Source organism: Furipterus horrens, unplaced genomic scaffold (assembly GCF_987537825.1).
Source record: "Furipterus horrens unplaced genomic scaffold, mFurHor1.1.pri manual_scaffold_13, whole genome shotgun sequence".
Classification (NCBI taxonomy): Eukaryota; Metazoa; Chordata; class Mammalia; order Chiroptera; family Furipteridae; genus Furipterus; species Furipterus horrens.
The window spans coordinates 37496509-37640687 of NW_028327183.1; the positions used below are offsets into that span (position 1 = coordinate 37496509).

The window sequence follows — 144179 nt, forward strand, 5'->3', positions numbered from 1 at the left end:
GTATTGGAAGGTTATATGTTTCATCCAGTTTGTCAAAAATCTTGTCATATAATTGTTCATAGTAATTTCTTATAATCCTTCATATCTGTGGTATTGGTTGTGATTTCATCTTTTGTTTCTGATTTTATTTATTTAGGTTCTCTCTTTTTTCTTGATGAGTCTGGTTAAAGGCTTGTTGATTTTGTTTATCTTTTCAAAGAACCAGCTCCTGGATTTATTGATCCTTCGAATTGTTCTTTTAGTCTCTATGTCATTTCATTCTGCTCTGATCTTGATTATGTACTTCCTTCTACTACCTCCGGGCATAGTTTGTTGTTGTTCCTCTAGTTTTTGTAATGTAAGGTTAGGTTGTTTATTTGAAATTCTTTTATCCTTTTTAGGTAGGCCTTTATTGCTATGAAGTGCCTTTGCTGTGTCACATAGGTGACACATAGGGATGTTGTGTCTTCATTTATATTTGTTTAAAGAAACTTTTTGGTTTCTTCCTCCATCTCATTGCTAACCCATTTATTATTTAATAGCATGTTTCAGTCTGCATGAATTTGAATGTTTTTGAGTTTTTCCCCTTGAGGTTGGTTTCCAGTTTCATGTCATTGTGATCTGAGAAGATTCTTGATATAATTTAAATTTTCTTGAATTTGTTGAAGCTTGTTAACTGATTTTTTTTTTATTTTATTTTTTGGTTTTTCAATTACAGTTATCACATTTCTTCTCCATTGCTCCCCCCCCCCCCAGCCCACCCCTTCTCCCACAATCATATTCCTCCCCGTTGTCCATGTCCATGAGTTATTTATACACATTCCTTGAATAAATCCTTCCCTTACTTATCCATCTTCTCTCCTTCCCCCCTGCCCCCTATTGACTGTTATTCTGCTCCTTGTCCTATTAAGTTCGTTTGTTTATGTTGTTCTTTAGTTTCCTGTATTAGGTGATATCATATGGTATTTTGCTTTCTTTGCCTGGCTTATTCCACTAAGCATAATTCTCTCCAGTTCCATCCATGTTGTCACAAATGGCAGGAGTTCCTTGTTTCTCTCTGCTGCATAGTATTCCATTGTGTAAATGTACCACAGTTTTTTGATCCACTCATCTACAGATGGGCACATAGAATGATTCCAGCACTTAGCTATTGTAAACAGTGCTGCTATGAACATAGGGGTGCATAAGTTCTTTTGAATTAGGGTTTTAGGACTTTTTTGGGTATAATCCTAGCAGTGGAATCACTGGTTCAAAAGGCAGTTTCATTTTTAGTTTTTTGAGGTAATTCCATACTGTTTTTTATAGTGGCTGCACCAGTCAGCATTCCCACCAACAGTGCAGTAGGGTTGCTATTTCTCCACTTCCTCACCAGCACTTGTTGTTTGTTGACTTGTTGATGATGGTCATTCTGACAGGTGTAAAGTGGTATCTCATTGTGGTTTTTATTTGCATCCCTCTGATGGCCTGTGATGTTGAACATTTTTTCATGTGTCTATGGACATTCTGTATGTCCTCTTTGGAGAAGTGTTTGTTCAGGTCCTTTGCCCATTTTTAAATTGGGTTGTCTGTTTTCTTGATGTTGAGTCGTATAAGCTCTTTATACATTTTGGAGATCAGTCCCCTGTCTGAGATATCATTGGCAAACATGTTTTCACATATGGTTGGTTTCCTTTTCATCTTGCTGATGTTTTCTTTTGCTGAGCAGAAACTATTTAGTTTGATGTAGTCCCATGTGTTTATTTTTTCCTTTATTTCTCTTGCCTTAGGAAATGTATCCGTGAGAATATTGTTATGTGGGATATCTGAAATTTTCCTGCCTATGTTTTTCTCTAGGACTTTTATGGTGTCACGGCTTACATTTAAGTCTTTGATCCATCTTGAGTTTATTCTCGTGTGTGGTGTAAGTTGGTGGTCTAGTTTCATTTTTTTTGCACTTCCCTGTCCAGTTCTCTTAGCACCATTTGTTGAAGAGGCTCTTCTCACTCCATTTTATGTTTCTTCCTACTTCATCAAATATTAGTTGACCGTATAGTCCTGGATTAATTTCTGGACTCTCTATTCTGTTCCATTGATCTATATGTCTGTTCTTATGCCAGTACCAGACTCTTTTTATCTCGGTGGCTTTGTAGTATTGTTTGATGTCTAGTATTGTGATTCCCCCTGCTGTATTCTTCTGTCTCTAGATTGCTGTTGCTATTCCGGGTCTTTTTTTTGGTTCCATATGAGTTTTTGGAGTATTTGTTCTAGGTCTGTGAAATATGTCATTGGTATTTTAGTAGAGATTGCATTGAATCTGTAAATTGCTTTGGGTAGTATGACCATTTTGATGATGTTGATTCTTCCCATCCAAGAACATGGTATTTGCTTCCATTTATTTGTATCTTCCTTAATTTCTTTCTTCAATGTTATGTAATTTTCAGACTACATGTCTTTTATCTCTTTGGTTAAGTTTATTCCTAGTTATTTTATTTTTCTTGTTGCTACAGTAAATGGTGTTTTCTTTTTTGCTTCTGTCTCTGATATTTTATTGTTGGTGTACAGAAATGCCTTAGATATCTGTATATTTATTTTGTACCCTGCTATTTTGCCAAATTCACTGATTATATCGAGTAGTCTTTTAGTGGAACTTATAGGGTTTTCTATGTATGCTATCATGCCATCTTCTATAGTGATAGTTTTATTTCTTCTTTTCCAATTTGGATGCCTTTTATTTATTTTCCTTGCCTGATTGCTGTGGGACTTCCAACACTACATTGAATAGGAGTGGAGAGAGTGGACATCCTTGTCTTGTTCCTGATTTAAGGGGGAATGCTTTTAGTTTTTGTCCATTGAGTATGATGTTGGCTTCAGGTTTCTCATATATAGCCTTAATTATGTTAAGGTATGCTCCCTCTATTCCCATTTTGCTGAGTGTTTTCATCATAAATGGCTGTTGTACTTTATCAAATGCTTCTTCTGCATCTATTGATATGATCATGTGATTTTTGTCTTTCATATTGTCTAGGTGATGTAATATATATATTGATTTGCAAATATGAAACCATTCTTGCATCCCTGGCATGAATTCCACTTGATCGTGGTGTATGATATTTTGGATGTATTGCTGGATCCTGTTTGCCAATATTTTTTTGAGGATTTTAGCATCTATGTTCATCAGTGATATTGGCCTGTAGTTTTCTTTCTTTGTTGTGTCTTGACCTGGTTTTGGAATTAGGGTAATACTGGCTTCATAGAAAGAGTTTGGGATTTTTCCCTCTTCTTGCATTTTTTGGAATAGTCTGAGGATGGTAGGAGTTAGTTCTTCCCTAAATGTTTAGTAAAATTCACCTCTGAAGCCATCCAGTCCAGGGCTTTTGTGTACCAGGAGATTTTTGATTACTGTTTCAATTTCCTTCTTTGTTATTGGTCTGTTGAGACTTTCTACTTCTTTTTGATTCAGTTTTGAGAGGTTGTATGTTTCTAGAAATTTGTGAATTTCTTCTAGGTTGTCAAATCTTGCCATACAGTTGTTTGTCGTAATTTCTTACTATCGTTTGTATTTCTGTGGTATCAGTCGTGATTTCTTTTTTGTTTCTGATTTTGTTTATTTGGGCTTCTCTTTCTTTTTCCTGATGAGCCTGGCTAAAGGCTTTTCGATTTTGTATATATTTTTAAAGAACCGGCTCCTAGTTTTGGTGATCTTTTGTATTGTTTGTTTGGTTTCTATGTCATTTAATTCTGCTCTGATCTTGATGATTTCCTTCCTTCTTCTTGCCCTAGGCTTTGCTTGTTGTTTTTGTTCTAATTCTTGTAGTGTTATGGTTAGATTTTTTATTTGAGATTCTTCTATCCTTTTCAGATATACCTGTATTGCTATGAACTTCCCTCTTAGGACTGCTTTTGCTGTGTCACCTAGGTTTTGGGCTGTTGTGTGTTCATTATCATTAGTTTCCAGAAATTTCTTGATTTCTTCTTTGATGTCATTGTTAACTCATTAATTATTTAATAGCATATTATTCATTCTCCATGAGTTTGGATGTCTTTAATTTTTTTCTCTGAGGTTGATTTTTTTCTCTGAGGTTGATTTTTAGTTTCAAGGTATCGTGGTATGAAAAGATGCTTGATATAATTTCAATTTTCTTGACTTTGTTGAGGCTTGTTTTGTGTTCTATCATGTGGTCTATCTTTGAACATGTCCCATGTGCATTTGAAAAGAATGTATGTTTTTCTTCTTTGGGGTGAAAAGTTCTATATATATCAGTTAACTCCGTGTGGTTTAGTGTGTTTTTCAATTCCTGTATATCCTTGGTGTTTCTTTCATTCGAAGATCTGTCTATTGTTGATAATGGAGTGTTAAAGTAGAGGTACTATGTGTGTTGCTGTTAATATCCTTCTTGTGGTCTTCTAGTATTTTCTTTATGTATTTGGGTGCTCCTATGTTGCGTGTATATATGTTTATCAGTGTTATATCTTCTTTTTTTTTTTTCTTTTTTTTATTTTGGTTTTTCAATTACAGTTGTCCTCTTTTCCCCTAATTTCTCTCCCCCACCCAACCCACCCCCTCTCCCGCAATCATATCCCTCCCCGTTGTCCATGTCCATGAGTCTTTTATACGGGTTCTTTGACTAATCCCTTCCCTTACTTATCCTCCTTCTCTCCCTCTCCCCTCCCCCCTATTGAGTGCTATTCTGCTCTTTGTTCTATTTAATTCCTTTGTTTGTGTTGTTCCTTAGTTTACTGTATTAGGTGATATCATATGGTATTTTCCTTTCTTTGCCTGGCTTATTTCACTAAGCATAATTCTCTCTAGTTCCATCCATGTTGATGCAAATGGCAGGAGTTCCTTCTTTCTTTCTGCTGCATAGTATTCCATTGTGTAAATGTACCACAGTTTTTTGATCCACTCATCTACAGATGAGCACTTAGGTTGTTTCCAGCACTTAGCTATTGTAAAGAGTGCTGCAATGAACATAGGGGTGCATAAGTTCTTTTGAATTGGTGTTTCAAGATTCTTCGGGTATAATCCTAGTAGTGGAGTCGCTGGTTCAAAAGGCAATTCCATTTTTAATCTTTTGAGGTAATTCCATACTGTTCTCCATAGTGGCTGCACCAGTCTGCATTCCCACCAACAGTGCAGTAGGGTTCCCGTTTCTCCACATCCTCGCCAGCACTTGTTGCTTGTTGATTTGTTGATGATGGCCATTCTGACTGGTGTAAAATGGTATCTCATTGTGGTGTTTATTTGCATCTCCCTGATGGCTAATGATGTTGAGCATTTTTTCATGTGTCTATGGACCTTCTGTATGTCCTCTTCGGAGAAGTGTTTGTTCAGGTCCCTTGCCATTTTTTAATTGGGTTGTTTGTTTTCTTGATGTTGAGTCGTATCAGCTCTTTATATATTTTGGAAATCAGTCCCCTGTCTGTGATGTCATAGGCAAATATGTTTTCCCATATGGTTGGTTTCCTTTTCATCTTGCTGATGTTTTCTTTTGCTGAACAGAAATTCTTTAGTTTGATGTAATCCCATTTATTTATTTTTTCCTTTATTTCTCTTGCTTTAGGACATGTATCCATGAAGAGATTGTTACGTGGGATATCTGAAATTTTCCTGCCTATGTTTTCCTCTAGGACTTTTATGGTGTCACGGCTTACATTTAAGTCTTTGATCCATCTTGAGTTTATTCTTGTGTGTGGTGTAAGTTGGTGGTCTAGTTTCATTTTTTTGCAGGTCCCTATCCAGTTCTCCCAGCACCATTTGTTAAAGAGGCTCTTCTCACTCCATTTTATGTTCCTTCCTCCTTTATCAAAGATTAGTTGACCATAGAGGCCTGGGTTTATTTCTGGACTCTCTATTCTGTTCCACTGATCTATATGTCTGTTCTTATGCCAGTACTAGACTGTTTTGATTACAGTGGCTTTGTAGTATTGTTTGATATCTGGTGTTGTGATTCCACCTGCTGTGTTCTTCTGTCTCAAGATTGCTTTTGCTATTCGGGGTCTTTTTTGGTTCCTTATAAATTTACGGAGTATTTGTTCTAGGTCTGTGAAATATGTCATTGGTATTTTAATAGGGATTGCATTGAATCTGTAAATTGCTTTGGGTAGTATGGCCATTTTGATGATGTTGATTCTTCCCATCCAAGAACATGGTATTTGCTTCCATTTATTTGTTTCTTCCTTAATTTCTTTCTTCAATGTTATGTAATTTTCAGAGTACAGGTCTTTTATCTCTTTGGTTAAGTTTACTCCTAGGTATTTTATTTTTCTTGTTGCTATAGTAAATGGTATTTTCTTTTTTGTCTCTGTCTCTGCTATTTTATTGTTGGTGTACAGAAATGCCTTAGATTTCCGTATATTTATTTTGTACCCTGCGATTTTGCCAAATTCACTTATTATATCGAGTAGTCTTCTAGTGGAGTTTATAGGATTTTCTAGGTATACTATCATGTCATCTGCATATAATGAAAGTTTTACTTCCTCTTTCCCAATTTGGATGCCTTTTATTTCTTTTTCTTGTCTGATTGCTGTGGCTAGGACTTCCAACACTATATTGAAAAGGAGTGGAGAGAGTGGACAACCTTGTCTAGTTCCTGAGTTCATGGGGAATGCTTTCAGTTTTTGTCCATTGAGTATGATGTTGGCCTCAGGCTTCTCATATATAGCCTTAATTATGTTAAGATATGCTCCCTTTATTCCCATTTTGTTGAGTGTTTTCATCATAAATGGGTGTTGTACTTTATCAAATACTTTTTCTGCATCTATTGAAATGATCATGTGATTTTTGTCTTTCATTCTGTTTAGGTGATGTATTATATTTATTGATTTGCGAATATTAAACCATCCTTGCATCCCTGGAATGAAGCCCACTTGATCATGATGTATGATCTTTTTGATGTATTGCTGGATCCTGTTTGCCAATATTTTATTGAGGATTTTAGCATCTATGTTCATCAGTGATATTGGCCTGTAGTTTTCTTTCTTTGTTGTGTCTTGACCTGGTTTGGGGATTAGGATAATACTGGCTTCATAGAAAGAGTTTGGGATTTTTCCCTCTTCTTGGATTTTTTGGAACAGTTTGAGGAGGATAGGAGTTAGTTCTTCCCTGAATGTTTTGTAGAATTCGCCTGTGAAGCCATCCGGTCCAGGGGTTTTGTGTGCAGGGAGATTTTGGATTACTGTTTCAATTTCCTTTTTTGTTATTGGTTTGTTGAGACTTTCCACTTCTTCTTGATTCAGTTTTGGAAGGTTGTATGTTTCTAGAAATTTGTCCATTTCTTCTAGATTGTCAAATTTCTTGTCATACAGTTGTCTGAAGTAATTTCTAACTATCATTTGTATTTCTGAGGTATCAGTCGTGATTTCTCCTCTTTCATTTCTGATTTTGTTTATCTGTGTCTTCTCTCTTTTTTTTCTTGATTATACTGGCCAGAGGCTTGTCGATTTTGTTGATTTTTTCGAAGAACCAGCTCCTAGTTTTGTTGATCTTTTGGATTGTTTGTTTAGTCTCTATGTCATTTAGTTCTGCTCTGATCTTGATGATTTCATTCCTTCTTCTTGCCCTAGGCTTTGTTTGTTGTTGTTGTTCTAGTTCTTGTAGCATTGTGGTTAGGTTTTTTATTTGAGATTCTTCTAGCCTTTTTAGATATGCCTGTATTGCTATAAACTTCCCTCTCAGGACTGCTTTTGCTGTGTCCCACAGGTTTTGGGTTGTTGTGTGCTCATTATCATTAGTTTCTAGAAATTTCTTGATTTCTTCTTTGATGTCATTGTTAACCCATTCATTATTTAATAGCATGTTATTCAATCTCCATGAGTTTGTGTGTCTTTGATTTTTTTTTTCTGAGGTTGATTTCTAGTTTCAAGGCATTGTGATCTGAAAAGATGCTTGATATGATTTCAATTTTCTTGAATTTGTTGAGGCTTGTTTTGTGACCTATCATGTGGTCTATCTTTGAAAATGTCCCATGTGCACTTGAAAAGAATGTATATTTTGCTTCTTTGGGGTGAAAAGTTCTATATATATCAGTTAGATCCATGTGGTTTAGTGTGTTGTTCAATGCCTGTATATCCTTGGTGTTTCTTTGCTTTGATGATCTGTCTATTGTTGATAATGGAGTGTTGAAGTCCCCTACTATGAGTGTGTTGTTGTTGATATCCTCTTTGTGGTCTTCTAGTATTTGCTTTATGTATTTGGGTGCTCCTATGTTGGGTGCATATATGTTTATCAAAGTCCTATCTTCTTGATGGATTGTTCCTTTAAGTATTATGAAGTATCCATCTTTGTCTCTTTTTATTGTCCTTGCTTTGAAATCCATTTTGTCTGATATGAGAACTGCTACCACGGCTTTTATTTCCTGTCCGTTTGCTTGGAAGATTTTTTTATATCCCTTTACTTTCAGTCTGTGTAAATCTTTTGTTTTCAGGTGTGTTTCTTGTAGACAGCAAATATGTGGATCCTGTTTTCTTATCCATTCCGTTACCCTATGTCTTTTAATTGGAGCATTTAATCCATTTACATTTAAGGTTATTATTGACGTGTATTTATTCATTTCCCTTTGTACCTCTGTTCCTCTCCTCTCTTGTTTTTTCCTTCTTTTTTCTTAGAACACTCCCTTTAGCATCTCTTGCAATGCTGGTTTGGTGGAGATGTATTCTTTCAGTCTTCCTTTGTCTGAGAATCTCCTTATTTCACCTTCTATTTTGAATGAGAGTCTTGCTGGGTAGAGTATTCTTGGTTGTAGGCCTTTGTTTTTCATTGCTTGAAATATTTTTGACCATTCCCTTCTGGCTTGTAATGTTTCTGTTGAGAAATCAGTTGATAGCCTTATCGGAGCTCCCTTGTATGTTATTTGCTGCTTTTCTCTTGCTGCTTTTAAGATTCTCTCTTTGTCTTGGAATGTTGCCATTTTAACTATGATGTGCCTTGGAGTGGGTTTTGGGGGGTTCCTCTTGATTGGAACTCTCATTGCTTCTTGGACTTGCATAGCTTTTTCTCTCATCAGGTTCAGAAAATTTTCTGTCACTATTTCTCCTATCAGATTTTCAATTCCATGTTACTTTTCTTCTTCCTCTCGTGTTCTGATGATCCTTAAATTATTTTTTCCATTGCTATCCTGTAATTCACTTACATCTTTTGCATATTTTTTCAATCATTTTTCATTTTGCTGTATTGTCTTGGAGTTTTTCTCTACATTATCTTCTAACTCACTAATCCCATCCTCTGCTTCGTTTAGTCTGCTTTTGACTGATTCTACTGTGTTTTTCAGTTCAGAGATTGTATTCTTAAGTTCTTCCTGGTTCTTGTTAACAATTTCTATGTCTTTTTTTATGCTGGTGTAGTTCTCTGCAAGTTCCCTGTAATTTTCTTGGAGCTGTTGGTAACTTCCTTGAAGGTTGTCATAGTTGATTTTAAGGATGTCGAGTATATTGAGCTTCTTTACCACCATTGTTTTGAATTCCATGTCTGACATTTGGGCTATGTCTATTTCATCTATCTGTCTTCCTGAGGATTCCTCTTTTCTTTTCATTGAGGGGTTATTTTTGCATCTTACCATGATGGATTCTTTTTGTTTTTATTTATTTATTTATTTGTTTTTTTGGGGGTGGGTAGTCTGCTTTGACTTCCGTCCTTTGTGGTGTAATATTCTTTATCGAAGGTCTGGGAGTTTTCGTGGTGCAGTCTGTTTGATATCCTGAGCCTGATGTTCTTGAGTTACCCTTTAGGTCGTTTGTTTATGCTGTTCGGTTATATTTCAGATGTTCTTTGATAGGATCTTCCTTCTGGCTAGTTGGTTGAGAATCACTCTAACCGCTTTGTCTTGAGTTCTTTTGTGGATATGCTGTTAAAGACATAAACACACAGCCCAGGCAGGAGACCCACACCCTCAAAAAGTATCCCCCACTCTATCCTGCTATCGTTAGTCAACTAGCCCGTATTAATATAAATGTAATTAGATTTGAGCTTTTATACTATAAGAAGAATAGATAAGAGTTGTTTTGGGGGAGGAAAAATATAATTTTTGATAGAGGGGGTGATAGATTAATAATATTTGAGACTGTGCAAGCCAGTTAGTAATATTTACATTGTATGTTAATAAAAACAGAAGAAAAGGATAGAAAAATACATAATATAGTAAGAAAGTGGGATTGTATTGTATTTGGGTTTATACAGTAATTATATTATATTATTTAGAGTGATAGGGGGGCTAAGCTAGACACACAACCGAATAAACAACGATTAAAGAGAAAGGATGAGAAGGAGAGGTTATATGCAACACGTTAGAGATAAAGTTTGTTATTATTGGAAGAGGTGAAGGAAAAACACCCCCCCCAAAAATCCCCAAGAAAATAGAAGAAAAGGAGAAAGAAAGAGAAGAAAATAAAAAATTTACCACAAACCCCCCCAAAAAAACCCAAAAGGTAAGAAAGAAAGGAACAAAGAAAGATAGAAAAGAAAGAATACAGAAGAAAGAAAGAAAGAAAAAAGAAAAAAAAATTGAACAACAAAAAAAAAATATATATATATATACCCCCAAAACCCCCCCCAAAAAAACCCCAGGAAAAGAATAAAGAAAGAAGGAAAGAAAAGAAATATTTAAGAAGAAAGAAAGAACAAGGGAGAAAAAATTTGGAAAAAAAAAAAAAAAAGCGATGTTTTTACTCCGTTTTAGCCTTGGTGTGTTGCCTTCTTTTTCTGGGTCCGCAGCTGGCCTAGTGTGGCAGGTCAGAGGTTCTTTTTTTTTGCAGGACTGGTGTGCGCCCCCGGTTGCCGCTATGGTGCGCCCCTGCGGTTGCTGGCACGGCGTGCTCCCTTGCTGCCCGCTGGAGCCAGTTGAGGTGCCCTTGCGCTCGAGCCCTTGCGCGCGAGCCCCTGCGCGCTCGGGCGGCCCTAGAGTTTGCCCCGCGGTTGGAGCCCACTGCTGCTGGGCTGCGGTGGTTCCCCGTTCGAGCTGAGGTGTCCCTGCGCGCGTCCCTGCCCGCGCGGGCAGCCCGAGAGCTTTCCCCGGGATTGGCTCCTGCTGTCACTGGGCTGCAGCGGTTCCGCATTCGCGCTGAGTTGCCCCTGCGTGTGTCCCTGCACTCACGGGCAGCCCGAGAGCTTTCCCCGGGATTGGCGCCCACTGACCCCGGGCTGAGGTGCTTTCGCGCTCGTGCGCCGCCCCGTGCCCTCAGTCCCGCTGAGCCGAGCTCCGGGAGTTGGTCTCTCACCTCTTAGGGCAGGGCCGGGGACACTTGTGCTCAGTGGAAGCGAGCGTCCGTGGGTCGCCGCCTCCCGCTGTTCCTGTGCTGCAGCCGCCCGCCTTCCCTCACCCGTCTGGGCGGGCACAAACAGAGCCTGCGCTAGTGGTCTGCTTTCCGGCCTGGGGCCCTGCGCCCACGGGAGCTGTCTAGGGGTGTCTGTGCACGGTTCTCTGCCTGTTCAGTGGGCCCTCCCTGTGCCCGTAGGGGCACTGATCTTATGTCCTTTGGGGAGTGTCCGAGGGACGCCTGGACTCACGGCCCGTGCACCTGGGCCAGTGAGTGAGAGCACTTCCCTATGTGCGCCCCCGCGACCCAGGGGTAGGGTTGGGGAGTGGATGAGCGCGCCTCTGCGCCTGGGCTCCTCCAGAACGGCCTACCACACCCAAACTTTCCTCCCCTCTCCACCGTCCACTAGAGAAAAATATAAAGGAGAATTATGTTCTCACTTGCCCGGCAGCACGCTGTCTCCTGTCCTTCAGCGCCAATGCCACTTGGTGGAGTCCCGTCTCTGCCAGCGGGCAGAGATCTGCTCTCCGCCTGACTCCTCTCCGGGGCAGCCTGTGGTCACCAAAAATCCTTTGTGTGCTTCCCGCTGCAGCTCGGGCAGCCGCCCCAGTCAGGAATCCCGTTTCGTCCCCTTTTTCTCCTCTATCCTCACTAAACAGGTTGTTTCCAGATGGATTTTCTCTAATCCAGCAATGCCTTGGCTCAACTCCCACCAATGTCCAGCTGCTCACTGAGATGTTCTGCCTGCAATTAGCCCAAACTGCAGACGGGTCTCCGGAGCCTATAACCGCAACCTCTCCTCACTCCTCCGCCATCTTACTAAAAAAAATTTTTTAAAAACAAAAAAAATTGGTGCTTTTATATTTATACGTTTCCCTTAATTATGTTGCTGGCAGTGTCCTAGCATATTCCATCACTATTCACTGTCTCGATTTTCTCTTTCTTACATCCTTATTTGACAGCTATATGCCTGCTTTCATCAGGAGCGGCTATCTTCAGTTTGTAGTGTTATATCTTCTTGATACATTGTTCCCTTAAGTATAATGAAATGTCCTTCTTTATCTCTTTTTATTGCTCTTGCTTTGATATTCGTTTTGTCTAATATGATTGCTGGTACCCCAGCTTTATTTTCATGTCTATTTGCTTGGAATACTTTTTTATATCCCTTTACTTTCAGTCTGTGTAAATCTTTTGTTTTGAGATGTGTTTCTTATAGACAACAAATATGTGGGTCCTGTTTTCTTATCCATTCTGTTACCCTATGTCTCTTAATTGGAGCATTTAATCCATTTACATTTAAGGTTATTATTGACATGTATTTATTCATTTCCCTTTGTACCTGTGTTCCTCTCCTCTTTTTTTCTTCTTTTTCTTAAAACATTCCCTTTAGCATATCTTGCAATGCTGGTTTGGTGGAAATGTATTCTTTTAGCTTTCCTTTGTGTGAGAAACTCCTTATTTCACCTTCCATTTTGAATGAGAGCCTTGCTGGATAGAGTATTCTTGGTTTTAGGCCTTTGTTTTTCATTGTTTGAAATATTTTTGAGCATGCCCTTCTGGCTTGTTGTGTTTTTGTTGAGAAATCGGTTGATAGCCTTATCGGAGCTCCCTTGTATTTTATTTGCTGTTTTTCTCTTGCTGCTTTTAGGACACTTTCTTTGTCTTTGAATGTTGCCATTTTAATTATGATGTGCCTTGGAGTGGGCCTTTTGGGGTTCGTCTTTATTGGAACTCTCTGTGCTTCTTGAACTTGCATAACTTTTTCTCTCATCAGGTTGGGAAAATTTTCTGTTATTACTTTTCCTATCAGCTTCTATATTCCTCATTCCTCTTCTCTCCTTCTTTTATTCCGATGATCCTGATATTATTTTTTCTCATGCTATCCTGTAATTCCCTTAGATCTTCTTTACACTTCTTCAATCTTTTTTCATTTTGTTTTATTGTCTGGGAATTTTTTTCTACATTGTCCTCTAACTCATGATCTGATCCTCTGCTTCGTTTAACCTGCTTTTGATTGATTCTACTGTGTTTTTCAGTTCAGGGATTGTATTCTTCATTTTTTCCTGGTTATTGTTAATAGTTTCTATGTCCTTTTTTTATGCTGGTGTACTTCTCTGTAAGTTCCCTGTAATTTTCTTGGAGTTGTTGGTAACTTCCTTTGAGGTTGTGGTAGTTGTTTTTGAGGTTGTCGAGTATATTGAACTTCTTCATTACCATTACTTTGAATTCCATGTCTGACATTTGGGTTATGTTTGTCCCATCTACCGCTCTTTCTTGGGATTCCTCTTTTCTTTTCATTGAGAGGTTGTTTCTGCATTTTACCATGTTGGATTCTTCTTGTTTGTTTTTGTTTTTTGGGTTTGTCTGCCTTTACTTCCCACTTTTGTGGTATGAGATTCTTTATAGGAGATATGGGGGTTTCAGTGGTGCAATTTCTTTGATCTCTTGAGCCTGATGTTCTTGGGATACCTTTTATGTCCCTTGTTTATGCTGTCTGGTTCTATTTCAGATCCTCTTTGGTGGGATCTTCTCTCTGGCTAGTTGATTGAGAGTCACTCTGTCCACTTTTTCTTGAGTTCTTTTTTGATAATGCTGTTAAAAACATAAACACACAGCCCAGGCAGGAAACCCATACCATCAAAAATATTCTCCACCGTCTATCCCGCTATCGTCAGCAAATGAGCCAATATTAATATAAATGTAGAGAGGTTAGGGCTTTTATACTATAGGAAGAATAGATAAGAGTTGTTTTTAAAGAGGAAAAATATAATTTTTGAGAGATGGGATGATTGATTAATACTAGTAGCAAGCAGTGTCGAGACTATTCAAGACAGTAAGTAATATTTACATTGTATGTTAATAATAATAAAAGAAAAAGAGGGAAGAATGCAGAATATAGTAAGAAAGTGGGATTGTATAGTATTAGATTTATATAGTAGTTATATTCTTTTTATTTAGTGTGAAGGGGTGGCTAAACAGAGCAGACAAACAAATGAACAAAAATTAAAGAGGAAGGATGAGAAGGAGAGATAGTATGAAACAAATTAAAGAGATAGTTAAAAATGTTTTTTAAATAAAAGTAAAAATTAAAATAAACAATAAGAAATATAAAAAATTAAAATAAAATAAAATACAATTAAAAAAACTAAAATAAAAAAAATTCAAAGAAAATACAAAAGGAAAGTTTTTACTCAGTTCAGCCTTTGTGTGTCTTCTTTTTCTGGATCCACAGCTGATCTAATGAGGCAGGCCAGAGGTTCCTGATGCTTGCAGCAGCGGTGTGCGCCTGTGTGCGGTGTTGGCCCCATGCCTGGGGTACTCCTGTGTGCCCATGGTGGCCAGTGGGTTTGTTGGGCGCCTGTTGGAGCCGGCTGGCATAATTGTGTGCACGCGCACGTGTGCGCACAATGTGGCCTGTGCGTACTAGCCTCAGGCCTGCTGAGCCTTGCCCCGGGTGTCAGTCTCTCGCCCTTTGGCGTGGGGCCCCGGACTCTTGTGCATGGTGGAAGTGAGTGTATCTGATTCACCGCCTGCTGTTGCTGCACTGCAGCCACCTGTTGTTCCTACACCCAACTGGGTGGGCACGAGCAGAGCTTGCGCAAGTGGGCTGTGCTATGGCCTGGTGCCCACTGGCACTGGCCAGAGGTTTCTGCGCATGGTCTTCTATGTGCCCAGCAGGCCCTCCCTGCGCCCATTGGGGCACTGATCTTATGTCTCTTGGGGTGTGTCTGAGGGGCACCACAACGCGCAGCCCGCTACCTGGCTGTGCGCCTGGGCCAGTGGTTGAGGGCACTTCCCTGTGCATGCCCGTGCAACCCAAGGGGAGGGTTATGGAGTGGGTGAGCGCACTTCTGCGCCTGCGCTTCTCAAAAATGTCCTATCACCCCCAACCTTTCCTCCCCTCTCCGCAGTATGTAAGAGAAAAATATAAAGGAAAATCACATTCTCCCATGCACAGCAGTACGCTGTTTCTTGTCTTTCAGTGCCAGATGCCACCTGGCCCACTCCTGGCTCTGCCAGTGGGCAGAGATCCGCTCTCCTCCCAATTCCTCTCTGGGGAAGCCTGTGGTTGCTAAAATGTCTTTGTGTACTTCTAGCTGCAGCTTGGCGAGCCAACCCAGTCAGAAATCCTATCTCGTCCCTTTTTCCTCTGCTATACTCACCAAACAGGTCGTTCCCAGATGGTTTTCTCTAATCCAGCGGTGCCAAGGCTCAACTCCTGCCAGTGTCCAGCTGCTCACTGAAATGTTCTATCTGCAATTAGTCCAAACTACAGACGGGTCTTGGGAGCCAGAAAGCGCAGCCTCCCCTCACTCCTCTGCCATCTTCTCCCTCCTGAAGCTTGTTTTATGTCCCACTATGTGGTCTATCTTTGAAAATGTTTCATGTGTACATGAAAGGAATGCATATTTTGCTTTGGTGTGAAAGCTTCTGTAATATCAGTTATGTCCATTTGATATAAAGTGTTATTTAATGCCACCACATCCTGTTTGTTTTTAGAAACTTTGTTCTTTAATATATTTTGTCTGATAAAAATATTGCTACTCCAGCTTATTTTTCATGTCCATTTGCTTGAAAATTTTTTTCCATTCCTTCACTTTCAGTCTGTATATCTCTTGTTCTGAGGTGGGTCTTTTGTAGACAGCATATATGTGGATCATGTTTTCTTATCCATTCTGCTACCCTGTGTCTCTGATTGCAGCATTTAATCCATTTACATTTAAGGTTATTATTGATAAGTACTTATTCATTGTGGTTTTTCCCCTCTATCCCTGTGTTCCCCCCCCATTTTTCTTCTCCTTCTCCTTCCTATTCTTCTTCTTTCTTCTTCCTCTCCTTCTCCTTTTCCTTCTTCTCCTTCAATCAGTCCCTTTAGCATCTCTTGCAATGCTGGTTTTGTTAAGACGTATTTTTTTTAGCCTTGTTTTGTCTGGGAAATTCCTTATTTCACCTTTCATTTTGACTGACAGCCTTGATGGGTAGCGTAGTCTTGGTTGTAGTCCTTTGCTTTTCAATGCTTTGAATATATTTTGCCACTCCCTTCTGGCTTGTAGCATTTCTGTTGAGAAATCAACTGATAGCCTCATCTGAGCTTCCTGTATGTTAGTAGCTATTTCTTTCTTGTGGTTTTTAGGATTCTCTCTTTGTCTTTGAATGTTGCCATTTTCATTACGATATGTCTTGGTATGGGCCTCTTGGGGTTCATCTTCTTTGGGACCCTCTGTGCTTCCTGGACTCTGTGACTTTTTCTCTTATCAAGTTAGAGAAGTTTTCTGTCATTACTTTTTCAAACAGGTTTTCTATCCCTTGCTCCTCTTCTTCTCTTCCTGGTATCCCTATGATACAGATATTAATAAGTTTAATGTTGTCCTGTAGCTCTCTTAAACCATCTTCATTATTTTTCAGTCTTTTTTTATTTTGTTGCACTGTCTGGGTGTTTTTTCTACATTGTTCTACAGCCTGCTGATCCAGTCCTCTGCTTCCTCTAGCCTGCTTTCAATTCCTTCTCCTGTGTTCTTCAATTAAGAAATTGTATTCTTCATTTTCTCCTAACTCTTGTTGATAGTTTCTATGTCCTTTTTCATGATGGTATAGTTTACAATAAGTTTCTTGTAGCTTCCCTGGAGTTCTTAGTAGTTCTTTCAGAGTTCTTTGTAGTTTCCAGGGAGTTTTTTGTAGTTTCAGAGTTCACTGAGCTCATTGAGCTTCCTTATAACCTTTATTTTGAATTCTATGTCTAATAGTTTGCTTGCCTCTATTTCATTTAGCACTTTTTCATTGATTCCTCCTTTCCTTTAAATGTTTTTTGTTTTTGTTTTTTGTCTCCCCATTTTAGCTGACTCTTCATGTTTGTTTCTGCTTCTTGTTTCTGTTTTTATTTCTGTGGTAGGAGACCTGTGGGATTCAGTGGTGCCATCTCCTTGATATCCTAAACTTGATGCTCTTTGGATGCCCTTTGTGCCATTTAATTGAGCTATCTGGTTGTACTTGGGTTTTGGTTGCTGTTGTATTGCTCTTTGGTGGGTCCTTCCAGCCAGCCAGCTGACTGAGAATCACTCCACCTACCATGTATTGTTTATTGCTGTAAATTGCTGCCATATCAAAACTACACAACCCAGGCAAGAAACTCACACCCAGAAAAATAACCACCTCCCATAATCACACTATTCACAGCAAATAAGCTAGTATTAATATAGCTGTAAAGAGACTGATTTTTATTAGAAATTAAAAACAGATAAGTGTTGAATAATTGAAATAAAAATGATTTTTGAGAGTGGAGAGGGTGGAGCAATAGAGTAGTGAGTAAGGACAAGGTAATAAAAGAAAAATTTACATCATATATAAAAAAGGGCAGGAGTAAGTCCAAATGTAGTAAGAGAAGGGGAGCATATAGTATTAGCTTTAACTAGAAGTTATAAAATATTTATATAGTGAGAGTAAACAAAAACAAAAAGAAGAAGAAGGAAAAAAATAGGAACTAAATTAGAGAAAAAGTTTCATCATAGCACTATTGACAATCAATGAGATAAGGTTAACATAGTTTGGATGGGAATAAGAGGGGAAAAATGAAAGAAAGAAAAGCTTATAGATGTCTAGAGGAAAGGGAGATGATTTTGAGATGACAGAAGGAGTACAAATATTAAGAGTGAGGAATGAAAACCAGGGATGGACAGGGAAAGGTTCTAATTTAACATGAAAGAAATAAAGGGCTAGAGGAAGGTACAAATGGGGTAGGAGCAGGGGATGATAAGATTTGAGATTTGAAAAACTGAAATAGTGAAGATCTATGAGTAAAATTGTAGAAATGCCACAACTACCACCATATCCACAACCAATGAGTGAAGACTGATCAAGGTAGAGAGAGAATAAGTTTATTCTATGAATAGGGAAAGAATGTGAAATGACTAATGACCCAAAATATAGACTTGAGAGGCTGGAAAGGAGAGAAATAGTAAGAGTGCAGAATGGAAACAAGTCATAGCAAGAGAGAAGGTAGAATTTAAAACAAAATAGAGGAGGAAATCAGATGGTAATATGGAGTAACTATGAGATTTGAAATAACCTATAATATAAAAACTAGTAACTTAAAATGCACAAACTTGGAGGACAGAAGATGAACGTTGAACAGCTATGCAGGAGAGAAAATAGCTCATGAAGAAGACTGCGGTGGAATTCATCTCCATAATATCTTGTTTTTAGCACTTTCTTTTCTTTCTGGATCTGCCTTTGGTGAAAATTCCACAGATTTCATAACTTACTTTCTGGCTGTCTGTCTTTGAAGAGATATAGCTAGATGCTGAGGCTGCCGCTTTCTCCTTGGAGAGTCTGCTGAACTCTCCTCTTATTACAGCCCTCTGCTCTGAGCTGTGCTGAGTCATGTCCCTCCCGCTGGTCCTGCAGTGCACTCTAGCCCTCTGCTTTTTTGTTTAGCAGAGCTGCTGTGCCCGCTTGCAGGCTTTTAAGCCCAGGGTCCCTGCCAAGTCTTTATTCTTGCCTCAGATCTCTTCCAAAAGTCTCTGTGTGGCCCTCATGCTGCAGCACTGGTCCCTGGGGCTCCCTATTCTCCATGTGCTCCTTCTTTCCCAAAATCACACTGTCTCTCGTGGTCAGGTTTGGCCTCTGTCTTTCTGCACCTTTGACAGTTTCTCACTGTATCCTTCCTGGGTGGTTCTGGGAAGGGCCCCTGTGGTGATACAGTAACACTGAACTGCTGACATTGCTCCCTCAAGAGATCTTCAGTGTTCACCAGGAGTGCAGTTTCTAGGACCTGCACTGCCTCGGCCTTCTCTCTCTGTCCCAGTATCTCATGACTACTGAGCTATGGTAGAGGTGCCACATACACCCTAGGCTTTGTTGGAAGTTGCTCTGTCCAGCAGAGGCTTCGTGACCACGGCGGAACAAACTTTTACCCAGGACACTTTGTTATGTCTGGGGGAAGGAAGGTGACTGCCTCTCTAGTGGAGACCAGCAGCCAAACCTTCATCCCTCATATCTTTTACTGAGGAGGATACATACGAGAGATACAAGGCTAAAATTCATAAATTGTCTATTGTATTCAGGCATTTGACAGTAACAGATAATATACACTAATTCGGGAATCACACTGACTGATTAGAGTCAAGGTCTATAAAACATTTGGACTAGGTGCAGGGTTCCATATACTCCCTGCTAAAGATAGCTTACACTACATTGCTGATAAGGAAAGCAGAGCAAGTTTTAAAGCACAATAAGCTTAATAAGCACTCTTTGATCTAATTCCCATGGCAACCCTCTGAGTGGTTGACTGTTATGTTCCACACACAGCCTTATGTTGAGACTTAGAGACAAGCACAGCCAGGATGCTGGCAGCTCATCATGCTCAGGCCGGGTCTACAATTCCCTAAACACAAGGAGCGGTTGCCCACACTAAGCCAAACTGCAGCTGTCCCTACATGGTGCAGCCAGAAGAGATGGAATGGCCAGCCCTAGCAGGTCCACTTAGAAAGCATAGGCTGCTGGTTTTTGCTGTCCCTGCACTCTCATTCCTATTTGTACTCACTCACAGATACTCTCACTCACTGTCTGCTCTGTGTTTTTTACTCCAAGTCCAGTCTTTGGTGGGAGCAAGTAGACAAGTAGACAAGGCTGCTAGCTACTTTGCCACCATCTTTCCTCTGCTTATTAATGATCTTAAATATAAGTGAAGTCATATGGTATTTGTCTTTCTTTGTCTGACTTATTCCCCTCAGCATAATACTCACTAGGTACATTTATGTTGCTGAAAATTGCAAAATTTTAAACTATCATAAAGAGAAATTAAGAAAACAATCCTTCTTACAACATCAAAAAGAATAAAATATTCACTAGAGTATATAGAAACAGTGATAGAGGTTTCATGAAAACTAGGTATTCTGTGATGTATACTGTATATTCTTAATAAATATATAGAAAAGTAGTTAGAAACAGTGAAAAATAAAGAAAATATACAGAAATCAAGTTAATGAAGGAGGTAACAGATATGTATTCTGAAAACTCTAAGACATTGAATAAAATAAATTGAAGAGGACAGAAGTAAATGAAAAGATATACTCCTAAACCATACTCAGTGGTTGGAAGGATTAACATTGTTAAAATGACCATACTACCCACAGCAACTTGCAGATTCAATGCAATTCTTATCAAAATACCAATGTCATTCTTCTCATAACTAGAACAAATAATAATAAAATGTATATGAAATCACAAAATATCCCGAGCAGCCAAAGCAATCTTATGAAAGAGGAACAAAGTTGGAGGTGTGCCTGTTCCCCAATTTCACACTATACTACAAAGCTACAATAATTGAAACAGTATGGTACTGGCACAAAAACATACATAGGTTAATGAAGCAGAAGAAGGAACCTAAATATAAACCCTTGCTTATATGGTCTACTAATCTATGACAAAGGAGGTAAAAACATACACTGGAGTAACAACAGTTTCTTCAATGAGTGCTTTTGGAAAACAAGACAGATGTATGGGGAAAAAATGAAACTACCACTGTCATTACACCACATAACATAAAAAAAAAGACTCAGAATGGCTTAAAGACTCAAATTTAAGGCCTGAAATCATAACATTCCTAGAAGAAAACATAGCAAGTTAACTATCTCACACCAGTCTGAGTAATATCTTTTTGGATATGTTTCCTCAAGCAAGGAAAACAAAAGCAAAAATAATGCAATACTTCTGCGTAGTGAAGGAAGCCATCAACAAAACAAAAAGGCAACTGATTGAATGGGAGAATATAGTTGCAAATTATATATATAGTAAGAGATTGTTAACCAAAATATGTAAGAAGCTCAATAACAAAAAATAAGTAATACAATAAAAAATGGACAGAGGACATGAAAAAATATTTCTCTAAAGAAAACATACAGATGTCCAACAGACATATGAAAAGATGCTCAGCATCACTGATCATCAGGGAAAGGCAAATCAAAACCACAATGAGATACATCACGCCAGTTGGAATGGCTGTTATCAAATATTAGGTGTTGGCAAAGATGTGGAGAAAAGGGAACTCTTGTGCCCTGTTGGTAACACTGCAATTGGTACAGCCACTATGGAAAATGGTATGAAGATTTTTTAAGAAAATTAAAATAGACATACCATATGACCCAGCAATTCTATTTCTGGGTATTTATTTAGAGAAAAGATTAATTCAAAAAATATATGCACCCCTATATTCATTTCAGCATTATTTACAATAGCCAAGATATGAAAGCAACTCATTGAGAGACGAATGGATAAAGAATGTATGTTATATATTTATAAGTAAAAAAATCTTTCCATTTAAGAAAATTGGATGGACCTAAAGAGTTTTATGCTAAGTGAAATAAGTCAGGCAGAGAAACTATTTACCATATGGTTTCAATTATATGTGGAATATAAACAACAAACAAAACAAAAACAGACTTCAGAATTAGAGACCAAAGGGATTGTTACCAGAAGAGTGTGGGGTGATGGGTAAAAACGGGAAGGGAAATATAGTCCATAATATTGTGACAGGTGATTACTGAAGTTAATAGGGTGACTGCATTATAAGGTATGGAGATGTCAAATCACTGTGTTGTACACCTGAAACTATATAATCAATAAAAGATTGTATACTAATTCGTCGGCAGCCGTCCGTCTCGAGAGACGATGGTGTAGCTTCTTAAGAGTCTATCTGCACTGCCGAGAATGGCTGTGCAGTCCGACTCGGGAGTGACACGGTATCTGTCTCCTCCCGTGTTGAATCGACATCTTACGATGACGCTGGAGTGTCCTCTCCAGTGAAGCTGAAGCTACAGAGCCTGGGCAGGGTGATACGGAGGGTCTGCTGTTGCCCATGCAGCAGACTCCCCCTCTCTTCGCAGCTGAAGGGTCCAAGGGAAAGACGGAGTCAATACAGCTTGGCTTCAGGTGCGCCGCAGGAGTTGCCGGTATTGACTACAACGTCAAACCGCCTTAGGGACTCCGGCTCCGGATTTTCTGTCGGGGTTTACTCCCTTAGCCTTTCCCCTGAAGAGGTATGCCGCAAGGCAGCGGAGGTTTTTTGGAGTCAGAGTTTTCCTTCTCTGATGTGCCCTGACTGGAAGATCGAACCAGCGACACTTAGCTCACAGGCCGACGCTCAATCCACTGAGCCAAACCAGCCAGGACGCAATGAAAAATAAGTACATTTTCAATAATAATAGAATCCTAAGATATTGCTTGGGTCACTTACAATACTTTGTCCTATACTAATTACACATAAACAAAAAATAAATTTCAAAAAAGAATAGCGTGTTGATGGGTGGGCATTTTTTTGAGCAAGTATTAGTGTAGGTAGCTAGATATTAATAAAGGAAGGAAGCAAAGGGAATCAGACATTATTAAGGATAATAAACTAAGGAACAGAAGCCTGGTTGCTTCCCTAGGAAGTTACAGCTTCATGCAGGGAATCACTGTTCCTTCACAGATCACTAGATGAAGGGATGGAACAATAAAGGGAGATTTAAGAACATGGGGCACTAGGAGTTAAGATGGCACCATAGAGGCCTTTCAGTCTAACCTGGAGATGCACCCTCAAAAGCCCATAAAAGCTTGGGAAGTTGATTGGTTAGTTTGAAAAAGCACCTGGTTGTTCCCAACCCCAAGATAATATAATTCCAGCTAACAAAGAGTTCTCTCTCTCCCTTTCTCTAACATGGCTGCTCTTCCAAGGCAGTACATCCATAGCCCACACCCAGAGACAGGCTGAAACAGACCAAAATCATTTTTCATAGTTAAAAGCTGATCAAGAAGACAAAATGGGGACTCCTAGTTCTGGAAGGAACAGAACACCTGTGAAAGACTGATTTTCTGAAGAAGGTGAAGCTTTGAGTAACATTGCCAGAGAGGCAGAGGCAAGGCTGGCATCAAAACAGGCTGTCCAGGCAGAAGCAAGAGATATACACATGAGAGAACTGAAATGACAGCAAAAAGTTGGATAAAAACTCTCACAGAAAGTATGTTGAAAGTTATACAAGACCTTCATCTTGAAATTCTGACTCAGCAACAACTTTCTTAGTGGAAATTCATCCAGACAATAGAGCAGGGACCTCATTAAGTGAGTTGTGGGAATCTTTGTCTGAAGTGAAAGAAAAATACAAGAAAGCTATGGTTTCTAGTGCACAATTAAACAATTAAAAGAACAATTTAATCTACCAGGTAGACCTCCTCTAGGACATCACTGAAGAACCAGAAGGACAGATGGCAGAATTTTAAGGAGAAAATGAAGAAATAAAAGGAGTTAGAAAGGCAGAAACATATGTGTATTGTGCTGCAGCATAAAACGGATGAACTTAAAGGCCTCGACTAAGAGATGAGCTTACTGAGAAACATGGCCTATTTTGCATATTTTAAGGTAAAACTTGGTGACCAAGATAAGTCTTGGGCTCCTCATAAGGTGTGCAAGCAGTGTGTCGAGAGTTTACAGATGTGGACGAAGGGAACACGTAATAAGTTGCCATTTGGTATACCTATGGTTTGGCAAGATCCCAGAGATCATTCAAGTGACTGTTACTTTTGTAGTGAAAACTTCAGGATATAACAAGAAAAATAAATGTAAAATAGAGTATCCTAGTCTACCATCAGCTATACGCCCAGTGCCTCATTCAGCTGAAATTTCAGTGCCAGTTTTCTTGAACTACCCTCTTTCAAAAAATGGGAGTATGGTGAAGAACTAAGTGACAGTAATGATGAAGATTTTGAAATTAAAGATGACTCAGTTTATAAGGGGTTTGATCAGCATGAGTTGAATGATTTGGCATGAGATTTGGAACAATCCAAAAAGGCTTCAGAACTCCTACCATAAAGACTGCACAAGAAAAACTTGCCTGAAAAAGGAGCAAAGGCATCCTACTTCATCAAGAGAAAGTGCATTTCTGCAGTACTTTTGAAGTGATTGTGGCTTTGTGTATTGCCATAACATACATAGTTTAATGGATGAATTGGGAATTCCAATCCATAACGCAACTGAATGGTGACTGTTCATTGATAGCTCAAAACGGAGCTTGAAGTGTGTCCTCCTCCACAAAGGCAGTTTATTTGGTGCAGTCCCAACTGGCCATTCGGTCTGTTTTCGTGAAGAACATAAAGACATAAAGAGAGTCACTTAGCTCTTGCAATATCACAAGCACAATTGAATCATCTGTGTTGACCTTAAAATGGTCTGCTTCCTTCTTGGTCAGCAACACAGATACACCAAATATCCCTGTTTTCTGTGTATGTGGGACAGTAGAGCTCGTGAGAAGCATTGGGTGGAGTTGAATTGGCCTCCAAGATCTGGCCTCAAACCTGGTGATCCAAACATTCTACATGAGCCACTTGTTGTCAGAAAGAACATTATAGTCCCACCTCTGCACATAAAACTGAGTCTCATGAAGCAATTTGTTACAGCTTTGCCAACTGAAGGAGACTGTTTCAAGTATTTCATTTTGGCATTTCCTATCCTGTCATGTGAAAAGATAAAATACATTAATATTTATGTTTGGTAGCAGAACTTTATTACTTGTACACAATTTGACTTACAGTAACAATATATAGCCTTTATATGAATAAAATAACTCAAAATAAACAGTATATTCAGGTAATTTTTTTCTTTATTTTCCTTTGTATGTACATTTTGTATCATTTTTGGGACAAATGGAGTGTATCCTGTACCTTAAAATGTTGACATGATAGAGAAAAACTGGGGTCATTTTTGGATTCAGATGCCAAAAGTTAGTTAAAACCAAGTGTCAGATCTAACTCAGTGAAAATTGTGTTCCCCAGTGTCATCAATGAATGTTAAACCTTTGATCTCCCAATACATTACTTAACTATAAAGAGAAAAATATCAACTTTCCAGTAGAGACACCAGGAAAGTAATGTATTATTGCATGATTAAAGTTACTATCACCAATAACTGGACAGAGTCACATCACGTACTCGTTGACATAATGCCTGAAGAAATATTATATAGTATTTGTCAAAATTCATAAATGCAAAGATACATATTCAGAACCTAATCATGAAGAAACACTTAATAAACACGGTGAATGATATAATCCATCACATTAACAAATTAAGTTAAAAAATAATATTACAGTTGAGCCTTGATTAATGCGGGGTTTAGGGATGCCAACACCAGCACAGTGGAATATCTTTGTACAAATATTGACAGATCAAAAACTTTGTGGTCCATTGGTATCTGCAGGACATTGGTTCCAGGACCTACCGCAGATATCAAAACCCAAAGATGCTCAGTTCCTTATATAAATAAAATGGTGTAGGTCAATGCATACAGTTCACCCTTCAATTCCAAACCTGCAGATCAAAAACAGTACAAATATTTACAGAAAAAATATACATGTAAGTGGGACCATACAGTTCAAACCTGTTATTCAAGAGTTAACTCTATTGGGGGGAGGGGGTTGAAAGAGAAGGGGAGTAAAAAGGGGAAGTGTCTAGTCACAGAACATGTATACATGACCCATGGACATGGACAATGGGGTGAGAATTAAAAGAAAAAAAATAGTCAAATGTATTTAGAAAAAGAAAAATATAAAATAAATAGTACTAAAGTAAATTTAAATCAGAAAAGAAATGCAAAACATTACTGAACAGATTGTCTCTTTTATATATTAAGGGCCTTCAAAGAATTTTACAAAAGTCCTCAGAAGAGAAGCAGGATTTCTCAAATTCAGTAATACTGACATTCTGAACCAGATAATTTCATTGTGGGGGACCACACTATGTATTTTAGGATGTTTAGCAGCATCCCTGGCTTTTACTGAGATGCCAGAAGAATTCTCCCTCACAGTGATAAAGAGATATACCTTGGGATTGACTTCTGGCCAAGATGGAGGCCTAGACAGACATGCTGCATCTCCCTCCACAGCTGAGGCAAAATGAAGCTGCCTCAGAACTGGAGACAACCAGAGGTTCCAGATGGTCAAGCTGCATGGAAGTCCAATAAACAGATGTAGAGAAGAGGTGCTCATCCAGAAAGGTGGGAAGGGTGGAGCTAGGGCGGGGTGGGGGGGCGTGGTGTGGTGGCAGCAGCAGCAATGGCTGCAGTGGGCCGGTGGAAAGTACAATCACACATTTTGGAAAGTTGGGAGGAAAACCTAGGTAGCAGTCCCAGCACCAGACCAGACCGCACAGCTCATGATGTCAGCACTGGAGAAAATAGAGGCTCATTGCTTTTGACTGTGCAAACCAGTGGGAGTTGGGGCGGAGGAAGGAACTGCCAGTCTCTCAGCAGAGTCCACTTGTTTAGAGGGCCCCCACTGTCCTAAAACATCTTCAGACCCACCCACTCTGGGAATAATGGCCAGAGCGGCAGCTGGAGTGGTGCCAGTCCCATACAGAGTTGGAGAGGTGCCTAGAAGAGGGGCAAGTGCTGAGAAGGCAGCATTGTTCCCTCTTGGACCCCCCCAGACAACTCCACAATGTGGTTAAACGGGTTGCCCTCTACTGACAAATAGCTAAGGCTCTGCTCCTTACAATGTAACAGGAGCTACAGCTCTACCTAAGACACAGAGGCAAACAAACACATGATTCTGTCAAGATGAGACAGAGAAGTATGGCCCAAAAGAGGGAATGGATCAAGTTCCAGTGGGAGAACTAAGAGATGAGGAGATAGCCAACCTAACAGACACAGAATTCAAAACACTGATGATAAAGATGCTCACAGGCTTGATGGATACACTTGAGTATGGCAAACGCATAAGGAAAAAAGTGAAGTCTATGCTTAATGAAACGAAGGACAATCCACACAAAGCCAATGGTGAAGGGAAGGAAACTGGGGTTCGAATCAATGATTTGGAACATAAGGAAGAAAAAACAAACAGTACGGAATGAGAAAACAAGAATCAAAAAAAATGAGGAGAGGCTTAGGAACCTCTGGGACAACTTTAAAAGTGCAAACAGCTGAACCATAGGGGTGCCAGAAGGAGAAAAGGAAGAGGAAGAAATTGAAAACTTATGTGAGAAAATAATAAAAGAAAACTCCAAATTTGGGGAAGGAAATAAACATACAAGTTCAGGAAGCCTAAAGTCCCAAACAAGCTAGATCCAAAAAGGACCACATCAAGACACATCATAATTAAAATGCCAAAGGTTAAAGATAAAGAGAGAATATTAAAAGCAGCAAGAGAAAAGCAAAGAGTTTCCTACAAAGAGATGCCTATAAGACTATCAGCTGATTTCTCAAAAGGAACTGTGCAGCCAAGAAGGGACTGGCAAGAAGTATTCAACGTGACGGAAAGCAAGGACTTACAACCAAGATTACTCTATACAGCAAAGCTATCATTTAGAATGGAAGGGCAGATAAAGTGCTTTCCAGACAAAGCTAAAGGAGTTCATCATCACCAAGCTATTATTGTATGAAATGTCAAAGGGACTTACCTAAGAAAAAGATCAAAATTATGAACATTAAAATGACAACAAACTCCCAACTATCAACATCTGAATCTAAAAAACTAAAAACAAAATCCAACTAAGCAAACCAGAATAGGAACAGAATCATAGATATAGGAATCATCTGGAGGGTTATCAGCTGGGAGGGGGTAGGGGGAGAAATGGAGAAATGGTGCAGGGATTAAGAAGCATAATTGGTTGGTACAAAATAGACAGGGGCAAGTTAATAATAATATAGGAAAGGTTGAAACCAAAGAACTTATATGCATGACCCATGGACATGAGAAGAGGGTACTGACCAGAGGGGGAAAAAAGGGGAAAAAATGGGACTACTGTAACAACATAATCAATAAAATATACTTAAAAAGAAAAGAAATATATCTTGGGACATTGTCAAATATCTCCTGGGGCTGGGGGAAGGAAAATCAAAATTATCCCTGGTTGAGAACCACTGGTTTATGTAGTATGGGATTTCACAGTACAAAGATGGAGTAGAAACTGTATGACCAAAATACTTAAAATATAATATTTACTATCTGGCCCTTCAGAGAAAAAGTTTGGTGACTTCTTTTGCCATAAGGAAGACAAAAGATACATTCAAGACTATGAAAACAAACTGCAAAGTATATGACAAAATCTCTGTAATGTTTCTACAGATTGCTTAAAATTTACTCCAATTTGTAAAAAGGGAATAGATTTTTTTTAAAAAAGAAACTAAGCAATTCACAGAAACAAAAGCCACGTGACTCTTAGGCATGGTAAATGTTCAATCTTACTGATAGTTAAAAATGCAAAACAAGGGCACAATTTTTTCTTCACCCATTTAACAAAAAAGGTTCATCCTGGTTAAAGTTGTTGGGGATGGACACGCATTCCTGTAAAAATTAACAGTGAATTTCAGAAAATAATAAGGCATTAACTGCTACATTTTAAATACATTATATTGTAAGTACATTATGTTGTGGAATTGAGGGGTCATTCGACTGGTAGAAATCCACTCATTCTACAGAAATAAAAACACCAATATGTCACAATACATATATAGTAAAATCGTTGAAGAATTATTTGTAAAATATCAAAACTGAACTTTTCATTTGTGGAAAAATGGGCTTCATATATTATACATAAGCAAAATCCCATGTAATCTACCTGCCACAAATTTGTATATCACAAAAACCATAAAAACCTCCTAGTTGTGAATATGCTTCCTTAGTATTTAGAAAAGCCTGGAAAGTTTTTGATATTGGCACCTCAGAGAATAAGTGTGGATTAAAAATAAAAGAAAAGACCTTTAAAGTATATTCCTGTTTTTTGGTAAAACGTTATATAAACTTGGAACAAAACTTTCAAGTTTTTCAAAGAGAAATATGTATACATGGGCAAAAAAATTTTTTAAACTTAGGTCGTAACTTTTCCTATAACTCAAAAAATATTAGAAACCGCAATAAAACCAGTACTATGATTTGACTTTTAAATTTTTTCAATTACATTCAATATTATTTTATATTAGTTTCAGGTCTATGGCATAGAGATTAGGTGATCATATATTTTACAAAGTGTTCCACCTTGATAATTATTGTACCTATCTGGCACCATACATAGTTATTACAATGTTATTGACTATATTCCCTATGCTGTACTTCACATTCACATATTTTGTAATTACCAATTTGTAGTTCTTTCAAAAAAATTTTTATTAATTTTTTTTTTTAGAGAGGGGAAGGGAGAAAGAGGAGAAACAGCAATGTGTGGTTGCCTCTTGTGTGTCCACAACTGGAATCTTACCTGCAGCCTAGGCATGTGCTCTGACTGGGAATCAAACTGGCAACCCTTCGGTTTGCAGGCCGGCACTCAAGCCACTGAACCACACCAGCCAGGGCCCCAATTTGTAGTTCTTAATCCCTTCTCCTTTTCCACCCATTCCCCAAACTCCCTCCCCTCTGACAATCATTAGTCTGTTTTTTGGGGTCTATGAGTTTGTTTCAATTTCGTTTGTTCACTTATTTTGTTCCTTAGGTTCCACACTTAAGTGAAATCATATGGGTTGTTGTCTTTCTCCAACTTACTTCACTTAGCATGATACCCTCTAGGTCAAATCATTCTGCTGCAAATAGTAACTTTTTTTTTTTTTTTAATATAGCCAAATAATATCCCATTGTACAAATGTACCACAGCTTTTTAAAATTCACTCATCTGTTGATGGGCACTTGGGTTGCTTGCATATCTTGACTATTGTAAATAATGCTGCAATGGATATAGGGGTGCATATATTCTTTTGAATTAGTGTTTTGGGTTTTTTGAATATGTGGAATTGAGGGGTCATATCATAGTTCTCTTTACTTTTTAAATATTTTACAAAGGTTACACTAATTTTCATTCCCACTAAAAGTGCTGGAAGGTTCCCTTTTTTCCACATTTTCAGCACTAGTTATTTGTGGGTTTTTTCATGATAGCCATTCTGACAAGTACGAGGTCATATGTCATTGTGGTTTTACTTTGAATTTCTCTGGTTATTAGTGACATTGATATGTCGTATGTCTATTGGCTGTTTGTATGTCATCTTTGGAGAAGTGTTTATTCACATTCTCTGCCCATTTATTTTATTTAAATCTTCATTTTAAAAATATTTCATTGATTATGCTATTACAGTTATCCTAACTTCCCCTCTCTGCCCTCTCCTCAGCATTCCCTGCTCTCTTTGGCAAGCCCCACACCATTGTTCATGTCCATTTCCTATACTATACTTTACATCCCCATGGCTATTCTGTAACTACCTATTTGTACTTCTTAATCCCCTCACCTCTTCACCCATTCCTCCAAACCCCCTTCCCATCTGGCAACCATCAAAACCCTTTCCATACTCATGATTCTGTCTCTGTTTTGTTCTGTTTGCATTGTAGATTCAATTGATAATAGGTAGGTATATATTGCCATTTTGTTGTTCATAGTTTTGATCTTTTTCTTAAATAAGTCCCTTTAACATTTCATATAATAATGATTTGGTGAATGAACTCCTTTAGCTTTTTGTCTGGGAAGCTCTCTTATCTGCCCTCCAATTCTAAATGATAGCTTTTCTGAGTAGAGCAATCTTGGCTGTAGGTCTCTGCTTTTTGTGACTTTGAATATTTCTTGTCAATGCCCTCTAGCCTGCAAAGTTTCTTTTGAGAAATCAGCTGACAGTACTATGGGAACTCCCCAGTAGGTAACTAACTTTTCTCTTGCTTTTTTAAGATTCTTTCTTTATCTTTCATCTTTGGCATTTCAATCATGTGTCTTGGTGTGGTCCTCTTTGGGTACATCTTGTTTAGGACTCTGCTTCCTGGACTTGCCTGTTTTCCTTTACCAAATTAGGGAAGCTTTCTTTCATTATTTTTCAAATGGACGTCCAATTTCTTGCTCTTTCTCTTCTCCCTCTGGCAACCCTATGATGGGAATGTTCGAATGCTTGAGGTTGTCCAGAGGCTACTTCCATTATCCTCATTCTCTTGGATTATTTTTTCTTCTTGTAGTTCTGATTGCTTGTTGTTTGCTTCCTTATCTTCCAAATCATTGACTTGATTCCCAGCTTTGTCCACTCTACTGTTGTTTCCCTGTAAATTGTTCTTTACTTCAATTAGTGAATCCTTGATTTCTGACTGGATCATTTTTATGCTGTTGAGGTCCGCATTAAGTTCCTTGAGGATTCTTTTTTTTAAAGTATATTTTATTGATTATGATGTTATAGTTCTCCCGTTTTTCCCTATGCTCCCCTCTGCCCAGTAATCCACATCCCTCCAGCAGACTTACCCCCCTTAGTTCATGTCTGTGGGTTGTACATGTATGTCCTCTGGCTTCTCCCTTTCCTATATTATTCTTAACACCCCCCTATTTTGTACCTACCAATTATGCTTCTTAATCCTGGCACCATTTTCCCATTTCTCCCACTTCCACCTCCCAACTGATAACCTACAAATGATACCCATACCTGTGATTATGTTCCCACCTTGATTGTCTCCTTAGTTTGTTTTTTCTCTTAGTTTCTCTTGTTGATAGTTGTGTTTGTTGTCATTTTTCAAAGTATATTTTATTGATTATGTTGTTACAGTAGTTCCAATTTTTCCCTTTCCTCCCCTCTGCCCAGTAATCCACTTCCTTCCAGCAGTCTTACCCCGCTTAGTTCATGTCAATGGGTCATGAATATAAGTTCTTTGACCTCACCATTTTCTATATTATTCTTAACTTCCCTCTATTTTGTACCAACCGGTTATGCTTTTTAATCCCTGCACCATTTCCCCATTTCTCCCCCTTCCCTCTCCCAGCTGATAACCCTCCAAATGATTTCCATACCTATGATTCTGTTCCTATTCTGGTTTGTTTACTTGGATTTTGTTTTTATTTTTTAGGTTCAGTGATTGATAGTTGTGAATTTGTTGTCATTTTAGTGTTCATAGTTTTGATTTTCTTTTTCTTAAATAAATCTCTAACAATTCATATAATAATGGCTTGGTGATGTGGAGCTTTTAGCTTTACCTTGTCTGGGAAGCACTTTATCTGCCCTTCCATTCTAAATGATAGCTTTGCTGAATGGAGTAATCTTGGTTGTAGGTCCTTGCTTTTCATCAAATTGAATACTATTTGCCAGTCCCTTCTTGCCTGCAAATTTTTTTGGAGAAATCAGCTGACAGTCTTATAGGCACCCCTTTGTAGGAAACTGCTTTTCTCTTGCTGCTTTTAAGATTCTCTCTTTATCTTTAACCTTTGACATTTTAATGATGATGTGTCTTGGTGTGGTCCTCTTTGGGTCTAGCTTGTTTGGGACTCTCTCGGCTTCCTGGACTTGTTTGTCTATTTCCTTCGCCAAATTTGGGAAGTTTTCCTCCATTATTTTTTCACAGAAGTTTTCAATTTCTTGGTTTTCCTCTTCTCCTCCTGGCACCCCTATGGTTTGGATGTTGGCACTTTTAAAGTTGTCCCAGAGGTTTCTAAGCCTCTCCTCATTTTTTTCAATTCTTGTTTTTTCATTCTGTACTGGTTGACTGTTCTTTTTTTCTTCTTATGTTCCAAATCATTGATTTGAACCCCAGTTTCCTTCCCTTCACCATTGGTTTTGTGTGGATTGTCCTTCGTTTCATTTAGCATAGCCTTCACTTCTTCTCTTACGCATTTGCCATAATTAAGCATATCTGTCAAGCCTGTGAGCATCTTTATCACTAGTGCTTTGAATTCTGTGTCTGTTAGGTTGGCTATCTCCTCGTCACTTATTTCTCCCACTGGAACCTTGATCCATTCCCCCTTTTGGGCCATACTTCTCCGTCTCTTCATTTTGACAGGCTCCTGTGTTTGTTTGCCTGTGTCTTAGGTAGCCCTGTCACTCCTGTTGCATTGTAAGGGATGCAGACTTACGTGTTCGTCAGTACAGGGCGACCCACTTCACTATGTTGTGGTGCTATATGTGGGGGAGAAGTCTGAGAGGGAACAATGCTGCTTGCTCAGCACTTGCCCCTTTTCCAGGCACTTCTTCTGCTTCTGTATAGGACTGACACCTCTCTAGCTTTTGCCCTGGCCATCATTTCCAGAGTGGGTTGGTTTGTGGATGTTCTAAAACCATGGGGGCCCTTTAAACAAGTGGACTCTGCTGAGAGACTGACAGTTTCTTCCTCTGCCCCAACCCCAACTGGTTTGCACAGTCAGAAGCAATTAGGCTTGATTTCCCCCGGCTCTGGGACCATGATCTGTGAGGTCTGGTGAGGAACTGGGAATGCTCCCCAGCTGTCCCTCCTGACTTTTTAAAATGTGTAACTGTGCTTTCCACTGGCCTGTCGCCGCCGCCACTGCTCCCACGCCAACACTGTATCCTCTCCACCCTGCCTACCTGTGTGGATGAGTATTTCTTCTTTATATCTTCGTTTATTGGATTTGCATGCAGCTTGGTTTTCTGGAACTTCTGGTTATCTCTAGTTTTGAGGTAGTTGTATTCCTTCTTAGTTGTGGAGGGAGACAACACGTGTCTGTCTAAGCCTCCATCTTGGCTGGAACTCTGTCCTGCTGTCATTTTAATGTTCAGTTTTGATCTTCAATTCCTAAAATAAGTCCCTTTATCATTATTCTTTTATGATAATGGCTTGGTAATGATGAACTCCTTGTCTGGGAAGCACTTTATATGCCCTTCCATCCTAAGTGATAGCTTTGCTGGATAGAGTAATCTTAGTTGTAAGTCCTTGCTTTTCATCACATTGAATACTGTTTGCCAGTCCCTTCTTGCCTGCAAACTTTTTTGGAGAAATCAGCCGACAGTCTTATAGGCACCCCTTTGTAGGAAACTCTCTGCTTTTCTCTTTCAACTGTTAAGATTCTCTCTTTACAATTAACCTTTGGCGTTTTAATTATGATGTGTCTTGGTATGGTCCTTTTTGGGTCTAGCTTGTTTGGGACTCTCCGTGCTTCCTGGAATTGTATGTCTATTTCCTTCACCAAGTTTGGGGAGTTTTCCTTCATTATTTTCTCACATAAGTTTTCAATTTCTTGCTCTTTCTCTTCTTCTGACCCTCCTATAAGATGTTGGCACTTTTAAGGTTGTCCCAGAGATTTCTAAGCCTCTCCTCATTTTTTTCAATTCTTGTTTCTTCATTCTGTATTGATTATTTCATCTTTATGTTCCAAATTGTTTATCTGAACCCTGGCTTCCTTCTCTTCACCATTGTGGATTTTCCTTTGTTCCACTTAGCATAGCCTTTATTTTTCCCTAATGCCTTTGTTGTACTTAATCTTGTCTCTCAAGTCTGTGAGCATCATTATTACCAGTGTTTTGAACTCATCTGTTAGGTTGACTATCACCTTGTCCCTTAGTTCTCCCAGTGGAACCTTGGCCTGCTCCCGCTTTTGGCCATACGGCTCTGCTTCCTCAACTTGACCACCTCCTGTATTTGCCTGTGTCTTAGGTAGAGCTGTCGTACCTGTTACATTGTAAGGGGAAGGGCCTTATGTATTTGTCAGTGCGAGGCGACTTGTTTCACACTGTGTGGCACTGTATGTGGGGGATGGGTCTGAGAGATAACAATGGTGTTTACTCAGCACTCACACCTTTTCCAGGCACTTCCCCTGTTTCCTGTATGGGATGGTGCCCCTCTTGCTGTTGTCCAGTTTTGGGTTCCCAGAGTGGGTGGGTTTGCAGATGTTCTAGGACTGTGGGGGTCCTCTACTAAACAAATGGACTCTGCGGAGAGATCAGCAGTTTCTTCCACCAACCCAACCCCAAATGGCTTCCATAGTCAGAATAATGCTTTATTTCCCCCCCATGCTAGAGCCATGAGCTGCACAGTCTGGTCTGGGATTGCTCCCCAGATGTCCCTCCTGACTTACGTGTGACTGCTCTTCCCACTGGCTGGCCACAGCCACTGCCTTGTTTCTGCTGCCACACCACATCCTTTCTGCCCATTCTCCATCCCTCCTGTCTGGATAGTATTGCTTCTTTATATCTTTGTTGGACTTCCATGCCACTCAATTTTCTGGTAGTTCTGGTTGTTTTTAGTTTTGAGGTAGTTGTATTTCTTCTTATTGTTGTGGAGGGTGGTCAAGAGTGTCTACCTGCACTACACCCCCATCATGGCCGGAAGTCTCTTTGAGCATTCTTATAACCAGTGTTTTGAACTTTGCATCTGATAGCTTGCTTAACTCCCTTTCATTCAGGTTTTTTTTTTTTTTGTGGAGTTTTCATGTGTTCTCTCATTTGGGTCATGTTTATCTTCTCATTTTGGCAGCCTCTCTGTGTTTGTTTCTATGAATTAGGTAGAGCTGCCATGACTCCCTGTCTTGGTAGCATGGTCTAACATAGTAGGTGTCCTGTAGGGTCCATTGGCAAAGGTTCCCCTATCACCAAATCTGGGTACTCGAGGTGCACCATTCATGTGTGCTGAGTACTTCCTCCTCTTGTAGTTGAGCCTTGATTATTATTGGCAGGTCAAATGGGAGGGATTTACCCAGGCCAGCCAACTGCAAGGACTGGCTGTGACCACTGACCACCAACCTCCACACTCCATGGAGGATAAGCTGTGCAGGGACAAGGTAGTAGTGCCTTAATGTGGCCTATAGCTCTTCACTGGGAGCACAGGCTCTGGGATCTCCCTGGTGGGGCAGGCTATAGTCAGCCCCAACCTGCTTTGCCCAAGGCATCCTGCCTGGGTTATAAAGCAATCAGATATGTCTGCTACTTGTTCTGGGCTTAGAGATTCCCAGGAAAAGACAAGCTATGCATCTAGCCTGGCTGCTGCTAATGCTGGGCCTGGGGCCATTTAGCAAGTTGTATGGGGCCTGGGGACTCACTGAGGCTGGCTGTTGCTTATTTGAGAGGATTTAGGGTGTTGTGAAGCCTGTAAGTTGGGTGGAATGGAGTCTTGGAGGGGTCTCCAGGGTGGCACAAACAGTGTTAGCAAGGTTGATAGACTCAGATGTTACTGGCCTGCTGGTTCTGTGGCTCTGTGAGAAGAGGGTTCAAAAAGGGACAATGGCCTCTGCCTGATATTTTGTCTGGGCAACAGCTGTAACCCAGCTCTCACATTGATGCCAGATACTTCAGTTCCTCCTTGTATGCCACTGGTGCTTTTCAAACTGTTACCCTGTGCTGGAGCTCAGAGGGAGTGAGTCTGAATAAGTCTGTTGTAGATTCTCTTAAGAATTGCTTGGGACTCCAGAAGTTTCTCCCATTGACTAAGTCCCTGCTGGTTTTTGCAGCCAGAAGTTCCTGGCACTGGAATCCTGGGTTGGTGCTGGGACTCTTTCCTCCCTTCTGAATTTCTGTCCACCACACATGGATGTGGGACCAGCCCATTCTGCTTCTCTACTCTTCCTACCAGTCTGAATGGATGTGGTTTCTTTAATTCTGCAGTTGTCAGACTTCAACTCAATTTCTGGCTGTTCTATAGTTTAGTTGTAATTTTGATGTGGTTGTGTGAGGAGGCAAGCCATGTTTACCTATGTCACCATCTTGACCAGAAGTCTCTCTGTTTCTTGATTAAAAATTTTTTTGGTTTTGAGTTGTAGTTGTTTATAACTTTTGGATATTAACACCTTATCAGATATATCATTGGCAAATATTTTCTTCCATTCAGTAGGCTATCTTTTCATTTTGTTTGCTTTGTTGTATAAAAGTTTTTTAGTTTGATGTCATCCTATTTATTCATTTTCTTGTTTCCCTTGCCCAAGGAGATATATCAGAAAAAAATTTTGCTCAGAGAAATGTCAAGAGTTCCTATGTTTTATTCTAGGAATTTTATGGTTTTGAGTCTTATATTTAAGTATTTAATCCACTTTGAACTTATTCTTGTACTTGATGTAAGAAGGTAATCATTTCATTTTTTCATGTATCTGTACAATTTTTCCAACACTACTTATTGAATACTGCCTTTACCCCAGTGTATATTCTTGCCTCATCTATTAAATATTATCTGACCATATAGATGTGGGTTGATTTTTGGGCTATTTTGTTTCATTGATCTATATGTCTGTTTCTATGACAGTATCATGTTGTTTACTATGTGATCATGCCTTGTTTTACCTGGCTCTAGTAACTTCAGTTCTTTTAAAGGGCACACCTCTTAAAATAATATGTACAACTTTAAGAACAGACTTATGAAATAAATATGCCAGTGGAAATATAATTTAGTGATCATTTCTCATGTTTATAAAGATTAAAATTTTGTTATAAATTGTTTACTAATGGGTTGTCTGATATTTAGCTATGACTGATTCAACTTACCACATAACATATGCTTACATTACTCATTTAACATATCTATTATTTCTAGGGTATGGTGCAAAAGTCAACCCACTGGATGATTAATCCAAATGTTAAAACTGTCTAATTATCATGAGGTATGTTTAAGTGATTTCACAGCCGTTGAATATGCTAACGCTGTAATAGTTTGTTTACTCTTTGAGTAGCAAGTTTAGTACCTAGTTTTAAATATGTAAATTATATATACACATTACATTTTTTAACAATTAGGTCATTTTATTCTGTATAAAAAAGTGTCCAATAGTCTGCTAGATTTGACTTGGTATTTTAATTCAAATATTCAAATACCATGAGTATTATGGATTATTTTTTATAGCTGATTTGGATTTGGATGCAGTCCTTATCCAAATTTAGTCAAAGGGTTATGCTAGCCTCATAACTGTGACTCTTTGTGTACTGAAGACGTAGAGAAGATTTTATCTGTAAGATACTCTGGTAGTAGAGGAATGACATGGCATAGTCCTTTATTGAATTTTCTTGGTTCCTACTTTATTCAGGAAAATAACATTTTTCTAGAATTTCAGATAACTGTAAAAAGATGAATATAAAGACACACTGTAAAATGCTGACTATAAACATATTTTATAAACACATTTCCTACATATTATTAAATAGCAGTTGAGTATGTATATACACATAGGCATACTGCACTTTGCCTTTGTTGCATGTCACAGATGTTGCACTTTTTACAAACTGAAGGCAAGACTCTCCAAAAGCAAAAAGATTATGATTCACTTTAATTCCAAACTCACTATATTGTGGTGTTCTGAAACCAAACCCATAATATGTCTGAGGTATGCATGTATATGTTTAAGAAAATAATGCTTTCCTCCAGTTTCAGTTACATACAAGGAGATGAATATAAACATTTTCTCATCTTACTAAAGTATGGTAAATATGTATGTGTATATATTTATAAAAATATTTTCCCCAGGACTCAGGTATATTATTAAAAAATTGAGTACAAGCTTATAACAGATATGCACAGTTTCTTATTTCATATAAGTCCAGGAACAGGGCAGTTCTGAATTATTGCATCAGCTCAACAATGTCAAATACACAGGTAATTCCAATATATCCCATTTCACTCTCAGCCTCTCACCTCTCTGGTTGCAAAATGGCCACAATTCTAGGTATCACACAGACATATAGACATGCTTCCTATATGAGGATCATTTCTTATTTTTTAGAAAAGAAAATTTAACTGAAACTCACTTGCAGACTTTCGCTCCTTTCTTCTATGGTTAAGACTATAATACATACACCCAGATTCAAAGCAAGCTAGGTTAGTAAGCACCTGGCATTTAGACTTAAGTATGTGGCAGGTGATCCTGGTGAAGAGATAATAGTTAATGCCAATACATAGGCAAACACGACGTGTCTGCCACAATAATTCTTCCTTATTTCTTTAAATCTCCTCCATTTGTGTAGTTGCATATGCTCTGTCATTCTTGTTTTGGGGGAGGTATAATGTTTTTCATTTAAAACATTTTCAAGGTTTTTTCTAACTTTTATTTGTGGCTCTGCACCAATATTGTTAGAACTTTTCAACATACTAGAGTTAAATGCTTATTCATTCTCTCTCTCATTCCTTTGATTCAACAATGTTTACTGGGATACCATGAATGCCAATTACAGTGAAGTGAGAATAAATCCTAGTCTTAATTTTTCCTGTTTTCTACACTTAATGAAAGTTAATTTTCCTCAGAGTATAACTTTGCTGTATCCTACAAATTTCCACATGTAGTCTTCTCTTTGTCACTCATTACTAATTATAATTTGCCTTAATTTCCTTTTTAATGTAAAAATCATTTATACAGATATCTTTTAAACTTCCTTATAGAAAAAAATGGATTTTGGCTAAGGTGTTGTTATTTTCTAATTCTTCAGAACAGAAGTCAGAGTGTGTGCCCTATGTCATTTTTATTTTGAAAGGTTTTAATACATCTTTCTGCTGACTTCAGTGATACCCATCCTATTGGGGTTCTTTACATTATGAATCTCCTGATGGGACAAAAAGGCAAGCTATGAATGAAAGTTTCAGTTTTTAATTTTCCCCCAGTAGGAATTACTTAACCTTCAATGAAGATGTTCATGTAGTCACTGAAACTAAAATGCCCTCCTCTCGTATAATCTCTAATAATGCACAACTATGAAGATAAAAAAGGAATAACGAAAGCATTTCTTATCTAACAATACTTTCAATACTTTGCAGACACTTTTCTAAAAGATAATTCTTTAATTTTCACAATGCTACTAATAAATATGGTGCAAATATTAACTTACACATGAGAAAATTTAGACATACTTAAGTAATTTGCCCGATAAGTTATAGTGGTGAAGGCAAATAAAGACTAAATATTGGTTAATCCCTTTCCCACTCTTGTTCAGCTCAGGTTAATTTTAGAGAATGAACTTGTAAATATGAACAAGATGTGGGAAGTACAAACTAATTTGCTACAATCTTAATATTAATATAGCCTTCCTCAAGTATGAATTATCAGGTGAATAACTTGTTAGCTAAAGCAAATTTGTGTCCCATATATATGCCATTTATGTTATAAATCCTCTAATTTCACCTCAGGGCTAATGACCCTGATGTTGACAAATGTTTGAATGATTAATATCTCTAACATATTTGCTGCCATCCTAAGCCTTCCCACTTTCCTTACATTCATGTTTTAAAAACTTTTTCACCAATTGAACTCTAATATCAAATGAATTCTGAAACACAAATAAACACTCAAAATCCCTAACATTCTGGCCCTTACTTAAGACTACATTCACTGTACAAAAAAAGTTATCCTTAAATGCTTTACTACATCCCTTATAATCACAGGGGTTTTGTTTATGTTTTACTAGCATGAATTTCAGATGTCAATTAAATTCTAAACCTTCCTACATCTTCATTCACTCCTCTGTCCTGTATGAATTTTTTGATGTTGACTAAGGTGTGAGCCACGAATAAAGGCCTTCCCACACTGCTTACATTCATAAGGTTTCTCACCAGTGTGAATTTTCTGGTGTCGACTAAGTTCTGAGCCACGACCAAAGGCCTTGCCACATTCCTTACACTCATAGGGTTTTTCACCATTATGTCTTCTCTCATGATGAGTAAGTTCTGACCTTCGAATAAAAGCTTTCTCACATTTCTTACATTTATGGGGCCTCTCACCAGTGTGAATTTTTTGATGTCGAATAAGTTCTGTGCTACAAGTAAAGGCCATTCCACATTCCCTACATTTATATGGTTTCTCACCAGTGTGAGCTCTTTGATGTCGAGTAAGTTCTGAGCCTCGGCGAAAGGACTTCCCACATTCCTTACATTTATATGGCTTCTCCCCAGTATGAACACTCTGATGTCGAATAAGATGTGAATCAGAGATAAAAGCTTTCCCACATTCCTTACATTTATGAGGTTTCTCACCAGTATGAATTCTTTGATGAAGACTCAGTTGTGAGGCACAACTATAAGCCTTTCCACATTCCTTACATTCATAGCGTCTTTCACCAGTATGAATTATTTGATGGAGACTAAGTTGTGTGTCATAACGAAAAGCTTTACCACATTCTTTACATTTATGGGGTTTCTCACCAGTATGGATCCTTTGATGTCGGAAAAGGTGTGAGGGACGAGTGAAGGCTTTTCCGCATTCCTTACATTCATAGTATTTCTCATCTGTATGAATTCTCTGATGTAAATTAAGTTGTGAAGTAGTTGGAAAGGCCTTCTCACACTCATTACATTTATAGGGTTTCTCACCAATATGAATCCTTTGATGTTTAATAAGCTGTGAGCTAGAAGGAAAGGCTTTCCCACAGTCTTTACATTTAAGAACTTTCTCACAAGTATTGATGCTTTGAGGTTTAGTAATTTCAGAGTCATGAATAAAGTTATGTCTCTTATTTTCATTACTTTTCTTTCTTTCATGAATTCTCTGATGGTTATTCAAGTCTGACCTACTATTAAAGGCTTTCCCACATTCTCCATATTTAGAGTTTTTTTCCTTATTATGACTGCTTTTGTGTTGAATGTGGTCTGATTGGTACCTGAAAACTTCCTTACATTCCTTGCATTCACATTTCATTCCAGTATGAATTATCTGAGGTATTCTATAAACTGTGCACTGAATGAAAGCAGAACTTTCTTCAGAAGTTATTACAGCTGATCTGAAATGTCCATCCTGTTGTTTCACCAAGAAGCATTTGAGTTCACTATTATTTCTGACCCTAGAGCACACAAGGTTAGAGCATATAGGTCTTTTTGTTATCTCTTGTTGCAATGATTTAATTTCACAACTGCCCTCTTTTGGAGATAAATTCCTGATTTCTCTTCTGGACTCCCAATCTGTAAGATAACAAGAAAGAAAATGGGAGGTATTTCTTTCATGTTGCAGTGAAAGAATTCTAAGGTAGAAATGACAAACAAAAATAGCAAATAAATAGCTCTTAACACTGCATTACAATTTGAAAAATAAGGAGGGTGCAGGGGAAAATAAGAATAGAGAAAATGAGGGAGTGGTTATTAACCTCTCATGAGAATCAGAATCAGCTGGGGAACTTGTGAAAATATGATGTCCAGGAACCATCTAAGACCAACTAAATGAGAATCTAAAGAAGTAGGACAGACTTCCAGCCAAGATGGGGTGTAGGTAGAAACACTGCATCTCCCTCACAACTAAGAAGGAATTTACAACCACTTAAAAAGTTAAAAACCCAGAATATCCAGAAAAATCAAACTACATAAAAGTTCAACAAACAAAGAAAGAAGAAATATTCAGCCAGAAAGGTAGGAGGGGCAGAGCCTGAATGGAGAGAATGAGGTGCATCACTGCACCAGTGGCTGTGGGGATGATGCTTGGCTGTTGGCACTGGAGGTTGGTGGCGGCGGCGGCAGCAGCGGCAGCAGCAGCAGCATCAGCAGCATCAGCAGCAGCCGCAGCAGCACAGGGACTGTAGCCATAGTGAAAAGCTCATTCATACATTTTAAACCTAGGAAGCAATCCCAGCCCCAGACCAGACTGCGCAGCTCATGGTTCCAGTACCAGGGAATACAGCACATTGCTTCTGATTGTGAAAACCAGTGGGGGATTAGGGTGGAGAGATGAACTGCTGGTCTCTCAACGGAGGTAGCTTGTTTAGTATGAGAAGGCGGAGAAGTGCCTGGAAAAGGGGCAAGTGTGGGGCAAGTAGCAGTGTTTCCTTTCAGACCCCTCCACCACTTACATCTCCACAACACAGTGAAATGGGTCACCATCGTCGTCGTCGTCGTCGGCAGCCATCCGTCTCGAGAGACGATGGTGTAGCTTCTTAAGAGTCTATCTGCACCGCCGAGAATGGTTGTGCAGTCCGACTCGGGAGTGACACGGTATCTGTCTCCTCCCATGTTGAATCGACATCTTGCGATGACGCTGGAGTGTCCTCTCCAGTGGAGCTGAAGCTACAGAGCCTGGGCAGGGTGATATGGAGGGTCTGCTGTTGCCCATGCAGCAGACCCCCCCTCTCTTCGCAGCTGAAGGATCCAAGGGAAAGACGGAGTCAATACAGCTTGGCTTCAGGTGCGCCGCAGGAGTTGCCGGTGGTGACTACAACGTCAAACCGCCTTAGGGACTCCGGCTCCGGATTTTCTGTCGGGGTTTACTCCCTTAGCCTTTCCCCTGAAGAGGTATGCCGCAAGGCAGCGGAGGTTTTTTGGAGTCAGAGTTTTCCTTCTCTGATGTGCATGTACATACCTTCCCTAATATATCACTATAATTCATTCAAATACTTCATTCTGACTTCTAATCAAATGCCAACTTGAGATCACTCTTTAGAAAACAGGACCCTCATCACTCTACTTCCTCTTTTTACAGTGCACATTTATCATGTATATATATATTTCCCCAACATTATTATGACAACTATCAAACAACAACATTAAAAGAATTAGACCATGAATCCCCATAGTCCCACTACCTAGATTCTAAAATAAACATTTGGCTCTACTTGCCTTATCAAATATTTATCCCTCTATCAACCCATCTTGCAAACATCAGTATATTTACTTCTAAACTCAACAGATATTATACTGTGACTTCTTTATTTCTGTATTATCTGCCTTTCACTGTACCTGCACATAGTATATAACTATTTGTTTGATGAATAAATGGTCATTGGTATTTTTAAATCTCCAAGTGTGATTCTGAGGCAACTCAAAGAGTGGGACTCACTGTTTAAATATAGTGCACGCTCCCTGCACTTAACAATAAAATATTAGGTTGGACAAAAAGTCCATATGGTTTTTTCCATAAAATAAAAGACACATTTTTCACTTTCACCAATAACTTTACTGATATGGGTATTTTGAGTATGTTGGTTATCTCCTACATTGTATAATGTTGATTGTTCTTAATTAGTGTCTAAATTTGATCACTATTAACTTCAGCTGGCCTACTTGACCCTGGAACATCATCCAGTGAGAAATCTCTAGCACAAAGCTTGGCAAACCACTTTTGACATGTTTGATCAGCACCTCTTCCATACACTGCACAAATCTTTTTGTATTTCAGTTGCGTTTTTTACCTTTTTGAAATAATAAAGCATAATATGCTGAAAATCTTGCATATTTTCTTCCATCTTCAATATTAAAAGGTTACACAAAAATTCACAAATTTTGATAAGACTTTTAAAAAATGCACAGTGATATGACAGCTGTCAGAAAACAATCTAATAAAATTGTTTTGAATGAAGTTAAAGACAACTAAGTGCTATTCGAGCAATTTTACAGGAAAAAGAAAAAAACACATGAACTTTTTGACCTGCAAAATTGCATTATCTGGACCCTGCTTCCTATTCATCTTCCTTTTAAGGTACTCCCTTCAACTGATCACATGCCAACTATACTGGCTTCCATTTGACTTCTTTATCATGCTAATTACTTGCTTATCTTAGACCCTATCAGGAAATGTTTCATCTCCATGAATGTGCTCTGTTCTAAGATCTTGGCATGGCCAGCTTTGCTCTTGCTATTTTAATTTTTGTCAAATACTCTGTTCTTTGCCTTCATAATCTTTTTCTCAATTCTGGAATCACATATTTGTTCATCAGTGTATCTACTGGTATAACTTCTCTCAAAGTGACTCAGATTAGCATAATATTTCACTTACCATGCTATAAACAATCTCCAACACATAGTTCAATTAATGTTAAGTAAAGTAACTATGGGTATTCCAGTGGAAACAGAAAAAAATCATGCTGAAGATCGTCAGTCTAAAGGCAGCCAGGGTGGAAAATTACTGACCCACTTGAAAAATTGCTGACCCCATGGCCAGAATAATGAAATGTGGCAGTTATAGTTCCCTAATCAGGTGCAAAACAGGAACTCCTGTAGAGTATCTGGAACCACAGTATTGCGGTTTGCTAGCTTAAAAGTGCGCCTCAGTAGAGGCCGTGTGGGACTCCTACATGCTCTCGTGCAAGTCCAGGAGTAGATTCCCTCTCACCCAGTCCCTGCTTGCTCAATAAACTGCTTATGCCTTATGTCTAGTCTTCAGACTCTCCTTCCAGTGACTGCGCCTAACAAAGATAATAAAATTAGGAGAGTGACTTGGGAATCAGAGTAATCATGTCATGTTTTTAATGACATTTAACAGGTGATGGAGATGTTAGCTGCCAACTTCAATATGCTCTCCTCCATCTCTTACAGTAATGGGGTAGGTTGGAGCAGAGGTCCCTGGAAAACAGGAGAACCCCCAAAGCAAAAAGACAGGGGAGCAGGAAAGGGTGCTGAAGGAGAAGGCACTGTAATTAAGGCACACTGCATAACAAAGACAGATTAATGCAGCCACGCCTTCCTGAAGGGAGGGGCTGTGGAAGGAGGCTGCTGCCAGGGCAAACTGTAAACAAAGACAACCTGGCTTGTGAACTCGTGGAGGCAGAGCTACTTGTGACATAGTACAGTGGGATGGGGTGGAGCTCATACAGCACCTGCATGAGCTATGGGAGCTGGACAACCCACCCTGGATTAATAGATGCATGTGTGCCTTTATGTGGCTGGGAAACTTGCCCTGACTAAAAATGGCAGCCAACAGGGGGTCAAAGACAATGCAGAGCTGACAAAAATGGTAGACAGTAATGCACCATAGAAGGAGCTGGATGTTTGTTCACACAGGAATTTCTGAGCTAAGCCTTTAATTGCAGCACATCAGGAACCACAAGGTCTGTAGGTCTGTAAGTCTGTGGGCTTTTTGTCCTAACTAGCCAGGTTAGCCGCAGGAATCCGAGGTCCAGAGGCTGGGAGAGTTCCTGGAAACTGCACGCTTTGGAAACATTCTCAGTGTCTATCCCACACAGAACATGGCAAAAGAGCTGGCAGTGCTGCAGGGGACCTACCTGGCCAAGTACAGAAGACACTCTGGTGAGCTGATGGCTGGAGAAAAGGCAACTCTGGATGACAGAAACTGACACTGTAAGAAGAATTCAGACAGGTACACACAGACTCGTGAGAGATGCTTGGAGCTGAGCTATGACCGGGAATGGTAAGCTGCAGATTTCTGCAATTCTTGAAGGACAGTACTTTTGAGTGGCTGATCTGGCTTAGCAGAGGGAGGCAGGGCTATTCATTTTGGGGTGTTTAAAGGGAGCAGAACTTAATGGCAGAAATCTGCTATTAGTCTAAAACTGTAGAGGTTTTAAATAACCCCTTTCATTTTTCACCAAAGTCTTGTCTTGGGAGCCATGTCTCTTGGCAGCAGGCAATTGAACCCACATCTGTTGTAGAATACCACTGGCTGATTCTGTAACATTCCCATGCACATGGCATGGACAAGCCAGCCAGCACCATTGGAGTGCATTGCTACCTATGCCTGTACCAGTACCCTAGAACATCAACAGTTTTACACAACAATGAAAATTTTATGTAATTCTGAGAAAATCTGAATGGAAATGGAGGATAATTTATGAGAGGTTTCATGGTATTGTGACAAAAAAATACAACTTTAGGGCCAGGATGCCTGCTTGTAAATACCAATCCCATGATTTTCTAATGGCATGAACCAGAGAGGTACCTAACTACTCAAAATTCCAGAAGGCTGGTTTGAGACAGAAAGATGCTTGCTCTCCTAAATGGTCAGTTTAAGTTGTTGAAGCTTTATGAAGGCGCTGTGCTGCTTGGATTATTCCCTTTGCTCTTGTTATGGTCCAGGGTCACTGAACTGGCCCGGAGCAGGATGCAGAAAAGACCAACAGCTGGGAAATCTAGAGAGATGAATAAGCCTGGCACAACTGGTGAGCAGAGAAGATTATTTTGTGACTAATTAAGGTCTGTATCTGGGACCTAATGAAAATGCCACACCCTGGATGCTGTTAAGATTGTCCCTGGGAGAAGGGGACCTAAGCAAGGTCTATATTGACAGCCTTGGTTCCCACGCCATCCCCACCGTCTCCCTGCCTGCCTGCAGCTGCCTGGGAGTTTCCCATGATAGTGGGGTACATCAACCCGAGCTCCATTTGCCCTTGATGAGCCCTAGACTCATCGCTGCGAGATAATGACTGAATTCAATAGTTTCTTTTTTCTTCCCCCTATAAAACAGCCCCTCCTTCCCTAGGACCCTGGAGTCAGGCCATTTGCGGCAGGGCTTCCTCCCCGCTTGCTAATTCCCTCAAATAAACTTATTTTCTCTGCTTGCTGCTTCCTCATGGTTATCTGAGCGACACCGTTCTTACATATATCACGACTATTAAAATGATGGCATTTTATGTTGTAAGGGAAGTTCCAGACATCAAATGTCAGAAGATGATGCTATTTTAAATATTTGGAAAAACAACCTGGTATAAAAGTAAAACTGAGCAAAAAGCACCGACTGGAATCAAAATATGCTCCCATTGCTCCTATCCCATATAATCACTCCTCAATACTTAAGAACCATTCCCCTAAATCGATCTTCAATCTCTCTTCTCTCCCTACTCTAGGGTCTCACTCTAGCACAGGCCAAATAATCTGGACCTCCAAAACAGCTTCTAATAGATTCCCTATTTCCACTCATGAGTGTAGGGGACTGTGAAAGCTGAAGTTACAAAGGGAAGGCCAACTCGGTTGGCCGGGATCAGGTATTTGCAAGGTCTTGCATGACTGAATACGTCTGCAACATGTAGCCTTTTGATAACTAAAGCTGGAGCCGTGGTGGCTGGAAACAAAGCAGGAGCAGGGAACATCCTGACCTTTTTAGATTAGAACAGGAGCTACTTGCAAGATATCTGAGAACAGTCCGCCTACAGCTTTCTCAGGAGTTTCTCATCAGTTCCGTTTCTTAGAAGTTTCACTTGTTAGTTTTACCTCCTGACTGCTAATGTCAGCAGCTGATATAATGAAACATTATAAATAAACTTGGTGGACTCAGGCCGGTGTCATTGTCTCTCCATCTGAGGACAACGGACCACCTGACCCCCGCTTTACATTAATCTTGTGTCTTGTGTCTGTGTTTTTCTTTTAATCTCCAGGTCACCTCCGTCTCTGGTACCTTAGGTTTCCACATCGAGCTAGGTAGGTTGCTGCACATGAGACCCACTAATTCAATCTCGACAGGTCAGAGAGAGGTCTTAAAAATCCAAGTGCCTTAAAAAAAAATCTAGATTTGGTATTGAGACCCTGTATGAGGTTGACCTCCAATTGGGTCTTCTACTCCTATCCAGAGCATTTTCTCTCCAATGTCTTCAATGTATATGTTCCTCAACCTGATACAGTATTCCCACCACTCTTTCTACACCCTACTACTCACCCTTCCAACTTCATTAGTCACAATCTGAAAAGTCTTTCCAGCCTCATACCATCACCCGTAGTAGTCTCTTACATCAGTGCCTGACCTGTAACTATCTCTCCTAGAAAGACACTCATTTCTCTGGCCATTGTACCAGTCAGGTTTCTAAAAAGAAAACCTGTAGGGTTATCAGTGGTTAAAAATTTAAGTCAGCCTGCAAGTTCTCTGAATGCTACTGGTAAAACTGGCTCTTCCTGGCCTGAACATTGTCCATGAATTCAAGGGCCATAATTCAGGAAGGGCCCAGAAAAAGGCCCGAGTCTTAAAACATAATTGCACTCAGTCACTACCTCTCCACAAGACACACCATTCCCAGAAGAAGCTTGTGACAGACAATCCCTTTTCTTCCCCCTAAAATATCAATCAAGACTAATTCCAATAGGCCTAGCCTCTCTCCTGACCATAGCTGCATTCTAGGTTATTTATTCATTGTCATTTTTTATATTTCCTTCCACTATTCATTAGCATTTAAAAAAAATGTTTTATTGATTATAGTGTTACAGTTGTCCCAATTTCCCTTACCCCTGCTTCCCTCCACTCGGTGGCCCCTCTCCCTCCAGTTGTCCCCCCCTTTTAGTCCATGCCCATAGGTTGTCCATATAGTTCTTTTCAACCTTTTCCTGTCTATTTCATTCCCTCCTACTATGCTTCTTAATTCCTGTGCCATCTCTCTCCCTCTCCCCCTCCCTGCCGCTGCTGACCTCCCCCCAGTATGTTCCCCATACCTATAGTTCTTTTTCCACTCTCGTTGCCGATTTTAGTTTGCCTTTGTTTCGATTCCCTAGCTTCTGTTGTTGGTTCTTGTGATGCAGTTTTCATTTTAATGTTCATAGTTTTGATCCTCCTTTTTCTAAACAAGTCCCTTTAACATCTCATATAACAGTGGTTTAGATCTAATGAACTCCTTCCGTTTTACTTTGTCCTGGAAGCACTTTCTCTGCCCTTCTATTCTGAATGACAGCTTCACTGGACAGAATATTCGTGGTTGTAGGTTTTGGATTTTCATTACTTTGAATATTTCTTGCCAGTCCCTTCTTGCCTGCAGGGTCTCCCTTGAGAAGTCAGCTGATAGTCTAATAGGGACCCCTTTGTACATGATTCTTTTCTTCTCTCTTGCTGCTTTTAAGATTCTCTCTTTATCTTTAATTTTTGACAATTTGATTATAATGTGTCTTGGAGTGGTTCTCCCTGGGTCCAGTTTTTCTGGAACTCTCTGTGCTTCCTGGACCTGTAAGTCTATTTCCTTCTTCAGGTTTGGGAAGTTCTGATTTATTATATTTTCACTTAATTTTTCAATTTCTAGTTATTCTTCTTCGCCCTCTGGCAATCCTATAATCCCTATGTTCAATCTCTTACAGCAGTCCCAGAGGTTTCTGATCCTCTCCTCACTTTCCTTAATTTCTTTTTCCTCTTTCTGCACTGGTTGACTGTTCCTTCCCTATGTTCTGGTTTGTGGATTTGATCTCTGGATTTTATTTCCTCACCACTTTTCTCGTATGTGTTTTTGTTCGTTTCAGTATGAGTGGCTTTCAATCCTTCCTGTTCTTGTTCCAAATCTTTTGTTAATTCTGTAAGCCACCTAATAACTATAGCTCTGAATTGAGCCTCTGAAAGGTTTCTTATTTGTTCATCTGTCAGATTCTTCATGTGCTGCCTGGTGAGCTGCATCACCGGGATTTCTATAGTTGTCTGCCTCATTTTGACAGATTTGTGTTTTGCTTTGCTTTCTGGGCAGGCTATCGGGGGCAGAGTCCTGTGTACTTGTCACTACCCAGCAACTGGCAGCGATCCACAACCTTTTTTGCCGCGCTGTGGCGCTTTGAGTGGGGGCGGGGGTCCAAGATGGATTCCTGCTGTTATTCTCCGCTGGGAGATCGGGATCTGTTCTCCCACACTCAGGGCCTCACCATCCAAGGCAATGGGGGCGAGGGGGGGCTGCCTTCCCCAGCGTTGGGGTCGCAAGCTGCCTGGGCTCCACTGCAGCCAGGATTGCTCCCCCTGCTACCTCAAACAGCACCACCTGATTTTGCCCCTCCTACCCATCCGACGAGCACCGCTGGTTTATAACTTCATACGTTCGGCTTCCATGTAGTTTCATTTTCTGGAATTTCTAGTTATCGTTTGTTTTGAGGTAGTTGTATTCCTTTCTAGTTGTAGAGGGAGACCGAACGTGTCAGTCTAAGCCTCCATCTTGGCCGGAACAGCATTCTTTTCATATAAGTGAAACAGCACCGACTCTATAAGTATTAATCTGGCTTTATTTCACTAAACATAATAACATTGTTTAAAAAATATTTTATAAAAATAGTATTTAAAACACTGATAGTTCTCCCCTGACTGGTGTGGCTCAGTGGATTGAGTGCCTACTGGTGAACCTAAAGGTCGCCAGTTCGATTCCTGGGTTGCAGGTCAGGTCTCCAGTTGGGGGTGTGCAAGATAGATGTACCTCTCGCACATTGATGTTTCTCTCCCTCTCTTTCTCTCTCCTTTGCCCTCTCTCTAAAAAATAAATAAATAAAATATTTAAAAAAAAAACACTGACAATTTTGTATCCCAATTGTGGTAGTGGATATATTAACCTATACATGTCATAAAATTTCATATAACATACACTAAAATAATAAAATAAAAATGAGTGTAAAAATTGGTAAAATTTGAATAAGGTCTACGGTTTAGTTACTACTATCATGGCAATATCAATTTCCTGGTTTTGATAATGTAATAAGGTAAGCTATTATTGGGGAAATTTAAGTATAGAGTACACGGGAATTCTCTGTACTAGGTTTTGTAACTTCTTTTGAGTATTAAATTATTCAAAATAAGAAGCTAAAAAGAAACAAACTTTAAATCTGAGGGCCTTTAACAATGCGAGGCAATCTCTGTATATTTTCTTAATTCATTTTCCTGTTTTCCCTCCCACTACCTTTCTTTTAAAAAATCTCTACAATCAGATTTTTGTCCCTACCATTCTACCATAACCACTACTTTAAGGTCTCAAGTAATTTACATGCAACCAATTACAATATTTAAACAATTCTCAGTTATTGTCTTACTTATTAGCAGTACTTATATAATTATTCATTTCCTCCTCTTTAAAGCATTATTTTTATCAGGCCCTTGTATACCATATACTTCTGATTTTCCTCCTAGCTCACTGATGATTCCTGCTTGTTTTCTTTTGCTGGATCAGCTTCCTCTGCTCAACTAGGAAACATAGTGTTCCAGGGATAAGATTTCTAATATCTTTCTGACAGCCTCGGTTCCCATGCACCACCATCCCCCGCCTCCTCATCCTGCGCTTCAGCTGCTTGGGAGATAGCGATATTTTGAGCCGGGAGCCAGGAGCCAGGAGCCAGGAGTTTCCCGTGATCGCAGAATGAGCCAACCAACCGAACCACATTCAGCCATGATCAGCCATCTGCGAGATACACACAATACCTTTTTTCTTCCCACTTAAAAAAAAAAAGCACTTCCCCCTTAGAAGGTTGGACTTGGAGCCACTCTCTCACGGCATGGCTCCCTCCCACCATGCTACTCCCCTCAATAAACTTCCTTTTCTGCTTGCTGCATCTTGCTTGGTTCTCTGAGTGACACCATTATTACATTTTGGTGCCAAAATCCGAGATTGGGACACCGGCACAACAGGGACTCCAGAGTCAGACTCGGCCCAAGTTGGCCCCAATCCTTGGAACCGGAATCGCTCAGACCTCCGTAAGTCAGCGGCTCAAGCTTTCCCTCTGGCTTGCTGACCCCTTCCGCCTCCTTTTTCCACCGACCCCTCCACTGACCACAGCTTACTCCCAGTCAACACCGGCCCTCAGGTTTATAGGTGAGTTCTCCGCCTCCGTTTTCTCCAGTGGTTCTGTTTCCGGGCCTATCCAAGACCATTCCGGGCAGTCCGGCCATAAATCTGAGCGCTCAGTTGGAACCATTTCTGGGGTCAATCCAGACCCTTTCTCTGGGGCCAATCCAGACCCTTTCTCTGGGGCCTGATGAGATACCTGGAATTAATCAGCGCCTCTCCTCTCGGCCTTTGGCCTCTCCACACTCTAGTCGAAATGGGGACGCTCATCTTGAAAGAGTGTGGAGCCAGAAACATTGGCTTGGACTCGCCCTCACTCTCCCCTTCCTTCTTGGACCCACAATAACCATAACCATCACCATAGGAATCAGCCAGTCCCTTCCACCCAAAAATAACCCTCGTGGGTGCTTAGTCTGTAATCTCAGACCTCTCCAACTAAATAGAGAAGTCAAGGCCTTTTGACTTATCTTTCTGTTCACTGTCACGTGGCCCCAAAATCCTCTGGATAACCAGAATCAGTGGCCAGAAAAAAGCACACTTGACGTTGGCGTTCTCACAGACTCCAGCAGTTGGGCAAATGGTCTGAAATACCCTATGCTCAGGCTTTCTGAACCATTTGAAGCAAACACTCTCTCTGTGAGCAGCTCACTACTCACCAAATTCTCCCTGCCCAGGAAAAGCCGCCTTCCTCTCGACCCTCTGCATGTCCTCTAACTTCTTCTCCTTCCTCAGACACCTTCAACCCTGCTGATCACTCACCTCCCTACGACCCTTCGCCTGATGTCCCCTCACCCACTACAGAGCCTCGATCCCCTGACTCTTCACAGTCCCCAGCCCCCCAAGACCCCAGACCTTCTCCTCCCCATACCCGATTCCATGGGCCCATCCCTATTTCCTCTTCCCCGGGCTCCTCCTCCTCTGGTCAGCCTTGCCCTTCCGGTCTTTATCCCCTCCGCGAGGTCGCTGGTAGAGGGTGTCATGCGAGTTCACGTCCCCTTTAATTTAGCTGATCTTTCCCAAATTGAGCAGTGTCTCAGTTCTTTTTTCGAGGACCCCACTTGTTTCATTAAAGAGTTCAGATACTTAGCCCAGACCTATGGCTTAACTTACCAGGATGTCACCACCATCGTTGTTTCTACCACGACCCCCGAAAAAAAGATATCGTATCCGGGCGGCTGCCATGGCTTATGCCGAGGAGTTACATGCCAACAGACCCGCAGATGCTAACTATCATGTTGGGTCAGTAGCAGTCCCCCCAACACCCCCTAATTGAAACTACCAGATAAATTCCCCTGACCTTCACAAAATGTTCCACTTCCTTGCCTATTTCCTTGCTGGAATGTGCAAATCAGGCTTTAAAGCTGTAAATTATGATAAAATTCTTGAGATCACCCAAGGTCCTAGTGAAAACCCAGCCACCTTCTTAACAAGGCTCACAGAATCCGTTCAGAAATACACCAAGCTAGACCCTACTTTGCCTGAGGGACACCTCTTACACACCCACTTCATTAGTCAATTGGCCCCAGACATTAGAAAAAGCTCCAAAAGTTAGAGGCGGGCCCCGAGACCCCCCAAAGTGAACTTATTCAGGTCGCCTTCTGAGTGTGCAATAACCAGCAAGAGGAATAGGAAAAAAGAGAAAAGGACAGGGAAAAAGAACGACAGGAGCAGGAGGACAAGGAATATCTTTTGCTGGCTAATGCCCTGGGAAACTCCTCAGAAGGACAAATTAAGCCTAATGGGAAAGCCTCCATCATCAAGCAGCATCCAGGTCCCTGTTTTCGGTGCGGTCAGGAGGGACATTGGGCAAAGCTATGTCCAAACCCCAGCTTACCTCCTCCGGGTCCCTGCCCTCTCTGTCAAAAGACAGGTCATTGGACGGTGGACCGTCCATCAGCTTCTAACCGAGGAACTAGCCTGCCTACCCCGGCAGTGAATCTGGCCTCTGGCCTCATGGTCCCAGACCTCCTCGGACTTTCCACCACCTGATGGGATCCAGGTTCAAGAGCCCCGCCTTTCACCATCACGACTGCAGAACCCAGGGTAAACATATTGGTGGCAGGTAAGCTTGTCTCCTTTATCCTTGACACGGGAGCTACGTATTCTGTCCTGCCCGAATTTTCAGGGCTCCTAACTCCCTCTGCCATATTGGTTGTAGGAATAGATGGCAAGGCAACCCAACCCTTAAGAACCCCTCCCCTAAACTGTCCCATTGGGCATCAGGCATTCACCCACTCCTTTATAGTACTGCCACACTGCCCAACTCCACTTCTTGGATGCAATATTCTAACCAAACTGCATGCATCTATATCTCTTAGTTGTTTTGACTCCATACCCCCATCAGATAATCCCACCCCTCTCATTCTTCTTCTAATTTTAGGGCAGTCCCTTCACACAATCCCAGATGCTCCCTTGCCGTCCTGGCTAACAGTGGTTAATCCCGATGTCTGGGACACAAACTATCCTTCTGTCGCCTCTCACCACGCTCTGGTCTCTGTAAGCCTAAAAGATGCCTCCCATATCCCCCCCAAAACTCAATACCCATTAACCTCTTCAGCCTTAAATGGTCTGAAGCCTATAATAGACCGCCTGCTGGGAGCAGGTCTGCTCTGGCCTGCTGCCTCTCCCGCCAATTCCCCTATCCTAGCAGTAAAAAAAACCCAATGGGTCTCACCGTCTTGTCCAAGATCTCTGTGCAATCAATGAGGCCACTGTCTCTATCAACCCCAATCGTCCCTAACCCTTATTCTCTCTTGTCGTGCATCCCACCTCAAACCTCCCACTTTACTGTCCTGGAACTCAAAGATGCCTTCTTCACTACTCATAAATACCTAACTCCAGAAAGACAGGACCTATTAACAACCTTCCCCCTGCCCCATACTAAATAAGAACTCCTATCATTTTTAGGCTTCGCCAATTTTTTCAGAACTTGGATATCTAATTTTGGATCCCTAGCCAAACCTTTATATCAGGCAACAGCTGGAGACTTATCTGAACCCCTAGAAAACTCTTGAGCCCTCCTTAAACCTTTCACCACACTCAAAATAGTACTCAGTCAAGCTCCAGCCTTAGCTCTTCCAAACCCAAATAAACCTTTCGTCCTATACACCGAAACAAAAGATAGCTTTGCTCTCGGGCTGTTAGCACAACAATATGGACCAGACCAACGGGTTATAGCCTATTTTTCCAAACCACTCAATTCCCCCTTCCTAGGGTGGCCAGCCTGCCACTGTGCCTTAGCAGCGGCAGCAATTCTCAGTCAAGAAACCCTTAAGTTAGTTACCTTTGCCCAGGTAACAGTCCACTCCTCTCATGCTATTTCCGGCCTACTAACACACCAGGCCATCGCTGCAGCCTCCCCATCCTGAATTCAGTTCTTACATGCTCAACTACTTCAAAATCCTCAAATCCCCCTACATAAATCAGCTCTTCCCCTCAATCCTGCCTCATTACTTCCCCTCCACCACTCTCACATCCATACCCACAAATGCACTCAACATCTCTCCTTTTTACACCCTTTCCCCAACATACAAGACACCCCTCTACCACAGGCGGAATCCTGGTTTATAGATGGAAGTCCTACAATGTTGGCCCAAAAGGAGCAGAATATGCCATCACTACCCTCGCCTCCATCATTGAGCAGGACACCTGCCCTCTGGTACCTCTTCCCAACAGGCAGAACTCAGTGCCCTAATGCGGACCCTAGCCTTTGCAAAAAATCGTCAGATCAATATATACACTGACTCTAAATATGCCTATCGCATCATACATTCACACATATCAATTTGGAAAGAAAGGGGATACCTCACCTTAAAACACTTTCCCATCATCAACAGACATCTCATTCTCAAACTTTTACAAGCAGCTCAGCTCCTGACAAAAGCAGCAGTTATCCACTGCAAGGGACATCAGGCCAGGACAGATCTCATAGCTCAGGGAAATCACAAAGCAGACACTGAGGCAAAAAAACAAGCCCATGCCTCTTCCATCCCCCTTACAATGCCTACGGAGGCACCGCCTTATGCAGAGGAAGAAAGACACACCCTAGTTAAGCTTGGGGCAACCCCCAAAAATGAGTGGTTTCATTTACATAATGAAGTAATTCTCCCCAATAATCATGCTCAACATATCCTCATTGAACTCCATAACCAATTTTACATAAGCGCAAGACCACTACAAGCTTTATTATCCCAAATGATACATCACACTGGCATGCTAACCCAGCTAGAAAAAATATCCCAAAACTGCCCTATATGCCAACAAACCAATTCTCAAGGTAAATTAAAACTGCTTTTCCCCACACACCAAATTCGGGGACATCTTCCAGGTCAGGATTGGCAAACAAACTTTACTCACGTGCCTCCAGTAAAGCACCTCCGATATCTCTTAGTTTTATTGACACTTTTTCTGGGTGGATTGAGGCTTTCCCCACTGCTACAGAAAGGCCTCTGACGTAACCGAAGCCCTTGCTAATTGTATTATCCCTCTATTTGGACTTCCCTTCTCTATTTAGACAGATAATGGCCCTGCCTTTGTTTCACAAATATCCTAGCAGATAGCTCAGGCACTAAACATGAAGTGGTGACTTCACATCCCATACCGACCCCAGTCATCAGAGAAAGTAGAAAGAGCTAATGGTCTATTAAAAATCCACTTAACCAAACTTAGCACCTAAATGCAACTCCCATGGCCCAACTTACTGCCTCTAGCCCTCCTCCAAATACATTCAGCTTCCAAAAAGCCCCACATGCTCAGCCCCTTTGAAATTATGTATGGCAGACCCTTACTTCTAGGCAACACCCCTACAACCAAGTCGGACTATGGAGACTACCTCCCTATCCTCTCACACCTGAGATCCACCCTACAAAACCAGGCCAATTCAATCCTACCCACCCCATCCACTGATCATCAAAAATTCCTCATTATGCCAGGAGGCTATGTTTATCTTAAAACCCTTACACCTCACTCCCCAGTGGTATGGCCCACATCTAGTCCTCCTAACTGCCCCTACAGCAGCTAAACTCCTAAATATCCCATATTGGGTACACGTCTCCTGTATCAAACTTGTGCCTTAGGTACCTGAATCTCCTCTAACCTCAGATCTTGAAACTACCATCACCCAGCTCGTCCCCATCCAGGAAGAGACACAAGCAACACTGCCCACGTATTCCTGTACCCCCACTGGAAACCTGATGGTAAAGATCACGCGAGCCCAACCCTCCTCTAAATGAGCCTTCCACAGGCTCCTACTCTTTACTCATCTCATCTCGCAAGAACTTTTATTATACAAAAAGCCCCCCAGACTCTCAGTTTTTAGAACACGTCTCGGATGCCTGGCTGCAGGGCACTCTCAGCGACTACACCCCTGATGAAATTTACTGTTACACTTTCATCTTAGTTCTATCCCTCACTAACTTACTCAAATCACCGTAACCATGCTGACTCCTCTCATAATTACAGTTATCACCCTGCTAACCTTTGCCACCTCATACAACATTCTTTAGCCCCCACAATACAGCAAATAGTGCGCTTAACAAACAAAACCAACTACTAAATCTGCCCCCACTCCTCCCACCACCCAGACATTGAGGTAACCGCTTTCCCACCCAATCTCACCACCTTATATAACCTTATTTCCCACTTTCTCCCAGCCCCCTACTATACCGGTTTGACAGATCTCCCTGGAGCGGCCCAGCCAGTAGCCACCGTCACTCATATGATAGGTCCTGCTGCTCTCTGCATGCGTTTCAGACATGTCAACGGCGCCCACATTCAGCCTCGCTCCATAGGTGAATTTAACCCTTTCCTTTTCTGCAACCACACCCTAGACCTAGACTTCATACATTATGAAAGCTGACCAAAAACTTCTACTCATCCTTACATTATCAGTCCAAATTCACAATCATACCAACACTTCAGACTTTCCTGCTATCCCTACATGGATCATGGATTTTTGATTTAACCAATACAGCCAAACATTTCTTCACAAAATCCTCCATGATGTCTGGTGCCAGTCAATAAAAAATAAAACTCACCCCAGTTGCATTGCCATCACCAAAGCTAAACATAGCACTGCTATTTCCCTTCAAGGGATAGGATATCACTTCCTATGTGGTACACAAGCATACCTAATAATTCCTCCTTACTGGACTGGCACCTGCATGATAGTCGCTCTAATACTAGATGCCTCTATACTAAGCCTCCAGCAAATGCCCAGTTCTGAAGCTATCCCCAACCTTGGCTCCTTCCTTGAGACCTCCCTCTTGTCCCACCCCAGACACAAACGAGACTGGCAGTGGTCTGAGTTTGCCGGACATGAGTACAGCAATCCTACCCTTGAACAACTGGGAATAGGGCACTCCATATATAGAGGCTTCTTTTGGTTCACAGGAATACCCCAATTAGAAAAATCAGTTCTAAATCTCTCTTTATCCCCTCAAGAAACTTGGAATGCCACCCTCCAAGCTCTAGAAAAACAGCAAGAATCCCTAAACAGCCTAGCAGATGTAGTTCTCCAAAACAGAAGGGCCCTAGATATCCTAACTGCCGAAGCAGGGGGAACCTGCGCCATGCTAAATGACACTTGCTGTTTTACATTAACAATACAGGCATAATAGGAAAAAATTTACAAGTACTTAAAAAACACATTGACATTATTGCCCAAGCTAGGGAATGGGCATACGGAGAATCCTTGTTCAGAACCTTCCTCTCATACTTCTCCTCTCCCTTCAAAGCGATCCTAGTGCCTCCCATTAACCCTACTGCTTCTCCTCCTATTATTCCTCGCCCTTGACCCTTGCTTCCTCAAATTGCTAGTTAACTTTATTCAAAAAACGGTCCAATCCATGACAGCCTCTATTGTCCATAATGTACTCTTATTAAGATCTTTCAGATATCAACCCGTGGCAAGAGATGACCCCAAGCCGGCAGTCAATCCCCTCTCATCGCTGTACGCTCCGCAGGAAGTTGTTATAGAAGAGAGAGATTTGACGACCCCTCCCCCTCGCCTCTTTTTATTAAAACAAAAAGGCTAGAATGACAACCTCCGTTCCCATGGCCCCCGCCCCGTGCTTGCAGCTGCTTGGGAGATAGCAATATTTTGAGCCGGGATTTTCCCGTGATCGCAGAATGGGCCAAATTGAACCGCGTTTGGCCTTGATCAGCCATCTGCAAGATAAACAAAATAATACATTTTTGATTCCCCCCTTAAAAAAAAAAGCACTTCCCCCTTAGAAGTTTGGAGTTGGAGCCACTATCTCACAGCACAGCTCCCTCTCACTTTGCTACTCCCTTCAATAAACTTCCTTTTCTGCTCACTGCATCTTGGTTCTCCGAGTGACACCATTCTTACACTTTCTTTCTCTGTTTACTTCTACCTCCAAAGGTGATACCAATTGTCAGCTCAGCACATGGTAATATTAATACACAAACACTACATTTTTCAGACAGTCTTGCAACTGGGTTTGGTTATGAGACTTAAAAACTGGCCAGTGGGATCTGAGTGGAAATGAAGAAAGGACCCTGTTCTCACACTCCCATTCCTCACTTCTTCTACAAGACAGGTGAATCATGCACTCTATGGACAAAGGCCACACCTTCACCACTTAGAGCCTGAGGATGGGAGGAAATGAGCCCCCACAGTTCTGGACCCTCAATTTACATAAGAATACATGAGTAAAATCAAATTTTATGGGTAAAAGCTACTTGTAATCTAAATGTCTGTAACTCATAACAAACCTTTACCTTAATTCAAAGACAGGCTTCTTGCTGACACTCCATTCATGAAGTCTATTTTCTCTTCAGAGCCTTTGTCCTTGCTGCCTTGACACTCCCTCCCTGCCAGATCTTTATACATCTCCTTTCCTCCCTCTTTTCTGGTACCCTGTCTCCAATGTTACTTCCTTAGAGGAAGGAAAAAATAAAACAACAATAACAACAAAAAGAGCCTCACAGACAGGAGGAATATTATCAAGTATAGAAATATATGTACAAAGGCAGTATGTGAATGAGAGCAAGAAAGAGGTAAAACAACATATGAAGAAATAATTTCCAAAAATTTGCTAAATGTGATGAAAACCATTAATGTACACATCTCAGAGGTTAAACAAACTTCACGTTGAATAACCTTGTTATAAACAAGCCCTGGCTCGTTTAGCTCAGTGGATTGAGCGTCGGCCTGCGAGCTAAGTGTCGCTGGTTCGATCTTCCAGTCAGGGTACATCAGAGAAGGAAAACTCTGATTCCAAAAAACCTCCACTGCCTTGCGGCATACCTCTTCAGGGGAAAGGCTAAGGGAGTAAACCCCGACAGAAAATCCGGAGCCGGAGTCCCTAAGGCGGTTTGACGTTGTAGTCAACACCGGCAACTCCTGCGGCGCACCTGAACCCAAGCTGTATCGACTCCGTCTTTCTCTTGGACCCTTCAGCTGCGAAGAGAGGGGGGGTCTGCTGCATGGGCAACAGCAGACCCTCCATATCACCGTGCCCAGGCTCTGTAGCTTCAGCGTCATCACAAGATGTCGATTCAACACAGGAGGAGACAGATACCATGTCACTCCCGAGTCGGACTGCACAGCCATTCTCGGCGGTGCAGATAGACTCTTAAGAAGCTACACCATCGTCTCTCGAGACGGACGGCTGCCGACGACGACGAAACTTGATCAAAACCTAGATACATCGTAGTCAACTTCTGAAAGTCAAAGACCAAATTTTGAAAGCATAAAGAGAGAAGCAACTCATTCCACATATGGGATCCTCAATAAGATAGGCAGCTAATTTCTCATCAGAAACCATGAGATCAAAAAGCAGTTAAGTGACATATTTGGTGTTAGAAAAAAAGGGTGGTCAGTCATGAATTTTATATCCAGAAAAACTATCTTTTATGAATAAAAGAGAAATTAAGATATTCTCAGAACATTTTTAAAACAAAGAATATGTATCATTAGCAGGCCTTCCTTATAACAAATACTAAAGGGAGTTGTTTAGGCTGAAATAAAAAAACAAAAGATAAGTTGAATCCATAAAGAAAAGAAGAAAAAGAGTCCAAGTAAAGGTAACTAAGTAGATAAATATAAGACCATATAAAAGTATTTTTGTTTGTAACTCTTTGCTTCTTCTGATTTAAAAGATAAGCACATAAAGCAATAATTATAAAAATGTGTTGACAGTATATTAGTTTCCTATTTCTGATATAACAAATTAACATAAATGTAGTGGCTTATAACAACCCAAATTTATTATCTTACAGTTTTGGAGATCAGAAATCTGACAGACGTTTTAATAGTTTAAAATAAATGTGTTCACAGCAAGACTGTGTTCCCTTCTGGAGGCCCTAAGGAAGAATCTATTTCCTTGCCTTTTCCAACTCCTAAAGATAGCCTGTTCCTTAACGCATCATGGCCCCCTTCCTCCATCTTCAAAGTCAGCATATTGTATCTTTCTCTACATTTCTTCTGTTGTCACAACTCTTTGACTCTTCCAATAACTCTGTGATTGCACTGAGCCCAGATGGGTAATCTAGGATCCCTAATATAAGCCCGCTCCTTCAGAACATTAACTCCTCTTTGCCTTGTAAGTGCCACATATTTACAAGTTCCAGGGATTAGGATGTGGGCATTGTTAGGAGAATCATTTTTCTGCCTACTTATATTTATTTATTATGTATCAATGTGTAATGTGTATGATGAAAAGAGTACAGAGAAGAAAAAGAGGGAACAGGAGTACATTAGGGCATAGTTTTTTTAATAAGATTAAAGCTAAGTTAGTACTAATCCAAACTAAATTGTTTTAAGATGTAATTGAAATTTTCAGAGCAACCACTGAGAAAATAGCTCTAAAAACTATAGTAAAAGAAACAATTATAAAACTAAAATGGGACTAGAATATATCTATTTAATAACATAGTAATGAAAGAATAGAGTATAAAACAAAAATAACACATGTAGAAAACAAATACCATAATGTCAGACATAAATCCTACCCTATAAATAATTACATTAAATGGAAACATTAAATATTCAAACAGATGGCAGGAGTTATTAAAAAAACATGATCCCAGTATATGCTTTCTACAAGAAATACACTCAATTCAAGGACACAAAAAAGGTTAAAAGAAAACAATGGAAAAAGATATACTATGCAAAGGCTAATCAAAAGTGAGCTTTAAGACCCTGGCTGGTGTGACTCAGTAGAGTCAGTGCTGCCCTGTGAACCAAAAGGTCACCGGTTCAATTCCCAGTCAGAACATGTGCCTGGGTTGTGGGTGAGATCATCAACTGGGGGCATGCGAGAGGCAATCAATCAACGTATCTCTCGTACATTGATGCTTCTTTCCCTCTCTTTCTCCCTCCCTTCCTTTCTCTCTAAAAATAAATATTTTTAAAAAGTGAGCTTCAATAGCTATACAAAATAGACTTCCAGACAAAAACTGTATAACTAGTGAAAAAAAAAGGACATTTTATAATAAGAAGGTCAATCTCAGGAAATTATAAATCATAAGTGTATATGCAACTAATTACAGATCCCCAAAATACATGAAGCACACACTAACAGAAATGAACAGAAGAACAATTCAACAATTCAAAGCTCTACTTTCAATAATGGATAAATCAACTAGCCAAAAGATCAACAAGGAGAAAGAGAACAGCATACTAATGGGTCAAAGAAGAAATCACAAGAGAAATTGGAAAATACTTTTGAGTTGGATGAAAGGAAAAGTCAGCATACCAAAACATATGGAATACAGTTAAAACAGATCTTGAGGGGGACCAAGATGGCCGCGGAGTAGGGACAGTGTTCTCAGCTCGCTCCTGTTAAGGAGACAATCCAGGAGGAACAAATGTGGGGAGGAATGACTGAGTGAGTGGGAATATCTGATAACGTGAACGGGGAGGAGATCGTGGGAGCAGCGTGGAGGGGGGTGGAGGGGGTTTATCACAAACTGCAGGCTGAGTCATTCTGAGACTCCGTGCGTTTGCAGTATCAAGCCGGAGAGCTCACTAGCCGGGAGTGAATTCTTGTAGGGAGTTAGGGAGAGGATTTGGCCGAAAAAGCCAGAGGAGGGAGAGAACAGTGAACAATCAGGACTGGGAGAAACTGTGTGACCTGAGTCTAGAGAGAAACATCCTCAACTGCAACCTCCGACCGAAAGCTCGGCACCCCGGGCGCGCCCAGCACTTGCGCTAGGGCCCTACAGAACAAAGGAGCAGTTTTGGGGCAAAGAGAACAGCAGCACAGAAAAGCTGCTGCGGAACTCCGGACCGGGGGAGAACTGTGTTCTTGAAATCAGTGTTTGCTCTTTAGTCGTGCTAGAATCCCACAGAACAAAAGGCGGGTTTGGGGCTAAGAGAGAAATAGGACGTGCAGGGTGTGTAAGTAGGGAAGAGAGCGGAGGCGGAGGTTCTGGAGGGGAGACGGTTTTAGGGCAAGGAGAAGGGGCCGCAGGGAAGGGCTGCTGCAGAGCTCCAGACTGGCAGAGAGCCCCGGGGTAGGAGAGTGCTGCGCTGACCGACCACACTAGAATCCTACAGAACAAAGGGACGGTGCTGTGGCGGGAAGAAAGATAGAGCGCGCAGGCCGATAGACAGGGAAGCCAGCGGAAGCGGTAGCTCGGAATAGAGAAAGTTTTGGGGCAAGGAGAAGAGCACACACAGGAAAGCCACTGCAAAGCTCGAGACTAGGGGAGAGGCCCTGGGCAGGAGAGGGCCAATGGGCCCGGCACTTTGACCGACTGTGCCAGAGTCCTGCAGAACAAAAGGACGATCTTGAGACAGGGAGAGAGATAGGGTGCGCAAGCATATAGACAGGGAAGAGAGCAGAAGCTGTAGCCTGGGAATAGAGACACGACTGGAGGCAGGGCAGGGATTGCTGGCAGGCACAGGCTGGACCAACAGGGGGAAGAAGCTGGACAAGCCTGAGGAGGGCTGAGGCTGCCTCAGGAGGGGACAACTAAAGGCAGCTCACAGTAGAGCGGTGGTAGGCCCACAAAAAAAAAGACTAGCAACCCCAGAATCAAGCAGAACCCTCCCACAGCCAGCCAACCAACCAGAAAAGATTTGAAACTCATGGAATTTTGAATAGGGGCGGGCTCAGGAAGGAAGCAAGGAAAAACCAAAAAACAAACAAACCAAAAATACCCAGAGACTGTGCCTAAAAGTTGAATTGAGTTAAAATCCTCATTCTTTTATCTCTCACTCTCTCTCTAACTACCCCTACCGTCAGTCCCTTCTTATTCTCACTCCTTTTCTCCCCTCCCCTTCCCTCCCTTCTCTCCCCTTAGCATTCTCCCCTGCATCCTATTCTCAGTTAATTTTATAATTTTAAGTTCTCTCCCTTTCTCACCCTCTCCTTTCTCTGCGCTACGCACCTTCAACTTTATTAAATTTCTTTCTTTATTTTGTCCCCCTTCAGTCTACATGCGTTTTTCTTTCATCTCTTGTCCTTATTTTCCTTCTCTCCCTATACATATTCTCTCTCTCTCCCTATTACACTTTATATTCTAATCTCTTAATATTCAAATTATAATTCTAATCTATCCCCCTCTCCCTTTACTCTCCCATTCTTACCCCTTCTCTTTTTCTACCCCATCCCCCCATTTCTTTCCCTACCTCTTGTATTTCTCTCCTTCATCCTATCTTTTGTCAACTCTTCAATTTCAATCCTCCCCTCCCTAATATCTCCTCTTCTTCCTGATTTCCTTCCCTCCTCTGAGCTCTTTTCCTCCCAAATCCTCTTGCTTTCCTATCTCCTATTCCTCTCTCTCTCTATTCACCTTTTCTCTCTATCTTGCAACTTTATATCATGTTTTAATCTCCTAATCTTTTTTATAATATATAATTTAAAAAAGAATTTTAATCCAGTCCCCTCTCTTCTACCTCCCCTTCTTCTTTCGTTCTCTCTCCTACCCTTCTCTTCTCTACTTTCTCTCTCTCTTTCCTCTCTCCCTTCCTGTCTTGCTATTTTCTACTCTGTATTTTTATCCTTAAAAAATTCTCTCTCAATCTATTTCCTACCTTCTAACCTCCCCAGCCCTCTCTTTCAATTTCTGGCTGTCTGTCTACCTGGATGTCTGTTGTGTCTACCCTCCCTCCCACGCTAATCATATAGCATATACCGATTATATAATCCTAATACTATACACTTCCAATTTCTCACTCCACACTGTAACCCTCCCCTCCTTTTCAAACATACAGTGTAAGTGTTAATTGCTCTCTTACATAACCTTGAACCTAATTGCTAATATTAATACTCTATCAACTTCCAGCTCAAAAATTACCCTTCCTTCATTTAAAACAACTCCTTTCTGTTTCTCCTACGAAATAAGAGTCCCAGTATCTCCACAAGTATATTAACACGGGCTCATTTGCAGCCTATAGTGGGATTGTATTTGGGGGAGACATTGGAGGGTGTGGGTTTCTTGCCTGGGTTGTGTAATTATGTTTTAGCAGCACCTTCACAAAAGAACTCAAGACAAGGTGGGCAGAGTGACTCTCAATCAACTAACCAGAGAAAAAGATCCACCAAAAAGTAGCTGAAATACAACCAGACAGATTAAAGAAATATCATCAAGGACAACACAGACGGAGATCCAGGAGGGCGGAGGAGTAAGTGGAAGCTACACTAACCCCCTCCCAGGACCAGCCAGTGCTGACTCAGCCCCAGTACAGCAGACAGACCATCCCCCTCCAAGTGGTGTCATACTAAGGGGAAATAAAAGCCCTGCCTACAGGAATTAAGTTGCCACACCCACGGTCCTTAAGCATGACGGCTGATCACAGATTGAGTATAGTAACAACTAAAGAAGAGAGACAAAGGCAGTAGATCCCTGGAAGTCTCCAACAGGCTGCCTAGGGCCAGTCTGGTACATGATCTGACGCTACCAGAGGCAGATCCAGGAAGAACTGATCATTCTAAGAAGCACCAACAAACAAAAGGAATCACAAAAATGGGGAGACAGAGAAACAACCCCCCATCAAAAGGAAAGGTAGAATCCCCAGAAAGAGTGCTAAATGAAATAGAGGGGAGCAAAATATCAGATACAGAATTTAAAACATGGATTATGGAGAAGCTAAATGAGCTCAGTGGAAACTACAAAGAACTCCAGAAAAACTACAGTGAACTCCAGAAGAACTATAAGGAACTTACTGAGAATTATACCAGCATCAAAAAGGACATGGAAGCTATCAATAAGAGCCAGGAGGAAATGAAGAATACAATCTCTGAATTGAAGAACACAGCAGAAGGAATTAAAAGCAGGCTAGAGGAAGCAGAAGATCGGATCAGCGAGCTGGAGGACAACGTACACAAAAACTCCCAGACAATGCAACAAAATGAAAAAAGACTGAACAAGACTGAAGAGGTTCTAAGACAGCTGCAGGACAACATGAAACGTAACAATATCCGTATCATTGGAATTCCAGAAGGAGAAGAAGAAGAGCAAGGGATAGAAAACCTCTTTGAAAAACTAATGACAGAAAACTTCCCTCACATGAGGAGAGAAAGAGTCACGCAAATCCAGGAGGCACAGAGGGTCCCAATGAAGATGAACCCCAACAGGCCCACCTCAAGACACATCATAATTAAAATGGCAACATTCAAAGACAAAGAGAGAATCCTAAAAGCAGCAAGAGAGAAACAACTAATAACATACAAGGGAGCTCCAATAAGGCTATCCTCAGATTTCTCAGCAGAAACACTACAAGCCAGAAGGGAATGGCAAAAAATATTCCAAGCAATGAAAAACAAAGGCCTACAACCAAGAATACTCTACCCAGCAAGGCTCTCATTCAAAATGGAAGGCGAAATAAGGAGTTTCTCAGACAAAGGAAGACTAAAAGAATACATCTCCACCAAACCAGCAATGCAAGAGATGCTAAAGGTTCTCCTCTAAGAAGATAAAGAAACAGAGAGAGACAGAGAAGAACAAGAGTACAAAGGGGAAAAATGACAATGAATAAGTACTTATCAGTAATAACCTTAAACGTAAATGGATTAAACGCTCCAATTAAAAGACATAGGGTAGCTGAATGGATTAGAAAGAATGACCCACATATATGCTGTCTACAAGAGACCCACCTTAGAACTAAAGATCTACACAGACTGAAAATAAAGGGATGGAAAAATGTATTTCAAGCAAATGGACATGAAAAAAAAGCCGGGGTAGCAATACTTATATCAGACAAAACAGATTTCACAGCAAAGTCCATAAAAAGAGACAAAGAAGGGCATTTCATAATACTTCAGGGAAAAATCCATCAAGAAGATATAACCATTATAAATATATATGCACCCAACTTAGGAGCACCCAAATATGTAAGGAAAATTTTGGAAGACTCCAAGAAAGATATAGACAGCAACACACTCATCGTAGGGGACTTTAACACCCCATTGTCAACAATGGACAGATCTTCAAAGCAAAGAAACACCAAAGATATTGAGGCACTGAACAACACTTTAGATCAAATGGACTTAGTCGATAAATATAGAAGTTTACACCCCAAAGAAGCAAAATATACATATTTCTCAAGTGCACATGGAACATTTTCAAAGATAGACCACATGGTAGGACACAAAACAAGCCTCAATAAATTCAAGAAAATTGAAATTATATCAAGCATCTTCTCAGATCACAATGCCTTAAAATTGGAAATCAACCTCAAGGAAAAAACTCAAAAACATTCAAACTCATGGAGAATGAATAACATGCTATTAAATAATGAATGGGTTAACAATGACATCAAGGAAGAAATCAAAAAGTTCCTGGAAACCAATGATAATGAACACACAACAACCCAAAACCTATGGGATACAGCGAAAGCAGTCTTAAGAGGAAAGTTCATAGCAATACAAGCCTACCTAAAAAAGCTAGAAGAATCTCTAATAAAAAATACAAGAACTAGAGGAAGAACAACAAGCAAAACCCAGATCAAGTAGAAGGAAGGAAATCATCAAGATCAGAGCAGAATTAAATGACATAGAGTCTAAAGTAACAATTCAAAAGATCAACAAAAGTAGGAGCTGGTTCTTTGAAAAGATAAACAAAATTGACAAGCCTTTAGCCAGGCTCATCAAGAAAAAAAGAGAGAGAACCCAAATAAATAAAATCAGAAATGAAAGAGGAGAAATCACAACTGATACCACAGAAATACAAAGAATTATAAGAAATTATTACGAACAACTGTATGGCAAGAAATTTGACAACCTAGAGGAAATGGACAGATTCCTGGAAAACTATAGTCTGCCCAAACTGAATCAAGAAGAAGCAGAAAGTCTGAATAGACCAATAACAGCTAGCGAAATTGAAGCAGTAATCAAAAAACTCCCAGCACACAAAAGCCCAGGACCGGATGGCTTCAGAAGTGAATTCTACAAAACATTTAGGAAAGAACTAACTCCTATCCTCCTCAGACTATTCCAAAAGATACAAGAAGAGGGAAGACTCCCAAACTCGTTCTATGAAGCCAGTATAACCCTAATTCCAAAACCAGGTCAAGACACAACAAAGAAAGAAAACTACAGACCAATATCGCTGATGAACATAGATGCTAAAATCCTCAACAAAATATTGGCAAACCGGATCCAGCAACACATTAGAAAGATCATACAACACGATCAAGTAGGATTCATCCCAGGGATGCAAGGATGGTTTAATATTCGCAAATCAATAAACGTGATACACCACATAAACAAAATGAAAGACAAAAACCACATGATCATATCAATAGACGCGGAAAAAGCATTTGATAAAGTACAACACCCATTTATGATAAAAACTCTCAGCAAAATGGGAATAGAGGGAGCATACCTCAACATAATAAAGGCCATATATGAGAAACCTGAAGCCAACATCATACTCAATGGGCAAAAACTGAGAGCATTCCCCCTGAGATCAGGAACAAGACAAGGATGTCCGCTCTCTCCACTCCTATTCAACATAGTCTTGGAAGTTCTAGCCACAGCAATCAGACAAGAAAGAGAAATAAAAGGCATCCAAATTGGAAAAGAGGAAGTAAAACTGTCATTATTTGCAGATGACATGATAGTGTACATAGAAAATCCTTTAGACTCTACAAAAAAACTACTCAATCTAATAAGTGAATTCGGCAAAATAGCAGGATACAAAGTCAATATTAAGAAATCGAAGGCATTTTTATACACCAACAATAGAAACTCAGAGATAGAAACTGAAAGAAAAATCCCATTTACCATAGCAACAAGAAAAATAAAATACCTAGGAATAAACTTAACCAAAGAGGTAAAAGACCTGTACACAGAAAACTACATAACACTGAAGAAAGAAATTAAAGAAGATACAAATAAATGGAAGCGTATACCATGCTCATGGATGGGAAGAATCAACATCATTAAAATGTCCATACTACCCAAAGCAATTTATAGATTCAATGCAATCCCTATTAAAATACCAGCAACATATTTCACAGACATAGAACAAATACTTCAAAAATTTATATGGAACCAAAAAAGAGCCCGAATAGCCACAGCAATTTTGAGGCAGAACACAGTAGGAGGAATCACAATACCTGATATCAAACTATACTACAAGGCCACGGTAATCAAAACAGTCTGGTACTGGCATAAAAACAGACATATAGATCAATGGAACAGAATAGAGAGCCCAGAAATAAGCCCAGGTTCATATGGTCAACTAATATTTGACAAAGGGGGAAAGAACATCAAATGGAATGAAAAGAGCCTCTTCAACAAATGGTGTTGGGAGAACTGAACAGGGACATGCAAAAAAATGAAACTAGACCACCAGCTCACACCATACACCAGAATAAACTCAAAATGGATCAAAGACTTAAATGTAAGCCATGATACCATAAAAGTCCTAGAGGAAAAAATAGGCAGGAAAATTTCAGATATCCCACGTAGCAACATTTTCACTGATATATCTCCTAAGGCAAGGGAAATAAAGGAAAGAATAAACAAATGGGACTACATCAAACTAAAAAGTTTCTGCTCAGTTAAAGAAAACATCAGCAAGATGAAAAGGAAACCAACCATATGGGAAAATATATTCGCCAATGACATCTCAGACAAGGGATTGATCTCCAAAATATATAAAGAACTCATACGACTCAACACCAAGAAGACAGACAACCCAATTAAAAAATGGGCAAAGGACCTGAACAAACATTTCTCCAAAGAAGACATACAGAGGGCCCATAGACATATGAAAGTATGCTCAACATCACTAGCCATCAGAGAGATGCAAATTAAAACCACAATGAGATACCACCTCACACCAGTCAGAATGGCAATCATCAACAAATCAACAAACAACTTGTGCTGGAGAGGATGCGGAGAAACGGGAACCCTGGTGCATTGCTGGTGGGAATGCAGACTGGTGCAGCCACTGTGGAAAACAGTTTGGAATTTCCTTAAAGAACTAAAAATGGAACTGCCTTTTGAACCAGCAGTTCCATTGCTAGGATTATATCCAAAAAATCCTGAAACACCAATTCAAAAGAACCTATGCACTCCAATGTTCATAGCAGCACTATTTACAATAGCCAAGTGCTGGAAACAACCTAAATGCCCATCTGTAGATGAGTGGATCAAAAAACTATGGTACATTTACACAATGGAATTCAATGTAGCAGAAAGAAAGAAGGAACTTCTACCATTTGCAACAACATGAATGGAACTAGAGAAAATTATGCTTAGTGAAATAAGCCAGGCAACAAAAGAAAAATACCTTATGCTGTCACCTATTACAGGAAACTAATGAACAACACAAACAAATGACCAAAATTGAACCAGAGGTATGTAAACAAGAAGTAGACTAACAGTAACAAGGGGGGGGGGAGGAAAAGAAACGTGTAAGGGGAAGGGTCAAGTAAAAAAAAAATATATATATATATGAATGACCCACAGACAGGGGCAACTGAGTGGGGACTAAATGTGGGGGAAGGGAGGGACAGGGTGCAGGGAAACAAGAGGGCTAAAAAAGTGAGACAACTGTAATGGAAAAACAAACAAAAATTTTTTTTAGTGGGGGAAAAATGAAAATATGAAGAATGGAAATGCCAGTTCAGTGAATATTAGGACAAAGATTTTCCTTCACGTCGTATATTTTTCTCGCTATTTGATCCCTCCAGACTTTGGCATTCTAAACAAGTAAGTAATGACATAAGTTTCTTTGCATAGAACTAATAAGACCAGTTGTCAACAGAGGTTCCTTTTTTTTTTTTTTTTTTTTTTGACCAAGTCTTTGACTGGAATATCAAGCCTAAAGGAAACATACTTGGGCTCAGATTGTTACCAAAAAGCCCTGAGGAACTGGGAATGACTTTCTAAGGTAATAAAAGCCCGTGAGATAAAAGGCCTGGTATCATGGTTGGTTGTGCGGTCCACAGCAATCTTTCCAGGGAAGGAACGAAGGTTGTTTTCCTGAAAGATGGCTAGAAGGGACCTTAAGGCACAAGGAAAAACCAGAAAGACTTGGAAAAAACAGGTGTGTACAGGCAAGGGTGAATGCCAGATATGTGGCTCAGCTTCTGTGCCCTGAAGAACAGACTGAAGGTCACCCCAAATATTCCCTGGGTAAGTTCCAGCAAAGCAGAACTAAAGATCATAAGTGATCATTTGCTGCTCTTGTTATGTTTATGCAAACAAACAGGATAAATTAAAAATGGACTTAATGTAGTCCCTTTAAAGACAAGGAGGGTAACCTTAGGGAGAAAAATTATTATTCAAGAAAAATCACAATGATCAGTAGTAGAGTATAAAACAGGGCAACTAACCGTCTTAAAAGTTTCTTCTCATTTAAAATATGGTTTCACTTGAAAATTAAACCATGTCTGTGATATCATCAAAGACATTGAAGTTGCAGGCAAATAGAATTTCAAGTGCCTTGCAACTAGATGTCTTCCCAATAAGACAGTCTTACAGATTTAGAGACTTGTTTGTGGGTTATGTTACATAAATTAACACGTGTTTTTTGTTTTCAAAGGACATAAGCCTATGATCGCATTACCTGAGTGATTATCTGTACGCATAAGCCTCACTTAATCCTCTCTGCAGCACTGCCTCCTGAGACTCAATGGTTTGGCTGAACTAAATGGCTGGGTTGGGGAAGAATGGGGTGGTCTGTGGGCTTCACTTTAAAACGGGTTTCTCTTTTCTATCCTAATGGCTTGGACAGAAAAGGCCCAGAGGTCTGAGAGGGGGAAAACCTAAACTATTTACCTCAGCCCAAACTAAGTATAATAGGCAAAAGGGTTTTGGACAGATGAGATGTGCCTAGCACACCTTCTTACAAAGAAGCCCCCCCCCTTTTTTTTTCCTAATATGGAACATTGAAAAATTAATCCCTGCCTTCTGTCATCTAGTAGTTATGGATTGAATGATGTCTTTTAACCCTTTTTGCCAAATCTGTTGCCCCCAGAACACAACAAGGACACCAGCCTGTTAAACCAAGCACGCCGTTGACCGGAGACAGCCAACTGACCTGGAGTCTGCACGATCCTTCCCCATGTGGGAAGGCCACCCTCCCCTCCACACCCCCACTCTTATTAGGGTTTTCTGGACCCAAGGGTAGGAAGGACGACGACCATGTCCAGCTTGAAGCAGCTAGAGGAGCTTGAGACCTTCGCCCATTGTCCTTTACAAGATTACAAAGGGTCCTAATATTTGAGGGGGGGGGATAGTGAATTTTTACGAACCAGGGGTATGGACTTGGGGGGGATTGCTGGGGGAGGGGGGTGCTGGGTGGAGGGGAGCAAGGGGGAGAAAATTGGAACTGTTGTAACAATATAATCAATAAAAAACATTTAAAAAAAAACAGATCTTGAAAGGAAATTAACAGCTTAAAATGCCTATATTAAAAAAGATCTCAAATTAATAAACTAATTATATGCCTTAAGGAACTACATAAAAGAGAGCAAACTAAACCAAAGATACTGGAAGAAAGGAAATAATAAAGATTAGAGGAATCCCAGGCAGTGGTGGCTCAGTGAAATAAAGATTAGAGGAGAGATGAACAAAATAAATTAAAAAATAGAGAAAAATCAATGAAACTGTGAGTTGATTCTTTGAAAAGATCAACAAAACTGACAAATCTTTAGCTAGGTTGACTAAGAAAAAAGAGAGAAGACTCATACTAATCTCAGGAATGAAAGAGGAGATATCACTACCAACCTTACAGAAATAAAAAGGATTATAAGTGCCTACATCTGGGTGTGGGTAGTGACTACTAACAGGTATGGTATTTCATTTGGGGTGATGAAATGTTCTACAGTTAGATTGTTGTCCCAGTTACAAAACTCTGTGACTATACTAAAAACCAACCAACTACTTTAAATAAGTGAATTTTACAGTAAGTGAATTATATCTCAATAGAGCTGTTTCAAAAAGTTGGAATAAAACTGGATTCAACATACAGGGAAAATGAGTATCTCCTGAGAAGGAGGAAGGCACTTCCTTCATGAAATCAAAGGCCAATATGAGGGAAAAGAGCTAGAGATTATTAAGTGAAGTAAAATTTGAGGCCTCATGATGAAACTTTCCTTTCTTTTACAGAACTCAGGCCTTTTCAGGGAGCTTTCCTCCCAGTGTTTCATAAGTGCTGCCATCTTACAGCCCAGTTGGGTGACCCACCTGCCACGGCCTTCTCCGTACGAGTCACCATCACTTACCTGGGCACCATTCTTTTGTCTCCTTCCCTTTAACAATCCAAGGCTCCTTCCCCTGTTCCAACAAGGAAATCACATTTGGCTTAGAATCAGAAAGTCCTGCTCAAGGTAAAAAAAAAGAACATGGTTATATTGTGGGTGTCTCAGAATTAAAATTAGTACATAATTATCAAGAAAGAGGAGTAAATAGATTAAGGATGAAGGTCATAAATAAAAAAGATAAAATCGTAAAATTTTTAATTTCACAGGAAATAAGTATTTGTTGGTAAGAATCATTAATTCAGCTGAACACCTGAAAAAGTACGCATGAGAAATTGATAACAAAGAGCATAAACATTCCAGAAAGATGATTCTGAATTTTGAGAGCAGATTAACTTACCCAGTGAGATCAGGTTGTTATAATTCTCCAACATTATATCTCGGTATAAATCCTTCTGAGCGGAGTGCAAACATTCCCATTCCATTTGGGAGAAGAAAATTGCCACATCTTTGAACTTCAAGCCCTGAAATCAAAGATAAATATACCATTTGTGAAATTAATGGACAAAATGTTTAAAACAGAATAAAAGAAAATGGAGAAAGCAATTCAATAAAGGAACAGAGTTGCAAAAAGATGCTATGCTGGACCCTTCAACATGGATGGGTGAGTGTGGGAACAAGAGTAATCAGAGCACATATCATTCTTGGTACACACATCATTATTTTTATTGTTGTTCTATTATAGTTGTCCCAGTTTTACCCCATTGCTCTCCACTGCCCCATCCATACCCCTCTCCTGTAGTCAATCCCACCCTGTTGTCCATGTCGATGGGCCATTTATACATGTTCCTTGACTAGACCCTTTCCCTTCTTTCCATCATTAGCCCCTTTCCCTCTCCCCTCTGGTCACCATTAGTCTGTTCCTTGTTTCCATGCCTCTGGTTCTATTTTGCTCATTTCTTTTGTTCATTAGGTTCCACTCAGAGGTGAGATCACATGGTATTTATCATTCTCTCTCCCTGGCTTATTTCACTAAGCATAATACACTTCAGTTCCAACCGTGCTGCCCAGAAAGGTAGGAGTTCTTCCTTTTTTTATGCTGTATAGTATTCCATTGTGTAAATATACCATAGTTTTGTGGTCCACTCCTTTACTGATGGGTACTTAGGCTGTTTACAGCACTTGGCTATTGTAAATAATACTGCTATGAACATAGGGATGCATAGGTTCTTTGGAATTGGTATTTCAGGATTCTTCAGGTGTAACCCAGGAGTGGAACTGCTGGGTCAAAAGACAATTCTATTTTTAGTCTTTTGAGGAAATTCCATACTGTTTTCCATAGTGATTGCCACAGTCTGCATTCCCACCAACAGTGCACCAGGGTTCCTTTTTTCCACATCCTCACCAGCACTTGTTGTTAGTTGATTTGTTTATGATGGCCATTCTGACCGGTGTGAAGTGGTATCTCATTGTGGTTTTAATTTGCATCTCTCTGATGCCTAGTAATGTTGAGCACCCTTTCATATGTCTATGGGCCCTCTCTATGTTCCCCTTGGAGAAGTGTCTGTTCAGACCTTTTGTCCATTTTTAAATTGGATTATTTGTCTTCCTGGTGTTGACTTGTAATGGTTCTTTATGTATTTTGGAGATCAAACCCTTGTCGGAAGTATCATTGCAAATGTGTTTTCCCATATGATTGGATCGCTTTTCATTTTGCTGTAGCTTTCTTTAGCTGAGCAGAAGAATTTTAGTTTGATGTAGTCCCATTTGTTTATTTTTTCCTTTATTTCCCTTGCCTTAGGCCATATACTGGCAATAATATTGCTGTGTGGGATATCTGAAATTTTACTGCCTTTGTTTTCCTCTACAACTTTTATGGTGTCACGGCTTACATTTAAGTCTTTTATCCATCTTGAGTTTATTCTGGTGTATGGTGTAAGTTGGTGGTCTAGTTTCATTTTTTTTGTGTGTCCCTGTCCAGATCTCCCAACGCCATTTATGGAAGAGGATATTTTTACTCCATTTTATGCTCCTACCCACTTTGTGAAATACTAAGTGACCACAGAGACCTGGGTTTATTATTGGGATCTCTATTCTGTTCCATTGATCTATGTATCTGTTCCTGTGACAGTACCAGATTGTTTTGATTACAGTGGCCTTGTAATGTAGTTTGATATCAGGTACTGTGATTGCTCTTATTTTGTTCTTCTTTCTCAAGATTGCTGCGGCTATTTGGGGTCGTTTTTGGTTCCATATAAATTTTTGAAATATTTGTCCTAGTCCTAGGAGAAATGCCATTGGTATTTTAATGGGGATTGTGTTGAAGCTATAGATTCCTTTGGGTAATATGGACATTTTAATCATGTTATTGCCCTGGCTGGTTTAGCTCAGTGGATTGAGCGTCGGCCTGCGAGCTAAGTGTCGCTGGTTCGATCTTCCAGTCAGGGTACATCAGAGAAGGAAAACTCTGACTCCAAAAAACCTCCGCTGCCTTGTGGCATACCTCTTCAGGGGAAAGGCTAAGGGAGTAAACCCTGACAGAAAATTCGGAGCCGGAGTCCCTAAGGCGGTTTGACGTTGTAGTCAACACCGGCAACTCCTGCGGCGCACCTGAAGCCAAGCTGTATTGACTCCGTCTTTCCCTTGGACCCTTCAGCTGCGAAGAGAGGGGGGGTCTGCTGCATGGGCAACAGCAGACCCTCCATATCACCCTGCCCAGGCTCTGTAGCTTCAGCGTCATCGCAAGATGTCGATTCAACACGGGAGGAGACAGATACGATGTCACTCCCGAGTCGGACTGCACAGCCATTCTCGGCGGTGCAGATAGACTCTTAAGAAGCTACACCATCGTCTCTCGAGACGGACGGCTGCTGACGACGAATCATGTTAATTCTTCCCATCCATGTACACAGTATATGCTTCCATTTATTTGTATTTTCCTTAAATTCTTATGCAATATTCTGTAGTTTTCTGAGTACAGGTCTTTTAACTCCTTGGTTAACTTTAGTCCTAGTTTCTGTTTCTTATATTTCATTGTTGGAGTACAAAAACGCCTTTGATTTCTGAATATTGACTTTCTATCCCACTATTTTGCCAAATTCACTTATTAGGTTGAGTAGTTTTTTAGTGGATTTTATAGGATTTTCTACGTACACTATCATGTCATCTGCAAATAATCACAGTTTTACTTCCTCCTTTCAAATTTTGATGGCTTTTATTTCTTTTTCTTGTCTCATTACTATGGCTAGAACTTCAAATTCTATGTTGCATAAGTGGTGAAAATGGACACCCTTATCTTTTTCCTCATTTAGGGGGAAAGCTTTCAGTTTTTGCCCATGGAGTATCATGTTGGCTGTAGGTTTCGCATATATGGCCTTTATTATGTTGAGGTATGCTCCCTCTATTCCCACTTTGCTGACAGTTTTTTATCATAAATGGATGCTGCACTTTATCAAATGCTTTTTCAACATCTATTGAAATGATCATGTGATTTTTGTCTTTCATTTTGTTTATGTGGTGTGTTATGTTTATTGATATACAAATATTAAACCATCCTTGCATCCCTAGGATAAATCCCACTTGATCATGGTGTATGATCTTTTCAATGTGTTGCTGGATCCAGTTTGCCGATACTTTGTAGAGGATTTTAACATCTACGTTGATCAGTGATATTTGCCTGTAGTTTTCTTTGTTGTATCTTGATCTTGTTTTGGAATTAGGGTGGTACTGACTTCATAGAAAAGAGTTTGGGAGTCTTCCCTCTTCTTTGATTTTTTGGAATAGTTGGAGAAGGGTAGGCATTAGTTTTTCCTTAAATGTTTGGTAATATTTGTCTGTGAAGCCATCTGGTCCAGAGCTTTTGTGTGTCAGGAGTTGTTTGATTACTGTTTCAATTTCACTCTTTGTTATTGGTCTGTTCAGGCTTTCTACTTCTTCTTGATTCACTTTTGGAAGATTACATGTTTCTAGAAATTTGTCCATTTCATCTAGGTTGTCAAGTTTCTTGCCATACAGTTGTTTGTAGTAATTTCTTATAATCCTTTGTGTTTCTGCAATATCGATTGTGATTTCTCCTCTTTCATTTCTGATTTTGTTTATTTGGGTCCTTTCTCTCTTTTCCTTGATGAGCCTCTCTAAAGGCTTGTCAATTTTGTTTATCTTTTCAAAGAACCAGCTCCTACTTTTATTGATCTTTTGAATTGTTGTTTTAGTCTCTATGTCATTTAATTGTGCTCTGATCTTGATGATTTCCTTCCTTCTACTCACTCTGGGCTTTGTTTGTTGCTGTTCTAGTAGTTCCTATACATGTAGGGTTAGATTGTTTATCTTATATTTTTCTATCTTTTTTAGGTAGGCCTGTATCGCTATGAACTTCCGTCTCTAGAACTGCCTTTGCTGTGTCCCAAAGGTTTTGGGCAGTCGGGTACACACATCATTCTTAAACATGCCTGCAACTATAAATGTAATCTCTTGGAATTATCCTTTTCCACTATCCACCCAGATCTGGGAATAAACAAAGACCATATAATTGGTGTTTTCCAATTAAATAAAATTGTACATTGAAGTACACAGCACACTTTATGTTCATCACAAAGCACTTGGGATCATTTCCTTCCCATTTTCACAATAAGGACTTTTTTTATAAAGCCTAAATCATTTAAAAATAACAAAATTTATAGTTTTGAAAATAGAATTTATATTTAACTTAGTGACTTAACAATATCTTACTCAGACTCATGAATATCCAGAATATTAAATCCTATTCATTTTCCACATCATCAAAAATTCTAGGACTAAGATGGTGGAGTGAGGAGGGGCTGTGATTGCTTGCTCCCGAGACCTGTCTGTAGTTTAGGCTACCTGTGGACAGAGCACCACAGTTAACGTCTAGATACTGGCAGGAGTTCAGCTGTGGCACTGCTGGCAGCAGAGGAGACTATCTTGGAGCAATCTGTATGGTGAGGATCACCGAGGAAAAAGGGGAGAGACGCGAGTTCTGGCTGGCTTGGTTCCCCAAGCTGCAGCTGGCAGCGCACAAAATTTTTTAGTGACCCAAGGTTTTCCCTGAGAGGAGTCAGGGGTAGAGAGAGAGAGTCTCTGCCCACTGGCTGTGCCAGGAGTGGTCCAGGTGACATCTGCTCTGAGAGGCAAGGAGCAGCGTTTATTTGTGTGTTTTTGTGAGTGTATGTGTATGTGTGTGTGTGTGTGTGTTTTGTGTTTCTTTTGATTGTTTTTTTGCAGACCAGGGAAGAAAGGCTAGGGGCCGGGTGCGATTCTGAAGGAACACAAGCGCAGGAGCGCAGGAACACAGGAACACACTTGCTCACTCCCAACCCCATATCCGGTCGCTACGAGTGGGAGCGCCCCATTCCGCTCGCCCTGGTATTCAACTGGCCCACTGGCATCCCGCCCCAGGACACTGTGCAGAAGCGCCCGCGGTTCGCCTGTCCAGGTGCGACCAGCTTACTGGCGGCCCGCCATGGGCCAGTGCGCTGTCCTGCCCATGGTCCGCCAAACCGCTCGTGTAACTAGCCAGCCCTGGCCGGTACGCAGAAGCGCCCGTGACCTTCCCACCCCCGGCGCTCAACCAGGGAGTATGAAGTGAACTAGAGGCACTTTGTAAACGTTTTGGGCGCTGGCTCTGGAAAAGGAGTTGGGAGAGCAGTGGACTAGATCCCAGTGCAGAATCATCCGCAGTGCTACGGAAGAAATTTCTTAAGGAGACTACTCCCTTCCAGGTGTCATCAGCCAAAGGTAGTGGCTCAAGAACTATATACGAGGACACACCACAAAGGCAGGAAATAAAAGCAGGTCAATCTAAGAACAGAAACAACAAGAGAGCCACCTAAAGTGGGGAAAAGGAAAAATAACACCTCAATAAAAGGAAAGGAAGAATTCCCAGAAGGAAGGATAGATGAAACAGAGGCAAGCAAACTATCAGACATGGAATTCAAAACAATGGTAATGAGAAACCTCAATAAACTCAACAAACTAAAAGAAAACTACAACAAACTCCAGGGGAACTACAAGGAACTACAAGGAACTCAAGGGAAGCTACAAGGAATTTACTGAGAACTACACCAGCATGAAAAAGGACATAGAAACTATCAATAAAAGCCAGGAAGTAATGAAGAATAGAATTTCTGAACAAAGAACACAGTAGAAGCAATCAAAAGCATGCTAAGTATAGCAGAGGATCAGATCAGTGAGCTAAAGGACAACATAGAAAAAAAATTCCCAGACACTGCAACAAAATGAAAAAAGATGGAAAAAGAATGAAGAGGGTTTAAGAGAGCTTCACGACAACATGAAATGCAACAATATCCATATCATAGGGATACCAGAAGGAGAAGAAGAGGAGCAAGAAAACCTGATTGAAAATGAAATAAAACTTCCCAAATACGAGGAAAGAAAAAGTTTCACAAGTACAGAAAGCACCGAGGGTCCCAATGAAGATGAACCCAAGGAAGCCCTTTCCAAGGCACAACATAATCAAAATGGCAACATTCAAAGACAAAGAGAGAATCCTAATGGCAGCAAGAGAAAAACAGCAAATGACATACAAGGAAACTATAATAAGGCTAGTTTCATAGCAGAAACTGATTTCATAACAGAAACACTATAAGCCAGAAGGGAATGGCAAAAAATATTTCAAGAAATGAAAAACAAAGGCCTACAACCAAGACTGCTCTACCCAGCAAGGCTCTCTTTCAAAATGGAAGGTGAAATAAGGAGTTTCCCAGACAAAGGGAGACTAAAAAAATACATCTCCACAAAAACGAGCATTGCAAGAGATGCTAAGAAGAAGAAGAAGAAAAAGAGAGAGGGAAAGGAACACAGGTACAAAGGGAAATGAACAAGTACCTGTTAATAATAACCTTAAATGTAAATGGATTAAATGCTCCATTCAAAAGACATAGGATAATGGAATGGAAACTAAAACATGACCCACATATATAGTGTCTACAAGAGACACACCTCAAAACAAAATATATCCACAGCCTGTAAATGAAGTGATGGAAAAAATATTCCAAGCAAATGGACATGAAAAAAAAGCTAGGGTAGCAATACTTATATCAGACAAAACACATTTCACAGCAAAGGTCATAAAAAGAGACAAAGAAGGACATTTCATAATACTTAAGGGAACGATTCATCAAGAAGTTGAATTGTAAACATATATGCACCCAACATAGGAGCACCCAAATATATATGGAAAATCTTGGAAGACTACAAAAAGGATATGGACAGCAGCACACTCATAGTAGGGGACTTTAACCCTCATTGTCAACAATGGACAGATCTTTGAAGCAAAGAAACACCAAGGATATTCAGGCATTGAACAACATTCTAGATCAAATTGACTTAGTTGATATATATAGAACTTTTCACCCTAAAGAAGCAAAATACACATTCTTTTCAAGTGCACATGGAACTTTCAAAGAAAGACCACATGACAGGACACAAAACAAGCCTCAACAAATTCAAGAAAACTGAAATTATATCAAGCATCTTCTCAGACCACAATGGCATGAAACTGGAAATCAACCTCAATGAAAAAACTCAAAGACTTCAAAGTCACAGAAACTAAATAACAGGCAATTAAATAATGAATGTGTTAACAATGACATCAAGGAAGAAATCAACAAGTTTCTGGAAACAAATGATATTGAACATACAACAGACAAAACCTATGGGACACAGTGAAAGCAGTGCTGAGAGGAAAGTTCATAGCTATACAGGCCTACCTAAAAAGGATAGAAGAATCTCAAATAAAAAATTTAACTCTACAGCTACAAGAACTAGAGGAACAACAACAAACAAAGCCCAGAGTGAGTAGAAGGAAGGAAATCATTAAGAGCAGAGCAGAATTAAATGACAGAGAGACTAAACAAACAATTCAAAAGATCAGTAAAACCAGGAGCTGGTTCTTTGAAAAGATAAACAAAATTGACAAGCCTTAGCCAGGCTCATGCAGAAAAAAAAGAGAGAGGACCCAAATAAACAAAATCAGAAAAAATACAGGCGAAATCACTACCAATACCACAGAAATACAAAGATTTTAAGAAATTACTACAAACAACTGTATGGCAAGAAATTTGGCAACCTAGATGAAATGGACAAATTTCTAGAAACATATAATCTTCCGAAAGTGAATCAAGGAGAAGCAGAAAGCCTGAATAGACCAATAACAACTAATGAAATTGAAGTAGTAATAAAAAAACTCCCGGCTTACAAAAGCCCAGGACTGGATGGATTCAGAGGTGAATTTTACTAAACATTTAGGGAAGAACTAATGCCTTTCTTTCTCAAACTATTCCAAAAAATCCAAGAAGAGGGAAGACTCCCAAACTCTTTCTATGAAGCCAGTATTATCCTAATTCCAAAAGCAGGCCAGGTACAACAAAGAAAGAAAACTACAGGCTAATATCACTGATGAACATAGATGCTAAGATCCTCAACTAAATAGTAAATCAGATCCAGCAACTCATTAAAACGATCATACACCATTATCAAGTAGGATTCATCCCAGGGATGCAAGGATGGTTTAATATTCACAAATCTATAAACATAATACACCACATAAACAAAATGAAAGACAAAAATCACAGGATCATATCAATAAAAGCTGAAAAAGCATTTGATAAAATACAACAGCCATTTATGATGAAAACACTCAGCAAAGTGGGAACAGAGGGAGCATATCTCAACATAATAAAGGCCATATACAATAAACCTGAAGCAAACATCATACTCAATTGACAAAAACTAAAAGCATTCCCCCTGAGATCAGGAACAAAGTCAAGGATGTCTACTCTCTCAACTCCTATTCAACAAAATAATGAAAGTTCTAGCCACAGCAATCAGAGAAGAAAATGAAATAAAAGGCATACAAATTGGTAAAGAGGAAGTAAAACTGAAATTATTGGCAGATGACATTATAGTGTACATAGAAAATCCTATAGACTCCACACACACAAAAAATACTCAAACTAATAAGTAAATTTGGTAAAATAGCGTACAAAGTCAATATTCAGAAATCGAAGGCATTTCTGTATACCAACAGTAAAATATCAGAGATAGACTTCTGGCCAAGATGGAGGCCGAGACTGACACACTCCATCTCCCTCCACAATTAAGAAGGAATACAACTACTGCAATACAAGAAATAACCAGAAGTTCCAGAAAATAAAGCTACATGAAAGTCCAACGTATGAAGTTATGAACAAGTGGTGCTTGTCTGGACGGGTAGGTGGGGCGAAGCCAGGGCAGAGAGGTCAAGCTGTGCTGGCGGCAGCAGGACAGCGGTAAGCAATGACACCCCTATTTAAGGGGAGGCAAGAAGTGCCTGGGAGCACCCCTAGCTGCAGACCAAACCCATAAGCTCGTGATTCCAATGCTGGGAAAGGCAGACCCCCGTTGTCTCAGACTGTGAGGCCCAGAGGGCGTGGGGACAGAGGAGGAGGCTCCCGGTCTCTCAACGGAGAGAGAATGGCAGGAATCCATCTTGGACCCCAACCCCCACACAAAGCACCACAGTGTGGTGAGAAGGGTCATTCGGTAGTGACAAGTACACGGGACTCCACCCCCTATAGCATAGGAGGTGTGACAGCCCGCCCAGGAAGCAGAAAACTGCCAGGATGGCAGGGTTAATGTAGAGATCCCAATAACGCAGCTGACCAGAAAGAAATACATGAATTAATAGACCAACAGATAAGATAATCTTTCTGAGGCTCAGTTCAGAGCTTTAGTTATAAGACAGTTTACAGAAATAACAGCAGGACTTAAGATGGGGAAGAAATGGAGGCTAGTCCTGCTGAAAGGAACAAAAACACATACGAAACAAGTGGTGAGGGATGGAAAAACAGGAGTCAAATCAACAAATTGGAACATAGGGAAGGAACAAACAGTCAACCAGTGCAGAAAGAGGACACAAAAAGTGAGGAAAATGAGAAGTTCAGAAACTGACTGGGACAACTATAAGAGAGCGAACAACTGAATTATAGGGTTGCCAGAAGGTGAAGAAGAACTAGAAATTGAAAAATTATGTGAAAAAACAATGAAGCAGAACTTCCCTAACTTGAGGAAGGAAATATTTACAGGTCCAGCAAACACAGAGAGTTCCAAAAAAACTGCACCCAGGGAGAACCACTCCAAGACACATTATAATCAAATTGTCAAAAATTAAAGATAAAGAGAGAATCTTAAAAGTAGCGAGAGAGAAGAAAAGAATCATGTACAAAGGGGTCCCCATTAGACTATCAGCTGACTTCTCAAGGGAGACCCTGCAGGCAAGAAATATTCAAAGTAATGAAAATCCAAAACCTACAGCCATGAATACTCTATCTAGCTAAGCTGTCATTCAGAATAGAAGGGCAGAGAAAGTGCTTCCAGGACAAAGTAAAACAGAAGGAGTTCATCACATCTAAACCACTGTTATATGAAATGTTAAAGGGACTTGTTTAGAAGAAGGACGATCAAAACTGTGAACATTAAAGTGAAAACTGTATCACAACAACCAACAACAGAAGCTAGGGAATCGAAACAAAGGCAAATCAAGTAGACAACAAGAGGGGAAAAAGAATTATAGGCATGGAGAACATACTGGGGGGAAGTCAGCGGGGAAGGGGAAGGGGGAAAAGGGAGGCAGATGATGCAGGAATTAAGAAGCATAGTAGGAGGGGGTGGAGTAGACAGGAAGATGTTGAGAAGAAGTATATGCACAACCAATGGGCATGGACTAAGGGAGGGGACCACTGGAGGGGGGGGTCATTAGGTGGAGGGGAGCAGAGAGAAAAGAAATTTGGACAACTGTAACAGCATAATCAATAAAACATACTTAAAAAAAAATCCTAGAGGAAAATATAGACAGGTAAATTTCAGATATCTCATGTAGCAATACTTTCACCGATACATCTCCTAAGGCAAGGGAAATAAAGGAAAGAATAAACAAATGGGACTGCATCAAACTAAAGAGTTTCTGCTCAGCACAAGAAAACATCAGCAAGATGAAAAGGGAACCAACCGTATGGGAAAACATATTTGCCAATGATACTTTAGAGTAGGGATGATCTCCAAAATATATAAAGAACTTATACGACTCAACACCTCTTCCCCAACATACAAGACATCCCTCTACCCCAGGCGAAATCCTGGTTTATAGATAGAAGCTCCTACAAGACCGTCCCAAAAAGAGCAAAATATACCCTCACTACCCTCACCTCTGTCATTAAGTTGGAACACTTGCCTCTGGTTCCTCTTCCCAACAGGTGTAACTTATTACCCTAACATAGGCCTTGGCCCCTACAAAAAATCATCAGGTCAATATATATACTAACTCCAAGTATACATTATACATTCACACATAAAAATAACCGAAGCTCAACCCTCTAAATAAGCCTTCCACTGGCCCTATTCTTTACTCACCTCATCTCACAAAAACTTTTATTATACGAAAAGCTCCCCCAGACTCTCTCAGTTTTTTGAACATGTCTCGGATGCCTGGCTGCAGGGCACTCTCAGCGACTACACCCCTGATGAAATTTACTGTTACACTTTCATCTTAGTTCTATCCCTCACTAACTTACTCAAATCACCGTAACCATGCTGACTCCTCTCATAATTACAGTTATCACCCTGCTAACCTTTGCCACCTCATACAACATTCTTTAGCCCCCACAATACAGCAAATAGTGCGCTTAACAAACAAAACCAACTACTAAATCTGCCCCCACTCCTCCCACCACCCAGACACTGAGGTAACTGCTTTCCCACCCAATCTCACCACCTTATATAACCTTACTTCCCACTTTCTTCCAGCCCCCTACTACATGGGTTCAGATCTTCCTGGAGCAGCCCAGTCAGTAGCCACCATCACTCATATTATAGGCCCAGCCGCTCTCTGCATCCGCTTCAGACATGTTAATGACACCCACATTCAGCCTCACTCCTTAGGCGCCTTCAACCCTTCCCTTCTCTATAACCACACCCTAGACCTAGTACATAATGTATTTCATACATTATGAAAGCTGGCCAAAAACTACTCATCCTTACATTATCAGCCCAAATTCACAATCATACCAACACTTCAGACTTTCCTGCTATCCCTACATGGATCATGGATTTTCGATTTAACCAATACAGCCAAACATTTCTTCACAAAATCCTCCATGATGTCTGGTGCCAGTCAATAAAAAATAAAACTCACCCCAGTTGCATTGCCATCACCAAAGCTAAACATAGCACTGCTATTTCCCTTCAAGGGACAGAATATCACTTCCTATGTGGTACACAAGCATACCTAATAATTCCTCCTTACTGGACTGGCACCTGCATGATAGTAGCTCTAATATTAGATACCTCTATACTAAGTCCCCAGCAAATAGCCACTCCAAGGCAATCCCCAACCTTGGCTCCTTCCTTGAGACCTCCCTCTTCTCCCGCCCCTGACACAAAGGAGACTGGCAGTAATATGAGTTTAGCGGGCATACGTACAGAAATTCTATCCTTAAACAACCAAAAATAAGGCACTCCATATATAAAAGCTTCTTCTGGTTTATAGAAATACCCCAGTTTAAAAAAATCAGTACTAAATCTCTCTTTATCCCTTCAAAAAACTTAAAATGCCAACCTCCAAGCTCTAAAAAACAGCAAGAATTCCTAAACAGCCTAGCAGATGTAATTCTCCAAAACAGGAGGGCCCTAGACATCCTCACAGCCAAAGCAAAAAAACCTGTCCCAAACTAAACAAAACTTACTGTTTTTACATTAACAATACAGGCATAATAAAAATCTTTCAAATACTTAAAAAAAAAAAAACCACATTAACATTAATGCCCAAGCTGGGAACGGGCATACAGAAAATTCTGGTTTGGAACCTTCCTCTCATACTTCTCCTCTCCCTTCAAAGCGATCCAGTGCCCCTTATAACACTACTGCTTCTCTTCCTATTATTCCTCACCCTTGACCCTTACTTCCTCAAACTACTAATTAACTTTATTCAAAAAATCGTTCAATCCATGACCGACTCTACTGTCCATAATGTACTCTTATTAAGATCTTTCAGATATCAACCTGTGGCAAAAGATGACCCTGAGCTGGCAGTCAGTCGCCTTCCATCATCCTAACACAGCAGCAAGTCGTTATAGAAGAGAGAGATTTGACGACCCTTCTCCCAACCGGTCTCTACCCACCTAACTCCTCAAAAAACACACCCACCCCTCGACTCCTTTTATTAAAACAAAAAGGCTAGAACGACTGTCTCGGTTCCCAAACCTTCCCCCGTTCCCCCGCCTGCTTGCAGCTAGCTGCTTGGGAAAAAGCAATATTTTGTGAAGGGAGTTTTCCATGATCACAGAATGTGCCAAATCGAACTGTGTTCGGCCTTGATCAGCCAGTTGTGAGATAACGACTAAATTCAATAGTTCCTTTTTTCTTCCCCCTATAAAGCAAGCCACTTCCCCCTTAGGAGGCTGGAGTCCGAGTCATTCACAGCACGGCTTCCTCCCTGCTTGCTAATTCCCTCAATAAACTTCCTTTTTTCTGCTCGCTGGGTCTTGATGGTTCTCTGAGCAACTCCGTTCTTACAATAACAACATCACATTAAGTAAAGATTATGAATAATGTAACACTGCTCTAGTAGCCTCTTGCCACCCTACCAAAGGAAACCAGTGCAGTAAGACAAACATTAGAACAAAATGAAGGTTGAAAAAGAAAAACACTGTATTTACAGATAATACAATTATTTACAGACAAAAAGTGTCCATATTCGTTAATGATGTAATTATCTAGTTAGAAGACTCCCAAATTCAAAGGAATCAGCAAGACATTAGAATAAGAGTTCAGCAGGTTGGATGATATAAAATAAATATCTGAACATAAGTTTCATATCTATACATTAGAAAGAATGAGAAAATTACGTTAAAAAAATTAATACAATTTACAAATACCACAAAATGTAAAAATTCCTAGTGTTAAATAGGACAAAGGTCTCAAGCTTCTTACCAAATGCTACTCTTGCTAAATGTTAAAATGTAGCACAGTATTTTGTAGATATACTTGTAAACAATATGAGGTTGACAAGAACTCAACCAGATAAGTATAGCCAACTGTGAAGAAAATAACCATGTGTAATTAACTAAATAGTGTATATAAGCAATGGCTAAGCCTCTCTTTCAGGAGACAGACCTTGGAATGTGAATCCTCTTGTCTCCTTTACTTGCTGCAAGTAAATAAAACTACTTATCAATAGCTATGTCTCATTTTTTAAAAGTATATTTCATTGATTATATTGTTACAATAGTTCCAATTTTTTCCCCCTTTGCTCCCCTCTGCCCAGCACTCCGCCTCCCCCAGCAATCCCGTCCCCTTAGTTCATGTCTATGGGTCATGCATGTAAGTTCCCCGGCTTCACCCTTTCTTATATTAGTCTTTTTTAAATTAATTAATTAATTAGTTTTTTATAACATTAAAAAATAACAATTTCCCCCCTCTAAGACTTAAGACCCTTTATAATCTTATAAAGGACAATGGGCGAAGGTCTCGTGCTCCTCTAGCTGCTTCAAGCTGGACATAGGTATCATCCTATCTACCCTTGGGTCCAGAAATCCCTAATAAGAATTGGGGTGTGGAGGGGAGGGGGCCTTCCCACATGGAGAAGGATCTTGCAGACTCCAGGTCAGTTGGCTGTCCCTGGACAACGGCGTGCTTGGTTTAACAAGCTGGCATCCTTGTTGTATTCTGGGGGCAACAGATTTGACAACAGGATTAAAAGGCATCATTCAATCCAGCCATGTCTCATTTTTTAATAAAACATCCCAAGAAAAATAAAGTAGGTATAAATTTAACCAAGGAGGTAAAAGACCTGTACTCAGAAACTACAGAATACTGAAGAAAAAATTAAGGAACATACAAATAAATGGAAGCACATACTATGTTCATGGATTAGAAGAAGTAACATCATTAGAATGTCCATACTACCCAAAGCAATCTAAAGATTCAACATAATTCCTATGAAAATACCAATAGCACATTTCACAGATCTAGAACAAATACTTCAAAAATTTATATGGAACCAAAAACGACCCTAAATAGCCTCAGCAATCTTAAGAAAGAAGAACAAAGTAGGAGGGATCACAATCCCTGATACCAAACATTGCTACAAGGCCACTGTAATCAGAACAGTCTGGTACTGACATAAGAACAGGCACATAGATCAATGGAACAAAATAGGGAACACTGAAATAAACTCAAATCTCTACAGTAAATTAATATTTGACAAAGGTGGCAAGAACATACAATGGAGTAAAGATAGCCTCTTCAATAAACGATGCTGGGAGAACTGGTATGATACACGCAAAAAATGAAACTAGACCACCAACTTAACCAAATACCAGAATAAACTCAAAATGGATAAAAGACTTAAATATAAATATAAATATGGTCCTAGAGGAAAACATAGGCAGTAAAATTTCAGATATCCCACACAGCAATATTTTTTCCAATACATCTCCTAGGGCAAGGAAAATAAAGGAAAAAAATAAACAAATGGGACTATATCAAACTAAGAAGCTTCTGCTCGGCTAAAGAAAACATTTGCACAATGAAAAGAGAACTGACTATATGGGAGAACATATTTGCCATTGATACCTTGGACAAGGGTTTGATCTCCAAAATATATAAAGAACTCACACAACTCAACACCAGGAAGACAAGACAATCCAATTAAAAAATGAACAAAGGATTAGAATAGACACTTTTCCAAGGAGGACATACGTATGGCCCATAGATGTATGAAAAGGTGCTCAACATCATTAGCCATCAGAGAGATGTAAAGTAAAACTGCACTGAGATATCACCTCATACCTTTCAGAATGGCCATTATTAATAAATCAACAAACAGCAAGTGCTGGCGAGGATGTGGAGAAAAGGGAACCCAAGTGCACTATTGATGGGAATGCAGACTGGTGCAGGCACTGTGGAAAACAGTATGGAATTACCTTAAAAATCTAAAAATGGAACTGATTTTTGACCCAGTGATTCTGCTGCTGGGAATATACCCTAAGAATCCTGAGTCACTGAGTCAGTGCACCCCTATGTTCATAGTGGTGCTATTCATAATAGCCAAGTTCTGGAAGCAGCCTAAGTGCTCATTAGTAAATGAGTGGATCAGAAAACTATGGTACATTTACACAATGGAATACTATGCAAAATAAAGAAGGAACTCCAATCTTTTGTGACAGCATGGAAGGAAGTGGAGAATATTATGCTAAGTGAAATAAGCCAGTCAGTGAGAGATAGATACCATATGATCTCACCTATAACAGAAATCTAATGAATAAAACAGAAACACAGGCAAGAGAATTGATCAGATGAAAGTGACCAGAGGGGAGAGGGGTGGGGAATAATGGTGTAAAGAAGGGGAAGGGACTAGACAAAAAATATGTATGAATGACCCACAGACACGGACAACTGTGTGGAAATTTACTGTGGGAGCGGGGAGGTGGAATGGGTGGAGAAGGACAAAGTGGGAAAAACTGAGACAACAGTAATAGAATAACAATGAAAAATGATTTAAAAAAAAGAACATCCCAAGTGGCAAATCTCCCCCCTCTAGGAATGAAATTAGCAAAAGATGTGTAAAACTCTAATTATAAAATTTTATTGAAAACCATTTTATAAAACCTACATAAGCAGTTATATCAGTAAGACGGAGAGGAAAACAGTTGTAAAAATGTCAACCCTCTCTAAACTGACCATAAGAGTCAATGTAGTACAAGTTGATATTCCAAGTATATTTCTAGGAAACTTGATTCTAAAATTTATATAAGCCAAAGGCCAAGGTACAATTAAGAATCTCCTAGAGAACACCATAGTAAAAGAACATGACTTACCACATATCAAACATTACAAAGCTGTCCTAAAAGACTGTGGTTTTGGTACAGGGATAGAAAAATAGACTAGTGGATTAGAAAGGAGAGAATAGACCAATGCATGTATTTGGAAACTTAGTTAATGAGTAGATTGCCAATGAAGTACAGAGGAAAGAATGACTGTTATAGTAAGATCTGACCTCCAAAGAGAGGTTCTTGTCTTTGTCCACTTCATAAGCTGTAACCTCAAAACCCTAGGTATTCCCCAAGTGATAGTGTTACTGAACCAGCCAGTGGGGGCCCTACTGCTTGCATAAAACAGGCAAAACTCTGGAGACAGAATTCAATAGAAAGGAAAAGGAATCTTTTATTTATCAAGCATACAATTTGAAAGAAAGGCAGGTTTCTGCCTCAAAGCCCATCCTTCTAAAATATCATAAGAAAAATAAACCTGGCACTCTCTGCCAGGCCCAGTCCTAGGCTGCACCTGGAATTCCTTTTCCCATTTAAAGGTACCATCCTTGGGAAAATGTAGGCGGCTGCAGCATGCTCCTGGTCATGGTCTACGGCTAGCTATCCTTTGGAGTCTGTGCGCACTGGACAAAGTCCCGATCACGGCTTGCTGCTGCTTCCTTGGCTTCTGCTTGTCAGTCCAATACGTGCTCCCTGTGTCTTCAGCGTCAACTTGCCAGTGCAGCTGTGCTCCTGGTCAGGTAGGCCCGCGCACGGCAGCGCTGGCTCCAGTCGCCAGTCCCACATGGCTTGCTATGTGGGGGAGGGGTGCAGGGCTTGCCACCTGACCAAGTGTCCTTCAGGGGTCAGCCTCCTCCCCTTCTGCCTTACCAGCCCAGTGCCTGCTGTGCTCCTGGCCAGGCACGCCTTGGAGCACTTGGGGAGGGGTGCCAGGAATGTTCCTGGAACATTCGGTCTCAAGTCCCCTTGAAGCCAACCGGATCGGGGAGGGGAGGCAAAAGCAAAGGGCTGCATTTCCACGATCTCCGCTTTTTAAAGACAGTCCCCAGAATCCTGTATAGAAGAAATAGATAGGAGGCTATGTCTTTCCATCCAATCACCTCGATAGCCCTACGCATGCACCCTACACACTTCTTTCTGCTGAGTCATGCTAGAGTGCCCCTGTTGCCAGGCAATGCACGCTGGTTTGTGCCCCTCTGCGGCTGAGGCTGCTGCTTATGAGCAGTCCTCCAAGTGTCCCATCCCCTTCCCCATTTCTGAGGGGCGTCCCCATCACAATAGGAGTGTCTTTGTTATTTATTGCAAGCCAGAAGACCATATCTATTAGTCTGTGCTAATTAGATGACTCGGGGTTGGGCCTGGCAATTTCAGAAAGACCAACTGTGTAATCAGAACGTTGGGGCTTTGGGCCATATTATATCAGCTGCACCTCCAAGCAAGAAGAGGGGAGATGCTGGAAATTGAGTTCAACTAGAGGAAAATGATTAAATCATGCTTGGGCAAGCTTTCCTGGTTGGCTATACTCTGCATATTGCCACATATTAATGTCATTGGCAGGCTGAAAACCCGCTTTTCCTTAGCTCTTGTCTTGTTTGTATATGAATCCAAACAAGAGACAACATATAGTGAGCAAAGCAAACAAAGGTTACGCTAATAGAAATATACTCAGATGAATCCAAGCAGGCAACTTAGCTAGTGAGTGCCCCACGGAATCAAAGAGTTGGGGGTTTTATACTTTTCCCTCTTCTTTAAGAATGCCACCTCTGCTTTTTCTATTCTTAGCATCCCTCCTCTGCAGAAAGTTTTAATGTTGTTCCTTAAAGTCATTGTGGTTAGTCATGGGTTGAAGCCCTGGAAAGATAGCCTCTCTGGCTTAGTTCTTTATCTGCTATTTTTAGGTGGCTAATTCTACATTTTCCTTTTCTTCCCCCTCTTCATCTTGGCTGTTGTCTAACTAACTGCCTACTCTAACATTAACATTTGAAGGTAAACTTTTGAGTTAGGAATGTTTCAAGATCGTACCCTATTGTTTCCCTTGACCAATTTTAAGGTATCCTTTCTCAGTAATAAATGTGAGAATGAGTACGATAGCTTTCAGTGACTTCTGTCAGTTTTCCTAGTGAATTATTGAACTGAGGATGGTATGGGAATCCCTGAATTTATAGCCAGCTGGTCTGAAGTGAGGGCAGCCTTGTGGGACCTGCTCCCTCAGACTGCGCAGTTTGCCGAATCCTTTATGGCCTTTTCAATAAATGATGCTGGGATATTAGTTATCCAAATGAAAAAAGTGAAACTGGACCTCTATCATATACCATATCCTAAAATCAATCCTAAGTGAATTAAAAACTTAAACACAAAAAGCAAAACAATATCATTCATAACATTATATAAAATAACTGTACTCTTAGAGGTAAGGAGATGTCTCAAATAAGACATTAAAAAAGAAAGAAACCTGGCTGCTGTGGCTCAGTGGATTGAGCGTCGGCCTGCGAGCCAAGTGTCGCTGGTTCGATTCCCAGTCAGGGCACATGACTAGGTTGCAAGTCAGGTCCCTAGTTGGGGGCACGAGTGAGAGGCAACCACACAGTGATGTTTCTCTCCCTCTTTCTCCTTTCCCCTCTCTCTAAAAATAAATAAATAAATAAACAAAACAAAACAAATTATTTAAAAAAATAAAATAAAAAAAACTAAAGAAAAAGTGTATTTAATTTAATTGCATTAAAAGTGAGAATTTCTACCATTATTTAAAGGTTAGAAGTCAAGCCACAAACTTAAAGAAAGCATGTACAACAACATATAAGTGACCAAGAAAGACAAACACTAATACTTAAGAACTACCTTCAAAGGGAACAAAAAACTGGAAATATAAAACAATAGAAAAATTATAAAATGACATAAAAATCTATTTCAGGGGTGAGAAAGTGAGACAGGTTGAGCCCCTCTTGGGATCAGAATGCTCTTCATATTATTTTTAATCCTCTAGTTTAGTTTCTCCTCAGGCACTACCCCCAAAATTCTGCTCTGTGCCTGTCAATGCCAGTCCATGGTGGGAACCTGGAAAGTAAAGAAATCTACTCTGTTTCTACATGAAAAACCCAGCCCTATATAAGCCAGACCCCAGGAGCAGTTCATGGAGCCATACTCTTGGTTAGTGTGTGCTCCCTTAATGTATCAAGCACCCTCCCTTTTTCTTTCCCTCCACCTTGTTTTCGGTATAGCTCTTCTTTTGCATCTGTTTTGCCCCCTCTCTTGGTTTGTATCTTTAAAAAAAGTTATTTATGTATTTTTAGAGAGAGGGTAAGGGAGGGAAAAAGAGGGAGAGAAACATCAATGTGAGAGAGAAATATCACTTAGTTGCCTGTCACATGTGCCCCAACCAGGGACTGAACCTGCAACCCAGGCCTGTGCCCTGACTGGGAATTGAACCAGTGATCTTTCACTTTGCAGGACAATGCCCAGTCAACTGAGTCACACCTGTCAGGCTTGATCTCTATCTTGAGGAGAGGCAAGAAACCCCTTTGATAGTGAGAAAAGTATGAAAGAACCAAATTAAAAAAAAAAGTATTCAGCACCAAAATATGCAAATTTAAAATCAGAATAACATATCAATTCATACTTACCAAATGGATAAAAATGTAAGAGTCTGACAATATCAAGTGTTAATGAGGATATGAAGTAACAGGATTTATAAATGGGTACAAACAACTAACTGGGCAGTGTCAGTAACATTGAAGATGTACATATCTTACGACCCAAGAATTCTATTTCTAGCTATATACCTAGAGAAATCCTTGCATATGATATAAGAAACAAGTTCAACAATGTTAACATAAATAATGTTTGTAATATAAAAGAAAAAGATACATTTATACAAAAAATGATTATGCAATAGGATAAATTCATAATATGAATGAATTTCCACAATATATATTGAGAGACAAGTAATAAGGTTGCAGAAGATTTCAAAGTTTTTATTTACATCAAATTTTAAAATGAAAACAATACATATAGTTAAGCCTATAAACAAAGGTAAGGAAATGAAAACATGAAACTTAGAACAGTTACATCTGAGAAGAGGATAAGATAGGGATAACTCCAAGTACATGGGTTTTTTTTAGCAATAATTAACATTCTACTTCTTAAATATGGGTGCTCATTTATCATACGTTATACATTTTCTATTATTCGATATTCAATAAAAGCAGTTTTAAAAACATAGTTACACTTCAGTGTGATAAGAACTATGACCAAAGCAGTACAGAGGAATATAGTCAGGCATAATTAGGAGACTGAAGCAAGTTTCATAGAATCCAGAAGAAGGGTGGTATAGAATAATCACCCCTCTTGTAGTTCTTGTTCAACAGAAGCAAGAGATAGCACTGTGAATTCTGAGAACTACTAGAGGACCGCGAGAGAGGGAGCAGAGAAAGAGGCTGAAAAGAAGGATCAGATCCTGAGACATTTATATTTTTTCTCACAAGTGAAAAGTTTTAAGCGGAATGAATCAACTCCTATTATGAGTAGAAGAACCTTGCTATGGGAAACGAGTGACTTATGTTAAGGGGCCTGTGAACATTTCAATGTAACATGCAGAAGATTAATTGGGGCCCAGAAAAGGAACAGGATTCCAATAAACAAAAACAGACTGAACAATATTGCAAAGCAGAGTGAATAGAGTAAGCTGGAGGTAGAGATGGAGACTAATTGCATCCTGTGTGTCAGAGAAGCAGGCAGTTAGTTAACTGGGGTAACTGGTAGGGATTCTGGTAAAGGAGTCTGTTTAGAAGTGATCCTGGAGAAGTCCAAAAGGCCAGGACAGCCAGGTGTTGGATGACAGATCATCCCTGGCAGGAATAAAAGCATTCTGACCCACCACTTTACTCCAATACTAGGACTGTACTTTTTAGTATACATATACAATGAATACAAATACATATGCAAAACAATATATAGTGAATGTGAAATACTTGGCACATTATCCTGAAGGTAACAAGGATTCACTGAACAAAAGAAGTCACAGGACTAGACTATTTTATTAGCGAAAAATAAAAGCAGAGCCAGGGAACCCTCTTACAAGGTCAATGTACTATTCTCTCCCACAAATGTCTGATCTGGCACAAAGACAATGGAGTGAGGTTGTAGGGCAGAAAGAGGACAAAAGCTATGAATGTTGAGAGGACCAGGAGACAGGAGTTGAGGAACCTCCAGGTTGCCAGTTTAAGTGCACATTGAGATGCCTTACAAAAATGTACTGAGAATGAATGGGGCTGGTATAGTCCTTTCCTTAGAATCTTAGAAATTTTCTGCCCAGGATGGGAATGAGAAGATAAACGCAACAAGTCCTCACAGAATTCAGAAGTCAAAGAGAAAGGAAAAAAAAACAGACAAATCCAGAATACAAAGACTATTTCTTTGTCTTTGAAGAGCCACACTCAGACACATCTAGGAAAAAACCCTGAACATAATACAAATAGTATGCTATTCTTTAAAACTGTTTACTCCAAAGTCATAAAAAACACCTAAATAAACACCCCAAATTAGAAATTTGACAGCCAACATTCTTTGATCATATCTTGCACCAGATACCTTAAATATTAAACTGTATGGACAAAAGAAAAAATACTTTAGGAAAATATGAGTGACTTTTCTATTTTATAACAAAGAATACCTTCTGACATGACACAAAGGGAAGAAGGCATTTTCTGAAAATTCCGAATCTAAAAACACACACAAAATAGATTGACTGTGAAAAAATATTTCTAAAGCAACTTATAAATAACAAAGAGAAAATATGCTTGATGTATAAACTTGTTTAAAATAAACCAAGATAACACTCGTTGACAAGTGGGGAAAGGAAATCAGTAGGCAATTTAGAAATACCAGTTGTACCATTCATTAATGTGTAATTTTGGGACAAGTGACTTAATAGAATCTATTTCTTCATCTTTTAACTTAGAATAATAGCATATTTAATCAATTCTGAGGTGCCATTTATTGTAAAGCCATCATTACTTTATACATTAGAAAAGAAAAAAAAAACTGTCATCAATGAAACTATGATTGCGAGAAACTGTAAAATGCATCCTGATATGAAAAAAAAAAAGGCATCACAGATTTAGTGTAACATAGTCAGACCTGTCTTATAGGTTGTTATGTAGATTCAACAAGATAACACACACAAAATATTTCAAACTACAAGTGTCTTAAAGCAAACATAAGTTAGTTGCTTCTATCAGTAACAGGATCCTATTCTAAAAACAAAATTACATACCTAAACGTATGTGCAGACAAAAGACTTTGAAGACACTAATAGTGACTATCTCTAGATGGTGGGACCATGGATGACAAACTTTCTTTTTTTTAATTTTATTTTGGTTTTTTAATTACAGTTGTCCCCTTTTCCCCTAATTTCTCTCCCCCACCCAACCCAGACAAACTTTCTTAATAAGCTCCTCAAGTATTGAAATTTTTGCAAGAATTCTGTATCGCCTTAATCATTAGGAAGAAAACAATTAGGTTATTTATACCCTGAGGAAAATAATATCTAGAACTGAAGAGGGTAGGCAGGCATACCCGGCTATTAGAAATTTGGAAGCAAACAGGCTATTTCACGTGACCCTGGAGAGGACAACAAAGAAGTCAGTGAGATGGAAGTGAGCAATCATATTCTATTGGTCAACTTTCCTGCCAAATCACTGAGGCACATTCTGTCAACACCATCTATGGAAATGAACAATATCCAGAGAAGTGAAAATTCTAGATCAGAGCCCTGGTTTAAGCTCCTGTCTGGTTTAAGACAACTGCTCCATAAATGTAGTTTTCCTCTTCTCTTCCCCTTTCTCCGAATCACTACCGTAAATCTTTTAGATAGAATCCTGAAATAGGAGAGTGTTCTGAAAACCAAGAAGCCCTTTCCAAGAAGTAAGTGCCACATACAACTTACCTCTGCCATGACTTCTGATGTACAGCGGCTCTTCTCTCCTCCTGTTCAGGATTCTGAGAGAAGAAAAAAGGTGCGAAAAAGATTAAGGAACTAGGAGACAAGAGTCCCTCCCTGGTTCCCAGAAGCCAAGTCAGAACAAATCCCTGCTCCACCCCAGACACTAAAAGGGAGCCCAAGCCAAAGAAGCCTGCAACTCCACCATCCTCGCCCATCATCTCAAAGAGCAGGTAACCTTACAGGTCCAGAAGGAAGTCCTGGGAAAGTCCCAGACTGTGGGTGCCTTATCCCATAAGAGCCTGACTTTGGGTCCTTCTAGACCCAGTATTTTATACTGAGCCCAATTCTGTGGCTCCATGACACAGTTAAGTGGATCCATCTGTCAGAGTTCCCACACCGCTGCCTTCTAGGCTGGGGGCACCCCTATGGGACTGGATCCCCAGTGACCACAGGGTGAAAGAAGAGAATGTATAAGAGGAGTTCTCACGCCCAAGCTCTACAAACCCGCAGAACAGCAGAAGTAACCCCCCCGGCAGAATGCCATTCACAGTGCTGGAGAGCTAATGGCGGCGGATTATCAGTTTCCGCAGCTTTAGTGTAATGGAGTACAAAGGCTCGAAATGCATTCGGGGTCTGAGGTAAAGGCCCAGAACCCCCACCGCCTCCCCGACTCCGAGCAACATTTACCAAGAAAAGTACGAACAAGAATGGCGCCCTTCCCAGTTTTAGCCCTAGAGGCAGAGACGGCGTCGTGGCCACTGGTGCTTCTCGCGCACAGGTCCGCAGAGTCCCACATGGATAGTGCATTCACCGCGGCCCCATACGCACTGCTCATCCAGCACCAGGAGTCTAGCTCAAACTCCGCGTTACGCGAGCATCGCACGGACTTTCCGCCCAGGCCAGACACCACATCATTGCGATACCCCTGACCACCCGACACCGCCAGCCTAACACGACACCCACCGGGTGCAAACGCGCAGCAGATAACTCCCTCCTTGGAAGCAGGACACGCAGCCTCGCCACCCCCGCCCTCCCTGACGTCCTTTACTTTTCAAGTGTGGGCACGCATCCTGGATTAGCCCAACAGCCACCCACATTTAAGAGCACAGACAGACCCAGCCCCGCCCCGGGGCTCCTTAACGTTCGCATCTCCGCGGTCCTCGCCCGCAAGTCTATTAGGATCCGCCGCAAACGAGTGAGCTAGGCCGCCCAGAACACACCGATCCCTTGCGTCCGAACTACTCCAAACTCACCCCTAGCCAGCCACCCTCAGGCTGGAAATGGCACGTGCCGCGAAGCCGTCAGGGAAATGTAGTCCAGAAGAAGAAAAATCCCGCTAGGGTCTGGCCGGCTCAAGAGTCTTCTTCGTCGAGACTCATTCCAAGCCTTCGGTGAAGCTCCGTTGTGATCACCAAGTGCGCCTGAGCATTCTCCCGGGGCCTGGGCGAACCGACAGGTTCGAGCAGCAACAGGCGACCGCTTAAGATTAAGAACGAGTTGTGGACCGTGGAGACCTCTGAGAGCTGTAGTCCGCAGCTTGGGAAAGGGCAGGCGATCCTCCACCAGAATGTCCCGAGACCCCGAAGTTAACCTGTCTGCAACAGTCCTGGGAGATGCCCAGAGGCCTCTAAGAACTGTAGTTAAAAGCCGGGAAGCCGACTGTCCAGAGTTCTCTCCACAAGGAGCCGCGCTCTGAGCGTGGGACCAGAAGAGGACAATTCCCCACCACAGCACGGAATAGGAGTCCTCCCGGACCTGGGCGGTTCATCTCCTGGCGCGCCCCACAAGCCTGTTCGTGCTGGGTGCTCAACTTTCGGCTGAGAATTTATTCACCAGTCTCGGGCGCCGCCGGGAAGTGTAGTCCTCAGTCAGGAACGCCATAACGCTGCAGCTAGATGCCCTGGCTGTCCAGCGCAATTTGAGTGGTGGGGCTGCAAAGAGGCCGGGTAGCCGCTGGGCCCACGCTGGAGGAGTCCGGGAAATGTAGTTCTGGCCTTGCGAGCTGAGGATGTGGCTGGCGGTGGAGAGACTGGAGGCGGTCAGTCTTGAGCTCTGGATGCGGGAGTCTGAGAAGGGACTGTGAGATTGAAGGAAGACAAACCTAAATCTAGAGTGGAAATCATGGAAACTTTATACCACATAATACTGTTTCCAAACTTTTTGTAAGTACATAAATACAGACAGAAAGGTACCTGACAAGCTCTCTGGAAAGTAACACTATCATTTGTTAACAGTAGTTAGTTTCCAGGGTGTGTAATTGTGGTATTTTTTTCTTTTTACTTTGTTCTCATATTTTGGCCATTATCATATCCTTCTTATTTAACATTACTTACTAAATTTTGTTATAAAATGAAAAAGTATGGGCTCTGAAATTGATGAACCAGAAAACAAAGTGGACCAGATTTTAAGAATTTACAATTTGGTTCTAAGAGATAAAAGAAAAAAAAAAAAAGATAAACAATAGCAAAACAAAAAAATTAAATCGAAACTTTAAAATAAGAAAGGTTAAACCACAGAATTTAAAAGGATTTTGAGGCTATGTGCCACTCTACAACTACAGTAGAGGTAATTGTAGATTTTCTAGTAAAATTTCAATTATTAACTCTAGTAAGAAGTATAAAACCTGAACAGAACAATAATCATAATAAAATTCAAATATGTCTTAAATTATATACTGTTGAAAAGGTTCCAGAAGATTATAGCTGAGTTTTAGCTAATTTTTGAACTCATAATGATTATGCAGTTTATTCAGGTCCTAGGAAAAATGGAATACTGTCTAACTTTGTCTAACTAATGTAAAATCTGATAAAGACAGGCCAAAAGATAAACTGAGGCACGTTACAATATTCAAGAGTTTATCTGAGAATACATACATTTGAATCAGGCAGCATCACATTGGAGTCGTTAGGAGTGCTCCACCAACAGGAGCTAGTGGAGAGATTTTTTTTTTATCCTCATGGAAGAACATGCTTATTGATTTTTAGAGAGACAAGGCAGGAAGAGAGTGTGAGAAAGGGAGATAAACATCAATGTGAGAGAGAAACGTCGTATGCACTCCAGCTGGGGATTGATCCCACAGCCTAGGCACGTGCACTGACTGGGAATCATACCCTCAACCTTTTGGTTTATGCGATGATGCTCCAATCAACTGAGCCACCTGGCCATCAAAACAGTAGTGAGATTTTTATAGAAAAGACAGGGAAGCAAAGCAAGGAAATTATTTATCTGGTATAGCTTAAGCACTTGCCTTATTTGGGAAAGCTAAGTTCGTGATTGGTTGTTTTTAAATTTTATTTTCTCCAAAATGACTCTGGATTAGTTTTTGGTTTGTTTATGCAGGAAACGAAGGCATTACAGCCTCCTTGATTCAATGGCTTCCTTGTTTTATAACTTTAACATTTTTTTTTATAACTTTAACATTTGTGGTTGACTATTGATGAAAAAATTCTAAATTAGAGGCTGATTTCAACACTGTAGTATAAAATTTGTACAACGAATTTTGTCAAAATATTTCCTATTGTCATGATTACAAAGGTCTTCATAAGAGGAGGGTAGGAGCATCAGAGTCGATAGGAGATGTGAAGGCATCAGAGATTGGAATGATACAATCTGAAGACAGAGTAAGGTACCATTGAGCCAAGAAGTACAGGTATCTTCTAGAAGCTGGAAAAGGCAGGGAAATAGATTTTACCCTAGGGCCTGTAGAAGGAATACAGCTCTGTCAACACTTTGATTTTAGCTGATAAGAGCCATTACACACCTCTGACCCCAATTTCTGGAGGAGGATATCTTCCCTTAGAACAGAAAGAGAATGGAATGACCTGTCATTCATCACAAAGCCATGTCCTTTGTAAGTTATTTCTTCTGCCTTACTCCCTGAGATACTGTTTCCCCCATCCCAACCAGGATATTCTGCATTCATTCTCCTGAAACCTTTTCTGTTATAGAAACAAATTTAGAAACTATTTCTGTTCAATGGGTACATACTGAAGGAGATCAGTACCCTCTCACATTAATTTCTTCCTTATGATAGAATGGAGTCACCTAATAGGCAAATTTTCTTCTTTTTCAAATCTTCAGATGCATTAAAAGAATAGGGCAAAGAACTCTTATGCATTTCTAAATGCTGGATTCACCAATTGTTAAAATAAATTTAAGTATCATGATACTTTACTACTAAATATGTTAACATGTGGCTCTTAAAAAAAAGGGACATTTTCTTTGCACACACTACTACACACAGCACCTCGCACATGTATCATCACATCACAAAACAATTCTCACACATCAGTAAAGATGCACATCCCATGCACCTCTAACTACAACTTCATGATCAGACCCAAGGAAATTGATAATTCCACAATTCACTCATGTCTTATATGGGTTTTTTAAAAGCAGGACACAAAGTTGATGCATTGAATTTTATGTTATGTCTCTTTAGTCTTAATCTCCTTCAGTCCACCATTTTTGTGTTTTCTCTAAACATTAATTTTTTAAGAATCTAGGTCAGTACAGAATGTCTTATATTCTGTATTTGTCTGGTTATTTACTCATGGTAAAATAAACTTTATGTTTAGTAAGGATACTTCTTAGACAATGTTGTGTCTTCTTGCATCACATCAGGAGAAACATTAAATCAGGTCTTTTCACTGTTGGTAATACTAATTTGATCACTTGGTTATGTGGTAATTGCAGCTACCTCCATTGTAAAGTTATAGGTTTTCCTTTCCGAATAATCATATACATATTTAATATAGGATGTCTTATTCTTTTACATAATTAATGTGTTACTCTTTCATGAAATTATACTTTATGGATGAACTTTTATTATATATATATATATATATATTTTAATGGTGTACTATTGATGTACATACATATTCTTCAATGCTGGGTTATCAATCCATGTTACATGCTTTGTGAATCATTTAAGATATTTTATAGGATAATTACAAATAGAACCAATTTTTATTTTGTTCCTGACTTTTGAATCTAATCCCCATAAAAATATATCACTATAAACAAATATTCAATTTCAAGTTGTTGAGCTTCTCCATCATGCCTAATGTTCTGTTAGGAGCACTGATGGGCAGAAACACATATTTTGGGGGAGAAAGATGAGAATCTTTATTGTGGAGATTATTATATGTCAAGAAGGCTGATGGCAAAATTTCATGCCTTATGAGACTTTTAGGAGTCAGGTATCATGGAGAACTTAACATGTGAAAGTCTTGGTGAATGATGATGAGCTTTTGCCAAAAATGAATGTGAATATTTTTGTATCAGCACCCAATTTCTATAGTCAGTTTGTATCAATCAGGAATATCACTGAATATTTTAATATCTACACACCCCAGGGACCATGAAACAGGAGCAAGAAAAGATAAAATGTAGCAACTAGAACCAGGAAGCACACTTCACTGGTAATGCTTCACATACTGTAAAGAAGAAATTATTAAAGAATCCAGTTTATTTTTACAGAGCAGGCATTGAAGGGTGAATTTGGAGCTGAGAGGCAATAAATTGATAACTGGGCAACACTGATCACTTTGGCTACTCAGTTTCTATACACTTTTTTACCCACATTTGCACCCCTATACGACAACAAAATAACTTTGTGTTTCTACTTAACATGGTCCAGCTATCCACATGAAAAAATGCACAATGCCAGTAGTTGGCTATATTGTTGATTAAATAATTTGTTGATATATTAATTACTCAAATCAGGCACAGTCCCACTGAATCTGCTGCTGCCTAAAGAACAAATTGTAAAGTTAACCTCTAACAATTTGCTTATAAAGTAGAAATGAGGAGAGAGAATAAAAAGGTGATTAGTATATACAGATGAACACATCTAACAAGCGAAGAGAAAATATGCAGTTATTAGAGGCCTCATGTCTATAATAGGATACTAGGTCATCGTGGGTGTCTATGGCTTTCTTCTTCAATGACCCATTCCATTATTTCCATTTCCCTAAGTGACATCTTCATACACTCTAGGTCCTTTACCTGTTAGAGAGACCCAAACCCTCATTCCTGGAGATTCTAAGTCCTCAATAATTCTTTACATTTTCCTTTTAATTTTGCTGTCATTTTTCCATTAACCTTCATTATTAGGCATAGAAGTTGTAAAAAAAAAATGCCAGAGAATTCCCTGAGTTTCAGATATAGCCTTCCTTACCTCCATTGTATAGCAGTAACCTGATTCCTTCTTGGGAATTAGAATCAGTTAATCCAGTCAGTACATTAACTTTTTTTTCTGCTTAGTGGTGTAAGGAGCACAAAAGGTAAGTCTCAGCTTCCAATTCAGTAGAGCCATTGCCATTGGTGTGTCCCCAGGTGGAAGCATTGTCTCCTTGGGGACTAATATCTCCCTCCATACTAGCAAAACTCAAATTCTATGAGCATCTATTAGGTGTTATAGTGAAAGAAGCCATTCCTACATCCATCCTTCATTCCTGGAGCATGTATTTTGGTGATAGAGGAGGCCATAATGGTCTCTGATTCCAAATATATTCAGCATCCTGTAAAAGAGAACACATACCTTTCAGGGTGATGTCTCCAAATGGCACTGTAACTGAATCTTCAGTAAGCCTTTCATTTGGGAAAGCTAATTTCAGGTGGTGGAATATGTGCTAAAACCAGCTAATTCCATGGGCATGAATGCATTGCTGCACTTCCTTTGCTGTGAAATGAGTTTCTTGTTCAGACAAAATACTGTGTGGGATGCCATGATGGTGGTTAAAGCATTCTGTGAATCTGTTGTTGGTGATGCTGGAAAAAACATAGGAAGGGAAAGAAAATCTAAGATAATATGTGCTATGCTTATGAGGATGCATCTCTGTCCCAACCATGATTAAAGAGGCCCAATTGTAAGTAACCTTCTACTAAGTGGTTAGTTGATCACCCCAGGGAATAATGCTATATCAAGGACTCAAGCTTGGTCTCTGCTGTTGGCAAAAATTAAGGGGAAGAACTGTGCTAGCTGATTGTGTCTCTTTTACTAAGAAAGAAAATGCTTTCAAACACCCCTCACTCCTAAGTATTTCTGCATATATCTGATGGCCAGATTCATGACACATGGTTGACCTTAGGCCAAGGTAGGCAGGGAAATAAAATATTGAATTCTTCCAGCATCTATAATGAAAACTCAGCTAAGAAAATGTAGGTTGAGGCTCTCTGTTATGTTTGTCAAACATCAATGTCTACCACAAGCACCCACCAACTTATAATTGACTTCTGGTAGGAAAGACATAAACTTGGTCCCCAGAGTGAATATTCCAAGTAAAGAACAAAGTTTTTGAGCTTAAGACCTGGGCAAAAATTTGAAGTAGAACTAAGGATTTCTGAAAATCAGATCGTTTAAAGGGAAGTAGGAGTACAAGACCTTAAAAACAGGAATCACTCTTGGGAGAAACCAAGGTGCAATTCTCCAGGAAGTGGCAGAGCTAGTGATGCTTTAAATGGAGCATTTATTACCAGGGTAGAAGTAATAGTGTAGACTCTTGGGTCTCTGGACAAAGGTAAGAGTGACAGGTGCATGGGGGTTGAGTAGCACAGAAGTTCCTACTCCACAACTTGAATAGCTCATTTGTCAGAGAAAATCTAAAAAATATATACATATATAGTGTTAAGTCAAAGTGTGCATATAGATACAGTTGGAGAACTGTTATTTCCCTAATTTTTTATTTAGTTATGATAATGAAACTACAAAAAGTTATGAGCATAATTGTACTTTGATATATTATTTACCCCTATGGACATATTAATGAACAATGTGAACAGATTTCATAATATTTTCTCTTTACCTATGTTATGTTTGTTCAGATTATATTTATAAAAATTAATTTTGTTTGTTAAAACTAAAAATAAAAAAATTGGAGCTTGTGTTTTTCAGTGAATTAATGTTTATTATATTTTTGAAAAATCTCAGTTCACAAAACATTGAAATTTTCTATTCATTCATAAATGTTGTTAAGCTTTATTTTTATTATTGACACCACTACAGATATCCCCATTTTTCCACTCCTTTGCCCACCTCCACTCAGCCCCACCCTTTGCTCTGGCCATCATCACACTCTTTCCGGTCTATGGGTTATGTACATATATTCGTTGGCTAATCCCTTCACCTTCCCCCTCCCTCTCCTCACTGAAACTTGTCGGTCTGTTCCATGTATCCATGACTGTTTCTATTTTGTTCATCAGTTTATTTTGTTTATTAGATTCTACATATAAATGAGCTCATATGGTATTTGTTTTCACTTGACAGGCTTATTTCACTTAGCAATATAATCTCCAGGTCCATCCATGCTGTCAAAAAAAGGTAAGTTTTTGTTTGTTTGTTTTTTACATCTGCATAGTATTCCATTGTGTAAATGTACCACAAATTTTTATCCACTCATCTACTGATGGGTACTGGGCTATTGTAAATAATGTTGCTATGAACATAGTGGTGCATATATTTGTTCAAGTTGGAGTTTTGGGATTCTTGGGATATATTCCCAGAGTGGGATTGCTGGATCAAAAAGCAGTTCCAATTTTAATTTTTTAAGGAAACTCCATACAGTTTTCCACAGTGACTGCACCAGCCAACATTCCCACTGGCAGTGTAGTAGAGTTCCCTTTTCTCCACATTCTTGCCAGCACTTGTTTGTGAATTTATTAATGATAGCCATTCTGGTGGGTGTGAGGTGATATCTCATTGTGGTTTTAATTATCTCTCTGATAATTAATGACATAGAGCATTTCTTCATATGTCTGATGTACTCTTGGAGAAGTGTCTATTTAGGTCCTTTGCCTGTTTTTTAATTGTTTTGTTTATCTTCCTCGTGTTAAGTTGTATAAGTTCTTTATATATTTTGGAAATTAACCCCTTATCAGATGTATCATTGGCAAATATGTTTTTCCATACAGTGTGTTTCATTTTCATTTTGTTGATGGTTTCTTTTGCTGTGCTGCAGCATTTCAGTTTGATTTAGTCCCATTTTTCCTTTGTTTCCCTGGTTTCCCTTGCCCTAGTAGATATGTCAGCAAAAATATACAAGAGATGACTGGGATTTTACTGTCCATGTTTTCTGCTAGGATATTTTTATGGTTTCATGACTTACAAGAACTAGCTCTTGTTTTTTTATCTTTTGTATTGTTTTTTGTTAATTAAAAAAATATTGTTTATGCTATTACAGTTGTCCTAATTTTTATCCATTTCCTTCATCCACCCAGCCTGCTCCCCACTTGCATAGTCAATCCCTACACTGTTGTCCATGTCCATGGGTCCTTTATAGATGTTCTTTGATTAATCTTTTTTGAGAAAAAGTAAAGGGATCTTTGATATTGTTTTTAGTTTCTATGTCATTTATTTCTGTTCTGATCTTTATTATTTCCTTCCTTTGCTTACACTGAGATTTATTTGTTGCTGGTTTTCTAGTTCTTCTACATGGAGGTTTATGTGGTTTATTTGAAATTTTTATTGTTTCTTAATGTAGTCCTAAATTGCTATGAATTTTACTCTGAGTACTGCTTTTGATGCATCCCATAGATTTGGGGTTGTTGGGTGTTTTTCCTATTTGACTCCACATAATTTTTAAGATTTTATTTTTATTTTTAGAAAGAAGAAACGTGAGGGAGAAAGAAAGGGAGATAAAACTCAATGTGCAAGAGAAACATCAATTAATTGCCTCTTGCACACCCCCAACTGGGGATCTGCATGTGCCATGGCATGTGCCCAGGCATTTGCCATGACTGGCAATTTAACTGAAAACCTTTCAGTTCAGAGACCAATACAGTCCACTGAGCCACACGATCCAAGGCTAATTCAGATAGTTCTTAATGTCTTCCTTTATCTCCTTATTAACCCATCTATTCTTTACTAACATGCTATTTAGCTTCCATGTGTTTAAATGTTTTTCAGGGTTTTTTTTTTGTTGTTGTTGTTGATTTTTAGTTTCATGCCATTGTGAGCTGAGAAGATGCTTGATATGATTTCAGTCCTCTTGGATTTGTTAAGACTTATTTTGTTTCCTAATGTATGGTCTATCTTTGAGAATATTCCATGTGCACTTGAAAAAAATATATATTCTGCAGCTTTGGTATAAAATGTTCTGTGAATATTAATTAAACCAATCTGATCTAGTGTGTCATTTAAGGTTGCTCTTTCCTTGTTGATATTTTTGTCTGAAAGATCTAACCATTGATTACAGTGAGGTGTTAAGGACCCCTATTATGACTCTATTGCTGTTGATCTCCCTTAAAATCAACCAGAGTTTATACTTGGGTACTCCTATATGTAGTGCATATATATTTGCAAGGGTTATAACCTCTCGTTACATTGATCCCTTCAGTATTATGTGGTGACCTTCTTTGTCTTTTGTTATGGCTTTTGTTTTGAAGTCTATTTTTTAATATATACAAGGTCTGTCCAGAAAAAGCCCAGCCATTGTTAACATATGCATGATGTCAATGTAACCTGGCAGCCAAAGAGAGTGTACTGGAATGTGCATGCATGAACAATTATGACTTCACTGTCCTAGTCATTGTGGGCTGTACATGCCATTGAATGAGCATGGGTCCTGTATGGCCATCACATTAAAAATGACTGAGCAAGATGGCAGTGCAGTAGGGGCGGTGTTGTCTGCTCACTCCTATCACAGAGGGACTTTAGGAGCGAACGCAGAGAGGAGTGACTGAGTGAGTGTGGATTTCGGATAGTGTGAACAGGGAGGGGAGTGTGGGAGCAGCATGGAGGGGGGTGGAGGGCTCTACCGTGCACTACAGGCTGAGTCGCTCTGGGACCAGAGCGTCTGCCGTACTGCGCCCAAGGGCTCATGAGCCGGGAGCTGCTTGGAGGCTCCCCCTGCCAGGGGCACACTGACCAGTGAAGTCTCGCAGGGAGTTAGTGAGAGGATTTGGCTGAAAAAGCCAGAGGCATGGGAGAACAGTGAACAATCAGGACTGGGAGAAACTGTGTGAACTAAGTCTAGGTGGAAACCTCCTTGGCTGCAACCGCTGACTGAAAGCTCGGCATTCAGAGTGCATGCAGCGCTCGCGCTAGGGCCCTACAGAACAAAGGGACAGTTTTCGGCCAAGGAGAGGGGCCAATATGGGAAAGCTGCTGTGGAACTCCAGACTGGGGGAGAACTCCTAGGCAGGAGAGCGCCACTTGCCCCAGAGCTTTGAGCAATTGCGCCAGAGTCCTACAGAACAAAGGGATGCTTTTGGGGCCAGGAGAGAGGTAGCATGCGCAGGCGTATAGACAGGAAAGCGAATGGAAGCCGTAGCTCTGCAATAGAGACAGTTTGGGGTCAAGGAGAGGAGCCCAAGTGGGAAATCCACTGGGGAACTCCAGACTGGGGGAGAACTCCTAGGCAGGAGAGTGCCACTCGCCCCAGCGCTTTGAGTGTTCGTGCCAGAGTCCTACAGGACAAAGAGACGGTTTGGGGGCAAGGCGAGAGGAGGCACGTAGGCATATAGACAGGGAAGTGAGCGGGTGCTGTAGCTCGGGAATAGAGACACGACTGGAGGCAGAGCAGAGATTACTGGCAAGCGCACGCTGGCCCAACAATAGGAAAACATTGGTAGACAAGCCTGAGGAGGGCTGAGGGTGCCTCAGGAGGGGACAACTAAATGCAGCCCACCGCAGAGTAGCAGTAGGCCCACGAATAAAAGACTAGCAACCCCAGAATCAAGCAGGATCTTCCCACAGCCAGCCAACCAACCAGAAAAGATTTGAAACCCGTGGAATTTTGACTAGGGGCAGACCCAGGAAGGGGAAAAAAAAAAAGAGAGACTGTGCATAAAAGTTGAATTGAGTTAAAATCCTTTCATTCTTTTATTTCTCACTCTCTTACTGCCCCTCCCTTTCTTTCTTTTTCTTTTCTCCCCTCCCCTTCCCTCCTTTCTCTCTCTTTTACAATTCTCTTCTTCATCCTATTCTTTGTTAATTTTTTAGTTTTAATTTTTTCCCCTCTCTACTCCTTCATTTTCCTTTCTTTTTATTTCCTACCCTCCCCCTTATTCTCTTCCTCCCTTTCCTTTCTCTTACTTTCCTTCTTTCTAAGTACTTTTAATTTTATTAATTTTTTTCTTTATTTCACCTTCCTTTCCCTTTCCATTTATTTCTTTTTTCTTCCCTTTCCTTTCTTTTCTTCCTCTCTCTCTATTCTCTTTCATTCTCTCTATTTTAAATTATTTTTTAATCTTTTAATTTTTTAAACTTAAATTTAAATTTATTTCCTTCCCTCTTCTCTCTTCCCTTCTTATCTTTTTCTCTTTCCTCCCTTCCCCTTCTCTAGTTTCTATTTCTCTTTCCTCTCTCTATTTCTTTCTTTCTGTTTTTTATTCTATATTTTTACTCCTGAAAAACTCTTTCTCTAATCTGTTTCCTACCTTCTAACCCCCATATCCCTCTGCTTCAATTTTTGGTTGTCTGCTTGGATGTCTGTTGTGTCTATCCTCCCTTTCACACTAAACATATAGCACATAATTACTATATAAATCTAATACTATACACTTTCACTTTCTCACTCCATACTGCAATCCTCTCCTCCTTTTCAAACATACAGTGTAAATGTTAATCGCTGTCTTGCATAGCCTTGACCCCAATTGCTAATATTATTACTCTATCACCTTCCCTCTCAAAAATCACCCTTCTTTCATTTAAAACAACTCGTATCTGTTTCTCCTATGAAATAAGACTCTTAATATCTCTACAATTATATTAATACTGGCTCATTTGTAGCCAATAGTGGGATTGTGGTTGGGGGAGATTTTGGAGGGTGTGGGTTTCTTGCCTGAGTTGTGTGATTATGTTTTAACAGCACATCCACAGAAGAACTAAAGACAAGGTAGGCAGAGTGACTCTCAATCAACTAGCCAGAGGAAAAGAACCACCAAAGAGTAGCTGAAATACAACCAGACAGATTAAACAAACAACATAAAGGACAACACAAGAGCATCAGGCTCAGAATATCAAAGAAACTGCACCACTGAATCCCCCAGGTATCCTATAAAGAATCTCATATGAAAGTGGAAAATCAAAGGAGAAAAATCTAATAAACAAAAACAAACACGAAGAATTAAACATGAGGAGACACAGAAACAACCTCCCCAAAAAAGGAAAAGAGAAATCCCGAGAAAGAGATAGAACAGACATAAGCCAACTATCAGACACGGAATTCAAAAAAATAGTTATTATGAAATTTAATGACCTTGACAACCTCTAAGAAAATTATGACAAACTTCAGGAAAATTACCAACAACTCCAAGGAAACTAGAAAGAATTGCAGGGAAGCTACAAGGAACTTACGGAGAACTACACCAGCATAAAAAAGGACATAGAAACTATTAATAATAACCATGAAGAAATGAAGAATACAGTCTCTGAATTAAACAACACAGTAGAATCAACCAAAAGCAGGCTAAATGAAGCAGAAGACAGATCAATGAATTAGAGGACAACGTAGAAAAAAATTCTCAGACAATACAACAAAACGAAAAAAGATTAAAAAAGAACGAAGAGTGTTTAAGAGAACTGCAGAACAACATGAGACAAAACAACCTTAGAATCATAGGGATACAAGAGGGAGAAGAGGAGGAAAAAGGTATAGAAAACCTGATTGAAAAAGTAAATGATAGAAAATTTTCCTAACTTGATGAGAGGAAAAGTCATGCAAATCCAGGAAGCACAGAGGGTCCCAAGGAAGATGAACCCAAACAGGCCCAGCCCAAGACACATCATAATTAAAATGGCAACCTTCAAAGACAAAATGAGAATCCTAAAAGCAGCAAGAGAACAGCAAATAACATACAAAGGAGCTCCGATAAGGCCAGCAACTGACTTCTCAACAGAAACAATACAAGCCAGAAGGGAATGGCAAAAATATTTCAAGCAATGAAAAACAAAGGCCTACAACCAAGAATACTCTACCCAGCAAGGCTCTCATTCAAAATGGAAGGTGAAGTAAGGTGTTTCTCAGAAAAAGGAAGACTAAAAGAATACATCTTCACCAAACCATCACTACAAGAGATGCTAAAGGGAATGCTGTAAGAAAAAGAAGAAAACAAGAGGAGAGGAACACGAATACAAAAGAAAATGAATAAATACTTGTCAATAATAACCTTAAATGTAAATGGATTAAATGCTCCAATTAAAAGACATAGGGTTATGGAATGGATATGAAAACAGGACCCACACATCTGCTGTTTACAGGAGACACAGACTGAAAGTGAAGGGATGGAAAAAAGTAAATCAGGCAAATGGACATAAAAAAAAAAAAAAGCTGAGGTACCTATACCTATAACAGACTAAACAGACTTCAAGGCAAAGGCCATAAAAAGAGACAAATAAGACATTACATAATACTTAAAGGAAAAATCCATCAATAAGATATAACCCTTATGAACATATATGCACCCAACAGAGGAGGACCAAAACATGTAAGGACAATTTTGAAAGACTTCAGGAAGGATATAGACAACAACACATTCATAGTAGAGGACTTTAACACACCATTGTCAACAATGGACAGATCTTCAAAGCAAAGAAACACCAAAGGTATTGAGGCATTAAACCTTGACCAAAAGGACTTAGTTGATATATATAGAACGTTTCACCCTAAGGAAGCAAAATATACATTCTTTTCAAGTGCACATGAACATTTTCAAAGATAGACCACATGGTAGGACACAAAAAAAGCCTCAACAAATTCAAGAAAATTGAAATTATATCAAACATCTTCTCAGATCACAATGGCTTAAAATTGGAAATCAATTTTAAGGAAAAAACTCAAAAACATTCAAACTCATGGAGAATGAATAACATGCTATTAATAGCATTTAAATAATGAATGGGTTAACAATGACATCAAGAAAGAGAAGATGGCGGAGGAGTGAGGAGAGGTTTCGGTTTAAAGCTCCGGAGATCCGTCTCCAGTTTGGGCTAACTGCAGACAGAACATCTCAGTGAGCAGCTGGATACTGGCAGGAGTGGAGCCAAGGAACTGCTGGATTAGAGAAAATCCATCTGGAAACAACCTGTTTAGTGAGGATAGTGGAGGAAAAGGGGACGAAAACGGGATTCCTAACTGGGGCGGCTGCCCGAGCTGCGGCAGGAAGCACACAAAGGCTTTTTGGCGACCACAGGCTGCCCCGGAGAGGAGTCGGGAGGAGAGCGGATCTCTGCCCGCTGGCAGAGATGGGACTCGACCAAGTGGCATTGGCGCCAAAGGACAGGAGACAGCGTGCTGCCGGGCAAGTGAGAACATAATTCTCCTTTACATTTTTCTCTAGTGGACAGTGGAGAGGGGAGGAAAGTTTGGGGGTGGTAGGCCATTCTTGAGGAGTGCAGGCGCAAAGGCGCACTTATCCACTCCCCAACCCTACCCTTGGGTTGCGGGGGCGCACATAGGGAAGTGCTCTCACTCACTGGCCCAGGTGCGCGGGGGGCCGTGAGTCCAGGAGTCCCTCGGACACTCCCCAATGGACATAAGATCAGTACCCCAATGGTCACAGGGAGGGCCCACTGAACACGCAGAGGACCGTGCGTAGATACCCTTAGACAGCTCCTGTGGGCGCTGGGCCCCAGGCCGGAAAGCAGACCACTAGCACAGGCTCTGTTTGTGCCCGCCCAGACGGGTGAGGGAAGGCGGGCGGCTGCAGCACAGGAACAGCGGGTGGCGACTCACAGACGCTCACTTCCACTGAGCACAAGTGTCCGGGGCCCTGCCCTAAGAGGCGAGAGACCAACTCCCGGAGCTCGGCTCAGCGGGACTAAGGGCAAAGGAGGCGCATGAGCGCAAAAACACCTCAGCCCGGGGACAATAGGCGCCAATCCCGGGGCAAGCTCTCGGGCCGCCCGCGTGTGCAGGGACGCACGCAGGGACACCTCGGCGCGAACACAGAAACACCTTGGCCCGGCAACAATAGGCTCCAACCGCGGGGCAAACTCTAGGGCCGCCCGAGCGCGCAGGGGCTCGTGCACAAGGGCACCTCAACTGGCTCCAGCGGGCAGGAAGGGAGCGCACCGTGCCGGCAACCTCGGGCGCACACCAGTGCTGCAAGAAACAAGAACCTCTGAACTGCCACACTAGACCAGCTGCGGACGCAGAAAAAGAAGGCAACACACCAAGGCTAAAACAGAGTAAAAACATCGCTTTTTTTTTTTTTTCAATTTTTTTTCTCCCTTTCTTCTTTCTTTCTTTCTTCTTAATTCTTTCTTTTCTTTCTTCTCTTTTCTTGGTTTTTTTTTGAGGGGGTTTGGGGGGTATTTTTTTTTCAATTTTTTTCTCTCTTCTTTCTTTCTTCTTTTCTTTATTTTATTTCCTTGGGTTTTTTTGGGGGGGGGTGTTTTTTTTTCTCCCCTTCCAAAAAGAATAACAAACTATCTCTAACGTTTGCATATAACCTCTCCTTCTCATCCTTTCTCTTTAATCGTTGTTTATTCATTTGTGTGTCTAGTTTAGCCCCCCTATCACTCTAAATAATAGAATATAATTACTATATAAACCCAATACAATACAATCCCACTTTCTTACTATATTATGCATTTTTCTATCCTTTTCTTCTATTTTTATTAACATACAATGTAAATATTACCTACTGGCTTGCACAGTCTCAACTATTATTAATCTATCACCCCCTCTATCAAAAATTATATTTTTCCTCCCCCAAAACAACTCTTATCTATTCTTCTTATAGTATAAAAGCTCTAATCTCTCTACATTTATATTAATACTGGCTTGTTTGGCTGACGATAGCAGGATAGAGTGGGGGATACTTTTTGAGGGTGTGGGTCTCCTGCCTGGGCTGTGTGTTTATGTTTTAACAGCATATCCACAAAAGAACTCAAGACAAAGCGGATAGAGTGACTCTCAACCAACTAGCCAGAAATAAGACCCTATCAAAGAACATCTGAAATATAACCAAACAGCATAAACAAACGACATAAAGGGAAACTCAAGAACATCAGGCTCAGGATATCAAAGAGACTGCACCATTGAAACCCCCAGATCTCCGATAAAGAATCTCACACCACAAAGGAGGGAAGTCAAAGCAGACTACCCCCCCCAAAAAAACAAATAAATAGATAAATAAAAACAAACAAAAAGAATCCAACATGGTAAGACGCAAAAATAACCCCTCAATGACGAGAAAAGAGGAATCCTCAGAAAAAGAGATAGATGAAATAGACATAGCCCAAATGTCAGACATGGAATTCAAAACAATGGTGGTAAAGAAGCTCAATATACTCGACATCCTTAAAATCAACTATGACAACCTCCAAGGAAGTTACCAGTAGCTCCAAGAAAATTACAGGGAACTTGCAGAGAACTACACCAGCATAAAAAAAGACATAGAAACTGTTAACAAGAACCAGGAAGAACTTAAGAATGCAATCTCTGAACTGAAAAACACAGTAGAATCAGTCAAAAGCGGACTAAATGAAGCAGAGGATCGGATTAGTGAGTTAGAAGATAATGTAGAGAAAAACTCCCAGACAATATAGCAAAATGAAAAAAGATTGAAAAAATATGAACAAGATGTAAGGGAATTACAGGATAGCATGAGAAGAAATAATATCAGGATCATAGGAATTAGAGAGGGAGAAGAAAAGGACCATGCAATTGAAAAACTGATAGGAGAAATAGTGACAGAAAATTTTCCGAACCTGATGAGAGAAAAAGTTATACAAGTTCAGGAAGCACAGAGAGTTCCAATGAAGAGGAACCCCCAAAAACCCACTCCAAGGCACATCATAGTTAAAATGGCAACATTCCAAGACAAAGAGAGAATCCTAAAAGCAGCAAGAGAAAAACAGCAAATAACATACAAGGGAGCTCCGATAAGGCTATCAACTGATTTCTCAACGGAAACATTACAAGCCAGAAGGGAATGGTCAAAAATATTTCAAGCAATGAAAAACAAAGGCCTACAACCAAGAATACTCTACCCAGCAAGACTCTCATTCAAAATAGAAGGTGAAATAAGGAGTTTCTCAGACAAAGGAAGACTGAAAGAATACATCTCCACCAAACCAGCATTGCAAGAGATGCTAAAGGGAGTGTTCTAAGAAAAAAGAAGAAAAGAACAAGAGAGGAGAGGAACAGAGGTACAAAGAGAAATGAATAAATACACGTCAATAATAACCTTAAATGTAAATGGATTAAATGCTCCAATTAAAAGACATAGGGTAACGGAATGGATAAGAAAACAGGACCCACATATTTGCTGTCTACAAGAAACACACCTGAAAGCAAAATATTTACACAGACTGAAAGTAAAGGGATATAAAAAAATATTCCAAGCAAACAGACCGGAAAAAAAGCCGGGGTAGCAGTCCTCATATCAGACAAAATGGATTTCAAAGCAAGGACAATAAAAAGGGACAAAGAAGGACATTTCATAATACTTAAAGGAACAATCCATCAAGAAGATAGAACTTTGATAAACATATATGCACCCAACATAGGAGCACCCAAATACATAAAGCAAATACTAGAAGACCACAAAAAGGATATCAACAACAACACACTCATAGTAGGGGACTTCAACACTCCATTATCAACAATAGACAGATCATCAAAGCAAAGAAACACCAAGCATATACAGGCATTGAACAACACACTAAACCACATGGATCTAACTGATATACATAGAACTTTTCACCCCAAAGAAGCAAAATATACATTCTTTTCAAGTGCACATGGGACATTTTCAAAGATAGACCACATGATAGGTCACAAAACAAGCCTCAACAAATTCAAGAAAATTGAAATCATATCAAGCATCTTTTCAGATCACAATGCCGTGAAACTAGAAATCAACCTCAGAGAAAAAAATCAAAGACACCCAAACTCATGGAGATTGAATAACATGCTATTAAATAATGAATGGATTAACAATGACATCAAAGAAGAAATCAAGAAATTTATGGAAACTAATGATAATGAGCACACAACAGCCCAAAACCTGTGGGACACAGCTAAAGCAGTCCTGAGAGGGAAGTTCATAGCAATACAGGCATATCTGAAAAGGATAGAAGAATTTCAAATAAAAAACCTAACCATAATGCTACAAGAACTAGAACAACAACAACAAACAAAGCCTAGGGCAAGAAGAAGGAATGAAATCATCAAGATCAGAGCAGAACTAAATGACATAGAGACTAAACAAACAATCCAAAAGATCAACAAAACTAGGAGCTGGTTCTTCAAAAAAATAAACAAAATCGACAAGCCTCTAGCCAGTCTAATCAAGAAAAAAAGAGAGAAGACCCAAATAAACAAAATCAGAAGTGAAAGAGGAGAAATCATGACTGATACCTCAGAAATACAAATGATAGTAGAAATTACTTCAGACAACTGTATGACAAGAAATTTGACAATCTAGAAGAAATGGACAAATTTCTAGAAACATACAACCTTCCAAAACTGAATCAAGAAGAAGTGGAAAGTCTCAACAGACCAATAACAAAAAAGGAAATTGAAACAGTAATCCAAAATCTCCCTGCACACAAAACCCCTGGACCGGATGGCTTCACAGGCGAATTCTACAAAACATTCAGGGAAGAACTAACTCCTATCCTCCTCAAACTGTTCCAAAAAATCCAAGAAGAGGGGAAAATCCCAAACTCTTTCTACGAAGCCAGTATTCTCCTAATCCCCAAACCAGGTCAAGACACAACAAAGAAAGAAAACTACAGGCCAATATCACTGATGAACATCGATGCTAAAATCCTCAACAAAATATTGGCAAACAGGATCCAGCAATACATCAAAAAGATCATACATCATGATCAAGTGGACTTCATTCCAGGGATGCAAGGATGGTTTAATATTCGCAAATCAATAAATATAATACATCACCTAAACAGAATGAAAGACAAAAATCACATGATCATATCAGTAGATGCAGAAAAAGCATTTGATAAAGTACAACACCCATTTATGATGAAAACACTCAGAAAATGGGAATAGAAGGAGCATACCTTAACATAATTAAGGCTATATATGAGAAGCCTGAGGCCAACATCATACTCAATGGACAAAAACTGAAAGCATTCCCCCTGAACTCAGGAACTAGACAAGGCTGTCCACTCTCTCCACTCCTTTTCAACATAGTGTTGGAAGTCCTAGCCACAGCAATCAGACAAGAAAAAGAAATAAAAGGCATCCAAATTGGGAAAGAGGAAGTAAAACTTTTATTATATGCAGATGACATGATCGTATACCTAGAAAATCCTATAAACTCCACTAAAAGACTACTCGATATAATAAGTAAATTTGGCAAAATCGCAGGGTACAAAATAAATATACAGAAATCTAAGGCATTTCTGTACACCAACAATAAAATAGCAGAGACAGAGACAAAAAACAAAATACCATTTACTATAGCAACAAGAAAAATAAAGTACCTAGGAGTAAACTTAACCAAAGAGATAAAAGACCTGTACTCTGAAAATTACATAACATTGAAGAAAGAAATTAAGGAAGAAACAAATAAATGGAAGCAAATACCATGTTCTTGGATGGGAAGAATCAACATCATCAAAATGGCCATACTACCCAAAGCAATTTACAGATTCAATGCAAACCTATTAAAATACCAATGACATATTTCACAGACCTAGAACAAATACTCCATAAATTCATATGGAACCAAAAAAGACCCCGAATAGCAAAAGCAATCTCGAGACAGAAGAACACAGCAGGAGGAATCACAACACCAGAAATCAAACAATACTACAAAGCCACTGTAATCAAAACAGTCTGGTACTGGCATAAGAACAGACATATAGATCAGTGGAACAGAATAGAGAGTCCAGAAATAAACCCAGGCCTCTATGGTCAACTAATATTTAATAAAGAATGAAGGAACATAAAATGGAGAAGAGCCTCTTTAACAAATGGTGCTGGGAGAACTGGATAGGGACCTGCAAAAAAATGAAACTAGACCACCAACTTACACCACACACGAGAATAAACTCAAGATGGATCAAAGACTTAAATGTAAGCTGTGACACCATAAAAGTCCTAGAGGAAAACATAGGCAAGAAAATATTAGATATCTCACGTAACAATCTCTTCACGGATACATCTCCTAAAGCAAGAGAAATAAAGGAAAAAATAAATGGGATTACATCAAACTAAAGAGTTTCTGCTCAGCAAAAGAAAACATCAGCAAGATGAAAAGGAAACCAACCATATGGGAAAACATATTTACCAATAACATCACAGACAGGGGACTGATTTCCAAAATATATAAAGAGCTGATACAACTCAACATTAAGAAAACAAAGAACCCAATTTAAAAATGGGCAAAAGACCTGAACAAACAGTTCTCCGAAGAGGACATACAGAAGGTCCATAGACACATGAAAAAATGCTCAACATCATTAGCCATCAGGGAGATGCAAATAAAAACCACAATGAGATACCATTTTACATCAGTCAGAATGGCCATCATGAACAAATCAACAAGCAACAAGTGCTGGCGACGATGTGGAGAAACGGAAACCCTACTGCACTGTTGGTGGGAATGCAGACTGGTGGAGCCACTATGGAGAACAGTATGGAATTACCTCAAAAGATTAAAAATGGAACTGCCTTTTGAACCAGCGACTCCACTACTAGGATTATACCCGAAGAATCTTGAAACACCAATTCAAAAGAACTTATGCACCCCTATGTTCATTGCAGCACTGTTTACAATAGCTAAGTGCTGGAAACAACCTAAGTGCCCATCTGTAGAGGAGTGGATCAAAAAACTGTGGTACATTTACACAATGGAATACTATGTAGCAGAAAGAAAGAAGGAACTCCTGCCATTTGCAACAACATGGATGGAACTAGAGAGAATTATGCTTAGTGAAATAAGCCAGGCAAAGAAAGAAAAATACCATATGATATCACCTAATACAGGAAACTAAAGAACAGCACAAACAAAGGAACTAAATAGAACAAAGAGCAGAATAGCAGTGAATAGGGGGGAGGGGGGAGGGAGAGAAGGGGGATAAATAAGGGAAGGGTTTAGTCAAAGAAACTGTATAAAAGACTCATGGACATGGACAACGGGGAGGGATATGATTGCGGGAGAGGGGTTGGGTTGAGTGGGGGAGAGGAATTAGGGGAAAAGGGGACAACTGTAATTGAAAAGCCAAAATAAAAAAAAATAATAATAAAAAATAAAATATTTAAAAGAAAAAAAAATTAAAGAGCATTAACAATGCAGCTCTGGATAACCAGAAAGAAATAAAAAGTGTCTGGAAACAAATGATAACAAACATACAACAACCCAAAACCTTAGGGATACAGTGAAAGCAGTCTTGAGAGGAAAGTTCATAGCAATACAAACCTACCTAAAAAGGATACAAGAATCTCTAATAAAAAATATAATCCTACAGCTACAAGAACTAGAGGAAGAACAACAAGCAAAGCCCAGAGCAAATAGAAGGAAATCATCAAGATCAGAGCAGAATTAAATGACATAGAGACTAAATTAACAATTCAAAAGATCAACAAAAGTAGAAGCTAGTTCTTTGAAAAGATAAACAAAGTCGACAACCCTTTAACCAGGCACATCAAGAAAAAAAGAGAGAGGATTCAAATAAAATCAGAAATGAAAGAGGAGAAATCACAACCGATACCACAGAAATACAACGATTGTAAGAAACTATTACAAACAACTGTACCACAAGAAATGTGACAAACTAGATGAAATGGACAAACTTCTGGAAACATATAATCTGCCAAAACTGAATCAAGAAGAAGCAGTAAGCCTGAATAGACCAATAAAACCAGCAAAATTGAAGCAGTAATAAAAAACTCCCGGCATACAAAAGCCCTGGACCAGATGGCTTCACAGATGAATTTTACAAAACATTTAGGAAAGAAATAACTCCTATCCTTCTCAGACTATTCCAAAAAATCCAAGAACAGGGAAAACTTCCATACTCATTCTATGAAACCAGTATTACCCTAATTCCAAAACCAGGTCAAGACACAACAAAGAAAGAAAACTACAGGTCAATATCGCTGATGAACATAGATGCTAAAATCCTCAACAAAATATTGGCAAACCGGATCCAACAAACATTAAAGGGATAATACATCACGATCAAGTGGGATTCATTCCAGAGATGCAAGGATGGTTTAATATTCTCAAATCAATAAATGTAATACACCACATATAAACAAAATGAAAGAAAAAAAACCAAGGTAATAACAATAGATGCAGAAAAAGCATTTGACAAAGTACAACACCCATTTATGATACAAACTCTCAGCAAAATGGGAATAGAGGGAGCACACCTCAATATAATTAAGGCCATATATGAGAAACCTGAAACCAACATCATACTCAATGGGCAAAAATTGAAAGCATTCCCCCTGAGGTCAAGAACAAGACAAGTAGGTCCACTCTCTCCACTCCTGTTTAACATAGTGTTGGAAGTCCTAGCCACAGCAATAAGACAAGAAAGAGAAATAAGATGCATCCAAAATGGAAAAGAGGACGTAAAACTGTCATTATTTGCAGATGACATGATAGTGTACATAGAAAACCCTATAGACTCCATGAAAAAACTACTCAACCTAATAAGTAGGGTATAAAGTCAATATTCAGAAATTGAAGGCATTTCTGTACACCAACAATAAAACATCAGAGACAGAAACTAAAAGAAAAATCCCATTTACCATAGCAACAAGAAAAATAAAGTACCTAGGAATAAACTTAACCAAGGAGGTAAAAGGCCTTTACCCACAAAACTACATAACGCTGAAGAAAGAAAGTCGTCGTCGTCGTCGGCAGCCGTCCGTCTCGAGAGACGATGGTGTAGCTTCTTAAGAGTCTATCTGCACCGCCGAGAATGGCTGTGCAGTCCGACTCGGGAGTGACATCGTATCTGTCTCCTCCCGTGTTGAATCGACATCTTGCGATGACGCTGAAGCTACAGAGCCTGGGCAGGGTGATAAGGAGGGTCTGCTGTTGCCCATGCAGCAGACCCCCCCTCTCTTCGCAGCTGAAGGGTCCAAGGGAAAGACGGAGTCAATACAGCTTGGCTTCAGGTGCGCCGCAGGAGTTGCCGGTGTTGACTACAGCGTCAAACCGCCTTAGGGACTCCGGCTCCGGATTTTCTGTCGGGGTTTACTCCCTTAGCCTTTCCCCTGAAGAGGTATGCCGCAAGGCAGCGGAGGTTTTTTGGAGTCAGAGTTTTCCTTCTCTGATGTGCCCTGACTGGAAGATCGAACCAGCGACACTTAGCTCGCAGGCCGACGCTCAATCCACTGAGCTAAACCAGCCAGGGTGAAGAAAGAAAGTAAGGAAGATATAATTAAATGGAAAGATATACCATGTTCATGGATGGGAAGAATCAACATCATTAAAATGTCCATACTACCCAAAGCAATTTACAGATTCAATGCAATCCCTATTAAAATACCAATGACATATTTCTCAGACCTAGAACAAGTACGTCAAAAATTTATATGAAGCCAAAAAAGAGCCTGAATAACCACAGCAATCTTGAGGAAGAAAAACACAGTAGGAGGAATCACAATACCTGATATCAAACTGTACTACAAGGCCACGGTAATCAAAACAGTCTAGTCCTGGCATAAGAACAGACATATAGACCAATGGAACAGGATAGAGAGCCCAGAAATAAACTCAGGTCAATATGGTCAACTAATATTTGACAAAGGGGGAAGGAACATAAAATGGAGTGAGAAGAGACTCTTCAACAAACGGTGTTGGGAAAACAGGACAGGGACATGCAAAAAAATGAAACTAGACCACCAACTTACACCATATACCAGAATAAACTCAAGATGGATCAAAGACTTAAATGTAAGCCGTGGCACCATAAAACTCCTGGAAGAAAATATAGGTAGGAAAATTTCAGATATTTCAAGTAGCAACATTTTCACTGATATATCTCCTAAGGCAAGGGAAATAAAGGAAAGAATAAACAAATGGGACTACATCAAACTAAGGAGTTTCTGCTCAGCAAAAGGAAACATCAGCAAGATGAAAAGGGAACCAACTGTATAGAAAAATATATTTGCCAATGATACCTCAGACAAGGGATTGATCTCCAAAATATATAAAGACCTTATACAACTTAACACCAAGAAGACAGACAACCCAATTAAAAAATGGGCAAAGGACCTGAACAAACACTTCTCCAAAGAGGACATACAGAAGGTTCATAGACATATGAAAGGATGCTCAACATCACTAGCCATCAGGGAGATGCAAATAAAAACCACAATGAGATACCACCTCACACCAGTCAGAATGGCCATCATCAACAAATCAACAAACAACGTGTGCTGGCGAGGATGCAGAAAGAAGGGAACCCTGGTGCACTGCTAGTGGGAATGCAGACTGGTGCAGCCGCTATGGAAAAACAGTTCGGAATTTCCTCAAAAAACTAAAAATGGAACTGCCTTTCAAACCAACAATTCCTTTGCTAGGACTGTATCTGAAAAACCCTGAAACACCAATTCAAAAGAGTCTATGCACCCCTATGTTCTTAGCAGCACTATTTGCAATAGCCAAGTGCCAGAAACAACGTAAGTGCCTGTCTGTAGATGAGTGGATCAAAAAACTGTGGTACATTTATACAATGGAATACTATGTAGCAGAAAGAAAGAAGGAACTCCTATCATTTGCAACACCATGGATGGAATTGAGAGAATTATGCTTAGCGAAATAAGCCAGGCAATGAAAGAAAAATACCTTATGCTATCACCTATTACAGGACACTAATGAACAACACGAACAAATGAGCAAAATAGAAACTGAGGTATGTGAACAAGGTGTAGACTAACAATGACAAGGGGGAAGGGGGGAGGGAGAGAAGGGGAAAAGAATGGGAAGGGACTAGTCAAAGAACATATATAAATGACCCATGGACATGGACAACTGGGTGGGGACTGACTGTGGGAGAAGGGGTGGGCAGGGAGTGGGGAAGCAATAGGAAAAAAATATGTGGGATGAATTTAATAGAAAAACAACCAATTTTTTTTTCTTCTTTAGTGGGGGGAAAAAAAGAGAAAATATAAAGAATGGAAATGCAATTCTAGTGAATATTAGAAGAACAAAGATTTTCCTTCATGCTGTATATTTTTCTCCCTACCTGATCCCTCCAGAAATTGGCACCCCGAAGAAGTAAGTAATGACATAAGGTTTTTTGCATGAAAATAATAAGACCAGTTGTTAATAGAGGTCTTGTTGACCAAGACTTTGACTGGAATGTCATGCCTAAAGGAGACATGCTTCGGTTCTGGTTGTTACCAAAAGCCCTGAGGAACCAAGGGTGACCTTAGAAGGTAATAATAGCCCACGAGGAAAAAGTCCTGGTACCTAGGTTGGATGTGCGGTCCACAGCAATCTTTCCAGGGAAGGAATGAAGGTTGCTTTCCTGAAAGATGGCTAAAAGGGACCTTAAAGCACAACGGAAAACCTGAAGGACTTGGAAAAAACAAGTGTGTACAGGCAAGGCTGAATGGCAGGTACGTAGCTCAGCTTCTGTGCCCTGAAGGGCAGACTGAAGGTCACCCTAAATGTTTTGTGTGTAAGTTCCAGCAAAGCAGACTTAAAGATCATAAGTGATCATTTCCTGCTCTTGTTGAGTTCATGCAAATGAACAGGATAAATTAAAAATGGACCTAATGCAGTCCCTTTAATGACAAGGGGGGTAATCTTAGGGAGAAAAATGTGACCCAGGGAAAATCACAATGCCCATGGGTAGACTATAAAGTAATACAGCTAACCGTTGTTAAAGTCTCTTTTTATTTAAAGTTACCTTTCCTTTGTAAATTAAACTAGATCTGTGACATCATAAAAGATGCTTAATTTACAGGCAAGAACAATGACAAATGCCTTGCAACTGGATGTCTTCCCATTAAGACAGGCTTACAGATTTAGAGAATGGTTTATGGATTATGTTACATAAATTAACATGTGTTTTCTGTTTTCAAAGGGCATAAGCCTAGGATCTCACTACTTGAGTGATTGTCTGTACGTATAGGCCCCACTTAATCCTGTCCGCATTGCTGCTTCCTGAGACTGAATGGTTTGGCTGAACCAAGTGGCTGGGTTAGTGAAAAATGGGATGGTCTGTAGGCTTCACCTTAAAACAGGTTTCTCTTTTCTATTCTAATAGCTTGGACAGAAAAGACCCAGAGGTCTGAGAGGGGGGAAACCTAAAATATTTCCCTCAGCTCAAGCTAAGTATAATGGGCAAAAGGGTTTCTGACAGGTATGATGTGCCTGGGACACCTTACTCCAAAGAAGTTCTTCTTTTTTCCCTAATTGTGGAACATTGAAAAATTAATACCTGCTTTTTGTTATCTAGTCATTATGGATTGAATGATGCCTTCTAACCCTGTTGCCAAATCTGTTGCCCTCAGAATACGACAAGGATGCCAGCCTGTTAAACCAAGCACACCATTGTCCAGGGACAGCCAACTGACCTGGAATCTGCAAGAACCTTTCCCATATGGAGAGGCCACCCTCCCCCCAACACCCAACTCTTATTAGGGAATACTGTACCCAAGGGTAGGTAGGTCAACGACCATGCCCAGCTTGAAGCAGCTAGAAGAGCATGAGACTGTCGCCCACTGTCCTCTATAAGATTATAAAGGGTCTAAAGTTTGAGGGGGGGAATGTTACTTTTTTTATTGTTATAAAAAGAAATCAACTAATGAATTAATTCTAAAATAATAATATAGGAAAGAGAGAAACCGGAGAGATTGCATGCATGACCCATGGGCATGGACTAGGGAAGGGAGGGATTGCTGGGGGAGGGGGGTGCTGGGCGGGGGGGGAGCAAAGGGGAAAAAATGGAACTATTGTGACAATATAATCAGTAAAATGTAATAAAATTAAAAAAAAAAACTACAGAACTGTAAAAAAAAATGAGCAAGTAGAGCAACAAATCTGCATCACATTTTGCATTAAACTTGAACATTCCTCTGAAGAAACTATTCAGATGATTTATAAGGCTAAAGCTATGGACAACTGGTGATTGGCATCTTCATCACAACAACATGACTGCTCATGCATCATGCCTCATGCAGAGTTTTGGTGAAACACCAAATCACCCAGGTGACTTAGGACCCCACAGCCCAGATTTGGCACCATGTGACTCCTGGGTTTTTCCAAAGTTAAAATCACCTTTCAAAGGGAAGAGATTTCAGGCCATTGATGAGATTCAGGAAAATATGATGGGGCAGCTGATGGCAATTGGGCGAACTGTGTGAGGTCCCAAGGTGCTGACTTTGAATGGGACTGAGACGGCATTGTCCTATGTACAGAGTTTCTTGTGTCTTGTATCTTCTTCAATAAATGTCTCTATTTTTCTATTTCATGACTGGAATCCTTCTGGACAGACCTTGTAAGTATTGCTACCCCACTTTTTTTGTTTTTATTTTCATAGAATATTATTCCCCATCCTTCACTTCAGCCTGTGTATATCTTTTATTTTGAGATATGGATCTTTTTGAAAAAACATTTTTAAAAATTATTTTTCTATTACAGTTGTCTCACTTTTTCCCCATTGCTTCCCCCCACCGAGGTAAGTATCTTATAGACAGCATATATATAGGTCATGCTTTCTTACCCTGTGTCTTTCAATTAAAGCATATAATGCATGTATATTTAAGATTATTATTGATAGATATTTATTGCTATTTTTATACCTATGTTTCTCCATGTCTCCATTTCTTCTTAAAGCAGTCCATTTAACATTTCTTGCAATACTGGTTTGGTAGTAATGAACTTTTTAGCCTTTTGGGGGGGTGTCTGGGGAGCTCTTTATTTCACCCTTATATTAAATGATAGCCTTGCTAGATAGAATAATCTTGATTGATGTCTTTGCTTTTCATCACTTTGAATACTCATGCCAGTTTCTTCTGGCCTGAAGTATTTATTTTGAGAAGTCAGCTGACAGCCTATGGGAACTCCCTTGTAGGTGACTGTTTCTCTTTTGCTGCCTTTAATATTCTCTCATTGTGGTGAATGCAGTCCAAGATGGTTGTGGAGTAGGCAGAAGCTACACTAATGTCCTCCCAGGACAAAACTGGAATTACTGAATTATAGAAAATTCATCCCGAATAACCAACTTAAAACTAACTGGAGAAAAGTATTATAACAAGGACTTAAGGAAGAAGCCACATTTCCACATTGAGATTGGTCGGAAGTGCCTCAGAGGCACAAGAAGGATGAAGTACCAGAGGGATATTTCAGTGGCCAGGGTTGCTAATCCTGAGAAGTGTGGTGTTTAAATCCCAAGCTGAGATCCTCAGCCTGAGTACCATAACCAGAAAAAGAACCCAAATAACATCTGGCTATGAAAAGCAACAGTGTTTCTGTCCACCAGGGAGAGATGGCTGGTGATTCAGAGAGCTTCTTAAAGGACCAACTCAAAATTTCATTTGCAGACACTTACTTTGGGCTCTAGCGGAGGGAAGGCAGAGTAGACTAGAGCCACATGAGAAGAGTTTGGAATTGGAGGCTCTTAGGGAAGAGCTGAAGGGTCAGCTACCAGGATCTCTGTGCTCAGTCATTCCCCATACTACAGAAGCCATCTTCCTCAGGAAGAGTCCTCCCTCCCATGCAGTGTCAACCTTGAGGGAAGCAATAATGCCACACACAGGAATCTCCATCGCCCCACACTTTGGAGCTTAAGATGGGCCCCTGAGGAGTACAGCTGGAGGCAATTTCACTGTTTAAGTATAAACAGAGAGCCTGCAAACAAAGGTAGTGCTGTGGGAGCTTTGAGATTTTGGCTGACCCGCTTCCAGGTCAGGTGTTGGTAAAAGCTGGCCTTAATGCACAGCTTAGTTCTTTCTACACACACATATACCTAGGCAGCGTCTGACATAGGTCTTTACTAGAAACATTGCATATCTACCTAATACCTAAACAAACATAAAGAGACAGCCAAAATGGGAAGACAAAAAAACAGGTCCCGAATTAAAGAACAAGAGAATTCTCCAGAATAACTAAATGAAATGGAGGCAAGCAACTTATCAGATATAGAGTTTAGAGCAATGATTATAAGGATGATCAATAGCATGAAAAAAGACATAGAAACCATGAAAAGGACTAGTCAGATTTAAAGACCAGAATATCTGAAATCAGTAATACACTGGAAGGAATACACAGTAAGTTAGATGAAGCAAATGATCAAAGCAACAATCGAGAAGACAAGGTAGAAAATAATACCAAAGCAGAGCACTAAAAATAAAAAATAATTTAAAAAGCAAGGAGAGTTTAAAAAACTTTTGGGACAACATGAAGAGTAACAACTTCCACATCATAGGAATACCAGAATGAGAAGAGCATAAGCAAGGGATCAATAACCTATTTGAAGAAATAATGACCAAAAACTTCCCTAATCTGGTGAAGGAAAAAGACCCAGCAGTCCAGGAAATAGAGAGTCACAAACAAGATGGACTCAAAGAGGCCCACACCAAGATACATCATAATTAAATGACAAAGCTTAAAGACAAAGAGAGAATCTTAAAAGCTGCAAGAGATGAGCAGTTAGTTACCTACAAGGGAGCTCCCATTAGATTGTTATCTGATTTCTCAACAGAAACATTTCAGGCCAGAAGTGATTGGCATGAAATATTCAAAGTGATGAATAGCAAGGACTTACAACCAAGGCCACTTTACTCAGCAAGGCTATTATTTAAAATTGAAGGAGAAATGAAAAAGATTTCCAGACAAGAAAAAGCTAAAGGAGTTTGTTACCACCAAACCAGTATTGCAACAAATACTATAGAGCTTGCTTTAAGAAGAAGAAAAAGAAATAAAATGAAAAAAGAAAGAGAGAAAAATAGTTAAAAATAAAATGACAACAAGTACTTATCTATCAATAATCACTTTAAAGGTAAATGACTTAAATGACCCAGTCAAAAGACACAGGGTAGCTGAACAGATAAAAAAACAAGACCATTATATATGCTGTCTCCAACTGATCCACTTCAGAACAAAAGATAAACATGGGCTAAAAGTAAAGAGATGAAAAAAGGTATTTCATGCAAATGGGAAGAAAAAAAAGCTGTGGACCCGTCCTGCAGGTCGAGTAACGAGGACCCTAGAGGGGGAGTGAGGATGAGAAAGGGGCAAGAGGCACAAAGAATGGAGGCAAGACAGTGCTCTAATCAAGTCTCGTATATTCTAAGTCAAAACAGCCTTTTTGTAGCTCAGGAGAAGAGGAAGTTTTCATTAGGGAGGAGCGCAGCCGCAGCTGGGGCGTGATCTAACAGATAAGAGTTAAAACGAAGGACAGCAACTCCCAGGAGGAGAAAGAGGGAAGTTGCCCTTAATTAGGAGCAGACAACTATTATGGGATGATGAGGCCATGCCAAGCAGAACTTTAGGATGCCGGTCAGCAAGACTTTAGCCGAGGAACTTTTTAGTTCCCCACAAAGCTGTGGCAGCAATATTTATATCTGACAAAATAGACTTTAAAACTAAGGATATAGTAAAAGACAAAGAAGGACAATATGCAATGATAAAGGTAACTATCCACCAAGACAATCATGCACCCAACATAGGAGCATCTAAATATGTAAAGTGAATCTCGATGGGCATAAAGGGAGAGATAAACATAAATACAATCTTAGGGGATTTTAACACCCATTGATTTCAATGGATAGATCTTCCAGACAAAAAATCAACAATGATATAGTAGCCTGAAATGACATAAATATAAATGGATTTAATTAATATCTTCAGAACAATTTACCACAACGCAGCATAATATACATTTTTTCAAGTGCACATGGAACATTTTCTAGGATAGACCACTTGTTAGGACACAAACAAGTGTCAATAAATTGAAAAAGATTAAAACCTTTTTCATCTTGCTGATATTTTCTTTTGATGAGCAGAAACTTTTTAGTTTGATGTAGTCCCATTTGTTTATTTTTTCCTTTATTTCTCTTGCCTTAGGAGATGTATCCATGAAGATATTGTTACATTGGATATCTGAAATTTTCCTGCCTATGTTTTCCTCTAGGACTTTTTATGCACCCTTATGTTCATAGCAGCCCTGTTTACAATAGCTAAGTGCTGGAAACAGCCTAAGTGCCCATCTGTAGATGAGTGGATCAAAAACCTGTGGTACATTTACACAATGGAATACTATGTAACAGAAAGAAAGAAGGAACTCCTGCCATTTGCAACAACATGGATGGAACTAGAAAGAATTATGCTTAGTGAAATAAGCCAGGCAAAGAAAGCAAAATACCATATGATATCACCTAATACAGGAAACTAAAGAGCAACAGAAACAAATGAACTAAATAGGCAAAGACTAGAATAGTAGTCAGTAGGGGGGAGGGGGGAGGGAGAGAAGGGTGATAAGTAAGGGGGGTCTAGTCAAGGAACGCGTATGAATGACTCATGGACATGGACAACGGGGAGGGATATGATTGTGGGAGAAGGGATGGGCTGGGTGGGGGGAGCAATGGGGGAAAAATGGGACAACTGTAATTGAAAAACCAAAAAATAATATATATATATATATATATATATATATATATATATATATGTGTGAAAGTAAAAAAGAAATAAGAAGGAAAAGTTAGCATTTGTCTTTAAAACATTGTAAATTTTAAACCTAGAAGCTGCAGTCCCAAGAATAAGCCATGCCAAGCTTGCTATATCTCCCCTGCCTTCTCTAGCTTCTGTGAAAATTTTCAAGGTTGTGAAAACAGCCCACTTTTAAGCACATTTTAAAAAATGCAGTAATCACCAAAATAAAATTGTCTCTCTTTCTCTAGCTTCAAAGCAGGAACAGGGGGCCATTCTACACTCCCAACACCCTCCCAGGGAATAGCTGCCACTGTTTAACCACTTAATTACAGAAATAAGCTTGTCTCTGCTTTACCTGCAAAAAGTCCTAGGTTTATAACATCATCAAAAATGCTATCATTCCAGCAAAGGCCCTGTGACTAGGTGTCTCCACAGTCTTACAGACTCAAAGTGGTTTGTAAGTTATTATGTAAATTAACCATTTTGTACAAGTTTACTCATTACAGGTTTATCTAATCCGCCTGACAAGCTCCTAGATCCACTCCAACCAGGAAACCATATCTTACTAAAGACCTGAAAGACTGAAGGCCCAAAACAACTGCTAACTAAACAATAGACTGGTCCATATGACATCCTGCTGCAAACTCATATTAATCAGAAAATCGTAGCCCAACTCTCAGCCACAGAAATGACAAAATGCCATGGTCACCTGACAACAGCTTGCCTGAAACCCTGGATTCTTAAGACTATGTGTCACCGCATTAAAATGGAACTCTAGTCAGCGTTCTTGGGCTGACAATACAACATCATCTATGGAATACCCTTCCCACCAGCCTGAAAGGCCAAATTGATTGGCTACAATTCGAACTTCATCAGAAATTTACAGACATTAAACAGCTTGCTAAACAAAAAGTGTTTCAATGGCTTAACCCTAAAAATTGGTTTCAAGAACTAAATTTATGCATATAGATAATAGGAGCAGCTGAATGTTTATTGGTAATTGTCATACTCTGTGTCCTCCAATGTGTATACAAGTTATTTATGCTTGGTTGTATTAGGAAAAAGCAAGTAGCAAGTTTCATAGGCCTTTCTACTATAGGTGCCACAAAAAACAAAAAGGGAGATGAAGAGAACCGCTCCTTGTGGTTTAGGGAATTGTAGCTCTGGCCGAGCATGACCTACCACTGGCATTCCAGCTGTGCTTGTCTTTAAGTCTCAACATAAGGCTGCGTGTGGAACATAATTGAAAACAACTCAGTTTCCATGGGGATTGGATTTAAATAATGCCTATTATGGTTTAGAACTTGCTCTGCTTTCCTCATCTTTACTGTAACATAAACAATCTCTTGAGGACTTCCGGCCAAGATGGAGGCTTAGACGGACACGCTAGGTCTCCCTCTACAACTAGAGAGGAATACAACTACTTCAAAACAAAGGATAACTAGAAATTCCAGAAAATAAAACTACACGGAAGCCCAACATATGAAGTTATAAACCAGCGGTGCCATTTGGGCAGGTAAGAGTTAAAGAGGGCAGCGCTGTTTGCGGTCGCACCTGCGGCGGGGCGGCGAAAAATCCCGGCTGCGGTCAAGCCCCTGGCGGTGCGCGACCCCAGCGCTGGGGAAGGCAGCCACCGCATCACCTTGAACAGTGAGGCCCAGGGGGGTGGGAGGATGGATCCCGGTCTCCTAGCTGAATAACTGTGTGAATCCATCTTGGACCCCCGCCCCCAAAGAAAGCACCACAGGGCTGCGAAATAGGTCGCGGGCAGGCGCCGGTCACTGAATTGTGACGTGTACACAGGCTCCGCCCCCTGTAACCGGCCCAAGAAAACAAAACGCATCTGTCAAAATGAGGCAGACAACTATAGAAATACTGGTGGTGCAGCTCACCAGGCAACAGATAGAGAACCTGACAGATGAACAGATAAGAAACCTGTCAGAGGCTCAGTTCTGGGCCATTGTTATCAGGTGGCTTACAGAATTCACAAAAGAGCAGGAAAAAGATAAGAAAGAAGCGAAAAACATTCATAACGAAAGGAACAAAACCACATACGAGACAGATGGTGAGGAAAAAAAATCCAGAGTTCATTTCAACAAACTGGAATATGGAGAAGGAACAAGCAGTCAACCAATGCAGAAAGAGGAAATGGGAAGCAACAATGAGAGGATCAGAAACCTCTGGGACAGCTATAAAAGGCCCAACATAAGAATCATTGGTTTGCCAGAGAGTGAGAAAGATGAACTAGAACTTGAAAAATTGAGTGAAAATATAATAAAGGAGAACTTCCCAGACTTGGGGAAGGGAATAGACTTGCAGGTCCAGGAAGCAAGGAGAGTTCCCAAGAGACTGGACCCAGGGAGAACCACTCCAAGACACATTATAATCAAAATGTCAAAAATTAAAGATAAAGAGAGAATCTTAAAAGCAGCAAGAGAGAAGAAAAGAATTATGTACAAAGGGGTCCCAATTAGACTATCAGCTGACTTCTCAAGGGAGACCCTACAGGCAAGAAGGGACTGGCAAGAAATATTCAAAGTAATGAAAATCCAAAACCTACAACCACGAATACTCTATCCAGCGAAATTGTCATTCAGAATAGAAGGACAGAGAAAGTGTTTCCAGGACAAAATAAAACTGAAAGAGTTCATTAGATCCAAACCACTGTTATATGAGATGTTAAAGGGACTGGTTTAAAAAACAGAAGCTAGGGAGATGAAACAAAGGCAAACTAAACAGGCAACGAGAGTGGAAAAGGAACTGTGGGTACGGGAAGCATATTGGGGGGAGGTCAACAGGGAGGGGGAGTGGGGAGAGGGAGGGAGATGATATAGGAATTGGGGATCATGGTAGGAGGGAATGGAATAGACGGAGAGAGGTTGGGAGGAACTGTATGCACAACTAATGGACATAATCTAAAAGGGGGGGACAACTGGAGGGAGGGGGGCCACCGGGTGGAGGGGAGCAGAGGGAAGGGAAATTGGCACAAATGTAATATTTTAATCAATAAAACACATTAAATCTGAAAAAAAAAAATAACAATCTCTTGCAAGGAATGTATGAAATCTTGCACCTAATGCCAGTGCAGCATCAAGATGTTTAATAGACCCTGACATACTTGTCATTGTGCCCTCTGTACTGGTACATGTAATCTGTTATTGCCAACTGTAATCCAAACACCTGAAAGCTATTGATTATTCATGAATTTTGACCTTGTATCTCCCATGTATATCCTTCTCAATAAAAGGCATGAGGAAAGGAGGTCTAATTGCTGTTCTCCCAGAGAGAGAGCAGCCACCTTTCTTTCCCCAGACATAATAAAATGTTCTGGGTCCATTTGCTCCGCTGTGGTCATGAAGCCTCTGCTAAACAGAGTAGTTTCCAACCGAGCTGGGGTGTTGGAGGCACCTCCGCCTCAAGTATCCCCCTTCCCTCCAGCAATTCCACCTCACTTAGTTTATATCCATGGGTTGTGCATATAAGTTTTTTGGCTTCACCCTTTCCTATATTATTCATAACTTTCCACTGTTTTGTACCAACAAATTATGCTTCTTAATCCCTGCATCATTTCCCCATTTTTCCCCCTCCCTCTCCCAGCTGATAACCCTCTAAATGATCCCCATACCTATGATTCTGTTCCTATTTTGGTTTGCTTAGTTGGATTTTATTTTTATTTTTTAGATTCAGTTGTTGATATTTGTGAGCTTGTTGTCATTTTAATGTTCATAATTTTGATCTTCTTTTTCTTAAGTAAGTCCCTTTGACATTTTATATAATAATAGCTTGGTGATGATGAGTTCCTTAAGCTTCACATTGTCTGGGAAGCACCTTATCTGCCCTTCCATTCTAAATGATAGCTTTGCTGGATAGAGTAATCTTAGTTGTAAGTCCTTGCTTTTTATCACCTTGAATACTTCTTGCCAGTCCCCTCTTGCCTTTAAAGTTTCTTTTGAAAAATAAGCTGAAAGTCTTATAGGCACCCCTTTGTAGGTAATTCTCTGCTTTTCTCTTGCTGCTTTTAAGATTCTCTTTTTATCTTGAACCTTTAGCATTTTAATTATGATGTGTATCGGTGTGGTCCTTTTTGGGTCTAGCTTGTTTGAGACTTTCTGTGCTTCCTGGACTTGTATGTCTATTTCCTTTGCCAGATTTGGGAAGTTTTCCCTCATTATTTTTTCACATAAGTCTTCAGTTTTTCACTCTGCCTCTTCACCTTCTCGCACCCCTATGGTTCAGATATTTGCATGTTTAAAGTTGTCCCAGAGGTTCCTATGCCTCTTCTAATTTTTTCAATTCTTGTTTCCTCCTTCTGTACTGGTTGACTGTTTTTTCTTCTTCTTTATGTTCCAAATCATTGATTTGAACTGCAGTTACCTTCCCTTCATCACTGGTTTTGTATGGATTTTCCTTCATTTCATTTAGCATAGCTTTCACTTCTTCCCTTATGCATTTGCCATACTTAAGAATAGCTATCAAGGCTGTGAGCATCTTTATCATCAGTGTTTTGAACTCCGTGTCTGTTAGGTTGAGTATCCTCATTTTTTTAGGTTGACTATCTCCTCATCGCTTAGTTCTCCCACTGGAACCTTGATCCATTCCCCCTTTTGGGCCATACTTTTCTGTCTCCTGAACTTGACAGGCTCCTGTGTTTGTTTGCTTGTGTCTTAGGTAGATCTCTCACACCTGTTATGTTGTAAGGGGTGGAGCCTTAGGTATTCATCAGTACACGGTGATCTATTTCACCATGTTGTGGAACTGTATGTGGGGGAGGGGTCTAAGAGGGAACAATGCTGCTTGCTCAAACTCACCCCTTTTCCAGGCACTACTCCCACTTTCATATGAGACTGCCACCTCTCTAGCTGTTGCCCTGGCTGTCGTTCCCAGAGTGGGTGGGTCTGTGGATGTTCTATGATTGTGGAGGCCCTTTAAACAAGTGGACTCTGCTGAGAGATTGGCAGTTTCTTCTTCCGTCTCAACCCGCAGTGGTTTGCACAATCAGAAGCAATAAGGCTTTATTTTCCTGAGCACTGAGACCATGAGCTGTGCGATCTGACCTGGTGCTGAGAGTGCTCCCCAGGTGTACTTTCTGATTTTTTAAAATGTGTGACTGCACTTTTCACCGGCCTGCTACGGCTGCCAGCACACCACATCCTTTCCAGCCCAGCTCCGCCCCTCATACCTGTCTGTATGAGTATTTCTTCTTTATATCTTTTATGGTTGGATTTCCATGCAGCTTGATTTTCTGGAACTTACGGTTGTCCCTAGTTTTGAGGTAGTTGTATTCCTTCTTAGTTGTTGAGGGAGACACAGCACGACTGTCTAGGCCTCCATATGGCCAGAAGTCTTCTAAGACATATTTTCTATGTACATTTGAAAAACAACAGAAGTAAAGAAATACACTGTACGTGCATTTATTAGTTATAATATGTTTGTCTGAAATAAAACATGTGGTTAATACACGGAGCATAAAGTTCCTTTCATTATAAAAATATCATTATAACATTATTATATTCACAGTTTTATAGATAGAACAATCATAGTTTCCAGTAGCTTTTTAGAAAATGCTTTTCTTCTTTTCTTCACCATACATTTGTTTGAGGTCCATCATAAGAAACTTAATGATAAACTGATTTTTACTTCAAATATGCTAATTTCTACTCTTTAAACTACTGTTCCAGAAAAATTAACAATAAATCTTGATAAAATATTAGATAAGAATGCAATTTTTATCCAAGTGCTATCTTTCTAGCTCTCGCTAGTAGTCATTATGTTAACTATAACAGAAACTGAACCATAAGACTATGTATGTCGGTCGTCGGCGGCGGCAGCCGTCCGTCTCGAGAGACGATGGTGTAGCTTCTTAAGAGTCTATCTGGGACTTCCGGCCAAGATGGAGGCTTAGACGGACACGCTAGGTCTCACTCTACAACTAGAGAGGAATACAACTACTTCAAAACAAAGGATAACTAGAAATTCCAGAAAGTAAAACTACACGGAAGTCCAACATATGAAGTTATAAACCAGCGGTGCCATTTGGGCAGGTAAGAGTTAAAGAGGGCAGTGCTGTTTGCGGTCGCACTGGAGCGGCGGGCGGCGAGGAATCCCGGCTGCGCAAGCCCCTGGCGGTGCGCGACCCCGGCGAGGAGTCCCGGCTATGCAAGCCCCTGGCGGTGCGCGACTCCGGCGCTGGGGAGAGCGGCCGTCGCATCACCTTGAACAGTGAGGCCCAGGGGGACGGGAGGACGGATCCCGGTCTCCTAGCTGAATAACTGTGTGAATCCATCTTGGACCCCCGCCCCCAAAGAAAGCACCACAGGGCTGCGAAATAGGTCACGAACAGGCAGGCGCCGGTCGCTGATTTGTGACGCCAAACGGCGCCCACCGGTCGCTGGGTCATTACGAGTACACAGGCACTGCCCCCGACAGCCGGCCCAAGAAAACAAAACGCATCTGTCAAAATGAGGCAGACAACTATAGAAATACCGGTGGTGCAGCTCACCAGGCAACAGATAGAGAACCTGACAGATGAACAGATAAGAAACCTGTCAGAGGCTCAGTTCTGGGCCATTGTTATCAGGTGGCTTACAGAATTCACAAAAGAGCAGGAAAAAGATAAGAAAGAAGCGAAAAACATTCATAACGAAAGGAACAAAACCACATACGAGACAGATGGTGAGGAAAAAAAATCCAGAGTTCATTTCAACAAACTGGAATATGGAGAAGGAACAAGCAGTCAACCAATGCAGAAAGAGGAAATGGGAAGCAACAATGAGAGGATCAGAAACCTCTGGGACAGCTATAAAAGGCCCAACATAAGAATCATTGGTTTGCCAGAGAGTGAGGAAGATGAACTAGAACTTGAAAAATTGAGTGAAAATATAATAAAGGAGAACTTCCCAGACTTGGGGAAGGGAATAGACTTGCAGGTCCAGGAAGCAAGGAGAGTTCCCAAGAGACTGGACCCAGGGAGAACCACTCCAAGACACATTACAATCAAAATGTCAAAAATTAAAGATAAAGAGAGAATCTTAAAAGCAGCAAGAGAGAAGAAAAGAATTATGTACAAAGGGGTCCCAATTAGACTATCAGCTGACTTCTCAAGGGAGACCCTACAGGCAAGAAGGGACTGGCAAGAAATATTCAAAGTAATGAAAATCCAAAACCTACAACCACGAATACTCTATCCAGCGAAATTGTCATTCAGAATAGAAGGACAGAGAAAGTGTTTCCAGGACAAAATAAAACTGAAAGAGTTCATTAGATCCAAACCACTGTTATATGAGATGTTAAAGGGACTGGTTTAAAAAACAGAAGCTAGGGAGATGAAACAAAGGCAAACTAAACAGGCAACGAGAGTGGAAAAGGAACTGTGGGTACGGGAAGCATATTGGGGGGAGGTCAACAGGGAGGGGGAGTGGGGAGAGGGAGGGAGATGATATAGGAATTGGGGATCATGGTAGGAGGGAATGGAATAGACGGAGAGAGGTTGGGAGGAACTGTATGCACAACTAATGGACATAATCTAAAAGGGGGGGACAACTGGAGGGAGGGGGGCCACCGGGTGGAGGGGAGCAGAGGGAAGGGAAATTGGCACAAATGTAATATTTTAATCAATAAAACACATTAAATCTGAAAAAAAAAAAAAAAGAGTCTATCTGCACCGCCGAGAATGGCTGTGCAGTCCGCCTCGGGAGTGACATGGTATCTGTCTCCCCCCGTGTTGAATCGACATCTTGTGATGACGCTGGAGTGTCCTCTCCAGTGAAGCTGAAGCTACAGAGCCTGGGCAGGGTGATATGGAGGGTCTGCTGTTGCCCATGCAGCAGACCCCCCCTCTCTTCGCAGCTGAAGGATCCAAGGGAAAGACGGAGTCAATACAGCTTGGCTTCAGGTGCGCCACAGGAGTTGCCGGTGTTGACTACAACGTCAAACCGCCTTAGGGACTCCGGCTCCGGATTTTCTGTCGGGGTTTACTCCCTTAGCCTTTCCCCTGAAGAGGTATGGCGCAAGGCAGTGGAGGTTTTTTGGAGTCAGAGTTTTCCTTCTCTGATGTGCCCTGACTGGAAGATTGAACCAGCGACACTTAGCTCGCAGGCCGATGCTCAATCCACTGAGCCAAACCAGCCAGGGTTAGACTATGTATGACAGCGATGCTAATGTTATAATAAGTATTTACAGTAGACGAAAGGTATCACATTAGTATACATTTAAGTTTCTACTAGCTCTTTGAGAACTATTCATTACTTATGAACACTTTTTGGAGAGCACTGTGATTATATTAGTTTTCAATAAACAGAATGCTAAACCAGTTTTAACTTGACAACCACACCAATTTATACTCTGAACTACTGTTTCACAAGTTTTAACAATAAATACTGATAAAACATTACAGAAAAATGTAAATTTTATGCAAACATTACCTCTCTTCTTACAAATATAATCATTCTAATGTTTACTATAACACAATTGAACCATAAAAGTATCACAATCCAATGTCATAACAAGAAATGACACTAGACAAAGGGTAAAGCTTTAGTACACATGTAAGGTCATGGTAGCTCTCAGTAAAACATAAAACTTACACTGATTCTACATTTGTTTGCTCACCTTCTGACATGAAGAACTAACCTGATTTTTAAACTGCTACTCAATTCTCAAGTCTAAAACATTAGCTGACCCCAAGTACAAAGCTTGAACTCTTTTAAAATAACACATTTCATGTTCCCATGTCCAAGGTTGAACTCTTTTAAAATAACACATTTCATGTCCTCTGAAGGCACATGTGTTATTTACATAATGAAAGAGTAAGTATTTAGTAATCATACCCACATTTGCAAAGGTTCCATATCCCGCTTGGTAAAATTAACCTTGAGTGCATACAAACATTCTTTTGTATTGTTCACAGACTGAAATGCAGTTTGAGAACCCTGAGGCAATTCCTCAGACATATAGTGCTTGTACATTTGAGAAACACAAGTTTGCCTCCATTTCACTTAACTCTTCTTCTGGAGAATTATATTGGTCTTTTACTTGGGGTCTGTTTCATTCTCTTCTCTTTGTGAGTGCCACTTTGTGTTTGTTTTTATTTATTAGGTAGGCCTGCAAAGACAGTGGTTCAGCCCTATGTCAGACACTGCCTGTGACTGGCCTTAGGCAACCTGTTTGGAGCTATCAGCTATCCACAGTTTGCAACTTTCTATGCTGGGATTAGGTGCATTCAAATAAGAGCAAGCTGTGAATAAAGGTCAGATTTTACCAGTATGGGGCCCATGTGAATGCCAGGAAAAGTCTCAAAACACCTAGAGATATACCTCCATCTGAAGGCTGTCATAATTTTTGTTGTATATTTTATTAATTATGCTGTTACAGATGTCCCGATTTCTTTTCCCTTTGCTCCCCTCCGCCCAGCAACCCCCCTCCCTCCAGCAATCTCACCCCTCTTAGTCCATGTCCATGGGTCATAAGTTCTTTGACTTTACCCTTTCCTGTACTATTCTGAACACCCCCTGTCTATTCTGCATCCTCCTATTATGTTTCTTAAACCCTGTACCATTTCCCCCATTCTCCTTTGCCCCTCCCAGCTGACACCCCTCCACATGCTCCCTATATCTTCAATTCTATTCCCACTCTGGTTGTCTGCTTAGTTTGTTTTCGTTTTTATTTTTTAGATTCTATTGCTGATAGTTGTGATTTTGTTGTCATTTTACTGTTCATAGTTTTGATATTCCTTTTTTAATAAGTCCCTTTAACATTTCATATAATAATGGCTTCGTGATGATGTACCCCTTTAGTTTTATCTTGTCAGGGAAGTACTTTATCTGCCCTTCTGTTCTAAATGATAACTTTTCTGGATAGACTAGTCTGGGTTGTAGGTCCTTGCCTCTTATCACTTTAAATATTTCCTGTAAGTCCCTTCTTGCCTGCAAAGTTTCTTTTGAGAAATCAGCTGATAGTCTTATAGACACCCCTTCGTAGGTAACTCTGTTCTTTTCTCTTGCTGATTTTAAGGTTTTCTCTTTATCCTTAACCTTTAGCATTTTAATTATGTGTCTTGCTGTGGTCCTCCCTGGGTCTAGTTTGTATGGGACTCTCTGTATTTTCTGGACCTGTATAAAGTAGTCCCTCTCTATATCATGGTTCACTTATTGCCTCCTCACTGTATCGTGGGATTTTTAAAAATACTATATTTATTTATCACAGATTTTTTGCTATATCGTGGTATATTGCGGTACTGTATAGGTATGTTGTTAAAGTTACGTAGGTTTAAGAGTGTAGAATATGTTTAAGAACATAAGTAGTGTCTATAAAAGTGTGGAAAAGGTTAATAAAGGAGTGAGGAAGGCTAATAAGGGACTGGAAATGGTTTATAAGTGTGTGGGAAGGGTACAGAAAGCCTTAAAATATATATAAATACTAAAATAAATGTAAGGTTCCTACTTCGTGGACTTTCACCTATTGCAGGGGGTCTAGAATGTAATATCCATGATAAGTGAGGGAATACTGTATCTATTTCCTTCTCCAAATTAGAAAAGTTTCCCTTCATTATTTTTTCACATAACTTTTCAATTTCTTTCTCTTCCTCTTATCCTTCCAGCACCCCTATGATTTGGATGTTGGCATGGTTAAAGTTTTCCCAGAGGATTCTAAGCCTCTCCACTTTCTTTTTTGATTCTTGTTTCTTCATTCTGTACTGATTGACTGTTTTCTTCCTTATGTTTCAATTCATTGATTTGAACCCCTACTTTCTTCCCTTCACCATTGGTTTCATGTGGATTTTCTTTCATTTCACTTAGCTTAGCCTTCATTTCTTCCCTTATGTGTTTGTCATATTTAACCTTGTCTTTCAAGTCTATGAGCATCATTGTCACCAGTATTTTGAACTGTGTGTCCTCAGTGCTCAGTTCCTCGACTGGAATCTTGATCTTCCCCTTCCCTTTTGGGCCATACTTCTCTGTCTTCTCATTTAACTGCTTTCTATGCTTGCCTCTGTGTCTTAGGTAGAGCTGTCACACCTGTTATGTTGTAAGGGGTGGAGTCTTAGATATTCATCAGCGCTGGTGACCTGTTTCACCACGTTGTGGTGCTGTATGTAGGAGAGGAGTCTGAGATGGAACAATGCCACTTGTCATGCACTCGCCCCTTTCCCAGGCACTTCTCCCACTTCCTGTACTAAACAAACTGACTGGTAGTTTCTTCCTCTGCCTCAGTCCCCACTGGTTTTCATAGTCAGAAGTAATGTGGCTCTATTTTCCTTAGTGCTGGAACTGTGTGTTGTTGTGATCTGGTCTGGGGCTGGAATCACTTCCCAGGTTTAAAATGTATGACTGCATTTTTCACCATGGCTACAGCCCCTATGCCGCAGCCACCACAAGCCGTGCCACTAGCCACCAACCACCAACCACTGCTGCTGTGCCACACCACATTCTCTCTGCCCCAGCTCTGCCCATCCTACCTATCTGGCTATTCTTTATTTCTTTCTTTGTTGAATTTCCATGTAGTTTAATTTTCTGGTTCTTCTGGGGCATTTTTATCTTTTTAATATTAAAGTTGTTGTAAATTCCTTCTTAGTTGTGAGGGAGGTGCAGCTAGTCTACCTATGCCTCCATCTTGGCCAGAAGTCAATCTGTTATGATTAATCCCTGAAAAAGCTTCCAGTGGTACTCATCAAGGCTAAAACTTCATAGGGTAAAGCAAGAGAGATTCTTGTGAGTAGGTCTACTGCTTCCCCCCAGGCTCATTTTGCATGAAGGAGAGTGCTCTGCCTCAGAAAGATCCTCCTGAAGTATGGAGAATGCCTGAGAACAGGTATCCTGGTGGCTAACCCTTCAGCTCTTCCCCCAGAGCCATTAGCCAAATCTTTCACATGTGGCTCTAGTCCACTCTGGCCTCACCCAGTCAGGGCCCAGAATAAGTGGCTCTAAAAGAATTCTGTGTATTGGTCTGCATCTCTAGCCATCGCTTTCCAGCAAATAGAAACCCTATTCCTTTTCACAGTTGATGTCATGTGGGTTCCATTCCCAGGCAGAATTCTAGGTTAAGAAGCTTGGCTTGTGGTTTTCAGAAGGAAAATCCTGATCACTAAAACATCTCTCCAGAATTTCAGCTGCCACTTGCAGAAGGTGAGCCAGTACACTTGTTCCTTTGTACTTCCTACCATTCTCAATGTGGTTCCTTCTGCAGGTCCTTGGTTATAAGGCTTCTCTCCAGCTAGTATTCAGGTGTTTTTTAGTGATGATATTTCTATAATTTTTTTTGTAAGTTTAGTTTACTCCTGGGAGAACATTAGTGTAGATTCCACCTACTCTTGCCACCAACCCTGGATTTCAGAAAAATTCTAACACATTAGTTAATTTTAGCTCTGGCCTAAACTTTAAACCTAAGAATGACACTATCTCTAACTTTGTTTATAAACCTTATTATGTTTAGAACTAACCTTAATTGTAACTTCAAACAAACCTATTTTCTAATATTAGGCTAAACATAATTCTAAGTCTTAAACTCAAACATACCACTAAATGTATCACATTTTACAAATCTACTAAAAAATATCTTTTAAAATAATGTTAAGAGGTCCAAGATTGAGGAGGAGTAAGTGGAAGCTACACTAACATCCTCTCAGGACCAATCTGGAACTACAACTTAATTGTGGAGAAATCATCTGGAATAACCAACTGAACACTAGCTGGAGAGAAGTCTTATAACCATGGAGAGACAGAAAAGGCCGCTTCATCACAATGTGACTGGTAGGAAGTGCAGAGATGCCAAATGGTTGGCTGAAGGGACTGAGAAATAGCTCAGCAGACAGGGGTTCCCCCTGAGAAGGGCAGGGTCTAAACCCCCAGGTGGGCTTCCCAGCCTAGAGCAACAAAGCAGAAAGTAAAATAGCATCCAGCTTTGATAAGCAAAAGCCACAGGGTTCTTTTCTGGCATGAAAGAAACAGCTGGAGACAAAGAACTCTTAAATGGATCACATATGAAAATATTTTGGCACACACTTACCCTGGGCTCAAACAGAGGTGGGGCATGGAGGACTAGAGATGCTTGGGGAGAATTTGGGGCAGTGGCTTTTAGGAGAGAACTGAGGAACAGATGACCGGGTCCCAGTGCTGACTCATTTTCCTATACTGCAGGCAGACCATTCCCCTCCAAGTGATGTCAGCCTGAGGGGAAGCAAAAGGCCCACCTGCAGGAATTAATCTGCCTTGCCCTCGGTGCTTAAACCTGATGGCTGATAACAGATTGAATAGATTAATAACTAAAGGGGACAGACAAAGGGGGTACAACTCTGATAGTCTCCAACAGGCTGCCTAGGCCCAGACTGGTACATGATCTGATGCCACCAGGGGCAGATCCAGAAAGTGCAGGTCAATCTAAGAGGTAGAAACAAGAAGAGTCACAAAAATGGGGAGAAAGAGAAAGAAAAGTGGAATCCCCAGAAAGAGTGCTAAATGAAATAGAGGAAAGCAAACTATCAGGCATGGAATTGAAAGCATGGATTATAGGAAAGCTCAATGAGCTCAGCGAGTTAAAAAAAAAAAAAACTACAAAGAACCCCAGGGAAACTACAAGGAACTTACTGAGAATTACCAGCATGAAAAAGAACATAGAAGCTATCAATAAGACCCAGGAGGGGACTTTTGGCCAAGATGGAGGAGTAGACAGACATGCTGCATCTCCCTACACAACTGAGATGGAATACAAGTACCTCAAAACTAGCAACAACCAGAAGTTCCAGAAAATTAAACTGCATGGAAGCCCAGCAAACAAAGATATAAAGAAGAAATACTCATGCAGACAGGTAGGAGAGATGGAGCCAGGCGGAGAGGATGTGGTGTGGTGGCAGTAGCAGTGGTGGTGGCAGCAGAGGCAGCAACGGCAGCAGTGGCAGGCTGACAGAAAGCACAGTCACACATTTAAAAAAGTCAGAAGGGACACCTAGGAAGCATTCCCAGCTCCTCACCAGACCTCCCAGCCCATGGTCCCAGCACCAGGGAAAATCAAGCCTCATTGCTTCTGACTGTGCAAACCAGTGGGTGTTGGGGTGGAGGCAGAAACTGCTGGTCTCAGCAGGGTTTGCTTGTTTAAAGGGACCCCATGGTCCTAGAACATCCACAGACCCACCCACTCTGGGAACGACAGCCAGGACATCAGCTAGAGGGGCACCAGTCTGGTGCAGAAGTAGGAGAGTTGCCTGGAAAAGGGGCGAGTGCTGGG

At 40.3% G+C, this 144179-nt stretch overlaps 1 protein-coding gene across 5 annotated transcripts; it reads right to left on the reverse strand.

The window, feature by feature from the left end:
* Positions 1 to 37646: 37646 nt before the first annotated feature.
* LOC149994575 (uncharacterized) lies at positions 37647 to 99362 on the reverse strand. Of its 5 annotated transcripts, none has more exons than XM_090260666.1 (5): positions 98672 to 99362; positions 97422 to 97474; positions 74035 to 74158; positions 73659 to 73754; positions 37647 to 41753 (listed from the first exon to the last, which is right to left on the reverse strand). In XM_090260666.1, the coding sequence occupies exons 2-5, from the start codon at positions 97428 to 97430 to the stop codon at positions 40312 to 40314; spliced, it is 1671 nt and encodes a 556-aa protein (XP_090116792.1). In that variant the 5' UTR covers positions 97431 to 97474; positions 98672 to 99362; the 3' UTR covers positions 37647 to 40311. The 5 variants fall into 5 exon arrangements, with proteins under 5 accessions (XP_090116792.1, XP_090116796.1, XP_090116794.1 ...); XM_090260670.1 differs by lacking the exon at positions 98672 to 99362 and adding an exon at positions 98534 to 98654; XM_090260668.1 differs by lacking the exon at positions 98672 to 99362 and adding an exon at positions 98514 to 98654.
* Positions 99363 to 144179: the final 44817 nt, after the last annotated feature.

Bases quoted from the DNA above. Each gene is read 5' to 3' on its own strand.
- LOC149994575 (XM_090260666.1), bottom strand. The intron at 73,755-74,034 runs GTAAGTTAATCT...TACCTTGAGCAG, and splicing joins TAACAACCTGATCTCACTGG to GACTTTCTGATTCTAAGCCA. The intron at 41,754-73,658 runs GTAAGTGATGGT...GTTATCTTACAG, and splicing joins GACAAAAGAATGGTGCCCAG to ATTGGGAGTCCAGAAGAGAA.